The sequence below is a fragment of the Oncorhynchus keta genome, chromosome 27 (assembly GCF_023373465.1).
Source record: "Oncorhynchus keta strain PuntledgeMale-10-30-2019 chromosome 27, Oket_V2, whole genome shotgun sequence".
NCBI classification, from domain to species: Eukaryota; Metazoa; Chordata; class Actinopteri; order Salmoniformes; family Salmonidae; genus Oncorhynchus; species Oncorhynchus keta.
This window is the reverse complement of record NC_068447.1, coordinates 39,452,313-39,596,218: the sequence shown is the minus strand read 5'-3', so window position 1 is coordinate 39,596,218 and position 143,906 is coordinate 39,452,313. Positions and strand designations below refer to the sequence as shown.

Genomic DNA, 143,906 nt, shown 5'->3' with positions numbered 1-143,906 from the left:
GATAACTTTATTATCTTTGTTTATTGCTATTGTTCAATTTGTAGGATTCTTTATTAAATTCCTAGTTTAGATTTGCCCTTGAAAAATATTATCCAAATCCTATTTGTTAAAAGCTTTTGTGTAATTCTTATTTCTGTATAACTTACCTCAATATATGTCTATTATCATGTATCATTGTCACACCAGGATCTGTCTCACATGTCTTTGTGATTGTCTCCACCCCTCTCCAGGTGTCGCCCATCTTCCCCATTATCCCCTGTGTATTTATACCTGTGTTCTCTGTTGGTCTGTTGCCAGTTGGTCTTGTTTGTCTAGTCAACCAGCGGTTTGTCTCAGCTCCTGCCTTTCCCCCAGTCGCTCAGTTTCTAATCCTCCTGGTTTTGACCCTGTCCTGCGTCTGAACCCGCCTGCCTGCCCACTCTGCCTGAGCCTGCCTGCTGTCCTGTACCTTTGCCCCACTACTCTGGATTATTGACCCCTGCCTACCTGTCCTTTGCCTGCCCCTGTTGCTGTATTAAACATGGTTACTTCAACAGTCTGCATCTGGGTCTTACCTTCATACCTGATAGTACGAACTGGCCATGACTGACCCAGCAGACCCGGGCCAGCGGTGCAACGCCATCTCCTCCCAAGGAGCCTCCATTGGTAGGCACAAGCAATTACTTTGTGGTCTTATGGAAGTGGTCCAAATGTTGGCTGAGCGCCATGACCGGTACAGGACGGCAGGACGACTTGTATAATGACTGAGAAACTGCCCAGAGAATATATGAAACAAAATAGAATAATAGTAAATGTACGGTCGGGTATTGCTGCCACTCAGAATATTTTTTTTAATGTAATTATTCCGAGATGAGATCACGCTACTACGAAATAATTGAATAACTCATTATAACGAGAAAGAAAACGTTATAACGCTATAACAAGAAAGATGTCATTATTATAAAATAATCCAGTTGCACATTATTAATTCCTCTCCTGCACAGGTTGACCTTATGGCTGGTTTGCTTGAGTCGATCAACTTTTATCAACTTTTATTTGCTCCTCGGTTTGAAGCATTTGGATATATTGGTGTCATTGAGCAATATAGATGGTGTTGTCATTAGTTTATGTATATTGTGGAGAATTCTGTGTTCTCTAAGGCTCTACAGGCATAAAAAACATTCAGACCTGCTTGACATAGGGTTATTCCTTATTGATCAGCAGATGCAGCTGTAGGAGTGGTGGTGGCCACTGGAGGGCAACTTTAACACTGGAGCATATGTAGGAGCTCATCGTCATGAAGTTCATCTATTATGCTGTTAAAAAGTCACCACGAGCCCAGTACCCTGCCCTAAACCTTAGTCACGTTTCTAGCCAGCTACCACCCTGTACCCTACCCTGCACTCGAGACTGCTGCACTATGTACATAGTCATTGAACACTGGTCAGGTCTGCTTCTGTCACGTCTGCTCAAATATTGTTATGTTACAGCCGTATACTTAAACGGATTAAATCGTTTTCTTCCCCTCATCAAGCTACACACCAATATCCAATAATGACGAAGCAAATACAAACTTTAAGAAATATTAGCACATTTTAAACACATAAAACAATGGAGATATCACATTTACAGTGGGGCAAAAAAGTATTTAGTCAAGCCACCAATTGTGCAAGTTCTCCCACCTAAAAAGATGAGAGAGGCCTGTAATTTTCAACTATGACAGACAAAATGAGAAAAAAAATCCAGAAAATCACATTGTAGGATTTTTAATGAATTTATTTGCAAATTATGGTGGAAAATAAGTATTTGGTCAATAACAAAAGTTTCTCAATAAATTCTAATATATCCTTTGTTGGCAATGACAGAGGTCAAACGTTTTCTGTAAGTCTTCACAAGGTTTTCACACACTGTTGCTGGTATTTTGGCCCATTCCTCCATGCAGATCTCCTCTAGAGCAGTGATGTTTTGGGGCTGTTGCTGGGAAACACAGACTTTCAACTAACTCCAAAGATTTTCTATGGGGTTGAGATCTGGAGACTGGCGAGGCCACTCCAGGACCTTGAAATGCTTCTTACGAAGCCACTCCTTCGCTGCCCGGGCAGTGTGTCTGGGATCATTGTCACGCTGAAAGACCCAGCCACGTTTCATCTTCAATGCCCTTGCTGATGGAAGGAGGTTTTCACTCAAAATCTCACGATACATGGCCCCATTCATTCTTTCCTTTACACGGATCAGTCGTCCTGGTCCCTTTGCAGAAAAACAGCCCCAAAGCATGATGTTTCCACCCCCATGCTTCACAGTAGGTATGGTGTTCTTTGGATGCAACTCAGCATTCTTTGTGCTCCAAACACGACGAGTTGAGTTTTTACCAAAAAGTTATATTTTGGTTTCATCTGACCATATGACATTCCCAATCTTCTTCTGGATCATCCAAATGCTCTCTAGCAAACTTCAGACGGGCCTGGACATGTACTGGCTTAAGCAGGGGGACACGTCTGGCACTGCAGGATTTGAGTTCCTGGCGGTGTAGTGTGTCACTGATTGTAGGCTTTGTTACTTTGGTCCCAGCTCTCTGCAGGTCATTCACTAGGTTCTTGTGATCATTTTGACCCCACGGGGTGAGATCTTGCATGGAGCCCCAGATCGAGGGAGATTATCAGTGGTCTTGTATGTCTTCCATTTCCTAATAATTGCTCCCACAGTTGATTTCTTCAAACCAAGCTGCTTACCTATTGCAGATTCAGTCTTCCCAGCCTGGTGCAGGTCTACAATTTTGTTTCTGGTGTCCTTTTATCAGCTCTTTGGTCTTGGCCATAGTGGAGTTTGGAGTGTGACTGTTTGAGGTTGTGGACAGGTGTCTTTTATACTAGTAACAAGTTCAAACAGGTGCCATTAATACAGGTAACGAGTGGAGGACAGAGGAGCCTCTTAAAGAAGAAGTTACAGGTCTGTGAGAGGCAGAAATCTTGCTTGTTTGTAGGTGACCAAACACTTATTTTCCACCATAATTTGCAAATAAATTCATAAAAAATCCTACAATGTGATTTTCTGGATTTTTCTCCCTCATTTCGTCTGTCATAGTGTACCTATGATAAAAATTACAGGCCTCTATCGTCTTTTTAAGTGGGAGAACTTGCACAATTGGTGGCTGACTAAATACTTTTTTGCCCCACTATACATTACAATTCAGACCCTTTACTCAGTACTTTTGTAACGGTTTTCTTCCGTTGAAGGAGAGGAGGACCAAAATGAAGTGTGGTTAGTGTTCAACATATTTAATAGCGACGATAAACGAGAACACTACAAAACAACAAAAGTGAAAACCGAAACAGTCCTATCTTGTGCAATGACACAAAGACAGAAGACAATTACCCACAAAATACCAAGGAACATGGCTGCCTAAATATGGTTCCCAATTAGAGACAACGACAGACAGCTGCCTCTAATTGAGAACCAATCTAGGCAACCATAGACACACAAAACTACCTAGAAAGGAAACAGCCCCATAAACATACAAAACCCCTAGACCAGACAAACACATAAATCCCCCATGTCACACCCTGACCTAACCAAAATAATAGAGAAAACAAAGATAACTAAGGCAACAATTTTCGCCTAAAATTACATACCCAAATCTAACTGCCTGTAGCTCAGGACCTGAAGCAAGGATATGCATATTCTTGATACCATTTGCAAAGAAACATTTTGAAGTTTGTGGAAATGTGACATGAATATAGGATAATATAACACATTAGATTTTTTTGTACCATCTTTGAAATGCAAAAGAAAGGCCATAATGTATTATTCCAGCCCAGGTGTAATTTTTATTTTGGACACTAGATGGCAGCAGTGGATGTGCACAGTTTTAGACTGATCCAATGAACCATTGCATTTCTGTTCAACATTTTGTATCAAGACTGCCCAAATGTGCCTAATTGGTTTATTAATAACTTTTCATAACTGTGCACTCTCCTCAAACAATAGCATGATATTATTTCACTGTAATAGGTACTGTAAATTTGACATTGCCGTTAGATGAACAAGCATTTAAGCTTTCTGCCAATATTAGATATGTTTATGTCCGGTGAAATGTTCTTGTTTCTTACAACGTCATGCTAATCAAATTAGCGCACATTAGCTCAACCTTCCCGAGGGTGGGACACCGATCTGTAGAGATCCTTGAGAGTTCAAAAGCATGCCAGTCTGGACCTAAGCCTGTGTTCCTGGCCTTAACCCAAGCATCATCTCTTTTATGAATTACTTTGATAATTCCAGAGTGTACCAGGCATTCCATCTACCTTTAACCCTTCATTTTTTTGAAGGGAACATGATTATTGTCACGGATCCCGGTACTGCTGCTCATTCCGTTCACCTACTGCTGCTCATTCCGTTCACCAGCTCCGAGGTCTACGTCACCGGCCTTCTAGGCATCACTGAACTGGATTCATTACCACCAACCCCGGACTGTCTTGTCTCATTGCGCACACTTGGTTCCTATATTCCTATATCCTATATTCCTTGTAAATGCAGACAGAGAATAGCTCCAACTTCTTAATCATAGCCTCAGTTTTATCCCACACATTGAATATAGTTGCGTTGAGTCCCTGTAATCCTAGATTCAGAACATTCAGGTGAGAAAAAACATCACCCAGATAGGCCAGGCATGTGAGAAACTGGCCATCATGCAAGCGGTCAGGCAAATTCAGAAAATTCTGGTCAGTAAAGAGAACTTTAACTCGTTTCTCAATTTTAAAAAATGTGTCAGTACTTTGCCCCTTGATAACCAGCGCACTTCTGTATGTTGCAAAAGCGTTTCATGGTCGCTGCTCATATCATTGCATAGTGCAGAAAATACACGAGAGTTCAGTGGCCTTGCTTTAACAAAGTGAACCATTTTCACTGTAGTGTCCAAAATGTCTTTCAAGCGGTCAGGCATTCCTTTGGCAGCATGAGCCTCTCGGTGGATGCTGCAGTGTACTCAAATGGCGTCGGGAGCAACTGCTTGTACATGCGTTACAACTTCACTATGTCTTCATGTCATGGCTTTTGCTCCAACAGTACAGATACCAACACATCTTGACTACCAAAGTCCATTTGATGTCACAAAGCCTGTTGTCCTGATTTCCAGTGGTTCGCAGAAGAGAATGGCTTCCTTAATTGACCCACCCATAAACGTAACGGACATATACCAGGAGCTGTGCCAGGCCCGGCATGTCTGTTGACTTATCCAGCTGTAATGCATAGAATTCACTGGCTTGTATGTGAAGCGGTAATTGTTTCAAAACATCTCCTGCCATGTCACTGATGCGTCGTGAAACAGTTTTGTTTGATGAAGTCATTGTCTGTTTGATGAAGTCATTGTCTGTATAGTTTTTTTTGTTGGTCTTTTCCCCCAGCATTGTCCCAGCCATATCCGCGGCAGCAGGAATAATTAAGTCCTCCACAATAGTATGGGGCTTGCCTGTCCTAGCCACTCGGAGCTCACCATATAAGCCGCTTCTAGCCCCTTCTTATTAATGGTATCTGTTGCTTTTATTACTCTGTCTTATTACTCGAAAGTCATCTTAATTATCACTCAAAAAACTCCCATGGCTTATTTTTCAAATTGGCATGTTTTGTTGCCAAATGTCTGCGCAAGATTGAAAGTTTCATCAAGTCGTGAGATAGTAATTTTGCACATATAACACACTGTGGTTGAGGAAGGGCACTACTAACAATACGTTAACCCCAAATCATAGTAGTTCTCATCATATTTGCGGCTCTTCGATGGTCCAACGTCCCTGTCTGTCATCCCTACTGCCTCTGATCTGGCGGACTCACTAATGTTTTATTTGTAAATGATGTCTGAGTGTTGCAGTGGGCCCCTGGCTATCCATAAAATTAAAAAACAAGAAAATTGTGCTGTCTGGTTGGCTTAATATAAGGAATAAGAAATTATTTTACTTTTACTTGCACTTTTGATACTTAAGTACATTTTAGCAATTACATTTACTTTTTATGCTTAAGTATATTTAAAACCAAATACATTTAGACTTTTACTCAAGTAGTATTATTTTGTGATTTTATTTTGTTTAGTTTTTACCCCCTGTTCTCCCCAATTTCGTGGTATCCAATTGTTAGTAGTTAGTATCTTGTCTCATCACTACAACTCCTGTACAGGCTCGGGAGAGACGAAGGTCGAAAGCCGAAACACAACCCAACCAAGCCGCACTGCTTCTTAACACAGCGCGCATCCAACCCGGAAGCCACCCTCACCAATGTGTCGGAGGAAACACTGTGCACCTGGCGACATGGTTAGCGTGCACTGCGCCCGGCCCGCCACAGGAGTCGCTAGTGGGCGATGAGACAAGGATATCCCTACCGGCCAACCCCTCCCTAACCCGGGCGACGCTAGGCCAATTGTGCGTCGCCCCACGGACCTCCCGGTCACGGCCGGCTGCGACAGAACCTGGGAGCGAACCCAGAGTCTCTGATGGCGCAGCTGCCGCTGCGATCTGCGATCCTGACGTTTGTTGTTTCTCTAATATCTGCGATCCTGACACATGGTGCTGATTGATTTACAACTGCCCTGTTGACGGGACGCCTATCGCTAAGAAGTTTTTAAGCATCTCAATCGCGTGAAGGGGAAAGAGTTCCATTAGGGCGTTTGGCGACCCCGTTACAAAATGAATGACAACTCAGAAATCTCTGCAATGTACACAAACTAATGACAACACCATCTATATTGCTCAATGAAACCCATATCTCCCAATGTCACAAACCGAGGAGCAAATCAAATTTAATCAACTCAAGCGAACCACCAATAGGTCAACCTGTGCATGAGAGGGAGCCAAGCTTGCAGAGTAGCCTATGCTAGTGTTTCAGTATAATAAAGGCTATTTATCATAATAATGTGCAACTGATTATTTCGTAATAATGTAATCTTATCTCGTAATAATTAAATCAACAACAAAAAAATCGTAGTGGCAGCAATACACCTAAAACTTATGAAAATTAGCATTTAATTTTTTCTGGATTTTTCATGTGAAATGTTCCTCCTTTGAGACACTAGATGGAGATATTCTTCACTTTGAGTTTTTTGGCACCCTCGTCTCTCTTGACTGCTCAAGATTGAATCAAGAGCTGTAGGAGAAGCATTGGAAGGTAAAATGATTTATTTCCAGCAGAAATTACATAAGGCTGTGTTCAGTGAACAAAAACAATTCCCAGGCAGATCTTTTGCTTGCCCTTTAAAATGGCTCATTTTGTAGTGCAATATAATAATAATAATAATAATAATAATATAAGCCCCAAGATCACACGTTTACATTTCTCTTTCAAACGTATGGCTTCTAAGTGCACTGCCAATGATATTAACTGTATCTGTGAAAAAAAAATATATATTCTTAGCTTGTATTCATCACATTCTACATAGAGTAGATGATAATAATTTATTCTGGCAGCAGGATATTACCAGAGGTAAAAAGCCCATCGTTAAGAACTTTGACTGATGGCCTCCTGACATCACTAGACACACTGCAATACGTCTCTGCTTGATGGAAATGTACGAGAATACCCAAAAACAATTAAAGGGCATGTCATGAAAATAGATTATTCCCTATTCAGTTATCATTTTGTCAAATGTAAAAAAAATAAAAAAAGACTGAGCATTTTTGGGGTGCTTTATGTGTGGTGTTGTCATTGACATATAATTATGCATTTATAAAGATGCACATTAGACTGTGGTCGTGAATCAGCCGAATGGACGCGGCGTCAAAAGGGTGATTATACACACACACACACACACACACACACACACACACACACACACACACACACACACACACACACACACACACACACACACACACACACACACACACACACACACACACACACACACACACACACACACACACAAACACACACATACACTTAAACCACACATAATTCCAGTTGGTAGTGGGATGGTACAGCAGGACTGATTAATGTAAGGCTTGCTAGACATCAGTCCTAATGACGTTCCCATGACGTTGACTCCAGACATTTAAGAATTCAGCACAGTCGAATTGTTAAATATTATTAATATGACATTGCAAGTGTGGGATTGAATATCAATACACACCTCTGGAGGGAGAGGTGGTAGAGAGAGAGAGAGAGAGGGGGGGTGAAAGAGAAAAAGATGGACAGAGAGAGGGAGGGACTAGGAAAAACCCAGTATGGGGTAGGAACAGATAATCATAACCTGCTGAGCTAGTACACTTTAATTTCAGACAATAGTAATCATCTCCCCGTGCTCTGATGTGCTTTGCTTAATTAAATGCCATTCTAATTGTTTCATAGTATTGCTCTTCCATGGGGTGGAAGCTTTAGGGAGTTTGTAATAACACACCTTGGCTTTCCTCTATCAGGCAGACAAAAAGTGTGAATTCCTGTGAATCTCCAAGGAAATACTTGTTATGTATGAGCTCATGTGGGGTGGATTTTATGGCTGCCAACTGGAATGTAGGTGGTTTCTTCTATGAGCTCCCCATCCAAGTGGAGCACCAAGGGAGCATTTTCACTATTCATTAATGCCGAACAACACCTTGTTGATTTCGTCATTTTAAACCTGCCATTGTAGATGCACTTGATGTCTTAGTTCAATAAAGAGGAATAAGCAGTATGTGGATTTACACCACACTGCTTCAGCACCCTCTGCAAACCAGACCCGAGTTTAAATACGTGTATATGAATATTTGTTATAAAAAAAAACATTCTGTGTATTTGAGTATTTTAAAATACACAGCCCAAAACAAGTACTTTTATTGGAAAGGTTATTTGGTTTACAAAAATAATAATAATTGTATTTGAAAGTATTTTAAAATACATATTTCAAATACTATAATCATAAATACCTGGGTTAAATGCATGGGAGTGTATTTAAGTATTTTCAAATACTTTCCAAGTGTATATCCAAATACATTCCAATATTATACTTAAATAGTATTTCAATCCAGGTCTGCTATAAACACATTGACATAATCTGGGTAGACATGCCGGAGAGAATGTACATAGGGTGGAAGACCAAACATACAGTATAATAGTGTTGTCTTTGACATGGAAACACCGCTTTCACTAAACAGTGGTTCCTTCTTTTATGCATACAGTGTCACCTGAGCAAATCTGTTATCTGTTACGTAATTCCCTTCAAGGCAGATTATATCTCACAGCGCAGGTCAGGAACAAAAAAAGAAAGAGACAATGCATTTAAGACCCTTTGTAACATCTGAGTTGTTGACCAATAGTATTACTGCAAAGTTAACCTCTAATCAGATATCCAACCTACAGTCCTGTAAAGACACCGAACCCATGCTTCTCAGAGGTCTGACATTTGGGGTTTGGCAAGAGCAACACAGAGAATTTTGAATTCCTAACACAATACAGTTGATAAGATTCCCTTCGGGGGCTGGGCCGCCCTACATAATTTTAGGGTCAGGTGGGTGACCCGTGTGCTCACTTGGTGGTTTGTTGTTCCATGCAGCCTGAGCCCATACAGTTAGTTCTTTGTCAACCATGTCATAAAAGGATGTTTTTCATTTAGAGGACAAAACAACTGCTTTGTTTCCTGATGCCTCATTGGATGGCAATCAGAAGCCAACGATCTGTACCCTTGTGGTCGATTGCTGTCTGTCAGCCCTTGTTTTAAAGACTTGGTACTCATTATCACCTACGTCAACAAAACAAAGGAGATGATCATGAACTTTAGGAAACAGCAGAGGGAGCACCCCCCTATCCACATCGACAGGACAGTAGTGGAGAGGTTAGAAATTTTTAAGTTCCTCGGCATACACATCACGGACAAACTGAATTGGTCCACCCACACAGACAGCGTGGTGAAGAAGGTGCAGCTACGCCTCTTTAACCTTAGGAGGCTGAAGAAATTTGGCTTGTCACCAAAAGCATCCTGTCGGGCTGTTTCACCGCCTGGTACGGCAACTGCTCCGCCCACAACCATAAGGCTCTCAGGTCTGCACAACGTATCACCGGGGGCAAATTACCTGCCCTCCAGGACACCTACACCACCCGATGTCACAGGAAGGCCATAAAGATCATCAAGGACAACAACCACCCGAGCCACTGCCTGTTCACCCTGTTATCATCCAGAAGGCGAGGTCAGTACAGGTGCATCAAAGCAGGGACCGAGAGACTGAAAAACAGCTTCTATCTCAAGGCCGTCAGACTGTTAAACAGCCACCACTAACATTGAGTACATGTAAAATGTAATACATGTATCACTAGCCACATTAATCAATGCCACTTAATATAATGTTTACATACCCTACATTACTCATCTCATATGTATATACTGTACTCTGTACCACCTACTGCATCTTGCCATTTATGTAATACATGTATCACTAACCACTTTTAACAATGCCACTTAATATGTTTACATACCCTACATTACTCATCTCATATGTATATGTATATACTGTACTCTATATCATCTACTGCATCTTTATGTAATACATGTATCACTAGCCACTTTAAACTATGCCACTTTGTTTACATACCCTACATTACTCATCTCATATGTATATACTGTACTCGATACCATCTACTGCATCTTGCCTATGCCGTTCTGTACCATCACTCATTCATATATCTTTATGTACATATTCTTCATCCCTTTACACTTGTGTGTATAAGGTAGCTGTTGTGAAATTGTTAGGTTAGGTTACTCACATTGTCGGAACTAGAAGCACAAGCATTTCGCTACACTCGCATTAACATCTGCTAACCATGTGTATGTGACAAATCAAATTAGATTTGATTTAAAGCCCCTTATTCCCATATGCAATACATGTTTAAATCCAAATTACACACACACACGGGATGTTATTCTTCCTCTCAATACAACCATTCAACGCTTGCCTGAACAGTCTAGTCTCATGTAGTTTGTCATGAAAAAAAGCACACAAGTCTGCTTTATTATCCTGATAAATCACGTCTGATGTCAGATTTGCTGATGGTGTACGCGTCATGACCAGTAACTGAATGAGAGCACGGTGATGTGCATAACATCTGCAGCCACCGAGTCCCACTGCAGGGAAATGAAGGAATAAACATGGATGGAATTAGGGAAAATGTCCCTCTGTCTTTGAAATGACATTTTGAAGTTTATACTGCCTATTCCGAACACCATCAACGAGCTCCAACAGAACATTAGAAGTCTTTACATTATGTCCAGTCCCTTAACTTCGTAACGTCAGCAAAAATCTTTTTTTTTTTTATACACACATTCATCATATTTCTGTCTTGTCTACTTCAGACATGGGGAATAAATAGCCACTGCTGCTTCCATCGAGGCCTCCCACCCACTGCAGAAACTCAGCAGACGTTCATCCCTTACATTATCCCTATCTCCTCTCCATTAACACTGCACAATCAATCATCCATGTCACATAATGTATGCAACTGTAGAGGATGGCCCAGGGTAAACCTAGCTCAGAATGACACATTTAAACAACATAGAGGAGGTTTAACTGCCACATTGGCTATACCCTTCAAGAGGAAATCTGCAGTTGATACATCCATTTTTGGACTTATAAATGAATGAAATGCAGAGGCACAACTGTCCCGTGGGACAGGGGAACATGTCCCCACCACATTCTGACCCCCCCAGTTTTATCATTGAGATGCAAAATGAGGCAACATTGTACGTTAGGACCATGCAGATGCCTCAGGGCGGTCGGGTAGGCTGTTTGGAGTATTTATCCAACTGGATAAAAAAAAATAAGTTATCCCCCCCACTTCTAAAACCAAAGTTGCGCCCTTGATGAAGTGCACCCATTGATTGTTGAAGAACTTAACTTACAAATGCCTCATGAGCTTAGTTCAGCTGTTGTAGCCCATTAGAATCCGAAAGTTTAGTTTTTTACTCCAATGTTTGTAAACAAATTAAAAGTAAACAAACACAGCATAGCCTCAAAACATGATTAAAATGTTCATTTTAACACCTTGCATCTATGGCACTATCTGAATTTGAGAGTGGTTACATTTCTCCAGACCCATTACTCAGCTTTATACCGAAACATTGGTGAGGATTACGTTTTGCTATTGTTTTAACTCCGGATTACTCCTTCAAGTGGAATGTTTGTGTATTGACTGTGACTTTTCGAATTAAAATCTAATACACTCTTGTGTAGTGTTATGCAGTTTATGAAGTCAGTCTTCATCATTTTCATAATTACTTCCAATGTACTCAAAGATTTATACGTTTTGCCTTAATGAGAGATAATGAGGGAGGAGATTTATAAATGGAGACACTATCTTTGACCCATCTCGGAATGTGGAACTTGCAGAATTCAGAACACGGAACACTCTGAACACTCAACAGTCAAAGTGAAAGAAAGTCAATATATTTTTTATAAACTCCACGAAGAAGTCAAGTGACTGTATGATGAGAAGGAAGTTTGCTGAAAAGAGAGACATGAAAGGAATCACTGAGAGATGTCTGAACGTCTTGTACTCACCATGTTAAACCGACTCAGTAGGGTGCAGTGGTGCATGTGCTTAGCTCCAGGCCCTGTCATGGCAACTGCTGTGACTCACCGGATGCAGAATAATGTATGTCCACAACAAGGTTCACTGACTCACTGACTGACTGAGCAGGCCAAACACAGGGCTTCAGCTAAAGGTCAAGAGGTCAAATAATCAGTGTCGGTGGAACAGACATGGCAAAATGTCACAGTGACATTATATGTCAAGCACCGGTTTAAATTCCTACAGGAGCATTAGAAACTACCATTGCATATTGTATTAAACTTGGAAATCATTGGGTGAAAGCTACTATGTTGGCGGAATGTTCTCACTGGTTTACTTATTATGCAAAACCACAACACTGCCGGACGGCATGTTATGCTACGTCAACCATGTGAACAGCTCATAATCACGAGGGAAATGTGTTCCCTGCGTTCCTCCCAACAGACTAATTCCCTGCATGTGGAATGAAATGACACCGACATGACAGTGGCCCTGCTGCTAAAGTGTTCATTCTGGTTCAGTTTGTGGGAAATAACAAGACATTAAACTCCAGGAGGCGTCGAGAGCTGGATGTTTCTGCTTCACAGACTGTCTATGGAGTGCAGCTTCGCCTCTCATCACTAGAGATATACACACACACACACACACACACACACACACACACACACACACACACACACACACACACACACACACACACACACACACACACACACACACACACACACACACACACACACACACACACAGTCTCTCACACACACACACACACCCACACACACACACCCCGAAGACACTTGACACTTACCATAGTGGCTCCTGCCATATTGTAGAGGCAGCTGTGTTATTAGGACGGTGGATGGCGCTTGTTGAGTCTTGGTGGGCTGGAGAGTGACTCAACTGGTCATTAGCTAGGAATAAAAGAACCCTGCAGCACTAACTACTGGTGTGTTTGGTGTGATGATTATCTGCTGCATGGGTGCATTTAGATTTCAATGGCTCTCATGCGAGCTTACTGCCTGCCTTGTGCTGTATTGTAAAATGTTGCTCATGGCAAAATATTGTATATTATGTTTGAGTGGAGCAGATTCATAACACAGCAATATTAAAGAATTAACTGACTAGGCACAAAAAACACATGACCTCATATTGTAATGAAAAAGTTACATCAAAACAAGATGACTTGGTGAGATGTTTTCATCCAGTAGAAGATGTGATTATTTCCTGCCAAACACACTTTAAAATTGAAATATAAGTGTTTGCGACAGTCTCAGAGAACAGTGAGGGTTGTGTTTATCCACACAGAAAGAAATCTCATACTTCTGCCTCGGAGCTGACTATCAGATCATTCTGCCCCAGTAATTTCACACACCGAAAATGTGAAATTAGACACAATGCATCAGGTAGAGGTAGGGAGAGCAGGGTCTGCAGTTTTCCAAAAAGGGTTCTTCCTAGAACCCTAAAGGTTTCTTCAGCTTACAAACACCCTAGTGCTTAATTCTCTGCACAGTGTGCTCTTCATTGCTGCTTAGTTGTGTCCAATGTCATCACCACACTCCCAATGGGATGCTTCAATGAATCCCATATCCATTTGACTCCCGAGTGGCAGAGCGGTCTAAGGCAATGCATCGCATTGCTAGAGGTGTCACTACAGACCCTGGTTCGATCCCAGGCTCTATCACAACCGTATTGGGAGTTCCATAGGGCGGTGCACAATTGGCCCAACGTCGTCCGGGTTAGGGGAGGGTTTGGCCGGGGCAGGCCATCATTGTACATTAGAATTTGTTCTTAACTGACTTGCTTAGTTAAATAAAGGTTAAACAAATGAATAAATGTACGTACAGGGCTCCGGGCAGCCGAGCGGAAATGGAGGAAAACTCGCCTCCCTGCGGACCTGGCATCCTTTCACTCCCTCCTCTCTACATTTTCCTCCTCTGTCTCTGCTGCTAAAGCCACTTTCTACCACTCTAAATTCCAAGCATCTGCCTCTAACCCTAGGAAGCTCATTGCAACCTTCTCCTCCCTCCTGAATCCTCCTCCCCCCTCCTCCCTCTCTGCAGATGACTTCGTCAACCATTTTGAAAAGAAGGTCGACGACATCCGATCCTCGTTTGCTAAGTCAAACGACACCGCTGGTTCTGCTCACACTGCCCTACCCTGTGCTCTGACCTCTTTCTCCCCTCTCTCTCCAGATGAAATCTCGCGTCTTGTGACGGCCGGCCGCCCAACAACCTGCCCGCTTGACCCTATCCCCTCCTCTCTTCTCCAGACCATTTCCGGAGACCTTCTCCCTTACCTCACCTCGCTCATCAACTCATCCCTGACCGCTGGCTACGTCCCTTCCGTCCTCAAGAGAGCGAGAGTTGCACCCCTTCTGAAAAAACCTACACTCGATCCCTCCGATGTCAACAACTACAGACCAGAATCCCTTCCTTCTTTTCTCTCCAAAACTCTTGAACGTGCCGTCCTTGGCCAGCTCTACCGCTATCTCTCTCAGAATGACCTTCTTGATCCAAATCAGTCAGGTTTCAAGACTAGTCATTCAACTGAGACTGTTCTTCTCTGCATCACGGAGGCGCTCCGCACTGCTAAAGCTAACTCTCTCTCCTCTGCTCTCATCCTTCTAGACCTATCGGCTGCCTTCGATACTGTGAACCATCAGATCCTCCTCTCCACCCTCTCCGAGTTGGGCATCTCCGGCGCGGCCCACTCTTGGATTGCGTCCTACCTGACAGGTCGCTCCTACCAGGTGGCGTGGCGAGAATCTGTCTCCTCACCACGCGCTCTCACCACTGGTGTCCCCCAGGGCTCTGTTCTAGGCCCTCTCCTATTCTCGCTATACACCAAGTCACTTGGCTCTGTCATAACCTCACATGGTCTCTCCTATCATTGCTATGCAGACGACACACAATTAATCTTCTCCTTTCCCCCTTCTGATGACCAGGTGGCGAATCGCATCTCTGCATGTCTGGCAGACATATCAGTGTGGATGATGGATCACCACCTCAAGCTGAACCTCGGCAAGACGGAGCTGCTCTTCCTCCCGGGGAAGGACTGCCCGTTCTATGATCTCGCCATCACGGTTGACAACTCCATTGTGTCCTCCTCCCAGAGCGCTAAGAACCTTGGCGTGATCCTGGACAACACCCTGTCGTTCTCAACTAACATCAAGGCGGTGGCCCGTTCTTGTAGGTTCATGCTCTACAACATCCGCAGAGTACGACCCTGCCTCACACAGGAAGCGGCGCAGGTCCTAATCCAGGCACTTGTCATCTCCCGTCTGAATTACTGCAACTCGCTGTTGGCTGGGCTCCCTGCCTGTGCCATTAAACCCCTACAACTCATCCAGAACTCCGCAGCCCGTCTGGTGTTCAACCTTCCCAAGTTCTCTCACGTCACCCCGCTCCTCCGCTCTCTCCACTTACTTCCAGTTGAAGCTCACATCCGCTACAAGACCATGGTGCTTGCCTACGGAGCTGTGAGGGGAACGGCACCTCAGTACCTCCAGGCTCTGATCAGGCCCTACACCCAAACAAGGGCACTGCGTTCATCCACCTCTGGCCTGCTCGCCTCCCTACCACTGAGGAAGTACAGTTCTCGCTCAGCCCAGTCAAAACTGTTCGCTGCTCTGGCCCCCCAATGGTGGAACAAACTCCCTCACGACGCCAGGACAGCGGAGTCAATCACCACCTTCCGGAGACACCTGAAACCCCACCTCTTTAAGGAATACCTAGGATAGGATAAGTAATCCTTCTCACCCCCCTAAAAGATTTAGATGCACTATTGTAAAGTGGCTGTTCCACTGGATGGCATAAGGTGAATGCACCAATTTGTAAGTCGCTCTGGATAAGAGCGTCTGCTAAATGACTTAAATGTAATGTAAATGTAAATGTGCGTAAACTCTGAGGAGCGTCTGAATTGGCTCAGACTTATAATTGTTTGAATCATATGTTTTCATGAAGTGGAATGGAGTCTGCTGTGAGAAAGAATTGGACTGAAAAGGTTTTGATGTTTTTTCTTCACAAGATATTATATTTGAATTTCTCAATGGATAGTAAGTAGACTTATCGCATGAGTAATTTAAATCAAATCAAATTGTATTTGTCACATACACATGGTTAGCAGATGTTAATGCGAGTGTAGCGAAATGCTTGTGCTTCTAGTTCCGACAATGCAGTAATAACCACCGAGTAATCTAGCTAACAATTCCAAAACTACTACTATGATATAGAGTACAGTATATACGTATACATATGAGATAAATAATGTAGACCCTATGCAAAGGGTTTATTGTCCTCTCAGGAATTCTCTTATTTAAATGAGGCATTGTTTAAAGTGGCTAATGATATATTTTACATCAATTCCCATTATTAAAGTGGCTGGAGTTGAGTCAGTGTGTTGGCAGCAGCCACTCAATGTTAGTGGTGGCTGTTTAACAGTCTGATGGCCTTGAGATAGAAGCTGTTTTTCAGTCTCTTGGTCCCAGCTTTGGTGCACCTGTACTGACCTCGCCTTCTGGACGATAGCGGGGTGAACAGGCAGTGGCTCGGGTGGTTGTTGTCCTTGATGATCTTTATGGCCTTCCTGTGACATCGGGTGTTTCGTTCCATTTTAAACAAAACAGCACATTTAGAATAACCTGCGTTTCCTCTTTCATGAAGAGGGTATGATGAACATTGTTTTTCCCTGTGACTCTAGAAAGGTATGAACTCTCAGCTGTCAATCACTTATTTGTAATCATCATTGTTATCTATTCTTTGCTGTTATGTTAGAGGATTTTTTTTTCTTGTTGAATTCTTGGAATATAGAACCCCTCACCCCTCCCTCCTCTCCCTTTGGGATCTGTTGCCATGGTGATGTCTATAAGCATTTTATCCTGAGGAATGTGAAATTTAGCCTCTCATTTCCTGTTGTAGCTGCTGGTACCGGTCATTGGTATGAGGCTCCATGCATCTTAAATCACTTACAAGACAAAGCATGAGCAAAGAGATGCCTACTAGTGTCACAGCATCTAAAGGCTTTGGATGAGACTCATTTAAATAAGAGAATTCCTGAGAGGACAATATAAACCCTTTGCATAGAGTCATTTAGAGTTCACCCTGCACATATACAACTTTCCACCGATATCATACATCTATATAGATGGCATAACAGTTCTCCTCAGAGGACAGGTTTTAGACAGATATCAGACATGACTGCTATAGTATTATTCTATCGCACGTTCCAGTAATCAACCCTCTGGATACTGTAGAGAGAGAGAAATACATTTTGGCCCCTCAGAGAGGGAAAGGTCATACTAACCCTTAGGCATTGTCTTGGGCCATTTGCCATGCGGCCGGTGGTGACATAGAGCACATCAATTAGGGCTAAGCCTAAAAGGGTGCTGACTGGGGTCGCTGACTGGAGTACTTTAATTGTTAATAATTATAACAATTATTTAGCTTGAGCTTTTTTTCAATTTTGTACATTTTCACTAACTGGTTTAAAGCAATCTTTTTAAGTGGTTGTGGTAGTCGCACAATGTTTCTGTGCATATAGATGCGATAAAGTGATCAATGGAATTCGACCAAAACAATGGAAATGCCACAGAAATGCCACTCATGCAGAACAAATAGGAATAGCTGATTGGCAGCGGAGAGGCCAGGTGCGTCAGTGCACATGAAAGAACAGTGAAGACATGAGACACTCAAAAGTCTCCCCTAATGATCTTGTTTAGGAACACAACTCTACTCTAGGCTGCAGTGAAACTGTAATTTGAATAACTGCACAAAATGTTCCATTCCATTCACTTCATTTGTATCAGCTTTACGTGTCCCCAACCGATTGTGGTTTTTTATTTGTTTATTTCCATTGTTTGTAACTTAATTTTTTAACTTATTTTGTACATAATGTTTACTGACCAAAAATAACTTCTGCAATTACTCACCACGGACTGGCAGAATCCTTTTTTCCTTTAACGAGTCTGGCGAGCCTGACGCAAATTATATACTGCTTTCTCGGGAACAGGCCAAGAACCCGTGGTTTGCGTGAAGAGGAAAAAGGGGCCAGAGGGCAAGCTGTCTAATGAGAATTCGATCGAATAAACCCCCACTTCCTTCCATTCTGCTAGCAAACGTGCAATCTTTTGGAGAATAAAATCAAGGACATATGTGGAAGATTAAACTACCAACGAGACATTCAAAACTGTAATATCTTATGCTTCACAGAGACGTGGCTGAAGGACAACACTATCAACATACAGCTGTCTGTGTCACGCCCTGGTCTAAGTATTTTGTGTTTTTCTTCATGTATTGGGTCAGGCCAGGGTGTGGCATGGAGTTTTTGTATTGTGGTGTGTTTTGTCTTGGGGTTTTGGTGTGTATGTATTTGGGATTGTAGCTAGTGGGGTTATCTAGCAAAGTCTATGGCTGTCTGGAGTGGTTCTTAATCAGAGGCATGTGCTTATCGTTGTCTCTGATTGGGAACCATATTTAGGCAGCCATATTCTTTGAGTTTGTCGTGGGTGATTGTCCTGAGTGTCTTGACGTCCTTATTCTGTGTTAGTTTGCACCCGTTTAGGCTGTTTCGGTTTTCATTACGTTTATTGTTTTGTAGAGTTTGTGTTTTGGATTCGTGTTACGTTGTGTGATTAAACATGGATCGCAATATACACGCTGCAGTTTGGTTCGACTCTCCTTCACCACATGAAAACCGTGACAGAATCACCCACCGTAAACGGACCAAGCAGCGTGTCAACAGGCAGGAAGGAGCAGCCCAAAGAGGAGCTGCGTATTAAGGATTTCTGGACATGGGAGGAAATCCTTGACGGGAGAGGACCCTGGGCTAAACCAGGGGAGTGTAGCCGTCCAAAGGTGCAGCAGGAGAAGAGGAAACCGGAGCAGCCCAAAGAGGAGGACAGTATGGACTATACTTCTTGGGAGGAGATAGACAGGTGGGCGGTCGACCCAGGGAGAGTGCCGGAGCCCGCCTGGGATTCGATGGAGCAGTGCACGGAAGGTTACAGGAGAATGAGGTTGGCGAAGCAAGCACGACAGCGTGGACGGAAGCCCGGGAATCAGCCCCAAAAATTTATTGGGGGGGGGGGGCTTACAGGGAGTATGGCAACGCCAGGTAGGAGACCTGCGCAAACTCCCTGTGCTTACCGGGGGGCTAGACAAACCGGGCAGGCACCGTGTTATGCAGTGGTGCGCACGGTGTCCCCAGTGCGGGTGCATAGCCCGGTGCGGTATATTCCAGCTCCGTATCGGCCGGGCTAGATTGAGCGTCGAGCCAAATGCCATGAAGCCGGCTCTACGCATCTGGTCCCCAGTGCGTCTCCTTGGGCCGGCTTACATGGCACCAGCCTTGCGCTCGGTGTCTCCGGTTCGCCTACATAGCCCAGTACGGGCTATTCCACCTCGCCGCACTGGCAGGGCGACCGAGAGTATTCAACCAGGTAAGGTTGGGCAGGCTCGGTGCTCAAGAGCTCCAGTGCGCCTGCACGGTCCGGTCTATCCAGTACCACCTCCACACCCCAGCCCTCCGGTAGCAGCTCCCCGCACCAGGCTTCCTGTGCGTGTCCTCGGCCCAGTACCACCAGTGCCAGCACCACGCATCAGGCCTACAGTGCGCCTCGCCTCTCCTGCGCTGTGGGAGCCTTTCTCCTCTCCTGCGCTGCCGGAGTCTCCCGCCTGTCCGGCGCCGCTGCCGGAGTCTCCCGCCTGTCCGGCGCCGCTGCCGGAGTCTCCCGCCTGTTCGGCACCAGAGCCCCTCAGCCCAGAGGCGCCAGAGCCCCTCTGCCCAGCACCGCCAGTCTGCCCAGCGCCGCCAGTCTGCCCAGCGTCGCCAGTCTGTCAGGATCAGTTAGATCCACCAGTCAGCCAGGATCCACCAGTCTGCCAGGATCCGCCAGAAGTGCCAGTCAGCCAGGATCCGCCAGAAGTGCCCGTCGGCCAGGATCCGCCAGTCGGCCAGGATCCGCCAGTCGGCCAGGATCCGCCAGTCGGCCAGGATCCGCCAGTCGGCCAGGATCCGCCAGGATCCGCCAGTCAGCCAGGATCTGCCAGATCTGCTAGTCAGCCAGGATCCGCCAGTCAGCCAGGATCTGCCGGAACCACCAGCAAGCCAGGATCTGGTAGATCCATCAACCTGCCTGAGCTTCCTCTCACTCCCGAGCTTCCTCTCACTCCCGAGCTTCCTCTCACTCCCGAGCTTCCTCTCGCTTTCTCTCACTCCCGAGCTTTCTCTCACTCCCGAGCTTTCTCTCACTCCCGAGCTTTCTCTCACTCCCGAGCTTTCTCTCACTCCCGAGCTTTCTCTCACTCCCGAGCTTCCCCTCAGTCCCGAGCTGCCTCAGTCCCGAGCTGTCCTTCAGTCCTGATCTGCTCCTCAGTCCAGTGGGGTTCTGGGTGAGGACTACGAGGCCATGGTCGGCGGCGAGGGTGGTCTATCCAGGGACGCGAGGAGAGGGGACTAAGACATTGACTGAGTGGGTTCCACGTCCCGCGCCGGAGCCGCCACCATGGACAGACTCCCACCCGGACCCTCCCTATTGTTTTGAGGTGCGTTCGGGAGTCCGCACCTTAGGGGGGTTCTGTCACGCCCTGGTCTAAGTATTTTGTGTTTTTCTTCATGTATTGGGTCAGGCCAGGGTGTGGCATGGAGTTTTTGTATTGTGGTGTGTTTTGTCTTGGGGTTTTGGTGTGTATGTATTTGGGATTGTAGCTAGTGGGGTTATCTAGCAAAGTCTATGGCTGTCTGGAGTGGTTCTTAATCAGAGGCAGGTGCTTATCGTTGTCTCTGATTGGGAACCATATTTAGGCAGCCATATTCTTTGAGTTTGTTGTGGGTGATTGTCCTGAGTGTCTTGACGTCCTTATTCTGTGTTAGTTTGCACCAGTTTAGGCTGTTTCGGTTTTCATTACGTTTATTGTTTTGTAGAGTTTGTGTTTTGGATTTGTGTTACGTTGTGTGATTAAACATGGATCGCAATATACATGCTGCAGTTTGGTCTGACTCTCCTTCACCACATGAAAACCGTGACAGTCTGGTTATTCGCTGTACCGGCAGGATAGAATAGCAGGTAAGACAGTCTGGTAAGACAAGGGGCGGCGGACTACGTATTTTTGTAAATAACAGCTGGTGCACGATATCTAAGGAAGTCTCAAGCTATTGCTCGCCCGAGGTAGAGTATCTCATGATAAGCTGTAGACCACACTATCTACCTAGAGGGTTTTCATCTGTATTTTTCGTTGCTTTTTACATACCACCACAGACTGAGGCTGGCACTAAGACTGAATTGAATGAGCTGTATTCCGACCATAAGCGACTAGTAGCGACTAGTAGCCGGGGACTTTAATGCAGGGAAACTTAAATCAGATTGACCAAATTTCTATCAGCATGTTAAATGTGCAACCAGAAGGAAAAAAAGCCCGGACCACCTATTTACTCCACACACAGAGACGCATACAAAGCTCTCCCTCTCCCTCCATTTGGCAAATCTGCCATAATTCTATCCTCCTGATTCTCTGCTTACAAGCAAAAATTTAAGCAGGGAGCACCAATGACAAGATCAATAAAAAAGTGGTCAGATGAAACAGATGCTAAGCTATAGAATTGTTTTGCTAACACAGACTGGAATATGACCCGGGATTATTCTGATGGCATTGAGGAGTACATCACATCAGTCATTGACTTCATCAATAAGTGCATCGATGATGTCGTCCCCACAGTGACCGTACGTACATAGCCCAACCAGAAGCCAGGGATTACATTATAATTATAATTCCAGCATCCAAACTGTGCAGCAGCCATTTAATGAATGGAAAAAGACATCTGTTACATCACACCAAAAAGTTTATCATTTGGAGATTGTCAAGACAAGCTTGGATACTGGGTAGTTGTGCGAGGGAGGGATGTAATTTTCTGTTTGTCGATATTGACATAGTCTATTTGATCATGGTGTTGAAAACGCAAACCGTGATATTGAAGCGCCCAAAGTCTGTATGCTTTGCTTATTGGTTATGTGGGGCATTGGTGGAAAATGAATTGCATAGGCTGATCATTGTCTGCAGCTGGCTCTGATCATGGTGTAAATGAAACAGGCAGGGAGAGTGAACTCATCCGTGGTGGTCGACAAACCCTTCTGGCCCATAGTCCTGCATTGTATCAACTGTGCTACAAAAGCATGCTGAAGTGGCAAAGTCCACATTTATAAACACAGGATCACTACAGTTGTGAACATTATTTTGAGGGGGGAGGCTGTGCAAAAAAAAATGTACACTACCAGCTGAGGGTCATGTAAAACATATTTTATACATTGGGGATGAGTTGGACCAGCAAACAACATAGCTTAGTATTTAAATTATATATTTTATACAGTGATTTTTGCTCATCTTTGCTCATAATTATTGAAATGGGATTTTAGTAACCACATTAAATCATTGCGTAATTTTACGAAAATCTACTTTGTTCGAACAGATTGCTTTAACGGCTGCCAATGACGTCGTCCTTGCGCTCTTTACGTAATGGCTGCTGACAATACATCGGCACATACAATGTTTTGTAGGACTTTTGTGTCTTTACCTATGTCTGCTCTTTACAGTCAATGTTCAAGGACGACAGTCATTAAACCACTGAATTATTGATTCATGTATTTATTTATTGATTCACCATTTATTTTTTGGGTCAGCAGGTAGCCTATAGGTTAGAGCGTTGGACTAGTAACCGAAAGGTTGCTCGATCGAATCCTCGAGCTGACAAGGTAAAAATCTGTCGTTCTGCCCCTGAACAATGCAGTTAACCCACTGTTCCTAGGCCGCCATTGTAAATACGAATTTGTTCTTAACTGACTTGTATGTACAGTAGATAAAGGGTTTTGTGAATATAGGATATTCCGTTTTGTATACAGACGTGTGTTTTGGTGGCAATTGTTATTATAAAAATGTAAAAACCTTTATTTATCACCTTCAGGTTTCTTCAGCATCCTGTGTTCAATACACCGGAGATAATGGTTAGAATGACAAATAAATTGTTAAATGCTGTAATGAGGACTTGGTATTGTGATATGGCTGATAATGATCATATTGAGTTGACATTTAGAGGGAGTAGGGAATAGCTCCTTACCAGACAGATCCTGATTCTTGGTCCTCGAACCAATACGGGTAGAAGGTTTATGATCATTCTAATCAATGCAAATCTCCTGATATACGCTATAATCAAATACATTTTGTCTCAGTACAAACAACACAACACAAGCTTTCAAAAAAAGTATACTTACTTCCTGCAGTGGAGCTGCACAGGCATATCATTAAAGTTGAGAACTCAAATTATTCCTTTTAAAACAGACAATACTGCCACTATCATTCTTCTTACACCATGATGTGTAGATAATGTAATTCTGTTCTGGGTTACCAATCCTGGAAAATGTTTAATGTAACATCCTGCTATTCCTGAATTAAGACATTATTGTGTGTCAATTGTCAACAATCGACCACACTATAATAATCTTCCCTCCGATGGCATGTAGGACACGTTGGTAGAGGTACTACGAAGTAATACTGTGAACGTCTCGCGGACTGAGACGCCTCATGTTGCTGTGACTAATGTTATGTCTCTCTCGACACCAGGATGTAATGCATCCCCCCATACATCACTGTATACAGTCTTAGACCCACATGTACAGTAGCCTACATGTAATTAATTATATTTTATGAGTACGTGAGTCACCCTGAGCAGTTCACTGAAACTGTATGTCTGTATTCAACTGCAAATCCTACGAGTTTCTGTAATCTTCAATGACAGGTTAATGTGTTCATAGATCATTTCCCCCTCTCATTTGACCTATTTACTAGTACCTAGTAGCCAGGGAACTCTAACATACAGTCTTGGGGGTATCAATAATGAGCTTAACTGTGAGTCAAAATTGAAATATCTTCTGATTCCATTAAAGCTAAAGTTCAAAACGTGTGACTAACATACTGTGACAGAGTGCCGTACATGCGAATACTCACTCAAATAATTAATTCAATATCCTATTTTCCCTCGCCCCTTAACCTAACCCTAACCTTAACCCCAAACCCCTTAACCTAATCCAAAACCTAACCCCTAATTATATCCCTAAGCCTAATTGTAACCCTAATCCTAAACCTTACCCATAAACCTTAATTAGCCATTTTCCTTGTGGGGACCGGCGAAATGTCGCCACTTGTCAAAATTGTCCTTTTCTGGTCCCCACAAGGATAGTAAAACCAAAAACACAGACCGACCGACACACACACGTGTTATGTTCTATCGTCGTGGGGACCTAAAGTTTTCCCTAACCCTAAAACCTAATCCTAACCCTTATCATAACCCTAAACTTAACCCTAACTCCTATCCTAAGGGGTCAGCGTGCTTCAGTTCGGCTGGCTCGGCTAGGTGAACCGAACGAGTGTGCTCGCATACTCCCTTAAAAGACATTTGCTTGAAAAACAAGAAAAAAGCAGCAATAGTACTGTTTGTCCATTTTGAGAAGCCGTTTTCAGTATTATTCCTCAAAATTAATTTATGAATTTAAGATAACTCAAGAAATCTGTCATTAAAGATGTTTGGTGCAGTATTTCTTAATGAAAAAATGTGCATGAAAATGAGTCTTCTCTCATTGAATGACAACAAAGACTTTATTCAAGAATTCCAACTGTTGACCAATCACCAACGAAGGGGCACAGACTTTGGCTTGCCTCAGGAAAAAAAGTTGTGCACCTGAACAGCTTAAAAAACTCTTACCCATGTTCAAAACTAACAAAAACATCATCAAAGTATGTGCACAAACACTTCCGAACTGTATCGGCTGGGAAGCATGTGGACGCCTTAACCCCAAACCTAACCACTAACCCTTTACCATTACCCTAATTCTAACCCTAATTGTAACCCTAGACCTACAGTAACCCTTAAAATAGCCTTTGTCCTCATGGGGATGTGGGATATGTCCCCATGAGTATAAAAACAGTATGGAGAATTTTCCTTGTTTTACTGTCCTTGTGGGGACTTATGGGGATTATAGGTCCCCACAAGGATAGAAGAACCACCCCCCCCCCACACACACCATATACAAAAATCATCACATGGCTATCCCTCAGGTCAAGTTCATAGGAGTGCTGATGCTGATTAGCATAGCTTTGACTGAGCGGCCCCTTTGTCATGCATTTGCCACTCTGAATCAAGTTCAACACCTACAGCCACAGACCTGTCAGAGCACAGAGATTTACCACGCATGATGTTGACACAAAACCCCATTTACATATCAAAGTGAGGACCTCGTGCAGCAAACTCCCTCATTTACTGAGAAGAATAATGCCCAAGCACACCTGCTACACAGTGATCAGTATTAGTAACCAGTCCTCATTATTTATAGATAGCCTAGCCTGACATCTTGGCCAGAAACGTAAGAGATGTGGTGTGTGTGTGTGTGTGTGTGTGTCCCAAATGGTATCTATTTCCCTATATAGTGCACTACTTTTGACCAGGGTGCATAGTAATACACTAGGGAATAGGGTTCCATTTGGGATGCAGGTTTTGAATACAAGGATGGGAAGGTTTAATGCTGAGGCTGACTGGATTAGCTTTGAGTGCTCTTAGCAGTGGCATGGAACCTTGATTAACACTTGAATTTGTCATTACCATACAGTAAAGTTTCCTTTAATGCTAAGTAGTTCTAAATAATTCAGAGAGTAGAATTATAGTATTTCAATTCAGTCAGTTGCTATACAATGCAATATTGTGATCTTAAAGATGAATGAATAATGAAGAAGCTGGGTTATACATTAAATCTGTTATGTTTAATCAATGTTGTGTTTAACAGATGGGGGATGGATGGTCATTACAGGGCTGGTGGTTCACAGGAGATGGAGAGGAAATGGGGAGAAAGTGGTTAGAAATGTAGGTAAATGATACTTAAGTTGTTAGTATTTTGTTTTGGGCCCAAGCTAACTTTGTGTATCACTTTAAGAACAATTTGCACCCACACTATTTGTGGACCGAAATGCCACTGTGAACAGCCCATATGTTATAAATGCCATGCTGCACTGTACTGTAGGTAGTACGCCTAATGAACGTTTTGGGATGAATAGGGTGGCATAGCTGTTTGTGTCCCTTTCACCTCGGTGAAGCATATTACTTCACAGTCAGCTGTCACAGAATTATATACATGGATTAAAAAAAATATATATATATTGCAATGGCACTATTTGTTTATATTAAGTCTGGATACTGCCAGTCAGCAAGGCTGTAGGGCAAACAGGACTGTCACGTCCACAAGTCTATTTCTCTCTCAAGCGCATTAGCAAAATACAGCGCCGTCACACCAGTCTATCACCATGCTTAAATGAATGGTTTTCAGCAGTGGCAGACATGAGGCTGCTCTGTCCTGATAGTAATAATGTTATATTATTTATATATAAGCATTTTAATCGTTTAATTAAGTAGGGACAGACACAATTGTCTCCCCATTGATACAGTGTATAAACAACAGTCTGATGCATTACACCATTACACTTTAGTTTACGCCACCACGCTTTAGTTTATGCCACCACGCTTTAGTTTACTCCACCACGCTTTAGTTTACGCCACCACGCTTTAGTTTACGCCACCACACTTTAGTTTACGCCACCACGCTTTAGTTTATGCCACCACACTTTAGTTTACTCCACCACGCTTTAGTTTACTCCACCACGCTTTAGTTTACGCCACCACGCTTTAGTTTACGCCACCACGCTTTAGTTTACGCCACCACGCTTTAGTTTATGCCACTTTCCAGTGTTTCCCACTGCTCCCATATACAGTAATACCAACCTTATGGCTTGGGCAACAAGTGGCTGGTGAGTGACCCTCCAGTATTAGCAACATACACCACAGGTAAATAAAGATGACCGGATCAGCTTGAGCAGATGGAGAAAGTAATTGGCTCCTTTGAAGAGGTGCCGCCCGGAAATGATCTGTTGTCTGAGCAGATCCAATCCTCGTTACCTGGGAGTAACCCATGTATCCAACCAAGACCGGAGGAGACGAGGGGGCGAAGAATGACAGAGATAAGCGTGCTATTATCCTAGCAACCATCTGAAGAAACACCTGCCAAAAATGGACACGACTCTTTCAACACAGCGGCTCTGTCTCCAGCCAGGTCACGCCATTTGTCTTGGCTCAGTCAAGTAAGGGAATCAAAAGGGAATCTAGGCCGGTCCGGCCTCAATATGATTTTGTATGTAGGCTAGAGGAATTGTTTTCTCCATCCCATTCTTCATTAGGTTGATTAAATCCCAATTTAATTATGCTCAAGTCAGTATCAATGTAATTAAGGCTCAGCGTCAGGGAAGTTCATGAAGAGTTTTACTATGATTGTGTGGAGACTAAGTCAAGTCAATTCAAACACGTTTCTACTGACTGTAGATTCTTGCAAATGAATGATTCATATAAAATATATCTCGAGGGTCCAACCCTTATCATAACAATGATCTGAAAATAAACCCAGTATTGTGTTCAGTCAACAGTTGAATCAAATATTACCAAGAGAATGTAGCTGTTAGTTTCAAAGGAATCCTAACACAGCAAATATCACACATTTATTATAGTATTAAGGGCAGTGTTCTAATGTAACATATCGATAAAGTATCTAAACATACACCTGCGCATACAGACACACTCACAAGATCGTCTCGTTTACCAATACACACATGTGCAGGCAAAAACACTTAAACGGCTATTAAGATGCAGCCACTTGCAAAAATCACTCCGAAGTCGATACAGACAGGGATTAGGTCGGGTGATATGTCTCCCATACGCAGTCAGTCCCTCTTCCTCCTCTCTCCTCCTCCACCCTCCTTCTAACTATTGTAAACACTCAGCACGCTGAGCAGCAACCTGAATTCAGGGCTAGACGTAACATAATAAAGTTAATCCGGGACAGTCAAATTAGTATAATATGTTAAGGTCCGTATGGTATGTAATTCATTTGTGGATGTCCATCATACATTTTGTATGATATGTTTTGAATTACAATTCAAATGCTATGTTATGAATTTGCTAAACATATATGTTCCGAATTCCAATTTGTTGTGGCTAACGTTAGCTAGGTGGCTAACTTTAGCTAGGTTAGGGGTCAAGGTTAAGGTTAGGTTTAAGGTTAGGTTTAAGGTTAGTGTTAAGATTTGGGTTAGGAGTTTGGTTAAAGGAATTTAGTTTAGGGGAAAGGTTAGCTAACATGCTAAGTAGTTGAAAAGTTGCTAATTAGCTAAAATTGTCTGTGATGAGTTTCGAACACACAACCTTTGGGTTGCTAGATGTTCACATTATCCAACCCATCCACCCTGATCAACTACCCTACATTTGTTTTTGCCTTAAGTAACCTTCTCTAATATGTAACCATACCAAACATAACATATCACACTAATTTGAGTGTCCCGGATGTACTTTTACTATGTTACGCCTAGTCTGTGATACCAGGCTATAAGCACAAGCAATCACGTTGTGGAGGAGGGAGAGGGAGAGGAGAGGAGCAGTGAGCAGCGCCAGACATGGGATTTATTTTAGCCCAGGGAGGGAGCGATACCGGAGGGGACTGAAACCAGAGGGGAGACCCGGAGCGGAGGGATCAGCCGACCTGAGAAAAACAAGCAGCCCACTGGTCCTAATGAGAGGCTTTTCATTACTAAACACACACACAGACAGAGACAGAGGTAGTGGTATGGCGTGGGAGGAAGGGGGAGGGGGGGACAAGGGGAGGAGGTCTTTAGTATCCATATGAAGGTGTTGCTGGGTAAACTCATCTGTTGTGGTTCTTTTGAAGGGGGTTAGACTGAGGGAGGGATGGGAGAACGGGGGAACGGGGGAGCGAGGATGCACAGTTCCTATTCAATTGTTGCCGAGTGAACTCATCTGTTGCGTTCCATTTGCCAGAGCTTCAGAATAAATGTGATGCAATTATTCTGTCCCTAGAATACCTGGGGGCATAAATGATAAATTAAGCCTTAGCCTACACACTTGTACACATACGCTGTCCCCAACCGTAAGCCACATGTGGGCATACACACACAAAATACACATACACACAAACTTGGCCAAGATCAGACATACACTCACATTTAGACATGCACATACACACTAAGCTCTACACTGTCACACACATACACACAGACACACACACACACACACACACACACACACACACACACACACACACACACACACACACACACACACACACACACACACACACACACACACACAGACACAGACACAGACACACACACACACTCTTGAGAGACAGTACAAGACAGAACAACAATAATCAGTCATACGGACAGAGACAAGTCTCGTTTATCTTCTGTCTATGCCGGGCGGCTGTGTGTCCGTTTGCCTGGGTGCAGTGCTGCATGCGTTACGTGGCGTGAGTCTCCTTAGAGGATCACGTTGCTGAGATACAGTGCTGAGAGACAGAGGATGCAGCTGGGAGCATGAGTCCTGACGGAGAGGAGCATGACATGTTCTGTCAGAAAGCTGTGACCCTGATTGTTGACCTCTGCCTCCAGAACCACCAGTTATTGGACCAGGACACCTGCCAGGACTTCTTGTTTCTGTTGTCCAACCAGAACTCGGACTACAAGGACCCAGGTAAGAACATTTTAGAACATTTTAATAGAACATTACGCACGTTCTATTATAGTGTCTATATTCCAGAATATTCCAGGCACTATGTTTCTGCACTGTGTGAGTTGGTGACTGTAATTGGTTTTCCCTGCTGTCACTACTTTTTGTTTCTGAAACAGTGAGCTCATATTTGTGACATTAGCGCTGAATGTGCCTTTCTTGAGGTAACAACTAGTATATACAGTACAGTATGATTGGGACTTTGATTTAATTCCATTTTATATGTAGATGCAATTTTCCAGAACTAATGTATTTTTTTGAAGAAAGAAATCACACATGCACGCGCACACGTTCATGCTCACATTCGGTGTTACTTTTTTTTCTTTCACTTGTTTTTTTTTAACCATCCAGTCGATGGCTGCTTGGGTAGGGGTCAGGCTGTGCCTTGGACCCATCTCAGGAGTTTGTGTGACCGCAGGGCAGAGCAACCATAAGTATACAAAAATAAACTCAGAGTGACTTTTTAGTTTGTCTGGGTGAACAGAGCTCCTATAACACTAACAAATCAGCCTTTAGCTGATTAATGACTAAGCCTTTAGCTGATGCTGTCCTGATCACTCAACCTTAATATTAGCATTATACAGTTGTACACCCACAACTTCCTGCCACTGAATTGAATAATATTCCGTGGTGTAAAGTACTTAAGTAAAAATACTTTAAAGTATTACTTAAGTAGGTTTTTTTATTTTTATATCTGTGCATTACTTTACTATTCATATTTTCAACAACTTTTACTTCACTATATTCCTAAAGAAAATAATGTATTTTTTTACTCCATACGTTTTCCCTTACACCCAAAAGTACTCTTTGCATTTTGAATGTTCAGCAGCACAGGGAAATGGTCCAATTTAAACACTTATCAAGAAAACACCCCTTGTCATCTCTACTGTCTCTGTTCTGGCGGATTCACTAAACACAAATGCTTTATTTGTAAATTATGTCTGAGTGTTGGAGAGTGCCCCAGGCTATCCATGAATGAAAAAAACAAGAAAATGGTGCCTTCTGGTTGGCTTAATATAAGTAATAAGAAATTATTTAAGGCCTCCCGAGTGGCGAAGTGGTCGAAGGCACTGCATCACAGTTGCTAGCTGTGCTACTAGAGATCCTGGTTTGAGTCCAGGCTCTGTCGCAGCCGGCCATGACCAGGAGACCCATGGGTCAGCACACAATTGGCCCAGCGTCATCTGGGTTAGGGGAGGGTTCGGCCGGCAGGGATGTCCTTGTCCCATCGCGCTCTAGCGACTCCTGTGGTGGGTTGACATGGTCGCCAGGTGTACAGTGTTTCCTCCAACACATTGGTGTGGCTGGCTTCTGAGTTAAGTGGGCATTGTGTCATGAAGCAGTGCGGCTTGATTGGGTTGTGTTTCGGAGGACACATGGCTCTCGACCTTCGCTTCTTCCGAGTCCGTATGGGAGTTGCAGCGATGAGACAAGACTGTAACTACCAATTGGATACCATGAAATTGGGGAGAAAAATGGGTAAAAGTAAAACAAATAATAATAATTTACACTTTGACTTATACTTTTGATGCTTAAGTATATTTTAGTGATAACATATACTTTTGATAGTTAAGTATATTTAAAACCAAATACTTGGAGAATTTTACTCAAGTAGAATTTTACTGGGTCTTGGCATTTTATATTAAGATATCTTTAATTTTACTCAAGGATGACAATTGAGTACTTTTTTTTACTATTCATATATTTGACCATTAATTGTATTCATGATTATAAAAGATCTTGATATATATGTATATGTCTATATGAATGGAATACGATGTTAACATTGAAATGGTTTTGTAAATGCTTATGCGTTGATGAATACATCAGTGAAACATAGAGCTACAGTATAAGACATGTTTGAAGAGCCAGCCAAAGAATTGGGACTGTAGGCAGGTACACAGCAAATGTCATTCAGCTATGTTTCTGCTAAGATGAGTCCCCCGAGGGCATGCGTCACACCATTCCTGACAAAATCCTGTGTCACTCCGCATTATCCTCAGTGAGGGAATCGAACATACTTCACCGTGCCATGGGCGTCCGCCACTAAGCTGTAGGGGCATTAAATGCCATTGCATGTTATTCACTCATCACTGCCAATCTCTTCTGCCACATGAAGGCTAAACTGAAGGCGTTTGTCTTTCTTATTGTGTGGGAGAGATGTAGTGGGGAGATGTAGACAGAACTCAGATCAGGCGAAAGCCTGGCACTTGCTACCTGGGACCGTGTTGGGCAACTGTAGGATACTGTTTACTGTATATTCACATACCAAAGGAGAGGTTTATTATAAGACATCCACTTTGTATGAGAGGCTATATATCAAATCAAATGTATTTGTCACATGCGCAGAATACAGCAACTGTAGACTTTACTGTGAAATGCTTAAGGTGACAAGAAAAAGTATGTGAACCCTTTGGAATGATAAGGATTTCTGCATAAATTGGTTGTCAATTTGATGTGATCTTCATCTAAGTCACAACAATAGACAAACACAGTGTGCTTAAACTAATAACACACCAATTATTGCATTTTTCTTGTCTATATTGAAAACGTCATTTAAACAAATCTCGGTATGCGATTTGGAGTGTGTCCAGTTTTTCTAGGATGATGGTGTTGATGTGAGCCATGACCAGGCTTTCAAAGCATTTCATGGCTACAGATGTGAGTTCTTGAGCATGTGGACTATGGTTGTCTGCTTGTTAAATGTGGGTATTTTAGACTGGGTCAAGGAGAAGTTGAAAGTACTCATCCTGGTAATCTCTGGCCCTGCGGCCTTGTGAATGTTAACCTGTTTAATGGTGTATGGTGTTAATCACATCGGCTATGGAGAGCGTGATCACACAGTCGTCCAGAACAGCTGATGCTCTCATGCATGGTTCAGTGTTGCTTGCCTCAAAGCAAGCATAGAAGGCATTTACCTGGTAGGCTCGTGTCACTGGCCAGCTCGTGGCTGGGATTCCCTTTGTAATCCGTGATAGTTTGCAAGCCCTGCCACACCCGACGAGCGTCAGAGCCGGTGTAGTAGGATTCAATCTTAGTCATGTATTGGCGCTTTGCCTGTTTGATGGTTTGTCAGAGGGGGTGTCTGGATTTGTGTCCCACCCCTTGAAATTGGCAGCTCTAGCCTTTAGCTCAGCGCAAATGTTGCCTGTAATCCATGGCTTCTGGTTAGGATATGAATTTACAGTCACTGTGGGCACTGCGACATCGATGCACTTATTAATGAAGCCGGTGACTGACATCGGATGAATACCGGAACATATTGAAGCCTGTGCTAACGCAACAGTTCTGTAGCTTAGCAGCCACTTCATCAGACTTCTTCTGTATTGAGCGCATCATTGGAACATTCTGTTTGAGTTTTTGCTTGTAAGCATGAATTAAGAGGATGGAGTTATGGTCAAATTTTCCAAATGGAGGGCGAGGGAGAGTAGAGGTGATAGAGTTGTTTAGCCTCTAATTGCACAGGAGACAAGCTGGTAGAAATGAGGTAAAACGGATTTCAGTTTCCCTGCATTAAAATCCCTGGCCGCTAGAAGCGCCGCAACTGGGTGAGCATATTCTTGTTTGCATCAGTTTGTGATGATAAAAAGACAGCTACAAAAAATATAGATAAACTCTTGGTAAATAATGTGGTCTACAGCTTATCATGAGGTATTCTATCTCAGGCAAGCAGAACTTCGAGACATCCTTAATATTAGAGATTGCGCAACAACTGTTGTTGACAAATAGACAAATAGAGATTTTGTGTCACTGGCCGACACGATACACTATAATGTCAAAGTGGAATTATGGTTTAGAAATTTTTACATAAAAAGCTGAAATGTGTTGAGTCAATACTTATTCAACCCCTTTGTTATGGCAAGCCTAAATAAGTTCAGGAGTAAAAATGTGCTTAACAAGCCACATAATAAGTTGCATGGACTCAGTCTGTTTGCAAAATAGTCTTTAACATGATTTATGAAAGACTACCTCATCTCTGCACCCCACACTTACAGACAATTGTAAGGTCCCTCAGTCGAGCAGTGAATGTCAAACACAGATTCAACCAATTCAAGACCAGGGAGGTTTTCTAATGCCTCGCAAAAGAAGGGCACCTATTGGTAGATGGATACAAATTTGAAAAAAGCAGACACTGAATAACCCTTTGAACATGGTGAAGTTATTATTAATTACATTTAGGATGGTGTATAAATACACCCAGTCACTACAAAGATACAGGCATCCTTCAGTTGCCAGAGAGGAAGGAACCCGCTCAGGGCTTTCACCATGAGGCCAATGGTGACTTTCAACAGTTACAGAGTTTAATGGCTGTAATATGAGAGAACTGAGGATGGATCAACAATATTGTAGTTAATCTATAATATTAACCCAAATGACAGTGAAAAGAAGGAAGCCTGTACAGAATAAAGTATTCCTAAACATGCATCCTGTTTGCAAAGGAACTAAAATAAAACTGCAAGAAAAACTGTCTTGAATAAAAAGCATTGTGTTTGGGGCAAATACAACACATCACTGAGTACCAATCTTCATATTTTCAAAATGGTGGTGGCTGCATCATGTTATGGGTAGGCTTGTCATCAGCAAGGACTTGGAGTTTTCTTTAGGATAAAAATAAACGGAATAGGGATAAGCACAGGCGAGGTCCTAAAGGAACACCTGGTTCAGTCTGCTTTCCAACAGACACTGGGAGACAAATTCTCTTTTCAGCAGGACATTAACATAAAACCGCTTGACATTAGAGTATTTTCTGTAGATTGTTGCTTAAAAAAAAGACAATTAAATACATTTTAATCCCACTCTGTAACACAACAACATTTGGAAAAGTCATGGGGCGTGAATACTTTCTGAAGGCACTGTACAAACATTGAATGGTATACCTTGAGAGAGATGGCTTGAATGGGTTTATATAAGATATCCACTTATTAGTAGAGGCTATCCTTTTCACCTTCTAGAACATGCTTTGAGGATAATTTTTAGTGGCAGAAGATTTCATCAGAAATGTAGTGACATGTACACTCTAGATCCATCATTGTCGTGTAGAAACTCTTTATAGTTCATGTCTTAAAAATGTTTGACAGTGACATGAGGATTGAAGCTGTTCAGTGAAAGGAAAATGCCAATGGGAGGTCTTGATTCAACACATTATGGTTATTTGTCACTCCCAGGGAATGTATTTTAAAATAACCTTATTGTGTTGTGTTTACCTTTTTGCTGCTGCCTTTGGAGAGATAGGAGGGTATGAAAAAGCTCATGTATTTTTCTGCTGCTTTTCATGGTGGTGATTGAAGTCATTTTCTTCTTTGTGACAAAGCTCAAGAACTACGGCTTTGGGAACAAACAATCATATATCTTCAACTGTCAGACGGCAGACGCACAGCAGCAGTGGTAATGTACAGGCAGGGGAATTTCCCAGAGAGCACTGTGCTTCTCGTGTAGGTTTAATGTTAGTCTTTCCTCATTTATTCAAATGCTGTTAGATTTTTAATCATTTCTAAATTTCTCCTATGTGCATTCTTTACAGAACAGGGTCTTGATATTGCTTTAGAATATTGATCTTCGTGTATGGTATTGATGGGGCTAATTTGTTGAAATTGAGTTTGCTTGTATTCCTATGAAAATGGTCATATAGAGGGACACACCTGCTGCTTCGTATGAAAAAGAAGACAACGCTGTTTAATAAGATGAATGAGAGAAAAGAAGAGAAAAGAAAACCATCTCAGACAGATACTACTGAGATAACATTATATTTCCCAGTTGGCAACTTCCTGGACTGATATTTATTCAGTTGATGATACAGACTAGAAAGTGTGTCACTCAAGCTGTGGCGCATTGGTCAATGACTAATAGCGAGATTTTCCCATTCACTTGTGGAGCCTCGCACACACATGAAATGTTTGACTAATTTCACGGTGAATTCACGTTATTTGACAAGTCAACCAAATGTAAATCAAAAAACGACGTTGAACTGACGTCTGTGCCCAGTGGGTCAGGCTTAATACATATGCAGGTCTCATTACTAGGCACAGCTTCAAGTGGGTGGGCTTGACAATGCTTATGTGATCACATCGTACAGTATCTCACTCGCCTCTGCCATTGTATTACCTTCATCACTTTGGTACCATTTTTACGAGTATGTGGTACATTTTCACAACTCCAAGCACAAAAATCTAAACCGATCATCAAAATGGCTTGTGTGTCATAACTCTACACACATTTTCAATTGACTGTAGAACAAACACATTCACAAAATCACTTGTTCACTGCACCAAATCACTCTTTCAATTTGATTACAAGTATCTGCTTTTCAAAATGCAATATTCACATTACTTTATGATTTGTTAACAATACATTTAACCAACAATTCATTAAAATGTGTATGTGTGCCATTCCGATGGTGAATGGGCAAGACAAAATATTTAAGTGCCTTTGAACTGGGTATGGTAGTAGGTGACAGACCAGGAGTAGGGGTTTGTGTCAAGGATTGCAATGTTGGAGTTCACTCTCAACAGTTTCAAGAATGGTCCACCACGCAAAGGACATCCAGCAAACTTGACACAACTGTGGAAACTACTGTATGAAACATGGTTTACCATTGACTATTCTTTGTATTCAGCACTTCAAAAAGAACCGTTTTGAAATGTGTATGTTGTATTTTTTGCTTTCGGATTAAATGTTAGCGAAATGACGAAACAGTGAGCCCATCTTTAGCTGTTGTATTAGTGACTAAATTAAATGTTCTCATGGTATTTCACAGGAAACTTAGATTTTGCATGATTGACTCAGGGTTGAAAGGTGTGTTCAACTCCGATGAATGAATAATCAAAGGTTCTGAACCTAAGATGGGGGCATAACAAATGTTATCAGTTTAGACTTTTGTACTTAGAGTTTTAAAAATATATCACTTACATCTGAAATATGTGCCAAAGTGATTGGCATCACCCGGTGTGCATCCCAAATGACACCCTATTCCCTATGTAGTGCACTACCCATAGAGTTCTGGTCAAAAGTAGTGCAATATTTAGGCAATAGGGTGCAATCTGGGACGTAACCCAGATAATTTATTTATGGTGGTCTAGGTCGCCCCTCAGTCATCTATTGGCAGGCCAGGAACGGATGACGCATTGCAGGTGAAATCCAAAACAACAAGACAAGAACATCAAACTGTGGAGATTACTGTAGAACACCCCAGAAGAACTACCCTTCAATCATTTATATTCACACACCCACACTGACTCTGTGTTTTACAGAGACAACATTTCACAGTGAGTACACAAACACACCTCAAAAAAATTGAAAAGCAGTCCATGTCACTGTGTGAGACAACATAGTGATTGATGCCTATGCCTCATTATTACGACATGAGCACTGCTGTGGTAGATCTTCCGACAAATACAGAGTCCGACAAATACAGCACTGTGTTAGCGCTGGTTCTTAAACTTAAGGCTAGGCGTCCTGCTAGCTTCCGGTGACACTGGAAGGCACACAATTCTAATAAATAATCATAAAAATCATGGATATTAAACATTTAGGTACATAGGTACATACAAGCATCTTATATCGGTTGAAAGCTTAAATTTGTGTTAATCTAACTGCACTATTCGATTTACAGTAGGCTTTACAGTGAAAGCATGCCATAAGATTGTTTGAGGACTGCGCCCCACATCAAAATATTTTTCCAAATTCACAAATAGCGATTAAATATTCACTTAAGTATCTTCCACTGATTTGTCATCCAAAGGGTCCCAGCTATATCGTTTTGTTTTTTAGTTTAGTTTATTAATTTGACCATTTTAAACAAGCACACAAATTTAAAAGCCATACATGCACATGAATAAAATCACTGAGGATAACACACAATAAAGTCTGTGGTTCCATTGTGGTCCTCTTGAGACAAGATGGCTAGACAAGATGGAACACAGTATGGTAGTGAAATAATAAAACAAAAACATAGAAGAAGAACATCTCTCTCATCATTCCAGTTACATCATAGGGGCACAGAAGACATCAAACATATTTTTACTTTATTTTTTAAAGCTGTCCAGAGAGGATGTTGTTTTTATAGGCAGAGGCAACTCATTCCATTCTGAGGCTCCAGCATACAAGAAAGTACCTTTCCCAGCATTACTCCTGAACCTGTATAAGCACACATCAGCAACACCTGATCTGGTGCTGTGATTGTGTGCATCCCTAACATGGGAAAAGTAATCACTTAGATATCTGGGTGCAGGACCATAAATACTCCTGTAAACCAAACCTAGTCTAATCTTGGACACCCTAGCCTCAACAGGCAGCCAGTTTAGTTCCTGAAAGCAGCTCCTGCCTATGTGAGTATGTGGACTCACCTTCAAAACTACCCTGATCAGCTTATTCTGGGCTATCTGGAGCTTCCCCTTCATAAATTTAGATAAGCCGCCAAACCAGGAAATACTAGCATAGTCAAAATGGCATTGATTGAGGGCAGTAGCTAGCACTTTCATGGAGTCCTTATCAAGCAGCTTGGACCTTCTAGCCAAAAACATTAACCTTCCCTAGCACCTTATTGGCCATGCTCACACCTCCCAAGCTTCCATCAAGGATACATCCCAAGTAGCTAACAGAGGTTTTAGTAGTCAGCACCTAACCCCCTAACTCCACTCTGATTTCAAACTACCTGCAAAATTTAGGTCTGGATCCAAAAATAATTGCGCCATCGATTTGAGTAATCCACCCGTTCAACATGCCAAGATAGCAATCCGAAAATCTACCCCTAAACTTTGTTTCAACAAGTCAAAATACATTTATATTTAATCCTCAGATACACTAAAATGTAATCAAACTATAATATAATAATATTCATACGGAAAGAAGCATGTTCAATAGGAAAATCTTCATGGCACGTGCACACACTAATTTCCAAGCAGATGCCCTTGTACTAAAACTCATTCTTACTTGACAAGGTACAAATCTGTCGTTCTGCCCCTGAACAGGCAGTTAACCCACTGTTCCTCGACCGTCATTGAAAATAATAATTTGTTCTTAACTGACTTGCCTAATTAAATAAAGGTAAAAAAATGAAAAAATTAAGAAAAAAAACAAGCCTGAAAAACCTTGAAGACTACTGACACCCAGTGGACGCCATAGGAATTGCATTGTGGGAGCTAGATTTAATTATTTCCCTATACCTTCCATTGGAAGAGCATGGGCTCTCAAAATATTTTTTTCCAGTTGTCTTTGGATTTTCTCCTACCATATCTATTGTGTTATAGTCTCCTACATTATTTTAACATTTCTACAAATGTCAGTGTTTTCTTTCCAATGGTACCAATCATATGCATATCCTTGCTTCAGGGCCTGAGCAACAGGCAGATTACTTTGGGCACGTCAGTCAAGCAGAAATTGAGAAGAAAGGACCCTAGCCTGAACAAGTTTTTTTAATTAAAGCGATACTAGCAGGAGATCATAATGGCGCCAGAGAGGAAGGCTGCCGTTTTATTGGCTCTTGATAACAAGTTCAAACAGGTGCCATTAATACAGGTAATGAGTGGAGGACAGAAGTAGGTGACCAAATACTTATTTTCCACCATAATTTGCAAATAAATTCATTAAAAATCCTACAATGTGATTTTCTGGATTTTTTTCCCTCATTTTGTCTGTCATAGTTGAAGTGTACCTATGATGAAAATTACAGGACTGTTTTTCTAGCACAGACTGGAATATGTTCCGGGATTCTTCCGAGGTCATTGAGGAGTAGACCACACCAGTCACTGGCTTCATCAATAAGTGCATCGACGGCGTCATCCCCAAAGTGACTGTACTTTCATACCCCAACCAGAAGCCATAGATTACAGGCAACATCCACACTGAGCTAAAGGTTATAGCTGCCACTTTCAAGGAGTGGGATACTAACTCGGAAGCTTATAAGAAATCCCGCTATGCCCTCCGACGTACCATCAAACAGGCAAAGCATCAATACAGGACTAAGATCAAATCATACTAGACCGGCTCCGACGGATGTGGCAGGGCTTGCAAACTATTACAGACTACAAAGGAAAGCACAGACAAGAGCTGCCCAGTGACAGGAGCATAACAGACAAGCTAAATTACTTCTATGCTCGCTTCGAGGCAAGTAACACTGAAACATGCATGAAAGCATCAGCTGTTCTGGATGACTGCGTGATCACGCTCTCCGCAGCCGATATGAGTAAGACCTTTAAACAGGTCAACATTCACAAGGCCGCAGGGCCAGACGGATTACAAGGACGTGTACTCCGAGCATGCGCTGACCAACTGGCAAGCATCTTCATTGACATTACATTTTCAACCTCTCTCTGTCTTGTTAAAAAGCAGACCACCATAGTCCCTGTGCCCAAGAACACTAAGGTAACCTGCCTAAATGACTACCGACCCATAACACTCATGTCTGTAGCCATGGAGTGCTTTGAAAGGCTGGTCATGGCTCACATCAACACCATTATCCCAGAAACCCTAGACCCACTATAATTTGCATACCGCCCCAACAGATCCACAGACGATGCTCTCTCTATTGCACTCCACACTTCCCTTTCACACCTGGACAAAAGGAACAGCTATGTGAGAATGCTATTCATTGACTACAGCTCAGTGTTCAACACCATAGTGCCCTCATAGCTCATCACTAAGCTAAGGACCCGGGGACTAAACACCTCCCTCTGCAACTGGATCCTGGAATTCCTGATGGGCCGCCCCAAGGTGGTAAGAGTAGGCAGCAACACATCCGCCACGCTGATCCTCAACACAGGGCTGGTTGAGAGAATGTCAAGAGTGTGCAACGCTGTCAAGGCAAAGGGTGGCTACTTAGAGTCTCAAATATAAATTCTATTTGGATTTGTTAAACACTTTTGGTTAAAACATGATTCCATATGTGTTATTTCATTGTTTTGATTTGTCTTTGTCTTCACTATTAATCTACAATGTAGAACACTGTAAAAATAAATAAAAACCTGGAATGAGAAGGTGTGTCCAAACTTTTGACTGGTACTGTAAATAGCACTCTTCAGTAGTGCTCAAAGCATGCCATTCCATGAGCCCAGAATTTTTGCCCCAACTGTAATCAATGAGCCCAATCAGTCCTCCATGACAACAAAATCATAAACAACAGAGTAGGGCTGGCTAATAAATCCTTAGTTTTGAGGTTATGCTCAGGTAAAGCAAAATTGGCTAATCTATACTTCCATATTTCCAAGTCCTATTCTTGAAGATCAATATCATATTGGAGTGACTGAGATACTGATATACATTGGTTTTTAAAGATACGATTAAATTATATCATATGTAGTAGAAAGCAATGGGTTAGAAGAAGCCTACATAACCAACCCATAAAGTAAAATTTAACATCCATATGTGGCCAGCTGTGTAAACTTTAACATTGATTTATCCTACAATAGCTGTTGTTCAATTGTTAACTGGTCTTCTAATGCCTCTTAAGGGGAAAGTAATCCTAAAGTAACGGAATGTAATCAGATTACATTGAGTTTGGGTAATCCAAAAGTTACATTACTGATTGAAACTTTGGACTGTAACGGATTACATCTAGAAAGTAACATACTTTCCCTGCTTACCAGAAATTTGACTTCCCCGTTCACCATTGGCTCCAATTTCAATAATTTGATTAAAATGTTATATGCCAATCCTTCAGCCATAGTTCTAACAGGCAATGACTGCCCTACTCTGTTCAGAATGACTAGAAGCAATAGACAATACAACCCAATTTTTCCTTTGCTATTTTTATTATCCATGGCACCCAAGGCAATAACACTAATTTGCTTCAAATCTATTGATCACTTCACCTAATTATATGCAGACTATATTTCAGTAAATCTAGACAATGTATCTGAATCGCATCCAAACAGATTGAAGTTTATAAATCAATTCAAATTCGTCTCAAGTTATAAAATCGATCTAACCAAATCAGCCTTACTGCCTCTCAAGACTCTGATGGAGGATCTCTACTTATGGAATCCCAATCGTTTCCCAGTTTAAATACTTGGGATTAGATATATTTCCTTCTTTAGATAAAACCATTGACAACCTTTAACAGAAAGCGCAAATCAATTCAATACGATCTCATTAGATGGAATAATATCCCAGTTGCTTTAACAGGCAGAATATTTATAGTCAAAATGAATACTTTGCCATGACTTCACATGGCTATTGGGATAAAATTCATAGTACGGTTTCAAAATGAAAATGAAATCTGTACCCTTGCCGATATCATATAATGATTTGAGAACATTCTAAGATTTGAAAGATACATACTAAACAGATACAAAGCCCTCCATCACCCCCGACAAATCAGACTATGCCTCCATCTTACTTCTAACATTCAAGCAGGAAGTACAAAAGGTAAGATCTGTTCACCGCTTGTCTGAGCAATGAGAACTTATGCTACAAAACACCTTTGATCACATGGACTGGGAAATGCTCAAGGTCGCCTCCGACAATGTCAATGTGTATACAGACTCAGTCACAGGGTTCATCAGGAAAGGCACAGGGGATGTTGTCCCAATAATGACTATCCCAACCAGAAACCTTGGGTAACTAGCAACATCAGCACAAAACTGAGAGGATGGACCAACGCATTTACAATGCCTTTGTAACAGGTATGAAATGGCGAGCTAGTAAGAGGGGTGTGCGCTAATAGCGTTTCAATCGGTGAGGTCACTCACTTAGATCACTGGTTGCTGTGGAAAAGGGGGGGTGAGTGTAATGGTTAGCGGGGTGCATGCTAATAGTGTTTCAATCGGTGAGGTCACTCACTTAGACCTTGAAGTAGTTGTTTCCCTTGCTCTGCAAGGGCCACAGCTTTTGTGGAGCGATGGGTAATGATGCTTCGTGGGAGGCAGTTGTTGATGTGTGCAGAGGGTCCCTGGTTCGGGGTGAGGAGAGAGACAGAAGCAATTCTGTTACACTTTCAGAAAGTATTATACCCCTTGACTTATTTTGTTGTGTTACAGCCTGAATTCTAAAATCTACACACTGAATTGTGATACAGTGAATTATAAGTTAAATAATCTGTCTGTAAACAGTTGTTGGATAAATTACTTGTGTCATGCACCACGTAGATGTCCTAACCGACTTGCCAAAACTATAGTTTGTTAACAATACATACAAACTTCTGACTTCAACTGTAAGTCAAAACTGTAACTAGGCTGCTCAGGAACAGTCAATGTTGTCTTGTTAAGCAGCTCCACTATATATTTGGCCTTGTTTTATGTTATTGTCCAGGTGATTTTGTCTGTGCTTAGCTCTATTCCATTTATTTTTATCTCTAATCCAAGCATACCCATAACAAGATGCAGCCACCACCACCATGCTTGAAAATATGAAGAGTGGTACTCAGTGACATGTTGTGTTGGATTTGCATTCAGGACATAAAGTTAATTTCTTTGACATTTTTAGCAGTTTTACTTTAGTGCCTTGTTGCGAACAAGATGCATGTTTTGGAATATTTGTATACTAAACAGGTTTCCTTGTTAGGTTAGTATTGTGGAGTAACTACAATGTTTTTGATCCAGCCTCAGTTTCCTCCGATCACAGCCATTAAACTCTAACTGTTTTAAAGTCAGCATTGGCCTCATGGTGAAATCCAGGAGCTTCCTCTCCGCCAACTGAGTTAGGAAGGATGCCTTCAATAAGTTTGCCTATGACATGACGGTGATGGACCTGATCGGCGACGAGACAGCCTACAGGAGGTTAGAGCCCTGACGGAGTTGTGCCAAGAGAACAGCCACTCTGTCAACGTCAGCAAAACCAAGGAGATGAACGTGGACTACAGGGGGAGCACATCCCTATTGTTATCGACAGGGCTGCAGTGGAGAGGGTAAAAAGCTTCAGGTTCCTTGACAAATGACCTGACATGGTCCAATCACACCACAGCCGTGGAGAAGGCGCTACAGTGCCTCTTCAACCTCAGGCAGCTGAAGAAATTCGGCATGGGCCCCTCAGGTCCTCAAGAAATTCTACAGCTGCACTATCGAGAGCATCTTGACTGGCTGCATCACTGGTACAGCATACATCACTGGGAGGGAGCTCCCTGCCCTCCAGGACATCTACTCCAAATCGTTAAGCACTCCAGTCACCTGAGCCACAGACTGCTCACTCTGTTACCATCTGGCAAGGGGTATCAGAACATCAGGTCTCGGACCAACAGGCTCCGAGACAGCTAGTACCACCAAGCCATCAGACTGCTGAACAGATAATCCTAGCTGTCACCCTGCACCTTAGAGATTATTTGCAATGACTACCCACACATCCAACCCTTACACACAAACCTATACACAAACACATGTGCACTCTCAAACACACACACTCAGCCAACACTCCTGTCCTATTTGGCAGCATATTATTTATTCCAATGCGTGACCAAGTCACTACCTACTTTATATTTGTGAATACAGTCCATTATTACTATCCATACTGCCTCTTATCACTTCTATTACTTGTTATTTTTTGACCTGACTCCGTTTATTGTTATTGGCAGAATTACTGCATTGTTGAGGGAGCTACTACATAAGCATTTCACTGCACCATTTATACCTGCTGTAAACTGTATGTGACCAATAGATTTATTTGATTTGAAGAATTACATGACCTGTATAGAAATACATGCATGCCTGTATCTCACTAGAAGAATTGCATTATCTCCTCAATTTTCTCATTTACAACTCACATCCGTGCTTTGAACTCAACTCATTTCCCCAGAGATGTAGATTAGTCACCGCCTATGCTGCTGACAGCGCCACGGAGAGAGGTTGGGATTGTTGACTTGGCTCGAAGCAGACAGAGTTTGCATCTCAAATGCCACCCTATTCACTTTATAACACAATGACCAGGGCCCAAATAGTGCACTATATTAGGGAATGGGGTCCCATTTGGGACACCAACAGTCATTCTATTCTGTTTCCCCATCATCAGGACCGCTCTATGTAGCCTTTCATGCTGAAAGCTATAGCTCCAGCTAACCCTCTGGGGGTAAAACTCCTGCAATGCTCACTGAGTTGATGTAGAAACACTTACAACCAGACGTGGGCCCCCACTTCATCAACCACATTGATGTGCGAACATTAGACACACTTGATTTTGTCTTAAAATGTTAATGTATCCAATCAACTTGGATTTGATGTTGGAGTAGGCAACATTTCGGTGAGACTGAAAGTAGATGCTTTAGCCAAATCTGGCCTCTTCTTAGTGTTTTGGTGAATCTTGAGGATGAGGCTGTAGCCAAATGTAGCCCATTCTTCTTACATTGGTTTTGCTTGCAGTGAGGTGGTATGTGTTATGGCTGTGGGCAGAGGGAAGTAAGAGAGCTGTTATTTACATGCACTACATTAGAGCCCAGGGGGTAATACAGTAGTATGGCAGTATAATGAAGAGGTTAACATTGTCAACACCTTATTCGCTAATTGGATGAAAACGTTGTATGCGTGAAAGAATGTAATTAGTTACAAAATATCACAGCTTTTTCAGGGGCAAGCCAAGGGTATAATGTATTACATGTTGATGGATGGTCAGTGTTGCCTATTGTTTAAGCTACACAGCAGAGCTTGTCTTGTTTTATCATCTATCATTACGGAGTGGAACTGAAAAGCAGATTAAGCATGCTTTCATTTTATTCAATCATGTTTGATATATACTTACAAATTCTCTGCCATTTATATACACGTATATTACTCTTACTCAAGATATGTAATGTTCGTGCTCAATACTTTGTCGTAGGGTAAGTTCATAGAAACGGGGTTACTCAGCACACCTCCTGCACCCGTTGCCATTGGCCCTTTAATTTCCTGGAATCTTTCCTGGTTCCAATTCTGTGATTTCCCTTATAGTCCCATTAACTGTCCCCTGAGGAAATCTCACTCCAAAACAAGTGTGTGTGTGTGTGTGGAAAGAAGCACTTTTCTGCTTATGAGTGAGCCAGAGCATTTGAAGGGGTGGTGTTGCATTAAAGCTAATGACAATATGTTTGTCTCACTTGCAAAAACAAAACAGAGGGGCAAATTAAGGTTTGTTGTGACATTTTATTTCTTGATTGTATTAGAGCTCTGTGCAAACCGGCTAAAGCATGAAGTGATGTTACCCATGCTGACAGGAATTGATGGAATGACCTTCTAGCTTGTTAAACTCCTGATAACCTCTCCATGGGACACTGAGAAATACGTGGAAAGAGACAGTTATGCCTCTATGATGAATTTGTCACTTATGTTCTACCTACAAAACACGGAGGTTGCATGGCCACAGGAGATTTGTGAAGCATACTGAATGAAAGGTAACTAGGGAAACAATGCATTAAGTAATGGTATTGTCTACATACAGCCGGATCTTGGCTCGTCATTTAGCTGTGTTGATCTTGGCTCGTCATTTAGCTGTGTTGATCTTGACTCGTCATTTAGCTGTGTTGATCTTGGCTCATTTTACGTAAATGCTGGAATTATGAAAATGTGTTACCCTGTTCATTGGCTATGCCATTTATAGTAATTTTGTTTGCATATTTAACAGTCCAAAACATACAAATAAAAATCACAGTATTGCACTTCACATTATCAGCTTCCAGAAAATGTGAAAAACCAGTCAAACCAATTTACGAGCTGTCAATAATGACTTGGGCTCAGTGTAGGAAATTCCTTCATGTTAATATATCACAGATGACAATCTGCCTGAAAATGAATTGCCTTCTCCACAAGGTAATCTGCAATGAGGTGTGTAATTAAGAACATGATGAGGACGGTGCTACGCGACATCATTTGTGTGTTTAGTTTAAGCCATCACTGACTAAACAAATGGAAAACTGATGATGCTCTCAAACCCTTCAGATTATGACAAAGACATTGGAAGAGGATAGTAATTAACTGCTGCACTGAATAGTTCACGACTTCAACTTTAGATTCTCAGAATGTTTCTAGAACTAGGATGTTCCTGTAACAGATTCAAGTTGAGAATATTCGAGCAACGCTCAGAAGCCCAGGAGCATATTGAATTAGTCAGGAAATGAAGTGAAACATAATGCGTGACAATTTAAAACATGCTTAAAAATGTCTCCTTTAATGTTAATATCAGTTTAGTGTGAATCCCTTTTAACGTCACCCAACACAGGATTTAATGTTCTCCAGCACACAACATGGGACCCACCCTTTGCCTCGCTCTAGTCTGCTAACCCCTCTAACGGACAAAATAGGGGGAGACAGACAACGTATAGAAAGGGGGTGACAGTAACCAGGCCTCTCCTATGGAGGGGAGAGGGAGCTGCTGGATGGTTGACCATTCACACCTGGCCGTAAATTCAAAGAGAGGGAGACTCTCTCGCTCTTTATCAACCAAAGGAATGCCTTTGTCTCGAGAGACTTCTGCCCGCCCAAAATTCTAAAGTCCATAAAGTGAATGGAACAATATCTCTAATGGAACGATGTGGGAAAATGTAGAAAACTAATGTAATATTGGTTTTTATTTTGTGATGTTATTAAAAAAAACGGTATGGACTAAATAGTGTAACTTGGAAAGGATAACCCTTTTATCTGGCAAGTTTTCATACAATGTGAAAATAATGTGTTTTTGTTGAGATAGGAATGTGATTTTAGGAGTCAGAAGAGAACTTCTAATAAAATCCTTTGCACATTAAGTGGCCACTCCCCAAGTGAGGTCAGAAGAGCGTGTCAGAGGGACAGAGCCATCTCCTTTGGCCATAGTGCATAATAGCCTTGGTAATGAAATTAACATTAGACCAAGAAACGTGAAGCGAGAACTACATGTTTTAAATGGTCGAAACTCTGAACCTCAACACAAGGTGAAGAAATAAACTCACCGTCCTTTAGACCAGAGAGGAACAGCTGCAGCTCATGTCCATCATGGTCCGAATCCTGAATACCGACACAAGGAGGAAGAGGCGAGAAGCTCACCTCAGACAATCACTGGGACAGCTGATGAGATGGCATCAGATATCAAGAAAATTTTACCTAAACAACTATCCTACTATGCTCATCACCAATGGGAATCATTGACACGGCTGATTAGCCTGTCTTCAGAGGACCAATCTTCCAGAACCAGTGGAAGGGAACAGTTCCACTCATTCTGCCCCAGACTAAATGACAAGTTATTGAAGCCACAGACAACTACGGACATTGACCTCGTGGACAATCAGAGCCTTACACCCACAACTTTCAGAGAAGGCTTGGTTTCCGACCGAGATACACGATGAATGAAGGCATTTCACACAAATGCATTGATTTTTTATTCCAAACAGGCGGCGGTTCATGTGCATAAATTACACCAATTGCTCTGGTAATAAATAATGCGCAAGGCTGAGGTTTTTGCAGATCCAAGGTTATGAGCATTCAGAATAAGTATTTGATAAGAGGTAATGATTAATAAGGTAACTTTATCTATGTTATAGGTAAAGACCTTAGTTTTATTCGGGAGATGGTAACTCTAAACAACTTCTACCGTCGTGCCCCAAATCCTAATGATTTAATTGTTACATAATCATTTAATCAGGTAACAATTAAACAGTTAGTGGATTAAATAACAGTCATCAGAATGTGGGGATAGGCTCTCGATTTCTAGGGCCCAACGATGCCCCACAAAATAAGTCTGTATGGTGATATCCAGATCCACACAGCTCCCTGTCCTGGAACTCGGTCTGAGACTCTGCTTGGCAATGTCACCGATGGCCCCGCCTCAATCAATAGTGGCTTTAGTGCCATCAATAGTGGCTTTCAGTACTGTGGAAGAAGATAGCCCAGAGAGAGAAGAGTAGTTAGTGTAAGGTGAACAGGAAAAATCACATCCCTTACTTGGTGGAGTTAAAGCTCCTAAATCTGCACTGTACCAATGCCTCTCTCAGTCCTCTGCTTTTGGTTCACCTCTCAACTCCACTGCCCCAGTTCGTCAACAGCGCAGCCGCCTACTTTCTCACTTACATTTACATTTAAGTCATTTAGCAGACGCTCTTATCCAGAGCGACTTACAAATTGGTGCATTCACCTTATGACATCCAGTGGAACAGCACTTGATTTCGCCAGGAAGACTTCTCATCCCGCAGACACTGGTCCAGTGTAATCACAGCAAACACTCAAGACATGGCCACTTGCATATGGGACTGATCCCCAAAAAGAGACATTATCCACTCAGATCCCAGCCCCGAACAACACAAAACACAGGGCTTTTAAAGGAAATTACAGCCAATCCCCAGCTACCTGTCTGATTAGCTAACTCGCTGCTGGTGCGTCTGATCACACCAGCCCTGCCACCCACTTATCCACATAACTACCAATCCATCTCGTGACATTATCACACAACCAAGTATGGTTGGAAACCAAGTTGGACCAAACTGAAAAATAAACTTTGGCTTTCTGTTAACTGTTATTATGTTTTGTGCCTGGTTTGTTAATGCAGTTAAGTCTCCACATGTGTTAATGTTAACACATTACAGTAATAAATAACACAAATATATGAGAACAATATTTTTTGTGAACAAATTTTGGTGTTATAATAACGTTGGTAGCAACATGGAAAATCATTGTGGAAATCAGTTGCATCTGAAGTCAAAATCCACAATGCAATGCTCTCTCTGTAGGCTGGCTGGCTAGCTAGCTAGGATTGTCTGACATTCTGCTGGGTGTGGCGTTATATGTTCCTTCATTCATTGGATTCCTATCTCCTTTCTATAATATCTCTGGTAATGGCACCCTGGACGAAAGAGGCAGACAAATAGGAAAAATGTGCTAGACCCTCAGTTACATTACACATTTTTCGAGGTAGGAATATCTCAAAAGTGTGATCAATGGCTCATTGTAGAGAAGACATCCTCCCAAGTTATGACATCAGTCAGTATTGAAATCTGACATGTACAGTGTGATAGACGTTTTTGTGATCTAAAAGTCACAATCCTATTAACTTCCAGTGTAGTGAGAGCGATTTTATCACAGTGCTAGGTCATACTGGTCGGATTTCTGCCTGCTTGAACTCCAATAACTCAGATACGTGAAAATATGAAATGACTCAGGGAATCAATAGAACATCACTCAGAGATGCACAAAGACAAACATTCAAAATGGGTGAACCGTTCCTGTAATACCAAAACGACACCATTTTTCCCAAACGAAGAGCACTTTAGAAGTCGAGATGTTTAGCACTTCCTCGTAATTTGCCCTTATAATGGTATTGCTGATTGAATTTAGTTTCAAGTGGCACTCCTCTTCCCAATTTAGGTCAACAGCCGGAAATACAAAATCACGCTCATCCAACAACAGGGGACTAAAACGAACAGACAATGCATGATTATGAATCTGTCGCAGTGTACACGACGCAGAAAGGGTGTCCATGCAATCTGGTGTGGGGCCTATAGGGTTAGAGTGAGGTTGCTCAGTGGGTTCAGTGCTAGAGACGTCCTTGGCATTCAGAGCAGATAGCAGGGAAAGATGGGTCATCATGGGAGCACAGCAGGGAAAGCACCCTGCTAGATAAAGAACTTCTGGAGATGAAAACGGCAATAAATGTGGTGAAGAAGTCAATGGAACGCCGTGAGGGACAGAAGAAAGACGCCGGAGAGTTGCACATTCAAATTCTAATCTAAACAAGTGGAAACAAGTCAAATCAGTCATGATTAATGTATAATAAGAGGCCCACAATGTGGGTTACTAAAGTCAGATGTTGATATATTTGTCTGTTTTCACTGGATAACATTTAGAAGTTGTCCTTTATCCGGTTTAGAAGAATTGACTGCTAAATGCTAACTCCCATTCGTATAAGCTGGTAGCATAGCTAGCATAGAGAAATCTGTGGCGGTAGTCAAAGTCTTTTTTAACTGTAATGCAGTGGATTGGTGATGATGACATGAACATGTGTTGGGGTTGACATCCATACAGCATTATACTCTGATTTTAACCTCAACATAGTGTGAAATACACATGTAAACAGCCTAAATGTAAGCTAATGTTGCCTGTGGGGCAATGAGGAGATTCGTGATCTTTCCCCACGGCATCATTCCCCCACTCGTTTCCATGGCATTTCCATTGTTTTGGTTGAGTTCCATTGACCTATTTATCACATCTCTTTAGCTTATCCAGATATTTTTGTCTGGTTTTATGGTCAATAAAGACATGGGATGACAATGTATTTATGTTGTCCCATTGTATCCCATTTTTTGTTGGTTTCATGGTCAATTAATTGAATAATTGAAATGTATTGATCTACTGCTTAAATCTTTCAACGACAACTGCTCTGCAATAATATATCCCAAAAATATTGTAGGCCTATTTATTTAGACAGCATGTTTTTATCAAACAGGGCTCACATGCATTGAAATAAACAAACACTGCAAAAAGGTAGAATATCCTTGTATTGGTCTTTTTTTCCACATTCTATGAAAAAAGCCCCTTGGTGGAGAAGATGAGTAATGTTAATGTCAGGGACCGCAGCACTGCTGTAGTCACAATGTCACATATAATCTACACTGTCCGCTTCAGTGGTTTCCCTGGTAATTCATATCACAGGTTACTTTCAACTGTGAGCAACACTGAATTAATTGCAGATTTGTTTGCTCGTACTACAATATAGGCTGGTGTGATACATATCACAGGGCCATTACAGCTTTCACCGATTACATTTGGAATGAATAGACCCCCCGTCTATTGTCAATTGGTGTGTTTCTGAAAGTCACAGTTTGTTCAAAACACTGTTTAGAGATAAACATTGGTTAGATACTGTAGCTCTAAATCCCCTGAAAGGAAAGGGCTATAGACATTAAAGCCACCCCCATCCTCCATTGTGTATGAACTCCCTCTTATCATGCCCTTCGTTCGCTAATCTCTGCACCACCTCAGCCCTCAGTCCGTTTTTTACTTGGGTCTGTGATCTACCTTCTTCTCTCCTTTCCCAAGTTAACACACTGGTCGGGTTTTTGTCAACAGATCGGAAGGATTTTGAAGGAGGCTATATTAAATCTCTCGAAAGGCGTCTTTGAATAACTGAGTGGATTTCGATTTCGATTTCGATTCGTATTCTCAGAGAGCAGTTCCAAGAAGGACACACCTCAACCCTGGGCTGAGCTTTCCCTTTGAACCTTTGTTCTTTAGATTCCTGCGGTAGGGTTTCAGGTACAGAGTGATCCGCAAGCCGTTCATGCCTAAGATGACAGAGGCTGTTGATGTATTGTTCAGTAGAAAGATGAATGGTGTGGAGCTATATGCTTAGAGAGGCCTGACCCAGAGATGTGCCTGTAGTTCTACTATGTATTCAGGGCAGAGCGCCTTCTCTCTACTCGGATTGGCAGGCCCCATGCTTCTTCCATGATCAACTGACAGGTACCATGTTGAATCTCTAGCTACAGACACAATGAAAGAGGCAAGAAAATCCATGCACAGGGGCAGATCATGAATCAGGCAGCACACCACTAGCACATGGCACACCCCCTCTACAAGGCAGGGATACGCAACTGTCCCCATGAGTCATTTCAAGTTGATAGGAAGTACGCTTGGAGAATGAATTATAATACCTGCCACTAAGTGAGACATTGTTAATAGGATGACTTGTCGTCAAGTTTAATCATGGATTGTATTCAGCCAGTGAATGTGCTTCATACGGTATATGGCACTGTAAAGGGTTCAATATTAAACCCTTTTGTAGTCTATATAGAACCTTTTGGCTGTATACCTATGGTCAGAATGTAAGAACCCTTTTTGGAAAAAGATTCTATATAGCCTACGAGGGTTCTACAGGTAACTGCCAAAATAAAGGCATCGGCAACATAGTGTCTTAATAGGGCGTGGGGCCACCACGAGCCACCAGAACAGCTTCAATGTGTCTGGAACTCTATTGGAGGGAAGCGACACCATTCTTCCATGTGAAATTCCATAATTTGATGATTTGTTGATGGTGGTGGAAAATGTTTTCTCAGGCAGCGCTCCAGAATCTCCCATAAGTTTGTCCTAAAATGTCTCTCCTATATCTGAGCGATATAAGGAATGTCATGTTAATATTTATTTAACCCCATATTTTTGGCATTAAATAGTCTCCATATATACTTCCATTCACTTGTTTTAACTGGTTCCAGGGGCTTTCGAACGAGTATTGTGAGGCGTGCTACAGCAAAACAACCAACATGTTTGTGAAAGTCTCACCTTTGCTCAGAGGGGTCATATTAGTTTGGAAGCTACAGACAGAAGTTGGCAGATCAGCTGTACCGACTTCAGACGAGTCTCCTGACACTTGTGGAGGTCTTAAAGCCAAATGGAGAACACCATTGTGTTCGTGAGAGTCTCGTCTTTCCATAATGGTTTGTAGGCCAAAATGTTTGGATGCTACGATTTTGTGAGAAGACCGATTTTCATGGTCCGACAAACACAGCTCTAGCTCTGTCACCTCTCACCACAGATGCGGAAATTTGTCATAGGCGGATGTGGTGGATGTGGTGAAACGCATTCAATGCAAAAATGGACATCTCTAGTTTAAACTGATGGATTTTTATGGTGATTTTCTTTTTATTCGAAACTATTTTAAACCCCATGCTCATTTCAGACCCCTCTTTCAAAGTGGACATTTTTAAACACTAAGCATGGTGGGATGCTAAGTGCTTAATTAACCTGCTTCCAAAATACTTTGTATCTCTTATTTACCCAAGTGTTTCCTTTATTTTGGCACTTACCTGTATATAGAACCTTACAAAGTGCCATATATGAGGCAAGCGATAGAACCCTTTTTCGTTCTATATAGAACCCTTTTTTCTAAGAGTGTACTAAACCTACAATATTCTAGATTATTCTATTTTTGGACTGAGGGTTAAGGCTTTGACTGAGGGTTGAGGCTTTGTCATTGACCTATCACATCAAATGCACAGTTGTGCCTTTACTACCCTGTCAAGTGCCAGTCCAGCTGTTGTCAGCTCACTGTCATAAGGTCCCTGCCCTTTTGAAGTTCTCTGTCATGAATAGTTTATGTAATACAATAAATAGCACATTTGACTCCATATCAATTTAATTCAGTGTAACATATTTCTCAGATGCTCTGTGAATTGACCTGTCTATTTTCCATTAGAGGTGCATTTTCATTACATTTGAAACATGTTTGGTGCTGCTGTAAGTAGAAATGCAAGGACGATGTCCATTTTTACATCTAGTAGAACAACATTCTCCAGTAGCCACTGCAGTCTCCAGTAGCCACTGCTTCTAAGGGTTGGCAATTTGTGATAATGTAATCTTGTGTATTAATCAGTGTACTCTGCATTGGTGTTGGTGGACATAATGTACAGCAGACCCAAGATGGTAAATGAAACTTGCAGTGGTTCTAATCTCTGCTCTGACACCACTGAGTAATGTTCACCATAACGGTTATTACCCTGTAGTAATGTATAGTGTGTGTGTGTGTGTGTGTGTGTGTGTGTGTGTGTGTGTGTGTGTGTGTGTGTGTGTGTGTGTGTGTGTGTGTGTGTGTGTGTGTGTGTGTGTGTGTGTGTGTGTGTGTGTGTGTGTGTGTGTGTGTCTGCAGCATGTTGGTAATATGTCAGCAATGGTACGGCAGAGACTCCTCCAAGCAGGCCGCGCATTAGTGGTTGAAGTTGGCATATTGTACATGACACTAGGTCCATTTTAATCTAAACTTTAACTCATACGTCTCCATAGGGAGACTCCACTGCAATGCTAGCAGTTAATGTAAGCAGCTAAGGGATGCTCCTCTCATCTGCTCCTTCAGTACAAATCCCTCTTCTAAGGGTCCCAGTTTGAGCACCTGGCACCGTATCATGAAATAATGCATCTTTAAATCTGATAAATCTGTGTATTTTCCCGTGTGTAGTTGGGTATTTAATTGATTTCAGGCTACCTTCACTGTGGCTGCTGGCTGCTGGTAAGGATGTTTCTCACTGTGCAGAGTCGACTGCATCAAGGCTGCTCAAGGCTAAACTGATGCCAGTGGTGTAGTGAAGGGTAAATACCTTGTTTTTCACTGGGCATTGCGTATACTCCCTTCTTAATCCCCAGGATGCGTATCCTAAGTAGTGTAGTGGAGGTATACACCGTATCAATTAATACGACTGATGGAACAGATCAGAATGTTTAGCTTAAGACGTTCATGAACTGTTATTTGTTCACATTTTAAATGCAGCAATATGCACGCGGTGGTAGGTCCAAGGTGGTAGGTCCAAGCATGAATGTGCACCGATCATGCAAGTGGTTTCATGGACAGAGATGGAAATGTCCATTAGGAATTTAGAGAGGGTAGATCTAAAGATTCAACAACTATCATGGGTTTCTGTCACGACTTCCGCCGAGGTCGGTCCCTCTCCTTGTTCGGGCGGCTTTCGGCGGTCGATGTCACCGGTCTTCTAGCCATTGCCGATCCACCTTTCATTTTCCATTTGTTTTGTCTTGGTTTCCCGCACACCTGGTTTGCATTCCCTCATTACTCGTCTTGCATATAACCCCCTGTATGTGTACTCCACGCTGGTTATTGTCACCCGTGTGTGTTTAGTTTTCTTAGTACCGTGTTCTGTTCGCCTCAATAAAGGGCTCCGTTTGCTCCCCATTTCTGCTCCTGACTTTGCTACAGCCAGTTACGCACACCTGTACAGTTTCTAATGTGACTAGGATCATGCCGTTGGCTGCTAGACAGTGAAAGAAAGTTTAATGCATGTGAGGTAGTCTTTATAAAATAATTGTGTCTACATTTCTATGGTCGGATTTTGTGTATAGGCTACTTTGAGGTAATGTAAGACATGCCTCATAATATTACAGGCCTAATCTTCTCCTGGTAGATGGAAAGCCTTTCCCAAAAATATTCTCATTTAAATGTTAACTAGCTGTGCCGGGCAGAAAGATATCATGATTATTTGCATCAATCCATTTGACCATTTGTTTTCGAACTCCATCTCATGTTCTACAGAAACATTGCTAACCAAACAACAGCGCTAGTTGCCTGAACACTTGTCTTAAAGGGTAACTACATTCAAAAATCTCAAAAGTGGTTTCCTAATGTGGTTTAAGCATTGTTAAAGACATAGAACATCCACTTGTCTTTTTACTGTAAGAAAAAGTGTGACTTTCAGAGCGAAAGCCTCTGATACCTGGGAATTTCTGACTCAGTTAACAGCCTCATTTATCTGTTTCAATAGTAGGCCTACTATTAGCTTACTGCAAAGTACAGCTTGGGTTGGCCTGACTGAAAGACCAATATGGGATTTATCCTTTGAGATCATTCAGCGTGTATGTCACTGTTTCTCATATAATTTCTCACAGGGGGCGCATTTCCTTTGCCGGGCGGGCCATTGGGGAATTGGTTGGCAAAATTAAAGTATACCCACTTCTTCAGGCACCACTACACCAATGACTGGTGCTAAGCTCAACGGAGAGAGGGGGAGGCTAGGAGGTATTGCTATCTCTCTCTCGCTCTCTGTGCTGCAATATCTTCTAATCTCAAACAGAGCTATCGCTGCAGACTGAGGCAAAATGTCTCCCAAGCATATTCAATCGATGTTGTATGGTTCTTGATTTGGCATGTGGACCTACATGTATTCCTCACAGCAGATCATCTCGATTCTAGAACACTAAGGGGAACAAGTGGCCACAGTGTTCCATGTATTCATAGCATCATAAAGAGTCCCTTTTATCTTCATCTAACACATTTGCTTAATCTCATTCAATCTCAAAATAAAACAAACCTTTGGAGAATCTGTTATCTGGGCATCTATTCAAAAAGATGTTTAATATTCATAAGAGAACGTCTCCTTTATTGATATTCATTCCGTCTAAACTTCTGTGTGTCTTCCTCCTCCTTTTGTTACACATATATTCTGTGCACAACATACCGAGTACTATTTACAGAGTATGTTATGTTATGTTTTGTCACCCACTACAAATTCACATCTATTCTCCACACACATACTCTCTTCATTTGATCACTCTGTTGTCGCAGATTATTTGCCTGCATAGCAGGAAATGCTAATTGTACTGTATTCAAGGTTAACAAGGCTTCTAAAGTTTGTAATTTCCTATTTAAAATGTCCCATTTGATTTTGCCTAACAAAAAAATGTATCAAACCCTACAAAAAAAGTCCCGTAAAACCCTTGGCCTACAATTTCCACACCTCTGCAGAAATCTAATTAACACAATCAAAAAATCCCTATCAAAATCCATTTCTTTAAAACTAGAGACATCCGTTTTGTTTTGCATGGGCTGTGTCTCAATCCACTGCATCTGCCGATATTGCCCTTCCATATCTGCTGTGGAATGTGACAGAGCTAGAGCTGTGTTTGTCAGCCCCTGTGACACCCCGAAAATCGGTCTTCTCACAAAAAGCCTGTAGTTTCAGAAACGGTTTGGCCTACAAACTATTGTGACCAATCTATAGAGACTCTCATGAACACGCCCACAAGCCCCCTTTGGATGCCCACAAGCCTCACGGGCCTCGTCTGAAGGTCCCTGCTACCAGTTTAAAAAATGAATGAAAGTACAGTGCTTTCGGAAAATTATTCAAAACCCTTGACATTTTCCACATTTTGTTACGTTACAGTCTTATTATTTTTTTTCTTGTATTTTATCCCCCTTTTTCTCCCAAATTACAATCTTGTCTCATCGCTGCAACTCCCCAACAGGCTCAGGAGAGGTGAAGGTCAAGTCATGCGTCCTCCCGAAACATGACACGCCAAGCCGCACTCCTTAACACCCGTCCGCTTTACCCGGAAGCCAGCCGCACCAATGTGTCTGAGAAAACACAGTTCATCTCAGTCAGCCTGCAGGTGCCCGGGCCTCCACAAAAGAGTTGCTAGAGCGCGATGACCCATGGAAAGCTCCCCGGCCAAACCCTCCCCTAACCTGGATGATACTGGGACAATTGTTTGCCGCCCTATGGGACGCCTGGTCAGGGGCAGTTGTGACACAGCCTGGGATCGAACCAGGGTCTGTAGTGATGCCTCAAGCACTGTGACGCAGTGCCTTAGACTGCTGGGCGACTCGGGAGGCCCGTTACAGCCTTATTCTAAAATGGATTCGATGAAAGAAAATCCTCATCCATTTACACACAATAAACCATAATGTTTGCAAATGTATTAGAAATAAAAACAGAAATACCTTGTTCACATAATTATTCAGACCCTTTGCTACGAGACTTGAAATTGAGCTCAGGTGCATCCTGTTTCTATTGATCATCCTTGAGATGTTTCTATAACTTGATTAGAGTCCACCTGTGGTAAATTAAATTGATTGGACATGTGTTGCAGCACTGAAGGTCCCCAAGAACACAGTGACCTCCATCATTCTTAAATGGAAGAAGTTTGGAACCATCAATACTCTTCCTAGAGCTGGATGCCCAGTCAAACTGAGCAATCTGGGGAGAAGGGCCTTGGTCAGGGAGGTGACCAAGACCCCGAAGGCACATGACAAAGCTCTTAGAGTTTGCCAATAGGCACCTATATTAATCTGAACCTAGAGGAAAGTCTTTGTACTCAGGTCTGGAGCGAAGCTGAAGTAATTCCGCTACCCAAGAGTGGTAAAGTGGCCTTTACTGGTTCTAACAGCAGACCTATAAGCTTGCTGCCAGCTTTTAGCAAACTGTTGGAAAAAATTGTGCTTGACCAAATACAATGTTATTTCTCTGTAAACAAATGAACAACAGACTTTCAGCATGCTTATAGAGAAAGGCACTCAACATATACTGCACTGACACACATGACTGATGATTGGTTGAAAGAAATTGATAAGAAGAAGATTGTGGGAGCTGTACCATTAGATTTCAGTGCAGCCTTTGATATTATTGACCATAACCTGTTGTTGAAAAAACTTAAGTGCTATGGCTTTTCAACCTCTGCCATATCGTGGATGTCTATCTAATAGAACTCAGAGGGTTTTCTTTAATGCAAGCGTCTCTAATGTCAAACATGTGAAGTGTGGTGTACCACAGGATAGCTCTCTAGGCCCTCTACTCTTTTCTATAATTACCAATGACCTGCCACTGGCATTAAACAAAGCATGCGTGTCCATGTATGATGAGGATTCAACCATATACGCATCAGCAACCACAGCTAATTCACTGAAACCCTTAACAAGGAGTTGCAATGTATTTTGGAACGTGTGGCCTTTAATAAACTGGTCTTGAACATCTCTAAAACTAAGAACATTGTATTTTGTACAAATCATTCCTTAAGTGCTAAACCTCAGCTGAATCTGGTAATGAATGGTGTGGCTGTTGAACAAGGTGAGGAGACAAATTACAAGGCATTACCTTAGATTGTGAACTGACATGGTCAAAACATATAGATTCAATTGTTGCAAAGATGGGAAGAGGTCTAGCCGTAATCGAGATGCTCTGCTTTTTTGACACCACTCTGCAAAAAGCAAGTTCCGCAGGCTCTTGTTTTGTCAAATTTAGATTATTGTCCAGTCGTGTGGTCCAGTGCTGCAAGGAAAGACCTAGTTAAGCTGGCACGTTTTGTGGCATGTTTTGCTCTTAATTGCAATCAGATGTCTGATATAAATACTCTGCATGCCAGTCTCTCTTGGCTAAGAGAGACTGGCAATCCCCGGTTTAGACAGCGATTGGACTCCAGAGGGTTAATTATAATCCACTAAATAAATCACATTTCTTGTTGCTGTAGGGTTATTTTTCTGCTGTGAGAATCTGGTCAATTTAAGATTGTACACCTGTACACACCACTATGTGAAAGCAAACTGAAGTGACTTGAGTGGGGGGTTGATCACAACAGGAATTAGGCTATTTGTGAAGTGAGTGACTATAACTGCTCTGGACTGAGTGAGGAGGGATCTGCCCCTAGACATTTTCTACGGTACAATATCCTGCTGACTGGCTTGCTCTCGCCTCGCAGTGCCATAGAAACGGCGTTCCTGAGTGCAGTGGAAGCGCATTCTGTCTAGGAGCTAGCGAGGGTGGGGATCGAGAGGAGAGAGAGAGTGTGAGAGAGAGAGGGACTGAGTGAGTAAAGAAGAGAGAGTGAAAGAGAGAGGGAACAGGGAAACATAGTGAGAGAGACAGTCACCGGTGAGTACCATGCAAGCTGTCACTTTATATTGGATGAGTTTGTGAAAATCCTTTGCTTTGAGCTCTTTCTTTCTTTTGATCTTTGATTTCTCCAGGTGGTTTTCTCTGATGGTATGGCTGTGTGAGAAACAGGTTGTCAGTTTTTGGGGGATGAGAGGAGAGAGAGAGAGAGAGAGCCTAGCCCTGTCTTGTCTGTGTGATGCTTTGGTCTTCGAGGCAAGCGGATGGACGGTACACCTCTGGCTTTTGTTTGCTGAATGGCTCAAGTTCATTATTGTTGCATAATTAAATTGTGTATGCATGTGGCACAGTGTGCGTGTGCATGTGTGTGTGCGTGTGTGTGCGTGTATGTGTGTGTGTGTGTGCGTGTATGTGTGTTTGCCTCTTCAAAGGGTGGGCTATCCACTGATCCTTTTAAGCGGGGACAGACTGCTCTCTTCTTATTTGTTGATTATGTTTTGCCACTATTTCAATCCAACCAGTGTCAAATCAGTGTCTTCTTGGCTGTGAAACAAGTCTGACCTTCTATTTCGAATAGTGTCTCTTTCTCTTCTGTATCATTTATGAAGTACTGTGTAAATATTTGATAAGAATGATTTTCTACTGCCACAGCTTTTGGCCGCATCTTTTTTCACACCTTAGCTTCAACCTAGGGTGAATTTGCCTTATTTTCGGTCTCTTGTATCTATGTAACTTTTGTATATCTCGTGTATTTACTGTATTTTGATCAATATACAGTACCCGCAGAGTCTATATCTCTTGTGTTTTCTAATGTATCTCTTGTGCATCCATAACTACGTAGTCAGTGGTCCTGTACAATAGTACTGTAGCAGGGGCACATGTTTAGCTGCATAGCAGGAAATGTACAGCAGAGAGTCAGGTTAGTCACAGGTGTCTGCTATTGTTTCCTCCCATCAGGTAGTTAACCCATGTTCTCTGTGGACACATGAGCCGTGCATGGGTTTCATTATCAAACCTCAGCAGACGGATCAGGGCTCTGTCACATTGATTAACACTCATGGTCTGCTGCCAAGCTAATGTGAGAGACGGACCAGGGTGCCCTTTGCTTGCTTTCATCTGTAGCTAGCACATGTACAACACGGATCAGACAGAACATCATTATGTAGTTCACTGTGTATTAGGATATAGGAGTCACTGGGGTAAGGTACTTATAACTATACTGAACAAAAATATAAACGCAAATTGTAAAGTGTTGGACCCATGGTTCATGAGCGGATATTGAAGTCGGAAGTTTACATACACTTAGGTTGGAGTCATTAAAACTCGTTTTTCAACTACTCCACAAATTTCTTGTTAACAAACTATAGTTTTGGCAAGTCGGTTAGGACATCTACTTTGTGCATGACACAAGTAATTTTTACAACAGTTAACTCTGCCTTTAAACAGCTTGGAAAATTCCAGAAAATGATGTCATGGCTTTAGAAGCTTCTGATAGGCTAATTGACATAATTTGAGTCAATTCGAGGTGTACCTGTGGATGTATTTCAAGGCTCACCTTCAAAATCAGTGCCTCTTTGCTTGACATCATGGGGAAATCAAAAGAAATCAGCCGAAATCTCAGAAAAAAAACTGTAGAGCTCCACAAGTGCCTGAAGGTATCACGTTCATCTGTACAAACAATTGTACGCAAGTATAAACAGCATCGGACCACGCAGCCGTCACACCGCTCAGGAAGAAGACACATTTTGTCTCCTAGAAATGAACATACTTTGGTGCGAAAACTGCAATCAATCCCAGAACAACAGCAAAGGACCTTGTGAAGATGCTGGAGGAAACAGGTACAAAAGTATCTATATCCACAGTAAAACTAGTCCTATATCAACACAACCTGAAAGCCCGCTCAGCAAGGAAGAAGCCACTGCTCCAAAACCGCCATAAAAAAAGCCAGACTACGGTTTGCAACTGCATATGGGGACAAAGATCATACCTTTTGGAGAAATGTCCTCTGATCTGATGAAACAAAAATAGAACTGTTTAGCCATAATGACCCTCGTTATGATTGGAGGAAAAAGGGGGAGGCTTGCAAGCCGAAGAATACCATCCCAACTGTGAAGCACGGGGTGGCAGCATCATGTTGTGGGGGTGCTTTGCTGCAGGAGGGACTGGTGCACTTCGCAAAATAGATGGCATCATTAGGGAGGAATATTATGTGGATATATTGAAGCAACATCTCAAGACATCAGTCAAGAAGTTAAGGCTTTGTCGCAAATTGGTCTTCCAAATGGACAATGACCCCAAGCATACTTCCAAAGTTGTGGCAAACTGGCTTAAGGACAACAAAGTCAAGGTATTGGAATGGCCATCACAAAGCCCTGACTTCAAACCTATAGAAAATGTGTGGGCAGAACTGAAAAAGCATGTGTGAGCAAGGAGGCCTACAAATCTGACTCAGTTACACCAGCTCTGTCAGGAGGAATGGGCCAAAATTCATCCAACTTATTGTGGGAAGCTTGTGGAAGGCTATCCAAAATGTTTGACCCATAATTTAAAGGCAATGCTGCCAAAAACTAATTGAGTATATGTAAACTTCTGACCCACTGGGACTGTAATTAAATAAATAAAAGCTGAAATAAATATTTCCTTCTACCATTATTCTGACATTTCACATTCTTAAAATAAAGTGGTGATCCTAACTGACCTAAAACAGGGAATTTTTACTAGGATTAAATGTCAGGAATGGTGAAATAACTGAGTTTAGATGTAGTTGGCTAAGGTGTATGTAAACTTCCGACTTCAACTGTAAATGACCCCAGAAATGTTCAATATTTTTTTCTTTTTCTTGATGGGACAGTAGTGGAGAGGGTAGTAAGTTTTAAGTTCCTCGGCGTACACATCAAATTTTGTGAACACATTTGTTTATATCCCTATTAGTGAGCATTTCTCCATTACCAAGGTAATCCATCCACCTCAGAGGTGTGGCATAACAAGAAGCTAATTAAACAGCATGATCATTGCACAGGTACACCTTGTGCTGGGGACAATAAAAGGCCACTCTAAAACGTGCAGTTTTGTCCCACAACACAATGCCACAGATGTCTCATGTTTTGAGGGTGCGTGCTATTGGTATGCTGACTGCAGGAATGTCCACCAGAGCTGTTACCAGATAATTGAATGTACATTTCTCTACCATAAGCTGCCTCCAACTTCATTTTATAGAATATGGCAATACATCCAACCGGTCTCACAACCGCAGACCACATGCAACCATGCCAGCTCAGGACCTTCACATCCGGCTTCTTCACCAGCGGGATCGTCTGAGTCCAGCCACCTAGACAGCTGATGAAACCACACTCAACGTCAACAAAACTAAGGAGATGATTGTGGACTTCAGGAAACAGCAGAGGGAACACCCCCCTATCCACATTGATGGGACAGTAGTGGAGAGGGTAGTACGTTTTAAGTTCCTCGGCGTACACATCACAGACAAACTGAATTGGTCCACCCACACAGACAGCATCGTGAAGAAGGCGCAGCAGCGCCTCTTCAACCTCAGGAGGCTGAAGAAATTCGGCTTGTCACCAAAAGCACTCGCAAACAACTACAGATGCACAATTGACAGCATCCTGGCGGGCTGTATCACCGCCTGGTACGGCAACTGCTCCGCCCACAACCGTAAGGCTCTCCAGAGGGTAGTGAGGTCTGCACAACGCATCACCGGGGGCAAACTACCTGCCCTCCAGGACACCTACACCACCCGATGTCACAGGAAAGCCATAAAGATCATCAAGGACAACAACCACCCGAGCCACTGCCTGTTCACCCTGCTATCATCCAGAAGGCGAGGTCAGTACAGGTGCATCAAAGCTGGGACCGAGAGACTGAAAAACAGCCATCAGACTGTTAAACAGCCACCACTAACATTGAGTGGCTGCTGCCAACACACTGACTCAACTCCAGCCACTTTAATAATGGGAATTGATGGGAAATTATGTAAAAAATATCACTAGCCACTTTAAACAATGCTACCTAATATAATGTTTACATACCCTACATTATTCATCTCATATGTATATGTATATACTGTACTCTATATCATCTACTGCATCTTTATGTAATACATGTATCACTAGCCACTTTAACTATGCCACTTTGTTTACATACTCATCTCATATGTATATACTGCACTCAATACCATCTACTGTATCTTGCCTATGCCGCTCTGTACCATCACTCACTCATATATCTTTATGTACATATTCTTATCCCCTTACACTTGTGTCTATAAGGTAGTAGTTTTGGAATTGTTAGCTAGATTACTTGTTGGTTATTACTGCATTGTCAGAACTAGAAGCACAAGCATTTCGCTACACTCGCATTAACATCTGCTAACCATGTGTATGTGACAAATACAATTTGATTTGATTTGATTTTTGAAACTGAGGAGAATTTCCGTCTGTAATAAAGCCCTTTTGTGGGGAAAAGCTAATTCTGATTGACTGGGCCTGGCTCCGCAGTGGGTGGGCCTTGTTCCCAAGTGGGTGGGCCTATGCCTTCCCAGGCCCACCCATGGCTGCGCCCCTGCCCAGTCATGTGAAATCCAGACCAGGGCCTAATATATTTATTTCATTTGATTGATTCCTTACATGAACTGTAACTCAGTAAAATCGTTGAAATAGTTATTTTAAATTAAAATTTTATGAATTGATTTGCATTGGTATTTATAGGGATAGGATCTCTTGTTGGCAGTGGATTGTGTCTATAAAGAATTTTTCTGCCAACCTCAAATTGCTTTAGATTATTTGTGGATGGCTGGGCATTCAGTGAAGAATGATGACTGCATCTCTGTGGTAGGTATTGGTCCCCCATAGAGATAAGACTTTTTTTATCTCTGGGTCCCCCACATACCTTCACCTGTTCCTACGGTGCTGTTCCAGGCTGCCCGTCACTCTGTTCCCAGCAGAGTACAGCAGTAGGAGGGAGCCTAAACTAAATAAATCCTTTCCTGCCTAATCAGTTTTCCTTTGAGTCATGCCAAAGACTGGACCCTGGTGGCGTACGAGGCGGGCAAGCGGGCAAGAGGCTGGCGGCGTGTGTGCAGGCAGGCAGCAGCCGTGACATGATTGTGGTTGATTAGAATGACCGCAGGGGTCTTTTTCTGAGGAAGAAAACAGAGGGATGGATGGTCTTTTTTCTTCATGCTGCACATTTGACAACTTCTTGTTAAAATGTCACTTGCCTGTAAAAAGCCCCAGTGAGGCAGCTCAATGTGTGACTAGTGATGCACAATGGAGCAATAAACGTCACTGAGTAATGTGCGTGTGGTACGGTTTTCCACAGTTTCCAATGGCCTTTTGGAGATACAATCTGTGGATGCAGCGCTGACGCTGTCAAACGTGCCCTTCTGGGTGATACATGATGAAAGGCGTGATGGTGATGGTAGCCATTCCTCAAGTTCATTTTCACCTTCAATGCATCGTGAGGAAGTTGCCCTCTGACTCCGACCACTGTGGCCCTCCCATTGGTTCAGAGACTTATAACGATGATGCATCAACATCATCTCTGTATGCTGGCTGGAAGTTGTGTTTCGCGGCAGAAGACCAAGGTCAGATGACATCAAGGCCATTGTAACAGATGTCATCGTTAACTCTCTTGCGTTGTGTAATAAAGAAAGGAATGCCTGCCAGTGGCCCCAGTTGGTCCCAGCACATTAGATGTGCAATGCTTGATGTTGTTGATGGCTGTAGATAACATTAACCCCTTGGATAGAATTTTCAGACTGGGATTTGCAATAATCAATGACAAAAATGAAAACAATATGACAAAATACAACATGTGTAAGTACCTCATAATAGATAGTGACAGCACATTAGATGTGCAAAGCTCAATTTTGTTGATGGCTCGATTGCATGAATCTGTAACTCTGTATTAGCAGGGAGCTAAATACATTTAGAGACCATTACATTTCGAGCATGCTAGCTAACTTGTTCATACAGCAATAACATACAAAAGCACATCACAGGAAGCCCCCAATATCTAACAAGTTCCATACACATATACATCAGGAAATGTACACAGAATATAGTATTTCAGACTGGGAAGAATTGGCATTTGCAATCTCCCTCTATCTGCAAGCTTAGCCAATGACAGTACAGTTATTGAACCAACCATTTGGAATACATAAACACTGAAAACATATTTCTGCATTGGGAAGTGGAAACATAACTAAGCCTTTTACACCGCTGTAGAAAACAATATTTAACAGCAGTTTGGAGTAGTAGCTACTGACTAGGGAATGGCTTATTCAAAGACGTTGTGAGTTTTTTAACACAGGATTTCAATGGACTGAAAAATGGATGTAAGCTGTCAAGAAGGAGGCACATGAAGGTTGTCAAGTGTCAGAATTCCAAACTGACCATGAATGGTCCTGTTGAATACATTTAGAATGAACATGAAACACTCTTGATCAAAAGGAGTAAGTAGGCTACTCGTCTCATTTTAAACTCTGCAGTGGACCTATATGCGGTGTGGGAGTTGTAAGGATTGTTGTTGGGAGAAGGGGAAGAGGACCAAAGTGCAGTGTGGTACGTATTCATAATGATTTTAATAAAGATGAATACTAAACAAAAACAACAAACCGACAAACGAACAGTTCTGCAAGATGCAACAACACTAAACAGAAACTAACTACCCACACCCATAGTGGGAAAACAGGCTGCCTAAGTATGGTTCTCAATCAGAGACAACGATTGCCAGCTGCCTCTGGTTGGGAACCGTACCAGGCCAAACACATAGAAATAGAAAACATAGAACACCAAACATAGAATGCCCACCCCAACTCACGCCCTGACCAAACTAAAATAGAGACATAAAAAAGGAACTAAGGTCAGGACATGCCAGGGAGGTTGAAACCTAAAGAGATAGTGAGAGGAAGCAGAAAGCCCATGACCTGAACTTTGAGTAGCCTCACCCACAGCCGTTGATTGAAGTGGTGTCAATCATCGCAACACTATACTGAGAGCATTTGAACTAGTCTAATGCACCACATGCTCTCGTCTTAGTGCATCCTCATGCTGTCATTTGCAACATCCCCCTGTGAGGATGTCCCTTTATCAGTGTTGTGCCTGTGCGACTTCGGGGTCGTTGACACGCTGGCATTAAGTGTCGGGAGACAGGTGCAGGAATGCGTAATGTTTTTTAAATTATACCCAAATTACGGCGTGCCGTGTAAAAGAACGGGGACGAAAACCAAACAGACACTATACAAAACATAGGGTTGAAAGGGCACACTTATACTAGTATTAATCAGTGGGAATAGGTGACAGGTGTGCATAATGAAAGTTCCTGGAGGGATCCGTGGCAGTACCCCGACACGCGGCACCAGCAGTGCAATGACACCGGCCTCGGGGACGCACACAGGAACGCAGTGCGGGTCGATCAGTTGCGTAGTTGTCAGAAGGGCCAGTAGCAGACGGACAGGTTGTGGCGGCATCGGACGGGCCAGTTGTAGCTGCTGAAGTTGCGTCGTAGGAAGGACTCCTTGTGGCAACGTCAGACGACCCAGTTGCAGCTTCCCCAGTCGCAGCGCCGTCGGACGGGTTATTCCTGCTGTCTTCCTTAAAGGTCCATTATTCTGTCACGTTGGTATGAAGATGAAGTTGATGAAGATTACGTTTTTTATTAAGCCCAAATTACGGAGACGAAGACCAAACAAACACGTAACAAAACACAGGGTAGAATCCCAAAAGAAAAGAGCGAGGAGTACTTCGAATAAATAACATACGCACACAGTGATTAACTCACCTGACTAGACCCGTAATTATCTGCGCAATCCACAATGGCGCGAAAGCCAAAACACGCAGCACAGGTATTCACACGCACCAGCGGACATTGTAACAATAATCAGCAGGACACTGGTAAACCAAGGACACACTTATACAATTACTAATCACTGGGAATAGGGGCCAGGTGTCACGCCCTGGTCGAAGTATGTATGTTTGTCTTCATTTATTTGGTCAGGCCAGGGTGTGACATGGGTTTATTTTGTGGTGTGTTTTTGTATTGGGGTTTTAGTAGGTATTGGGATTGTGGCTGAGTAGGGTTGTCTAGGAAAGTCTATGGTTGCCTTGAGGCGGTTCTTAATCAGAGGCAGGTGATTTTCGTTGTCTCTGATTGGGAACCATATTTAGGCAGCCATATTCTTTGAGTGTTTCGTGGGTGATTGTTCCTGTCTTTGTGTTTGCACCAGATAGGGCTGTTTCGGTTTTCACATTTCATTATTTTTGAAGTTTCTTCATGTATAGTTTTTTCCTTCATTAAAATATCATGAATCATCATCACGCTGCATTTTGGTCCGATCCTTGTTCTACCTCTTCGTCAGAGGAGGAGATAGAAGAGAACCGTTACACCAGGTGGGCATTATGAAAGTTCCGAGGGATCCGTGACAGTCGTGTTAGACTGCATTAAATGTCCATCTAGCTTAGCGCTTGAATAAACGATCAAGATGTGTTAAGTCTTGCGTCCTATTATTAGGTTATTATCTCCATTTTTATTATATTCATCCACATATCTTTTCATACCCAATCAAAGGCAATAAGAAACCATCTGCCTTTCCACTCTATGTACCAGCACTCATATCTTTATATGTGACAACTGGTAGTTAGTGATTATTCATTGCTGAGAAATGGCTTGTTTTTTGGGCAATAAAGCATTTCGTGTGAATTAAGCCTTTTTTTCTGATATCTATTTAGATGGAAAATGGGCTTAATCTATTTTTTATAGCAGCTCGAATGAGACCTGACAGTTTTATTGTGATACCTTTGGAAATTAAAACCTATGAAGTGGCATGGCACAGCATTGGGCTGAGCTGCTGCAACCTGATCTCAGAGCAAAGGGTTTTATGTTTTGCTAAAAATGTGTGCCACTCCATTTAGTATGGTATGCTACTTTACTTTAGGTTACATTACATTGTTCTACCAATGTAATAGTGGTCACATTTGACACGTTAAGGATGATATATTACGTTCAACTGCTTTATACTACATTAGGTTAGGGTTTAAGGTTAGGGTTAAGGTTAGGGTTAGGAGCTAGGTTAAAGGGTTAAAGGGTTTTAAGGTTAAGGTTAGCAGAAGGGTTTGTTAACATACTAAGTAGTTGCAAAGTAGCTAAAAGGTAGTAAGTAGTTACGAATTAGCTAAAGTTTTCTGTGATGAGATTTGAATATGAGATCTTTGGGTTGCTAGATGTTTGCATTGTATATCTACCCATCCATCCAACCTGACCAATCACCCTCCTTTTGTTTTTGCCTTAAGTAACCTACTGTCCATACCAAACGTAACATACAGTATCAAACTCATTTGAGTGTCCTGGATTTACATTTACTAATTTACGTCTAGTCAATGTAATGTAGCCTAATGTAAAGTAACATATCATTCTAAATGGAGTGGCGTGAGTGAGTGAGTGAGTGAGTGAGTGAGTGAGTGAGTGAGTGAGTGAGTGAGTGAGTGGTTAACAGGAGAGGCTGGGTTTCAGCGAGGCTAAGTCATGATACTCCCGTACTGTATAATCAGTTATGATCTTCTCTCATGTTGAAGTTATGCAGAGTGTGTCAGGAGTTAACATTTCCTCACAGAGGATTTAAGCAATTGTATAGAATGCATAGAAATAGAATGACTAGAACATGGCATCATTGACTTGAATGGGGACGCCCGTTTTATTCATTTATTCGTTGTATTAATTTATTCTATTTCTATACTTTTAATCCTTCCGATTGCCGAAATCCGATCAGATAACTTTTAAGAAACTGGGTCTTGGAGATAAAAATGACGAATAAAAGCAGGGTTGGCATGCCGATTGGCACAGGCCCCCTCATTTTCTTTCCATTTGTACACTGAAAATGCACAAGAGAGCCTATTATTTATAATACACATAATTACTTCAAAACTACATATTTTTGCGCCTCTGAATAATAGGCATTATGAATTTAATATGAAGAAGACATGACCAGAGGGCTATCATTGTCAGTTTATTGTCCTCGTGAAAGCAGGGCGTGGAATTTACATGTACACATTTTATGTCATTTCGCAGACACTCTTATCCAGACTTATTTACTGGAGCAATTAGAGTTAAGTGCCTTGCTCAAGGGCACATTGACACATTTTTCACCTTGTTGGCTCGGGGAATTGAACCAGCTGCCCAAACGTTCAAACTGCTAATATACCTGCCGCCCTATACATGTATTACAATACATATAATACACCATTCATTTCTATTGGGGGCAACATCATCTGAAACACAGCTAAAACAAGCTGCAAATGCATCCAGCAAGTTTGTAGAGTCACGCTTGATGTAGTCATTGCGTGCTAGGAATATGGGACCAAATACTACACTTTTGACTACTTTAATACCAGACTGGCCTCAGAGCCATACGAAACACATTCCACGTATTTCTGAACACCTCCAAGACGTATAATATCTTCTAATAGAAATGAAAGAAGGGAGGATGGGTGGGCATAATCTGCGACCGTCTAGCAATCTAAAGGAGGCATGTTCAAGTCGAATGGGGAACAACTGTAGCATTTTAGCTAACCCCTCCCTGAACCCTTATTTTTAAACTCAACCCAATTCATCAAAGCTTCTACGTACTGTAAGTTCACAGAACCTTTGTCCTTTTAGTTCCCCTAACCTTTCACGTAAATTATCCTAACCTTTGTTGTTAGTTCACCTTACCATCAACGTAAATTCTCACCGTAATTGTCCTTTGTTGTTACCACGCAACAAGCAACCTGGTCTCAGAGAAAGACATACTGAGTGTACAAGATATTAGGGTCACCTTCCTAATATTGAGTTGCACCCCCTTTTGTCCTCAGAACAGCCTCAATTCATTGGGGCATGGACTCTACAAGGTGTCGAAAGCGTTCCGCAGGGATGCTGGCCCATGTTGACTCCAATGCTTCCCACAGTTGGGTCAAGTTTACTGGATGTCCTTTGGGAGGTGGACCATTCTTGACTGTTGAGCATGAAAAACCCAGCAGCGCTGAATTTCTTGATACACTCAAACCGGTTCGCCTGGCACCTACTACCATTCCTTGTTCAAAGGCCTTCGTTAACTGGTTTCCTCCCCTTCATCTACACTGATTGAAGTGGATTTAACAGTTGACATCAATAAGGGATCATAGTTTCCACCTGGATTCACCTGGTCAGTCTATGTCACGGAAAGTGTTCTCAATGTTTTGTACACTCAGTGTATGTTCTCAATTTAAAATGATACCAGTAGACATTTGTATGATATTGTACAACCACTATTCCATTCATTATGTAAGCTAACATATACTAAATGCAGTGTCACAGATTTAAGTACAGAATAATATGAATTGCCCTGAGACAACGTTGTTAATACACATATGAGAGAATTTATCCAAATACTTAGGACTAGATACATGAAGTGCTGTCATTTCTGAAAAGTAAAACAGATATGCATGAAAATACCCTAAAATAAAAAGTGACATTCTGTACTGTCGCCTTATTTGAAACGTTTGATCTCAAATCCAAAATGCTGGTGTATAGAGCCTAATTAAAAGTTTCAGCTTCACTGTCCAAATAAATACGTAGGGAAGTGTATTTAGGGCAGTCCACTCGGTGACAGGGTTGAGCACAGGGCAGGGCTGAAGGCTGTAGGCAAGACATGAAGCAGAGAGCCAGGAGGCAGGCAGGGGACACGGCAGGGTGAAAGTCAACAGACTGCAAGGGCTGGTCAGGTGTTAAGGCTTGTAAGGGCTTGGCCTAGTGCTTCCAGAGAGGCTCAGTGGATGGTCTGAGCTGGGCAGGTATGGAGGTATGGGCAGGTATGGAGTGTTCTCTGCCAGCTGGAGATGGGAAGAGTAGGGGGATTGCTTTCAGCAGTGGAGAGAAAAGAAATAGGAATATGGAATAAAAAGGTAGCCTAGTGCTGGCAGAAAGGATTGTCCAAGGTCAGGCTTATCTGGTAGCTGGAGACTGAGTAGAGTAAGGTATAAGGGAAACATTGCACTGTAAACAAGCTTATATGTTTAAATACAAAACATTCATCCATGGAATGACTTCAGTGCCTTCCTCTCTGTGTGGACCTGTGAGAGGGAGCTGGGGCCTCATTCATCAAAGGTGCACCAGTTTTCACGCAAAGGTTGATATTTATACTTTTTTAACTTGATGGGAAAGTGTGAGTATTTCTACACACTTAAAAAAAAACACGTACGCACAAGTTTTAGTGGTTGATCAATTGTATTGCAAATATTATTATTTTGGGGGGAAATGGAGGTGTTTGATTCACAGGAATTATAATAATGCTAGGGTAATACAAACATTAAAACATAGGTCTAATGATAAAACAGATGCATTTTCCAATGGTAAGAAGATCGCATAGCAGCATGTAGCCTAATAGAAGTAACTGCCAAAATAATGGTAACACTTAAGTAAATGAACGATACAAAGTATATTGAAATCAGGTGCTTCCACACAGGTGTGGGTCCTGAGTTTATTAAGCAATTAATTCATTTAATCTCAGATGACGTAGTGCACAAACAAAATACTTTCAAGTTCAATGGGTATCCGTTTGGAACTTCACTGATGGTTTTCGCACATACAATATTTTGAGGTATATAGCGAGCGTGCCCAATCTGGCACTGGCGCATGCATTCTAGCCAACAGCTAGCACATACATTGTGGGTATAGCCTACATGATGCAGACAAGCATCGATGATCACGTCACCAAGAATAAGAGCCTCCATATTTGTCGGAAAGGAGCTTATCACCTTGCACCTTCACCACCCTGTGAAATTCATCACTTGTTTCATCTGTAGCCTAATGAACTGCATGTTTTCCCGAGTCGTGGTGGGAGGACCACACAACATGTCATTTAATTCCATATGATGGTTTATTACATCAATATCTGGCCTGTCATTTAAATGTTTTATCCAACATGAACTTCACTCGCTTGGAAAGGTTGGATGGAGACCTGGTTATAGAAACCAAAGAATGTATTGATGAACAAAATATTGTGTGTGGAGGAAATGGAATGGGATAATGAAAAGGACATGTGATGATGGCCTGGAGATGGTGGGTGTGAGTATGTGGGTCTGGGCAGGTGTGATGTAGTTGATTGTTTAAAAATGTGGGCTGTAGCATTTACTTGTAAATGGTTTGAATAGGCAATCAATATTGCAGAATACGCTGACAGCGTTTGGCACTCGCTATAGGAGGCATGCATTTGTTTTGTCAAGGCCCAGTTCCAACTTTTCCAAATCATATAGCAAATGAGGGCATTTTTGCTACCATAGAAGGTGGCCTTTTTCCAAGCGAGGTTGCAACGCTCGTTCATGAACACACAAAAATAGTAAGGCTCTGATGAAAATGTGTATATGTTGCGCACGACAGTTTAATAAATTGCAATAATTTGTTGCTCCCGCAAATCCTAGGATCTCCACATATGCCAAAACTTTGTGAGAAATGTACACATGGTTGATTCATGAGGCCCCTGGAGAGGAGCTGGAGAATCCTGGCAGCCGGTTAAGAGGGCCTGGCTGGCACACCAAAAGCTGTTTGTCAGAGATAGAGGCTCCTGGTCAGCAGGCAGACTAATTGCCTGATAGGACCAGGGGCCTCATTTATCAATCATGCATAAATCTCACAAAATTGTTGTGGTCCTTTGTAACGTAGATGGTAGAGCAAGGTGCTTGTAAATGCCACGTTGGAGGGTTTGATTCCCAGGATCCCCGAAAACAGAAGGTTCGGGACAAGGTAGCACATCCGGTGAACAGGTCAGGGTTCCATAGCCACAAGCAGAACAGTTGAAACTGGAGCAGCAGCACGGCCAGGTGGAATGGGGACAGCCAGGTGTCATCAGTCCAGGTAGTCCTAAGGCATGGTCCTAGGGCTCAGGGTCATCCGGGAGGGAAAGGAGAGAGAGAATTAGAGGGACTATACTTATATTCACACATGACACCAGATAAGACAGGAGAATTACACCAGATATAACAGACTGACTCTAGCCCCTTGGCACAGACTATTGCAACATACAGTGCATTCAGAAAGTATTAAGACCCCTTGACTTTTTCCACATTTTGTTATGTTACAGCCTTCTTCTAAAATGTATTACATTTTGTTTTTTTCCCTCATCAATCTACACACAGTACCCCATAAGGATAAAGCGAAAACAGATTCTAGACATATTTTAGACAAATGTTTTAAAAATAAAAAACAGAAATACCTTATTTACGTAAGTATTCAGACCCTTTGCTATGACACTCAAAATTGAGCTCAGGTGCATTCTGTTTCCATGGATCATCCTTGAGATGTTGCTACAACTTAATTGGTTGGAGTCCACCTGTGATAAACTCTATTAATTGGACATGATTTGGAAAAGCACACACCTGTCCATTTAAGGTCCCACAGTTGACGGTGCATGTCAGAGCAAAAAACAATCAATGAGGTTCAAGGAATTGTCTGAGGAGGCAGGGACTGGGAGACTAGTCAGGATTGAGGGAAAGATGAACGGAGCAAAGTCCAGAGAGATCCTTGGTGAAAACCTGCTCCAGAGCGCTCAGGACCTCAGACTGAGGCGAATGTTCACCTTCCAACAAGAAGATAACCCTGAGCACACAGCCAAGACAGCACAGGAGTGGCTTCGGGACAAGTCTTTGAATGTCCTTGAGTGGCACAGCCAGAGCCCGGACTTGAACCCTATCAAACATCTTTGGAGGGACCTGAAAATAACTGTGCAGCAAATTTCCCCATCCAACCTAACAGAGCTTGATAGGATCTGCAGAGAAGAATGGGAGAAACTCCCCAAATACAGGTGTGCCAGGCTTGTAGCGTCATACTCAAGAAGACTCGATGCTGTAATCACTGCCAAAGGTGCGTCAACAAAGTACTGAGTAAAGGGTCTGAATATTTATGTAAATGTGTATACATTTGCGAAAAATTCTAAAAACCTGTTTTTGCTTTGTCATTATGGGGTATTGTGTATAGATTGATGAGGGGGGAGGGGAATGATTTCAAATCAAATCACATTTTATTTGTCACATACACATGGTTAGCAGATGTTAATGCGAGTGTAGCGAAATGCTTGTGCTTCTAGTTCCGACAATGCAGTAATAACCAATGAGTAATCTAGCTAACAATTCCAAAACTACTACCTTATACACACAAGTGTAAAGGGATAAAGAATATGTACATAAAGATATATGAGTGAGTGATGGTACAGAGCGGCATAGGCAAGATGCAGTAGATGGTATCGAGTACAGTATATACATATGAGATGAGTATGTAAACAAAGTGGCATAGTTTAAAGTGGCTAGTAATACATGTATTACATAAAGATGCAGTAGATGATATAGAGTACAGTATATACCTATACATATGAGATAAATAATGTAGGGTATGTAAACATTATATTAAGTAGCATTGTTTGAAGTGGCTAGTGGTATGTTTTACATCAATTCCCATCAATTCCCATTATTAAAGTGGCTGGAGTTGAGTCAGTGTGTTGGCAGCAGCCACTCAATATTAGTGGTGGCTGTTTAACAGTCTGATGACCTTGAGATAGAAGCTGTTTTTCAGTCTCTCGGTCCCAGCTTTGATGCACCTGTATTGACCTTGCCTTCTGGATGATAGCGGGGTGAACAGGCAGTGGCTCGGGTGGTTGTTGTCCTTGATGATCTTTATGGCCTTCCTGTGACATCGGGTGGTGTAGGTGTCCTGGAGGGCAGGTAGTTTGCCCCCGGTGATGCGTTGTGCAGACCTCACTACCCTCTGGAGAGCCTTACGGTTGTGGGCGGAGCAGTTGCCGTACCAGGCGGTGATATAGCCCAACAGGATGCTCTCGATTGTGCATCTGTAGAAGTTTGTGAGTGCTTTTGGTGACAGGCCAAATTGTGATGTGTATGCCGAGGAACTTAAAACTTACTACCCTCTCCACTACTGTCCCATCGATGTGGATAGGGGGGTGTTCCCTCTGCTGTTTCCTGAAGTCCACAATCATCTCCTTAGTTTTGTTGACGTTGAGTGTGAGGTTATTTTCCTGACACCACCCTCCGAGGGCCCTCACCTACTCCCTGTAGGCCGTCTCGTCGTTGTTGGTAATCAAGCCTACCACTGTTGTGTCGTCCGCAAACTTGATGATTGAGTTGGAGGCGTGCGTGGCCACGCAGTCGTGGGTGAACAGGAGAGGGCTCAGAACGCACCCTTGTGGGGCCCCAGTGTCGAGGACCAGGGGGGTGGAGATGTTGTTACCTACCCTCACCACCTGGGGGCGGCCTGTCAGGAAGTCCAGTACCCAGTTGCACAGGGCGGGGTCGAGAACCAGGTTCTCGAGCTTGATGACGAGCTTGGAGGGTACTATGGTGTTAAATACTGAGCTGTAGTCGATGAACAGCATTCTCACATAGGTATTCCTCTTGTCCAGATGGGTTAGGGCAGTGTGCAGTGTGGTTGAGATTGCATCGTCTGTGGACCTATTTGGGCGGTAAGAAAATTGGAGTGGGTCTAGGGTGTCAGGTAGGGTGGAGGTGATATGGTCCTTGACTAGTCTCTCAAAGCACTTCATGATGACGGAGGTGAGTGCTACGGGGCGGTAGTCGTTTTGCTCAGTTACCGTAGCTTTCTTGGGAACAGGAACAATGGTGGCCCTCTTGAAGCATGTGGGAACAGCAGACTGGGATAGGGATTGATTCAATATGTCCGTAAACACACCAGCCAGCTGGTCTGCGCATGCTCTGAGGGCGCGGCTGGGGATGCCGTCTGGGCCTGCAGCCTTGCGAGGGTTAACACGTTTAAATGTTTTACTCACCTCGGCTGCAGTGAAGGAGAGTCCGCATGTTTTGGTTGAGGGCCATGTCAGTAGCACTGTATTGTCCTCAAAGCGGGAGGACTTAATCTATTTCAGAATAAGGCTGTAACATAACAAATGTGGAAAAAGTCAAGGGTTCTGAATACTTTCCAAATGCACTATATGTACAACAGGACCAAATCAGAGAGATAGTTAGGAACAAGCCCATGTAATGCTTTGTAGGTTAGAAGTAAGACCTTTAAATCATCCCTAGCCTTAACTAGAAGCCACTGTAGAGAATTTGCTGCCATCAACTTCCTTATGTCTAAAACACAGGCTTCCAGGGTAGGCCATTTTTGGGCTTCACCATGTTTCATCGAAATGTACAGCTGTGTGTCGTCTGCATAGCAGTGACAGTTGACATTGTGTTTCCGAACGACATCACCAAGAGGTAGAATATATAGTGAAAACAATAGTGGTCCTTAAAAGAAACCTAGAAGAACACTGAAGCGTACAATTGATTTGTCAGAGGACAAACCATCCACAGAGGCAAACTGATATCTTTCCGACAGATAAGATGCAAACCAGGCAAGAAGTTGTCCGTGTAGAGCAATTAGGGTTTCCAATCTCTCCAAAACAATGTGGTGATCGATGGTGTCAAAGTGGAACTAAGGTCTAGAAGCACGAAGACAGATGCAGAGCCTTGGTCTGGGGCCATTAAAAGGTCATTCACTACCTTCATAAGCACAGTCTCAGTACTATGATGGACTATCAAGGAATACCTAGGATAGGGTAAGTAATCCTTCTCACTCCCCCCCCCTAAAAAGATTTAGATGCACTATTGTAAGTGGCTGTTCCACTGGATGTCATAAGGTGTATGCACCAATTTGTAAGTCGCTCTGGATAAGAGCGTCTGCTAAATGACTTAAATGTAAATGTAAATGATGGGGTCTAAAACCAGACGGAAGCATTTCGTATACATTATTTGTCTTCAGGAAGGCAGTGAGTTGCTGTACAACTGCTTTTTCTTACATTTTTGAGAGGAACTTGGTCAAGGTTTGGCTTTTTCAAAAGAGGCTTTATGACTGACACTTTCTGTGAGTTTGGTACACATAGTGAGCCGTTTATTATGTTCAACATAGGAGGGCCAAGCACAGGAAATAGCTTTTTCAGTAGTTTAGTTGGAATAGGGTCCAGTATGCAGCTGGAAGGTTTAAAGGCCATGACTATTTTTGTGAATGTGTCAAGAGATACAGGATAAAAAACTTCAGTGTGCCCATTGATCCTAGGTCCTGACAGTTCTGTGCAGACTCAGAAGAACTGAGCTTTGGAGACAATTCATGAATTCATCACTGCTGAAGTGAAATCCTCTCTTGGGGAACGATGCTTTTTAGCTAGTTTTGCGACAGTATAAAAAATACATTTGGGATTGTTCCTTTTCTCCACAATTAGGTTGGAAAAATAGGCTGATCGAGCAGCAGTGATGTCTCTTCGATACTGCATGGTACTTTCCTTCCAATCTAGACTTCCAGTTTGGTGAAGCGCCATTTCCGTTCCAATTTTCTGGAAGCTTGCTTCAGGGCTGGGGTATTTTCTGCATACCAGGGAGCTCATTTCTTGTGACAAATGTTTTTTTGTTTTTAGGGGTGTGACTGCATTTAGGGTATTATGCAAGGTTACATTTAGATCCTCAGTTAGGTGGTTAACAGATTTTTGTACTCCGACGTCCTTGGGTAGGTGAAGGGAGTCTAGGAAAGGGAATCTAGGAATCATTGGGTTGTCCGAGAATTTAAAGCAAGGCTTTTGATAATCCTTGATTAGGGTCTGAGCAGATTATTTGTTGCGATTGCAAACATAGTAAAATGGTGGTCCGATAGTCGTCCGATAGTCCAGGATTATGCAGAGAAATCCACAATATTTATTCCAAGGGACAAAACTAGATCCAGTGTAAGACTGTGGCAATGCGTAGGTCTGGAGAAATGTTGGACAAAACTCACTGAGTTGATGATGACTCCAAAAGCCTTAAGGAGTGGGTCTGTGGACTTTTCTATGTGAATATTGAAGACACCAACATGTGAATATTATCTGTCATGACTACAAGGTCCAATAGGAATTTAGGGAACTCAGTGAGGAATGCTGTATATGGCCCAGGAGGCCTATAACCAGTAGCTATAAAAACGTGATTGAGTAGGCTGCATAGACTTCATGACTAGAAGCTCAAAAGACGAAAAAAAAAATGTATAGAAATGTTTTGTCGTAAATGTTAGCAGCACCTCAGCCTTTGTGGGATGTATGGGGGATGTGCTCAATAGTGTAACAAGGAGGAGAGTCCTCATTTAACACAATAAATTAATCAGGCTTGAGCCATGTTTAAGTCAAGCTGTCACGTTCTGACCTTAGTTCCTTTGTTTTGTCTTTGTTTTAGTATGGTCAGGGCGTGAGTTGGGGTGGGCAGTCTATGTTTGGCCTGGTATGGTTCTCAATCAGAGGCAACAGTCAATCGTTGTCCCTGATTGAGAACCATACTTAGGTAGCCTGGATTCACTTTTGAGTTGTGGGTGATTGTTTCCTGTGTCTGTGTGTTCCACACGGAACTGGTTCAGTTTGTTATTTCACTTTGTTATTTTTGTATTTTGTCGTGTTCAGTTTATTCTATTAAATACGGACACTTACCACGCTGCACATTGGTCCTCCTCTTCTCCTTCATACGATGACCGTTACACAGGCCAATCAAATCAAGGTTATGATCAGTGATTAGTTCATTGACTATGACTGCCTTGGAAGTGAGGGATCTAACAAACCTCTACAGGATTGGTGGGTCCCCTCAGAACGGTTGAGCTAACGTAGGCTAATGCGATTAGCATGCGATTGTAAGTAACAACAACATTTCACAGGACATAGACATATCTGATATTGGCAGAAATCTTAAATTCTTGTTAATCTACAGTAGCTGCACTGTCCAATTTACGGAAGTTTACATACACTTTAGCCAAATGCATATAAACTCAGGTTCACCATTCCTGACATTTAATCCTCGTAAGAATTCCCTGTTTTAGGTCAGTTAGGATCACCTCTTTATTTGAAGAATGTGAAATGTCAGAATAATAGTAGAGAGAATTATTTATTTCAGCTTTTATTTCTTTCACCACATTCCCAGTGGGTCAGAAGTTTACATACACTCAATTAGTATCTGGTAGCATTTCCTTTAAATTGTTTAACTTTGGTCAAACGTTTGGGGTAGCCTTCCACAAGCTTCCCACCATAAGTTAGGTGAATTTTGACCCATTCCTCCTGACAGAGCTGATGTAACTGAGTCAGGTTTTGTAGGCCTCCTTGCTCACACACGCTTTTTCAGTTCTGCCCACAAATGTTCTATAGGATTGAGTTCAGGGCTTTGTCATGGCCACTCCAATACCTTGACTTTGTTGTCCTCAAGCCATTTTGTAACAACTTTGGAAGTATGCTTGGGGTCATTGTCCAATTGGAAGACCCATTTGCGACCAAAGCCTTAACTTCCTGACTGATGTCTTGAGATGTTGTTTCAGTATATCCAAATCATTTTTCTCCCTCATGTTGCCATCTATTTTGTGAAGTGCACCAGTCCCTCCTGCAGCAAAGCACTCCCACAACATGATGCTGCCACCCCGTGCTTCACAGTTGGGAAGGTGTTCTTCGACTTGCAAGCCTCCCCCTTTTACCTCCAAACATAACGATGGTCATTATGGCCAAACAGTTCCATTTTTGTTTCGTCAGACCAGACCAGAGGACATTTCTCCAAAAAGTACGATCTTTGTCCCCACGTGCAGTTGCAAACTGTAGTCTGGCTTTCTTATGGTGGTTTTGGAGCAGTGGCTTCTTCCTTGCTGAGCGGCCTTTCAGGTTACTTCAATATAGGACTAGTTTTACTGTGGATATAGATACTTTTGTACATGTGTTCTCCAGCATCTTCACAATGTCCTTTGCTGTGGTTCTGGGATTGATTTGTACTTTTCGCACCAAAGTACGTTCATCTCTAGGAGACAAAACGCGTCTCTTTCCTGAGTGGTATGACGTCTGCGTGGTGCCATGGTGTTTATACTTGTGTGCAATTGTTTGTACAGATGAACGTGGTACCTTCAGGCATTTGGAAATTGCTCCCAAGGATGAACCAGACTTGTGGAGGTCTACAATTATTTTTCTGGGGTCTTGGCTGATTTCTACTTATTTTCCCATGATGTCAAGCAAAGAGGGACTGAGTTTGAAGGTCTTGAAATACATCCACAGGTACACCTCCAATTGACTCAAATGATGTCAATTAGCCTATCATAAGCTTCTAAAGCCATCACATCATTTTCTGGAATTTTCCAAGCTGTTTAAAGGCACAGTCAACTTTGTGTATGTAAACTTCTGACCCACTGGAATTGTGATACAGTGAATTATAAGTGAAATAATCTGCCTGTAAACAATTGTTGGAAAAATTACTTGTGTCATGCATAAAGTAGATGTCCTAACCGACTTGCCAAAGCGATAGTTTGTTAACAAGAAATTTGTGGAGTGTTTGAAAAACGAGTTTTAATGACTTCAACCTAAGTGTATGTAAACTTCCGACTTCAACTGTATTACAGTGAAAGAATACCATGCTATTGTTTGAGGAGAGGAGAGTGGAATAATACATTTTTAGCCAGTTAGATTTGGGTATGTCATTTTAGGGTCGAAAATGTAAAAAAATTGTCCGATCATTAAGAGGTTTTAGCCCTATTTTATATGTGAGATATCTCAATCTCTTTCAATAATGACAGGAATGGAAGAGGTCTTTATTCCATTGAGATTGCTAAGGCGAACACCGCCATGTTTAGTGTTGCCCAACATAGGTCGAGGCACAGACAAGGTCTCAATGGGAATAGCTGAGCAGGCTGGCTAAATGCCTGCTACCTGGCCTGCACCCTATCTCAATGTGGAGCTAGAGGAGTTAGAGCCCGATCTATGTTGATAAATAATATGAGAGCAACCCTCCAGGTAGGATGGAGTCTGTCAGTTCAGAAGTTCAGACTTGGTCCTGCTTGTGGGTGAGTCCAGACAGAGGGCCAATTATCTATAAATTCTATATTTTGGGAGGGGCAGAAATGGGCTTCCAACTCGGCTATCCTCACTACAAGGCGATAGTTCTCCTGTGTATTATGAGTACAGTGACTGCAATTAGATGGCATGGCGTTGATGTTACTACTTTTTGTTGTTTATCATGTCCAGATAAGGTGTCCGAGGTGAAAAACGGTGAATGAAAATAGTAGAGCGAGGAAAAACCTATGACATTGGTAAATGTGTTAAAGGCAGAGTTTTGACAAAACGGTTATTAAAAGTAAACAAACAGCAACAGCAGCACGGAGACAACGTGGTGTGGGCAGAATGTTTTTTTAATTTATTAACAATTATTGCGAGGGACTTTGTCTTACTACATGTCCTTTCCATCATCCCATCCCGTTTTCTCCACACAAAATCAGGGATGCTGCTACTATGGATTCCGTCTAGCCCCAACCCTGAATAACACCATTATCTAATAGTAGACCTCACCCCAGCTCAGTGTGAGAATGAATGTTACTGTGGGGGTGTCTTATATTCTTTCCCATAATCCATTCCCATTTGCTCCTCACACCTCTAGCAGGCAGGCAGATTTACTGGACATTTACGCACACCTCTGGCAGGCAGGCAAGCAGATATGTTGGAGTCTAACCCTCGTCTTCCTTGCATGCTGTGGAGCTTAAGGATTTAGGGATGCAGAGGATTAGAGGATTTCAGATTGCGGCGAGGAAGAGAGAACAAAAAAAAAGAGAAAGCCATGAAATGCAGCTGTCTAAAAATGGCTCAGGTGCTGCAGCATCTAGATCAGAACCCATTATTTCACCCCCTGAGGGAGAGAAGAAAGAGAAGCCACCATTGAGAGCCCATTGTTGCATGCCTGGGAGGGCTTGCTTTAGAATACTTAGAAGTAAAGGAGGTAACAGGGACATGGGGACCCTGCCTTTAATCTTCTTGTAGTTTCCTGGGTATACTATTCTTCAATTATATTAGTAAACTATACAAATGATGTGATATTTTTATCATGTTGTACTGTGTCTTAAGATATTTGCATTTCTTGTGAACATTGAAATTGTGTGAAAACCAGATTCCCCGCTGGAAAATACCGCATTTTAAATCACAATTCTTTCAAAGCCAATTTCACTTGGGGAGTTTGGAAATGCCACATTTGCACATCTAAATAGTACATTTTAACAGTAATATTAGGGTTTCACAGCTGTCTGATACAAAGCAATGAAATGGTTGGAATCATATCCCAACAAAAGAGCCATCCTACTGGGCACACACTGGTTGAATCAATGTTTCCATGTAATTTCAAATCAAATTGTATTAGTCCCATGCGCCGAATACAACAGAACAAAATACAACAAAATATGGATAAGAATAAGAAATAAAAGTAACAAGTAATTAAAGAGCAGACATAAAATAACAATAGTGAGACTAAATACAGGGGGGTACCGGTACAGAGTCAATGTGTTAGTTGAGGTAATATGTACATGTAGGTAGAGTTTTTAAAGTGATTATGCATAGATGACAACAGTAGAGAGTAGGCCATTTGATTAGGTGTTCAGGAGTCTTATGGCTTGGTGGTAGAAGCTGTTTAGAAGCCTCTTGGACCTAGACTTGGCACTCCAGTGCCACTTGCCGTGCGGTAGCAGAGAGAACAGTCTTTGACTTGGGTGGCTGGAGTCTTTGACAATTTGTAGGGCTTTCCTCTGACACCGCCTGGTATAGAGGTCCTGGATGGCAGGAAGCTTGGTCCCAGTGATGTACTGGGCCGTTCACACTACCCTCTGTTGTGCCTTGCGGTCGGAGGCCGAGCAGTTACCATACCAGGCCGTGATGCAACCAAGCTCTCGATGGTGCAGCTGTAGAACCTTTTGAGGATCTGAGGACCCATGCCAAATCTTTTCAGTCTCCTGAGGGGGGGAATAGATTTTGTCGTGCCCTCTTCACAATGAGATTACATTGAACCAACATGGAATAGACATTAAATTGATGTCTGTGCTAGTGGTGCACTGGTCAGCTGTTTGTTCACCCGCACCCAACCGCAATTGCTAATAACCCATCCGCAACGGCCGACTGTATGTGATAAAGTGAAAATCTTTAGCAGATACTTTTTCTAAACCCGAAAAGGGAAAACGTCTAAATGTTATTCAGCGAAAAAGGCAAATATCCAAATCGGGTTTTAGTAACCACATTGTGGGCCTGTACATCAATCATGATGGATTGACAAATATCCACTTTGTTACATGTGCAACAATCAAGCATCCTTCTGTCCCCCACGTTCTGCATTCCATTGACCTCTTTACCACATCTATCCCCATTACCTTCCCTATGTCTTTCCAGGAGTTCAAACTCATTTTTGTGTCTTTGAAATCCAGACACAAGGTATCATAAAGGTGTTTTTTGTTCTTGTTCTGATAGCCTTCTGTTAAAGTTATACATGTTTGTTATCAAGGAAGTTGTTAAGGAAGTGAGTTTGTGTTCAAACAGGATGTACCGCCCCCCTACCGTCAACCAATCATGTCAATGTGGAGCTATGCAGATTCCTCTGCAATGTTACAAACTTCGGGCGGTGCTCGGCATGCTGGGAGACTCCGGACTGCTAGTATAGACAATGTGCTGTAGGCTACAGCTAGAGACTGCTGATCAATGTTTTAACGGGGTGCAGGATATATTTTTTTTGCCTGATGTAGGTTGCTTCTGCTTATAATTTGTAGGCTATTTGTCAGTCAACTTGTCTATAATTAGGTAGGCCTAGCTTCTCTTCTGTTGTTATAATGTACAATGCCCTAGAACAGAGTTTCTGTTTTGGTTTTAGCCCTAGCACTACACAGCTGATTTAAATATTCAAAGCTTGATGATGAGTTGGTTATTTGAATCAGCTGTGTAGTGTTAGTGCAAGAAAAAAAAAACATGCAACATGTAAAGTGTTGGTCCCATGTTTCATGAAATAAAAGATCCCAGAAATGTTCAGATGCAGAAAAAGCACATTTCTCTTGAATTTTGGGCACAAATTTGTTTAAATCCCTGTAAGTAAGCATTTCTCCTTTGCCAAGACAATCCATCCACCTGATAAGTGTGGCATACCAAGAAGCTGATTAAACAGCGTGGTCATTACACAGGTGCACCTTGTTCTGGCGACAATAAAAGGTCACTCTAAAATGTGCAGTTTTGTCACACAACACACTGCAACAGATGTCTCAAGTTCTGAGGGAGCATGCAATTGGCATGCTGACTGCAGGAATGTCCACCAAAACTGTTGCCAGAGAATTTTATGTTAATTTCTCTACCATAAGCCGCCTCCAATGTAATTGTATAGGCCTGCATACTCACCAGACATGTCACCCATTGCGCAAGTTTGGGTTGCTCTGGATCAATGTGTACGACAGCGTGTTCCAGTTCCCGACAATATCCAGCAACTTTTCACAGCCATTGAAGAGAAGTGGGACAAGATTCCACAGGCCACAGCCAACAGTCTAATCAACTCTATGTAAAGGAGATGTGTAGCGCTGCATGAGACAAATTGTGGTCACATCAGGCACTGGCTGGTTTTCTGATCCACTCCCCTAACTTGTTTTTAATGGTATCTGTGACCAACAGATGCATATCTGTATTCCCAGTCATGGAAAATCCATAGATTAGGGCCTAATTTATTTATTTAAATGGACCGATTTCCTTCTATGAACTGTAACTCAGTAAAATCTTTGAAATGGTTGCATGTTGCATTCATATTTTTGTTCAGTGTAAGCTGACATCGGTAAAGTTTTCTCTGTCATCTCTGCTTCTTTCGCAGAGAAAATACATGAAGGTACCGGGGATAAAATGCAATATACAAAGCTGTGCAAACTACCCAACATGTTTCTGATAAGATTTCAGTTCGGCTTGGATGCATATTTTATGTGGTTGAAATACTATCAGCTTTTAATATGCTGGTAAAGACAGCACCTCTACAGATGGTATCTAACTGGGCATTGGCATTCTCTCAACTACATTTTTTCTCTTAATGAATTAAACTCCATAATCCTTTTTGCCTCTTTGGATCGACATGAACCTTTTCTACCCTGAATGCATTTGGGGATTGGTGTGTAGGCTATTTGGCGCGCTTTGTGCACTTACAGTTAGGACCTAAGATTTAGGCTTATGCACCATTGCCAGATTGCCTAAAACAATTAAAGAAAAAACTCAGTGTAGCCTATAGATATAAATTGCCCAATAATAATACATTTATGAATTTGTTACGGTATTGTTTTTCCACTTTATTCAACCCGCCACCCACCCATCCTTCATCCACGCAATATTTCATGACGGGCTATGAGTCAACCCGTGCATCACTAGTCTGTGTTTAGTGGCATGTCTAGGAGATGTGATATTATAGGTGACTCTGAGCCACTCTCCATTGCTGTGGCTCCCCTCTCCCTTGCAGGGAAATATCAGCTGTCATGGCGATGTGTTGTTGGAGGGAGAGCCTTGAGTTGTAATTGAGGGGCACAAGGCAGGGATAGCACCCCTGCTCCCACCTCCCTCAGAGATGTCCCTTTCCAGGAAATGAGCGAAGCAATACACGCCAAAGATTTTTAATTCATTTGATCACCACGGATACTTAAGGATCTTGAAAGATATCAATCCAAAAGGTCGACCTTTTGGCGTATCATTAAACACTCTCCTTGTTGCATTGTGGACTGCAACATGTGTAATACACATTTGAATGCATCATTACTAATGCAATACAACTCATGTTGTGCACTGCAAGCAGTGTATTTGGTATCTCTCGCATCGTGTCGTTAGGTCTTTGCAAAGATGGACTGGACAGTCTTGTTTTTGCTGGAGAGCTGAGTCGATTCATAACAGCCAGGAGAGAGAGTGCATACATCTGTCTAATGACTAGGTTTCTATGGAAACCAGGTTATATTTTGAAGGCACTTGAGGTGAAAAACCCCAGGGCTTCCGTTTTTCTCTTTGACTCTGCTTCAAAACAATGCTTAATTAAATTAGTGGGCTATTCTGAAAGGCTGAATATGCTCCAGACAAGGCCTAGCTTGGTAGCACTTTATATTGGCTGAGGTCTCAGTCAGCCCTTTTTATCTTCCATTATCCTTATATTTAAAATAGGCTACTTTACAGTAGAGCTTTTTTACCGGGCCTACTGGCGCCAGCGTTGAGCGTGATGTTGATATAAATGTATGTTGGAGCTTCTGAACTTTTTAAGACAAAACCATACAAATACATTTCAATGATGAATCCTTTTTTTCAATTATAAGTCCAGAAACATGACATATTCTGTCACGTGGTCTTTTGATACAAGGCCTTTGTAGGCTCAAACACATGGATTGATGTTGTGGAAATATAAGGGTTGAATCACAGCTACAGTGGCTTGCGAAATTATTCACCCCCCCCTTCGCATTTTTCCTATTTTGTTGGCTTATAACCTGGAATTTGGGGGGTTTGTATCATTTGATTTACACAACATGCCTACCACTTTGTAGATGCAAAATATTTTTTCTTGTGAAACAAACAAGAAATAAGACAAACAAATCTGAAAACTTAAGCATGCATAACTAATCACCCCTCCCAAAGTCAATACTTTGTAGAGACACCTTTTGCAGCAATTACAGCTGCAAGTCTCTTGGGGTATGTCTCTACAAGCTTGGCACATCTAGCCACTAGGATTTTTGCCCATTCTTCACAGAAAAACTGCTCCAGCTCCTTCAAGTTGGATGGGTTCTGCTGGTGTACAGCAATCTTTAAGTCATACCACAGATTCTCAATTGGATTGAGGTCTGGGCTTTGACTAGGCCATTCCAAGACATTTAAATGTTTCCCCTTAAATCACTCGAATGTTGCTTTAGCAGTATGCTTAGGGTCATTGTCCCGCTGGAAGGTGAACCTCTGTCCCAGTCTCAAATCTCTGGAAGACTGAAACAGGTTTCCCTCAAGAATTTCCCTTTGCGCCATCCATCATTCCTTCAATTCTGATCAGTTTCCCAGTCCTTGCCGATGAAACACATCCCCACAGCATGATGCTGCCACCACCATGCTTCACTGTGGGGATGGTGTTCTCGGGGTGATGAAAGTGTTGGGTTTGAGCCAGACAGCTTTTTCCTTGATGGCCAAAAAGCTAAATTTTAGTCTCATCTGACCAGAGTACCTTTTTCCATATGTTTGGGGAGTCTCCCACATGCCTTTTGGCGAACACCAAACGTGTTTGCTTATTTTGTTCTTTAACCTCTTACGTCGACCCGACACGCATGCGTCTCATCTAGCCATCTGGAAATGCAAATGCGCTACGCTAAATGCTAATAGCACTCGTTAAAACTCAAACGTTCATTAAAACACACATGCAGGGTACTGAATTAAAGCTACACTCGTTGTGAATCCAGCCAACAAGTCAGATTTTTAAAATGCTTTTCGGCGAAAGCATGAGAAGCTATTATCTGATAGCATGCAACACCCCGAAATACCTGAAGGGCACGTAAACAAAATAATTAGCATAGCCGGCGCTACACAAAACGCAGAAATAAAATATAAAACATTCATTACCTTTGACGATCTTCTTTGTTGGCACTCCTAGATGTCCCATAAACATCACTATTGGGTCTTTTTTTCGATTAAATCAGTCCATATATACCCTAAATATCGATCTATGAAGATTGTGTGATCCATAAAAAAACAGCGTTTTAAAACGCAACGTAATTTTTTTAAATTAAAAAAGTCGATGATAAACTTTCACAAAACACTTCGAAATACTTTTGTAATCCAACTTTAGGTATTAGTAAACGTTAATAATCTATCAAATTGATCACGGGGCGATGTGTATTCAATAGCTCCACGTCTTCAAATCATGGTCGGAAATTTCTCATCCAAAACATCCTGTCGGAGACCGGAAGGAATGGGCTCTCTCTCACTCGTTTGACCAAGAAACAAAGCGCAGGCAATTGACAAGACTGGCGACATCGTGTGGAAGCTGTAGGACTTGCAATCTCAGCCCCATGTAATTTGCTTTTTAATAGACAATACATGCAAGTGGCGCATTGATATATTTTCCAGTTTTCAGTGATCAGTTTTTCTTGCGCTTTTCGATGAAACACACGTCTGACTAATGCGCTCCTTGTCTGGTCTGTGAGTGTTGGCGGGTGGCCCTGTCTTGGCAGGTTTGTTATGGTGACATATTTTTTCAAATTTTTAATAATGGATTTAATGGTGCTCCGTGGGATGTTCAAAGTTTCTGATATTTTTTTTAGAACCCAACCTTGATCTGTACTTCTCCATGACTTTGTCCCTGACCTGTTAGGAGAGGTCCTTGGTCTTCATGGTTTCGCTTGCTTGGTGGTGCCCCTTGCTTAGGGGTGTTGCAGACTCTGGGGCCTTTCAGAACAGGTGTATATATACTGAGATCATGTGACAGATCATGTGACACTTAGATTGAACACAGATGGACTTTATTTAACTAATTATGTGTCTTCTGAAGGTAATTGGTTGCACCAGATCTTATTTAGGGACTTCATAGCAAAGGGGGTGAATACATATGCACGCACCAATTTTCCTTTTAAATTTAAAAAATAATAATTTTTGAACAACTTTTTTTTTTTCATTTCACTTTACTAATTTGGACTATTTTGTGTATGTCCATTACATGAAATCCAAATAAAAATCCATTTAAATTACAGGTTGTAATGCAATAAAATAGGAAAAACACCACTTTTGCAAGGCACTGTACATGTACCACTGCTCCACCAGCTGTCGTTAGTATTTACTGTGGTTGGACCTTTCTCATTTACATCATGGTGTAATGTAATGATTCAAAAAAATATTGGCCCAGAGAGAGCCAATAATGCAAGACAACATATTGATGTTTAAACCATTGGGAGTACTCCAGCTGGCTTAGAGATAAAGCACAGATGCTATGTCTGTGCTATTAAAATAGCAGTAGTCAATCATCTATCACTGCATCATACTTCAATATTTTCTTCCTCACCTTTCTAAATCCACACCTGAAGGAGATCTTCACACAGTCGTGTCAACCTCTGAGAGTATCGATTGAGTAGCCTAAGCTGACTGGTTCTGTCATGAGAAGGCGTCCTGAACAATTCCTGTTGGTTGATTGTAAAAGCTGATCTGTCTTGGGAGGATGTGATCATCAATAGTGTTTTAAATCCTGAGGTCAGTCCGTTCCCACGCTGTCTATCTATCTATCTATCTATCTATCTATCTATCTATCTGTCTATCTGTCTATCTATCTATCTATCTATCTATCTGTCTATCTGTCTATCTATCTGTCTATCTGTCTGTCTGTCTATCTGTCTATCTGTCTGTCTGTCTGTCTGTCTGTCTGTCTGTCTGTCTGTCTGTCTGTCTGTCTGTCTGTCTGTCTGTCTGTCTGTCTGTCTGTCTGTCTGTCTGTCTGTCTGTGAAGGAACACAAAAGACTGCACCATGATCAGCCCCCAGTGGGCCTTCGCCTCGCTGCCCAGTATCTACAGCTGCACCACTGTCTAGTGTGTACATTACATCACACAGAGAGAAAATAGAACTTCACTGCCTCTAAAGCTGTGGGCGTAAATCACTGTCTCTAGTGTGGACACCACTATATGTAGAGCAAATAGAGCTCTGATAACTGTATGTCAACGATCTAATGTGCGGAAGACAGACTGTCAGTGCACGCAGTATTTGGCTCCGTATTCCGATGATTCAATGTCCGGTTATGCTGTCATATTGGGAAATAAATATGTGCTTAGGATAATTAATCGGATACTAACAAGTGTTAGCGCAATGACTGGAAGACTGAGCTATCCCTTTATCAACCAATTGGTAATGTGTTTAATGTTATCGGTGGTTACATATCTTGGGACAATTCTTCTCAGCCATCGTAGACCATTTCAGCGACATAAAATATCCAGTCTATGCTCCCTTCAGATGGTCAACATAAACCATCAATCTACTGTATCTTCTCATTTTTCATCACAGCAACTGAAAAATGTGCCAGTGATAGGTTGGTCAACACTGTCCTTTGTGCAGAGCTGTGAGGAATGGTAGTTGACAAGGAGAAGTCATGGCTGGGGATAATGTTGAAATCCCCTAGGAGCAGAGGCACAAATCCCCCAGTCTTGGAAATCTAGTCTCCATCTTGGATAAGCCTAAAGCGCTCCGTGCTGGACACTCAATTTAAAAAATGATTTGATGGATGGTTTCTGAACATGAGAGTTTTCGTCTGAGTAAAAATGAACCGTTTTTTTATCTGTGGACATTTGAAAGTTATAAGTGCACTCGAAACCGTAAAGCATGCATGAAGATATCTAATAATAATAATACAAGATCAGGTAAAGTGTGAAAGGATTCTGAAAGGATCAAATGTAGAAAAAGAAGAATCCATGCTGATATTGCATCCATGTTTCATTTGAACCACTTGCAAATCTTCCTCTTTAAATATTATGTCATTGGCTATAATGTAACTGTTGAACAAACAAATATCCTGCAGTAATAATGTTTAACATATGCTCATATTTGTCCATTAAACTGAGAAACAGTTGAGCCAGCTGAATTTTCTAAAAGGAACTAATTGAATCTGCCTCGGAGCAGGTCGTCTTATCTATCTAACAGTTGGGAATTATGTTGGGATTGGAGTCAGAATACACTTAGAAAGCCCCAAGATGCTCAGGGACTGTTCAGTGTGAATTATTGCAGACAAATCAGAGTAATCAAGACTGCAGCAGAAAAGAACGAATGCTGCAGCAAACCGAAGAAATGAAAGTCCATTTTCCACTGTAGAAGTATGGAAACGTTGGCAAGTATCAGGTGGAGAAAAATAATTACATTGCATCAAGAATATATTTACTATATAACACTGGGAGAAGCCAAGCCAACAGTGTGATGTTTTCTCTATGCCTTCTCAATTCATATTCATGTTTGCTTGGTGCTGCCTGTCAGCATTTTCGTTGGCTCTCCAGGTCTTTGGATCCCATTTGTTCTTCCAGAAAGCACATTCATAATCTTGAAAAAGAAATGACTTGGGTTGTTCCAAGCCCACCCCACCCCCGTCTCGTCTTAACACCCACACACGTACAGATAGGCTAGAAACACACCCCATTCATTGATGCAACTATCTCTGCAGCAGTTATCCCAAGAGTCTTTGTTGCTATTGAAATAGATGATATGCCTATTTATGATTTATCAGAGTTAACTGTAATTACTTTTTTTTAACTCAGTTGCAAGTCTAACAAAGTGTGTGCTACTGCGATAACAACTGTGTGTGTGTGTGTGTGTGTGTGTGTGTGTGTGTGTGTGTGTGTGTGTGTGTGTGTGTGTGTGTGTGTGTGTGTGTGTGTGTGTGTGTGTGTGTGTGTGTGTGTGTTATCTTTTTACTGCTTTAAAGCTGTAATCCTTAATGGGGGAACTGCCACATTTGTTTAAGATAGTTCAACAACAAAGAAGTTACTGCAAACAACCAACACTGTTTTTCCCCCCTCGGGCATCATTGATAGAACAACACAATATGTACAGAACTTTTTGTGGACCACACTGCTCGACGCACCTCACCTCTGTTTCGTTCACGGAACAAAAACAATAACAAAGGAAGCTGGGGTGAAACAGTGGCACTTTATCCTCTCATGCAGAGTCCATTTCTAAGGATGAGCTTTTATGTATATATCACACACATCCATACAGCAATGAAGACAAATGTATAATATGATCATCAATCTTCCGAAAACAGGTTGGATAGTAAACATTTGGCTGCCCTACCGCCAGTATTTCATTGCCACTGATACAGCAATACCAATCTACAGTGTTAATGTGATGCTGCACCCGCTGTGCCATACTGATCTACTGTTCCATATTTTGTGTTTCAATCTAATTGATTCTGATTTTCTTCTCACTGTCTCCACCATCTGTTTGTCCATATTGTGTGATCCTGCGTTTGGTCCCTGCGGATCTGCTCCAGATGTCACTTTTGGCCTCCTACTCAGCGTGTTTGTGGTGTGTGGCTTGGTCCTGTTGACTCTTTGTGCCTTCGCCTCCTGGAAGCTGTGCTGGGTGCCTTACTGGCAGAACAAGGCGGCAGCAGCCCTTTCCTCCAGCTCTGCAGCCCTGACCCCGGCCTGCGGTCCCCCAGACGACCGCCCCCCCTTCCACCTCCACATCTACCCTCCTCAGCCCCAGCACCAGTTCCTCCCAAGCCCCAACCAGCAGAAGTCACCGGTCACCATGGCAACGGAGAAAGTGAAGGACCCGATGGGTTCCGTGGGTTTCCTGGAGGCTGCTGTGAAGATAAGCCACACGTCACCAGATATCCCAGCGGAGGTGCAGCTGTCAATGAGGGAACACTTTATGAGGCGTACTCAACGCATGCAGCGGCAGGCCACTGAGCCTGCTTCCTCCTCCAGGTTAGCACACACTCGCGCCATCGACATGAATACATAAACACACAAACATACGCACACACAGAGGCGTGGTCAGAAAACTAAAAGGCTCAGTTAGTTAGCAGAAATATCAATAGTCAGTTCTAAAGAATCCCAGGAATTGGTAACCCTCATAGGAACCAGACAGTACAGGCCAAATATTTACATAATGGCAACAAAGATAGAAAATGCACTTTTAATCTACCTGAATCCACTTGAGTATTCCACAGCCGCACACACGCACACACACACACACGCACACACACACACATGCGCACACACGCACACACACGCACACACACACACACACATGCACACACTAACATAGACACACAAATACATACAGAAAACTGAATGGGTCTGGTAGTCATCAGAAATATCAATCGTCAGTTATAAAGAATCCTCATAGGGACCTCACGAATCTCCTAATAACTGCACTAAGGAAGTTCATTCATTTTTTATCCGAATCCAATTTGTTATTCCGCAGCCGTTTAAAAATACAGTTTCTACATGATTATCACAGTGCAAAAAGGCAATTAAGTTTCATTTTGTTTTGGTCCTCCCAAGCCCATATACTTTCTGCCTGTGAGCCATTTGGTGCTGTTAATTTAAAATATGGTAATTATAATCTCCAGATCACTTCATGAGAAGTAATGGAATACAGTTAAGCGTGGGGGGAAACACCAGTAAAACAATACCATATTTCACATAGCCACAACTCCAACAGGGGGTCTGATTATTGGATGTATCTCAAATTGTTTTTCAATAACATAATCTCTATGTGCTGTTGTCTTGTAAGACCCCATACCCGTATTGAATAACAGACCCTAAGATGAGGACCATTTGTACTACTGAGTAAAATAAATTGCATCGAGGACCATACGGTTCTAGGTTGCAGAAACACTATTAAGATTCAAAAATCACTTGGAATTGAAATCACCTGCTGGGCAATCAAGCACAATTCTTCAAACACTGACTCCTCCAGGCACCATAATGAAGCTGTTTATATTTCCCCCTCTCTCTCCACTCCCTCTGCTTTTGTATACACTGCCCTTTGCTACTGCCGATTGCATGGTTTTATAAGGTTCTCGTATTTTCCCCCCTCTCTCTCCTCCGTCTCCTCTGTCTCTGCAGACACAGCTCGTTCAAAAGGCACCTGCCCAGACAGATGCAGTCGATCAGCCTGGACCTTGGCAATGACTATTTTGACGAGGACGAGCAGCCCACCAGCATCGGGCGCATCAAACCCGAGCTCTACAGACAGAAGACCCTGGACACTGACGAGTCCGCCAAGAACAGCAACGCCAAGAACTGTGGGAAGATCAACTTCTCACTGAAGTACGATTATGAAAATGAGGCCCTCCTGGTCAACATCCTCAAAGCCTTCGACCTGCCCGCCAAGGACCTGTGCGGCAGCTCCGACCCCTACGTCAAAATCTATCTTCTCCCTGATCGCAAGAAGTTCCAGACGCGCGTCCACCGGAAGACGCTCAACCCCACGTTCGACGAGTCCTTCCAGTTCCCCGTGCCTTATGATGAGCTGGCTGTTAGGAAGCTCCACATGAGCGTGTTTGACTTTGACAGGTTCTCCAGACATGATATGATCGGGGAGGTGGTGGTGGATAACCTCGTTGAGACGTCAGACCTCTCCAGGGAGACGGACATTTGGAGGGACATTCAGTACACCACAACTGTAAGAACATATGTCTGTTTGTCTCTCACTTAAAGCAGACTTGACATAGTCTGGTCCCAGATCTGTTTGTGCTGTCTTGCCAACTCCTATGGCCATTGTTTGGCATAGGAGGTGGCAAGAGAGCACAAACAGATCTGGGACCAGCCGAGAGTTAACATTGTTCACATGTGTAACCAGTTAGAATAATAACCTCATTCAAATCATTATGCCCCCCAGAAAAAAAGTACTTGTAATCATCGCAAAGGTCGTGAAACTGTCTGGGCAACAACAAAAAAAATGTGATCCTTCCAACGACATACTAAAAGTGGTCATTCATTTTTACACTAATCCTTTTTTGATGGTGTCATGAGGATGTCTTGTTGTGCTAAGTGCAGCAGTGCACTATGTTGTTGGCATCGGTTGGGAATCTATTCGATGCTTCTCTTCACTGGAAGGCACTTCAGCCAGAGAATTATCTGTGGCCCGTATTGTTGAACTTCAGCTGCCTTTGGAGGCACCGCTCAATAATCTAGTAGTTATTGCTAAAGTGGCAGAAAGCAGTTGCCTCGTTGCTCAGCACACACATTTTATTGAACAAGGAAATGACTCACTGCCAAAACTCCCTAGCTCACCATCTTGTAGGCAATTGCAAAGTTAAGTACGCAGTATGCAGACAAGAGGGTTGGAAATGTCTCATGAATTGTTTCATTAAGGACGCAGTAGATTAAACAATACGGGGGGGTTTAGGAGCATGTACCTGTATAACATGAGCCTGAGCCTTGGGATGGACGAAAGGACTGTTTACAAATGTAAATGTTTAGAGCTGAGAATAGAGCTGAGAATAGAGCTGAGAATAGAGCTGAGAATAGAGCTGAGAACCCCAAACGCTGGTCAGAGGGGGGTTTGTGTGGAGAAGAGTATCAGCCGGCAGCTTTACTCTGTTAATAGTTAAAAGATCATGGGAATGCATCGATAATACCAACCCACAGGCATTAGGAAGATAAAGAGTCTAGAGGGGGCGGGCTGGGAGAAGGACGGAGCCAAATAATTCTTGACATCAGGCACTGTCTTAGAGCATGTTTGATCCATACAAACTATTTCGGGAGGGTTTGCTTACTAATCATTGACCGGTTAGAGGGAGATTAATCAATATCTGTAATACATAATAGAAATGTGTAGGTAGGCCTACTGTTTCCACTGCTTCATCCTGTGGTGACATAGTACTAAATGACAGTGGCTGACTAGAAACTCAGAGGAATTAAACGGGTGTGGTTGTATTGCTTCAGAACTCAAAAAAACGATCTGACCTGAGCCATATTTTACATTTGAACACTAATCCTGGCTCAAACCCAGATTTTTGCATTTTCCCAAATAACATTGACACTTGCAGCCCATGCCTTCGCCCCACACCCAACCCCCGCTTTAATCCTTGCCCTTTGGCTACAACGCTGCACTAATACCCTGAAAAGTAATACTTTTTTACTGAGAGGAGGCATTAATAACAGGTCATATTGCCTTCAGACAGAGAGGGCAAAGGGGCAATGCTTAAACTAACTGATTTGAGAACATTACTGCAGTCTCCACATAGTTCCTTAGCTTCGTTTCCTGTAACCCACTATAACTTTCTATGTTGTATGTCTTTAGATGTGTAATTCCACAAAAGGGCCATAGAGTGCCCATTTGTCACTGTCCTGCAGATTTTTCATTTTAACTTCTTGAGCGTGAGCCTGATAGTCAGTTCTGTGTGCGATGGCAGGCTTCACACAAATACAGCTCTTGAGGGATATTGTAATGACTTTGGCTTTACAATCCATTTCCATCCTAGTGTTTTTGCCCTTGCGTCAGTAGGGCCTGAAGGAATCCTTCCAGTGCTGTGTATGTGTGTGTAACTTTCATTTTTTTTCTGTTTGCTCCCACAGGAGAGTGTGGACCTGGGAGAGATCATGTTCTCACTATGCTACCTGCCCACTGCTGGACGACTCACCCTCACGGTCATCAAGTGCAGGAACCTCAAGGCCATGGATATCACGGGATACTCGGGTAGGTGTGTGTGTGTGTGTGTGTGTGTGTGTGTGTGTGTGTGTGTGTGTGTGTGTGTGTGTGTGTGTGTGTGTGTGTGTGTGTGTGTGTGTGTGTGTGTGTGTGTGTGTGTGTGTGTGTGTGTGTGTCCATGTCTACGTGCATATGTGTGACTCATTGTTTGTGGTAATGACTCAAAGTAGAAATACACCCTACCCTGACTGTTACATACGAAATTATAAATACAGTCACATAAAATGTCAAATAAAAACAGCAAACTAAGGGAAGTCCTCTCTACCGCTTCTAGTTCTGTGGGAATCTATTCATATTCATCAGTGGCAATATGAAGATGTCATCTCCAGCAGCTTATTTCTATGAGGTTTCAGGCGGTGTTCTGTTATGTAAGTTTGCATCCCAAATGGCAGCCTATTCTCTATATGCTGTATAGGGCTTTGGGAAAAAGTAGTGCACGATGTAGGGAATGGGGTGCCATTTGAGACACAACCTAAAAGTCTGCTGTTCCATATTCCATTTATGTTATCAATAACCAGATACCATTGCAGGAAATATGTTTGCTTCGAAATGAAAGTGACATTCACTGTGAGTTAAATGTCATGAATCAGGTTGTAACCCAAAATAAGACATGTTATTATATACCTCTCATCTTTATTTACAATTGACAAGTTATACATCCCTCCTCAGAGGATTTACATGTCTCCCAGTTGTTGCTGAATTGAACTGGGTCTGTGTGCAGTAAACCATGGCTAATCAACGGTACCCTGAAGCATATTTGGTTGCAAAGCAAGCCCTCCTTATATTTTGTTTATGAATCGAGGGCAGCTTACATCTGACTATTATACTGGCATAATATATCATAGGAGCTGACAGATGAAGATTGAAATCAGTATTCACCGCAATAATGTTTCACTTTATCCCGTTAAAGCACTCTGTCGAATGCCTTCACTTCCTCCACTTTCAACACTTGAGATGTTGACTCATCAATATTTAATGTACAGCGAATTATTCCAGACATTTTCAAGGATGGTATTGCTATATTTAGGTTTAAGTAGAGCAGGAGTGGGAATACACATGGGAAATACATATGGGAAATACACATGGGAAATACATATGGGAAATGAAATTGATCGCCGCAGCTGCTGTATCAAAACTGATGTGTTTGAGTTAAGGTGAGGTCACTGAAGGCCTACAGTAATTAGAATAGCATTCGATTCTCAAATGCTGAGACAATGCCTGCATGTCAAGTGTTATAGAGGTAGATCTACACTATCTCTATCGAAAAATCACACTAACAGAGACTAACATCCAAGCATTGAAAGACAAAAACTTGTCATCTCATTCTCTCAGCATGTCTCTCGTGACAGACTGTTTGCAGGAAATTTGATTTGAGGATTAATCTCAAGATAATGTAGTTATAGAATATAGAATTTAGATTTGTTATAAGCACCTCATACCTTTCCTTTCTCTCATTGGCAGATCCCTACGTCAAAGTGTCTCTCGTCTGTGACGGGAGGCGTTTGAAAAAGAAGAAGACAACCATCAAGAAGAACACTCTGAACCCCACGTACAACGAGGCCATCATCTTCGACATCCCCCCAGACAGCATGGACCACGTCAGCCTGCACATCTCAGTCATGGACTATGACTTGTACGTACTGTTTCAAATATATATATTGGTAATATATTGGTAAGTCGGAAGTTTACATACACCTTAGCCAACTACATTTAAACTCAGTTTTTCACAAATCCTGACATTTAATCTTAGTATGAATTCCCTGTCAGTTAGGATCACCACTTTATTTTAAGAATGTGAAATGTCAGAATAATAGTAGAGAGAATGATTTATTTCAGCTTTTATTTCTTTCATCACATTCCCAGTGGGTCAGAAGTTTACATACACTCAATTAGTATTTGGTAGCATTGCCTTTAAATTGTAACTTGGGTCAAATGTTTTGGGGTAGCCTTCCACAAGCTTCCCGCAATAAGTTGGGTGAATTTTGGCCCATTCCTCCTGACAGAGCTGGTGTAACTGTGTCAGGTTTTGTAGGCCTCCTTGCTCGTGCACGCTTTTTCAGTTCTGCCCACACATTTTCTATAGGATTGAAGTCAGGGCTTTGTTGTCCTTAAGCTAGTTTGCCACAACTTTGGAAGTATGCTTGTGGTCATTGTCTATTTGGAAGAGACATTTGCGACCAAGCTTTAACTTTCTGACTGATGTCTTGAGATGTTGCTTCAATATATCCACATAATTTTCCTACTTCATGATGCCATCTATTTTGTGAAGTGCACCAGTCCCTCCTGCAGCAAAGCACCCCCACAACATGATGCTGCCACCCCTGTGTATCACGATCGGGATGGTGTTCTTCGGCTTGCAAGTCTCCCCCTTTTTCCTCCAAACATAACGATGGTCATTATGGCCAAACAGTTCTATTTTTATTTCATCAGACTAGAGGACATTTCTCCAGAGGACATTTCTCCAAAAAGTACGATCTTTGTCCACATGTGCAGTTGCAAACCATAGTCTGACTTTTTTTATGGCGGTTTTGGAGCAGTGGTTTCTTCCTTGCTGAGCGGCCTTTCGGGTTATGTCGATATAGGACTCATTTTACTGTGTGAAGGTAGGTCTTGAAATACATCCACAGGTACACCTCCAATTGACTCAAATGGTGTCAATTAGCTTATCAGAAGCTTCTAAAGCCATGACATATTTTTCTTGAATTCTCAAAGGTGTTTAAAGGCACAAGTTATGTTAACTTCTGACCCACTGGAATTGTGAGACAGTGAATTATAAGTGAAATAATCTATCTGTAAACAATTGTTGGAAAAATGACTTGTGTCATGCACAAAGTAGATGTCCTAACCAACTTGCCAAAACTATAGTTTGTTAACAAGAAATTTGTGGTGTGGTTGAAAAACGAGTTTTAATGACTCCAACCTAAGTGTATGTAAACTTCCGACTTCACTGTCAATACAAATCTGCCGTGCACACTTTCCAGCCACTTGGTGGGAGTCTGTCAAGAGAGACAATGTTTGATTGAAATCAGTTTTACGTCTGCTGAAACATTGTCAAAACATTTAACTCAGACGCTTCTCTCAGAGGAGTATTCTGTATCTGTGCAGTTTGCACGATACGCCTCCTCGAATAGAGCACTCTGTGTGTTGTCTATTTTTTTTTAAACAAACTGGACAACAAAGAGAAAGAAAAGGTCAGGAGTCAGGACATTCACTTCGCTGGCTGAAGGGATGCTCTGAGAGTCGTCTTTATCAACAAACATGGCTGGTTAAATGGGTGCAGGTGTGCTAGTTTATTAATACACGTGTGTGTTGCTAACTGGCAAACCGAGTCTACTGTGGTTATCAAGTTGTCCTTTGTTTTGTCAGTCCCTTCGATCTAGGATTATTTTGTGGGTGTAGGGATTATGACGAGGGAGAACAAACATCACCATTGGTCTGAGCCAATCCAGAGAGGAGTTTGTTGGTGCCGTTATCGTTTGTGGTTGTTGAGCACAAACCCTTTCTTCATCGCATTTACATTTCAGACATAATCTCTCAAAGAGATATGGAAATGTCCCCTTTTAACCACCTAGATGACTCAGCTCTATTCACATGAATTACAACCGCGACATGATCACCTCACCTCTCCCTCACTTCTTGCAAATGTATCCTGTAAGTCGCTTTGGATAAAAGCGTCTGCTAAATGGCATATATTATTATTATTATTATTATTATCCTCTGATAACAAAATGTATGTAATAAGAGTTGGATTTGCCAAATTAGTTTATTTCAGGTGAATTCCACTATTTTACGTTGGTGGGTTCACAGAATTTATTTTCTTCTCCATTTACACCGCTGCATGTAATAGAAATTCAGCTATAGAATCAACCCTGCATTTTGTAATGTAGTGTGTCTGAAGAGCAGGATTAGCTGTAATGTTGTGTTGTCGTTGTGCGATGTTGTGTGTGCTGTCTGGCTCCTGCAGGGTTGGTCACAATGAAATCATTGGTGTGAACCGTGTGGGGTGCAGTGCTGAGGGGCTTGGCAAGGGCCACTGGAACGAGATGCTGGCGTACCCACGCAAGCCCATTGCACACTGGCACCCCCTACTGGAGGCCAAGAAATCAGAGAAAGAGGTTAGTTCATACAGCACATTGCAGTGTGTAAAGAATAATGTGTAGACTATATTTACTATACGTACTATATTGTATATAGTAAAATATACTTTTTTTCAACGATCACATGTCGGATAAAATCAATGTCAGATATTGTAACAGTGTAATATCTATCTTCTATCTGTGTGTGCGTGTCTGTCTGTCTGTCTGTCTGTCTGTCTGTCTGTCTGTCTGTCTGTGTGTCTGTCTGTCTGTCTGTCTGTCTGTCTGTCTGTCTGTGTACTGCAGTGGAAAACGCGGACGGCCAGTTTTGACAGCCAGGGCTCCTGCCCCTCCCCCAGGCGTCCTGCTAGCCCCTGAGCAGAACCACATGTGACCCTAGCGGAACGGCCCAGGTTTGGTTTGGGCCTCTTCTATCTCTCCTACTGATCTTACTTCCTGTCTGTTCTGTCCGCCTGAGCCTAAGGAGAAACATAACCCCACTGAGTCTCTCTCTCAGTCTTCACTTTCCCTCAAGTGTAGCCACAGACTGCTCCCAGTCCTAAGACCAGATCCTGGATCAGCATCGTCAGTTATTTGTGAAAGTTATTTGTGAAAGTAATGCTGATCTGGAGTCAGACCTACTACTTGGGAGGCTTTGGTTTGGTTTTTATCCTGAGCTGATCTTCTCACGTGAGTCCCCAAAGGGGAAGATTGTTGTCTGAGTGGAATAGCAGACTGCCGTTTTCCAGTGTATCTATCTTTGGGTTGAGGCTGATGGAATGTGATCACAGCGCTCTCACAGGGACTCGGCCTAAACACACTGACGTTTCTGCTCAGCACTGCAGAGCTCTTTGATGAGAGGCCCCACATGGAAACCACACTTTGAATGCAGTTGATGTTCCCCAGAGAGACAGAGAAAGAGAACTGAAGGATATGGGGTAAGATAGGAACTGAAGGACAGTGGAAGGAATTGTGGAATGTCTAAAGCCGTCTGCCCTTCCTTTCTCCTTTTGTGCGGCAGTAACAAAAAAAAAACATTGTGACACAGTCAAATGTGTAGTTCTTTCACCAAACATTAACTGTCATAGTAACCAAGCCAAACAAGGCAACAAACTCATTTGAAAATAGTAGCTATGTTGTATATCTTCTCGACATAAACCATTACATTTTCAGGAGTAATGAACAAGAGCTTAAAGGGGTGGTTTTAACCAGTCAAATAGTGTCCATCGAGTTTATAGCGGTTCATTGAATCAACAAATATGATCAGCACATAATACGAGCACATTGTAACAATGTTGGAGCATAGCACCCGAGTGTCTTTCTATGGAACAACGAAGAGTTGAATAGCACACAGACTCCGAACCACCCTTACCTCTCGCTTTGTTTTCTCCTAGTCAGTCTTGGTTCTCTTACCTCTTCCATCGAAGTGTATTCTCATTACTCCTGTTCCCATAGTTTTCCTCTCTCAGCTGAACGTACCGCACTTCTTCAGCACCTTCTTATCGTGTTCTGTTCTCTGGGGTTGGTTTGAAACTGTACAGCACAGTCCTCTATCTGCTCATGTAAAGTTTGTATTTCCCACCAGAATACAAATTAGGTATAGAACTAGTATTGTTGTGGTTTGGGAGTTTTCCTTATCCTGCAGCGTCCAGACCTCTTCTCCAGAATAGGAGAATATGACCCTCGGTGGACCAATAATCAACTACTCATTTCCTTATTGTCTTGTCTATCATAAGCCAGAGGTACACCGGAGCAATTTGTAATGGGGTGACTTTCAATATGCTCTTTATACAAGGATTATTTTATTGAATATTGCTGAGGAGTTTGATCTAAATCCAAACGTATTATTTGCGTTATTGAACATTATTCAACAAAATCCAATAAGTCAGCGTTTACAGTACATGTAGGCAGTCATGTAGCTACTTATTCTACTGTTTTTTTTTAATGGTTGTACTGCTGGATATTGGACAGATATACAGTACCAGTCAAAAGGTTGGACACACATACTCATTCAAGAGTTTTTCTTTATATTGACTATTTTCTACATTGTAGAATAATAGTGAAGACATCAAAACTATGAGATAACACTTATGGAATCATGTAGTAACCAAAAAGGTGTTAACAAATAACTGTTTGCCTTGATGACAGCTATTGCACAGTCTTGACATTCTCTCAACCAGCTTCACGAGGAATGCTTTTCCAACAGTATTGAGGGAGTTCCCACATATGGCTGCTTTTTCTTCACTCTGCAGCCCAACTCAGTCCAAACAATCTCAATTGGGTTGAGGTTGGTTGATTGTGGAGGCCAGGTCATCTGATGCAGCACTCCATCACTCTCCTTCATGGTCAAATAGTCCTTACACAACCTGAAGGTGTGTCTTGGCTCATTGTTCTGTTGAAAAACAAATATATGCGGATATCATCTGTTCACCTACTCTGCGTCTCACAAAGACACGGCGGTTGGAACCAAAAATCTCTCAAATTTGGACTCATCAGACCGAAGGACAGATTTCTACCAGTCTAATGTCCATTGCTGGTGTTTCTTGGTCCAAGCAAGTCTCTTCTTCTTAATGGTGTCCTTTAGTAGTGTTTTTATTGCAGCAAATCGACCATGAAGGCCTGATTCACACAGTCTCCTCTGAACAGTTGATGTTGAAATGTGTCTGTTACTTGAACTCTGTGAAGCATTTTTTGGGGCTGCAAACTGAGGTGCAGTTAACTCTGATGAATTTATCCTCTGCAGCAAAGGTAACTCTAGGTCTATGGCAGTCCTCACGAGAGCTAGTTTCATCATAGCGCTTGATGGTTTTTGCGACAGCACTTGAAGAAACTTCGGATTGACTGACATTCATGTCTTAAAGTAATGATGGACGGTTGTTTCTCTTTGCTTATTTGAGATATTCTTGCCATAATATGGACTTAGTCTTTTACCAGATAGGGTTATCTTCTGTATACCACCACTACCTTTTCACAACACAACTGATTGGCTCAAACGCATTAAGAAGGAAAGAAATTCCACAAATTAACTTTTAACAAGGCACACCTGGTAAATGCATTCCAGGTGACTACCTCGTGAAGCTGGTTGAGAGAATACCAATAGTGTGCAAAGCTATCATCAAGGGAAAGGGTGGATTTGGTTACTACATGGTTACTACATGATTCCATATGTTTTATTTTATAGTTTTGATGTCTTTACTATTATTCTGCAATGTAGAAAATAGTAAAAATAAAGAAAAACCATAGAATGAGTGGGTATGTCTAATATTTTGGCTGTATAAAAAGGTAAAAAATAATATTGGTTTGATTATAATTGTTCTTTAGTCTATTTCTACATTGTGGTACTATGAGTACAATCTAATAATTGATGTCATCTCAATACCTAAATGTGTATCAAACAAACAAAAGAAAACAACCCGATTGGTGTATAGTTTTTTGGTGCCAAACGTGTTTGTAGCAAAGGTAAACTATAGTTTGTTCTGTCACAAAAATGATTAAAGTAATGTCAGTCATGGAAATTCCCAACCCACCCATTCGTAAAATGTCTGGATAAAAGCGTCTGCTAAATGGCATATGTTATATATTATTAATTCATGTTTTCTTTCCAGTGAGACTCATTATATTCTGCGCTATGTAGTAAATGTATTGTTTCAATTATTAGAGAAAATACAGCAGGGATTACAAATAGTTTATAATAATAACTTGTGCAACCAAACATGGGCTACCAATTAATTTATTTATTTTCCATCAATTTAATTGTCCGCATTATTTCCAATCCCCAATATATATATATTTTTTGTAAATATATATAAATATATATATTGAACACCATCCATATATTGTTCAACTGTGCTCTGATGTTTCACAAATGTTCCAAACCTTTCAATTCTCATAGTTTCTATAGGTTGTAAATTAAAGATACCAATTTGATTAGAAGGGTTCTTGTTTGACTCAGTTGGGTTATGTAAGATGTAATAGAAATCAGGAATCTTCCTGATTGTTATTTCATGTTGACCATGACTGTTTTGATTATTTTACTAATTGACAAGCACATGTTTGAAAGCACATAGAGAAACTGGTTGGTATAGTGGGTATCAGGAAGTGGGTGTTGTTTACAGAATGTAAGGATCGGTTTTAAGAGGCACCTTCTCTAATTTAAGCTCTTGAGTGCCCTAAACCAAAGCCTCTGCATTAATGTATCCTGTCAACGCAACTTTGGCACTGTGGTTATGTAGAGGTAGTTGTTTGAACTCTTTCTCCATGCATTCTGTCTACACAACTTTGGCACTGAGATTTGGTAGTAGTAGTTGTTTTTTAACCCAGGAGGTTATAGTGACTTAATGATAGTACTGGAATGGCCATCCAGATGACAATATGGCTTCCGCCTGACTACAACTATGCAGCAAAAGCATGTCTGAAGATGGTATAAATCAAACAGTATGCAGAAGAAGCATGGTAAAAGTGAACAAATGTACTTAACACACACACATTATATTACTGTTTTAGCCATTTCCTTCCTCTAGAGAGAGCAGGCGTTTACCTCATTTCGTCTGGGAGACAGACAAAACGGACGGACAGAGATACAGACAGATAGTGTGGGGGGAAACTAGCCTAGAGATAGTCGCAGGCATATTTCTTGCAGTGAGTCAGTGACCTTTCTCTAATTAGCAGTTGGTAGGTCTATGAGACACAATACAATGAGTCACTTGATGGATTCCCTCACACCATAATTGTGTCTTTCTTCACAATAGGATTGTTCAGGTTTTCTCACATACTATATTTACTGGTTACAATCGTGATAAGATCCTTCCTTCCATTACTGGTAGACTCCTCACATCTGACTCACTCCAGTTTGTTAAAAAAAAAGTATGGTTTTATGTTTTCTCACATATATACAGTAGGTATACACTTGTTGATTACATTTCTGATTAGATCTATGTCATTTATTTTAGACTCCTGATATTTGACTCCAAGTTTGTTTCTATTTGACAAAAATGTATGAAATAACTGACTGTAGTTTTGTTCTTCCTCTGTTTCAGTGGTGTTTTTAATGATGATGATGATGATGATGATCTTCTGTTCTGACAATATGGACTAGTGTGTTTGTATCCATAGTACGTGATGATATCATGTTATATACATTTAGCCTCAGTTTATGAACTGTTTTAAAGACCTTTATCTGTTGTTATTATTATTGTTGTGTTTCTCAATATGATCTTGTATCCTGCCCATTCGTCATGGACAGCACGGACTTTCCAATTTTTTATTGAAGATTTGTACTTGTAATATAACTGTTTTGACAACTGTTCTTGTAATTGAAGCCTGTTAGGGTTGATTTATTTCTGTTTCTGTTTAAATCCTGAATTGTTAATGACTCATAACATGAGGTCCAATGTGTAATAAATTGAACAAAAAACGAATTATCTGTTGCGTATTTACATTTTTGTTTAATTTCAATTTATTTTGCAAGAACGAAAGACAGAAGTTATGAATTATGGTGGTGCAAAGTTACATTTAAAGATGTACACTACCGTTCCAAGTTTGAGGTCACTTGGAAATGTCATTTTTTTTGAAAGAGAAGCACATTTTTTGTCAATTACAATAACATCAAATTGATCAGAAATACAGTGTAGACATTGTTAATGTTGTAAATGACTATTGTAGCTGGAAATGACAGATTTTTTAATGGAATATCTACATAGGCGTACAGAGGCCCATTATCAGCAACCATCACTCCTGTGTTCCAATGGCACGTTGTGTTAGCTAATCCAAGTTCATCATTTTAAAAGGCTAATTGATCATTAGAAAACACTTTTGCAATTATGTTAGCACAGCTGAACACTGCTGTCCTAATTAAAGAAGCAATAAAACTGGCCTTCTTTAGACTAGTTGAGTATCTGGAGCAACAGCATTTCTGGGTTCAATTACAGGCTCAAAATGCCCAGAAACAAATAACTTTCTTCTGAAACTTGTCAGTCTATTTTTGTGATGATAAATGAAGGCTATTCCATGCGTGAAATTTCCAAGAAACAGAAGATCTCGTACAATGACGTGTACTACTCCCTTCACAGAACAGAGCAAACTGTCTCTAACCAGAATGGAAAGAGGAGTGTGAGGCCCCCGTGCACAACTGAGCAAGAGGACAAGTACATTTCAGTGTCTAGTTTGAGAAACAGATGCCTCACAAGTCCTCAACTGGCAGCTTCATTAAATAGTACCCGCAAAACACCAGTCTCAACGTCAACAGTGAAGAGGCGACTCCGGGATGCTGGCCTTCTAGGCAGAATTTCTCTGTCCAGTGTCTGTGTTCTTTTGCCCATCTTAATCTTTTCTTTTTATTGGCCAGTCTGAGATATGGCTTTTTCTTTGCAACTCTGCCCAGAGGGCCAGCATCCCGGAGTCGCCTCTTCACTGTTGAGGTTGAGACTGGTGTTTTGCGGGTACTATTTAATGAAGCTGCCAGTTTACAACTGTGCTAACATAATTGCAAAAGGGTTTTCTAGCTTGGATTAGCTAACACAACGTGCCATTGGAACACAGGACTGATGGTTGCTGATAATGGGCCTCTCTATGCCTATGTAGATATTCTATTTAAAAAACAGCCGTTGCCAGCTACAATAGTCATTTACAACATTAACAATGTCTACACTGTTTTTCTGATCAATTTGATGTTATTTTAATGGACAGAAAATGTGCTTTTCTTTCCAAAACAAAGACATTTCTTAATGACCCCAAACTTTTGAACGGTCGTGTATGATGAATTATGGTGGCACACATAATATTATATATTTTTTATTAATGTACAGTAAGATTTCTCCTCTGTAAAGTTTTTGTGACTTTATATTTTTCTCTGTTTGTGCCGATGAACTTTAGCCGGAGACTGTCACTTTCACGACTACGTATGTCAAAGTGAACAACAAAGGGAGCAAGCAGCAGGGAAGAGTAAATTGGATGAACTAAAACAAGTGGAATGCAAATAGCCAAATTAAATCTTGAGGAGAGCTGGGCCATACATTCCATCAAGGCATTCATTTATACACCGTTTCTGATCTCTTTCCCCCGAATAAATCCAGTTGTTGCGGACATATTACGATTCCAATCTAATTCAGAGCTCCATTCAACATCAACTTTATATCAAACTGGGGTAGCAATAATGTTTGGTAACGGGCACCTACAGTACAGTAATTCAATGCATTATGTCAAGTAAAACAATACATGGGTACATGTTCCTGTCGAGACAATGTATACAGTATGGACAGTGGGGTGAGTGGTGTCAAAAAACAAATATATGTCTCCAGTGATAGTCTTCATGTTAGAATGTTTTCTGTCCGTTTCTCGGACTAAAATGTTATTTGACTAAAATGCCCACTAGTCCATCCACTTAAACCATTAGCTTCCTCGTCATGGACAGTTTGTAAAGGATCAGGTAGCCGTCGTCCCAGGCATAGATCTGTTTCTCCTGAGGGTTATACTTTAGGCTGGCGTGGAGTCCATACCTCCTGGGGAAATACAGTAGCGGAGCCTCCTCATTGGTCACCGCATCGTTTACGTCAAACACACACTGAACACGAGAGCGACTAGGCACCCTAGTGTTGTAGACCACATAGACCGTCCCACAGACCACGAAGGCTGCCTCCGCGTTCTCCTGGGGACACTGTGTATCCCACATCTGCTCGATATCCAGGCTGTCAGGGTCCATCTTAGCCAGGTTGATGGACTCACTCTCCCTGGTGGTGTAAAGGGCCCAGAGGCCTTCCTCATCGGCAGCCAGGTCCACAGCAGTCTCTGGGTTGAGGCTGTAGACGGGTCTATGGTCTGCCACCTCCACTGGGAACACAGCACTGTCTGCCAATGTGCCATTCGCCAGGTCATACTTAATCACCTGGAGCTCGTCGGCCCCCTCCATCACGTAGTAGGCATAGCCATTGTAGACGGCACATCCGGTGCCACTCCACAGAGAGGGCAGTCTTATAGGCCTGCTGTGGGCCACTCCTGGGGAGGACGAGAAGTCTAGAACAGAGCTGAACTGGTACACGGTGTCCTCTGCCGTGCCGTTGAAGACGTAGACCTTAGAGGTCCTGGCGTCTTTAGTCCACATGCCCTTGGGGCTCCCCATCCTCTTCAGGATCTTCATGGCTCTGATGCTGGAGATGATGTCTACACAATCTGTTGATAGATAAATGGAGGTGGTGTCGTGAAAAGCCGTTTTCATGAGTGGTCTTAATAACATTGTCAGATGTAATGAAAAATTGGGTAATTATGGAGACCTTTGTGTACAGTATACTGTATAAAATGACAACTGATAATTATTTTTAACATATCAAATATTACTATTATAAATGTTAATGGTCTATTTGTAGTTTTTAAAATCAAAGATGAGTTCAGGCTGGTCAGGCTGGGTCTCATAGCCTAGACGTAACATAGTAATTGTAAATCCGGGATACTCAAATTAGTATGATATGTTACGTTTAGTATGGTTACATAAGAAAGATGTTTACTTATAATGCAAATGTCTAGCACCCCGAAGGTTGCAAGTTTGAATCTCATCATGAAAATTTTAGCAACTTTTCAACTGCTTACTACTTTTTAGCCACTTCGCAAGTACTTAGAATCTTAGCCAACCCTTCCCCTAACCCTAACTTTAACCCTTTAAACTAATTCCTAAACTTAACTCTAATCTTAACTCGAACCCCTAACCCTAACCCCTAGCCGAGCTAACATTAGCCATCTAGCTAATGTTAGCCACCTAGCTGGAATTCGTCAAATATCATGCATTTTGCAAATTCGTAACATATAATACAAATTGTCATTCATAACGTATCATTGTCAGATGTGATGGACATCCACAGATGAATACACACCAAACAAAACATTACATATCATACTAAATGGAGTGTCTCGGATTTACTGACAGAATACGACTAAATGCTCTGAAATCAGGTTGGTTAGCATCCAGGCATCCAGTTCACATATTTCCTTCTCGTGTTGCGTTAGCATGCCTCTGCAGTGTCCTTGCCCACCTGAAACATGTTTTGATGTCTACTTCAACATGCCGGGCACATCATCTACCCCGCAGGCTGCAGCAGGCTATTTCAATGCAGTCCAAATGAAAATGAACTCGACACAATCAAAGGGAAGTGGAAGAAACGGCTACATTGTGCTTTGGAAAATGGGAAAGATGGGCGACACAGATATGCTGAAGTATAGCAAAGTGGTCTTTTGCTGATATAAAAGTACATTTTAGCTTTCAAGACAACAAAGAGACTTACTCTTAATTAGGATAGAGTGTGTCTAAATCATTGACAATGGGGGGGGTTGCTGTTCCGTATGCATGGAACACTCCTTGAATATAGACTTTCAAAGTATTGCCACTGACCTGAGGTCAGCATCTGGCTCCCCCTTTCAGGTAGAGTAAGAGCTCCTGGTAAACACTTTATATTAACGTTATAACTGTTTATTTGAAATGTATACACAAATAATTAACAGTTTATAAACTACTTCTAAACTACTTTTATAAATCTTTTTTTTTTATGTTAATGTGCTACCGAACCTGAAACTCTCTCTGTTTGCTCAGTGTTTTACATGAGGTTATACAGTTGACTAAATGAACCTACTGTCTGTGAAATAGAACTTTGAATTGCAACATTATTTGTACCGACCCGCTGTGAGTCACATCGTAGGTAGTAAAGCCAGACTACCCATGTCCATGAAGTACAAATTGGAGACTGGTTCCCCCCTTCAAATAAATGACTCATAGCCAACTAGCGATAAATCTATAGGAAAATAAAATGAATGACTAGCCTACCCAGTGATTCAAAATGTAGCTCTAAATTGCAACAACATCAAAAAATGACTTGAAACAAATCTTTGTTTCCTACCTCTTTTCCCGTGGAATGGGTTTTCAGGGGAGGACACCAACTGCCACAAGTGGTAAAGAGCTTACTGTAAGCCTAAAAATACTGTAACCATGCTCCATAAGCCAACAGGTCTCCATTAGCCAAGTCTCGTTCAGGCAGGGAAATGAAGGCACTAGATCAAAGGCAGTCATCCTGTACAGGACGTCAGAGCTCTACGACTCACGCTCCCCCCAACTCCCCATACACTGCTCCTCTCTATACTCACCCAAGACTCTGGAGTACCCATCTTCCTCTCCCCCTCTCTTCCTCTCCTTCACCTCCAGGTCCACATCCACCATTCTGTCTGCGTGGTTCACACAGGGCTTAGCGGGGTTTTGGGTTTCGATGTAGTCCATCTCTCTCTCGACGCGGTCCACTCGTACCCCTGTCCCCTCCAGGTCTTGGCGCAGGGTCCCGTGGTCCTGGTTTAGTCCCGTTATAAACTCAGCAGTCTGCTTCTTGAAGTGCCGCAGCTCTGTGTTGTAGCGGTTCGACTGCTCGTGCCATATGAGCATACGATCCTGGGGGAGTATAATGTGTTATCGAGGACGTTGATTTGGTGTGTGGCCGACGATTGAGGATTACTGTAATGTTGGGTGAATGTAATTGTCCTAGTATCAGACTCTAGTTCATTCCAATCGCACAGGTCTTAGGCACAAGGACAACACTATGGACAGAGTTCTGAGAAAACTGTATCAGGTGTTGGTGTTTGAACGCGTGTCAAACCAGGGTCATCGTGATCATTTATCGTGGCAGAAGGTATCAGCACCCATCAACATCAATTCCACCATCAAAACCTCACAAGAGGAAACAAGTGTGTTGTTTATTATCACAATGTTGTTCAGTGATCTGGTTCAGTGACAGTGAACCACAGAGGTTGACTCGTGCTAAGATTGACGAAAGGTCAAATAGGGGGTGCTTATATATACATAGCTTATACTGTATATTTCTATATATATATAAGTGTGTAACCTGGACAAGTGTGTGGAAAGAAGACACCCATTGGTTACGCCAATGGGTCATGTCATCGAGAGAGGTTGAGAATGACAAGGAATAACAACAGATTATTTCTCCTCTGTCTAAGACCCACAGCTGAATTTTCTCTCTTTTACTACTGTACTTGAGTGAGTCCTTGGTTGAATTGGAATAAAAATACTAAATGAAAATAACTTTCTGAATTGACTTATTCTAATTACTAATGTAAGAGTCGAGCCAGCGGCATCACGGGAGGGAGATTCTTTTTAAAAGATCAAAAGAACAGGAGGGGGTAGGAAGATTTGAATGATAAACAAATGATTCATTTCAGTCAAGTAAATGTTATTTGTATTCTCACACTATTTTCCCAATGTTTGGGGGTTGCTATATTCGAAAATGGTTTGAAAGAGGAAACTGATGATATGGTCCTAATGAATGGATAGCATATATGTAATGACTGCAATGATAGCATATAAATGACTGCATTCTGGACTCTTGATTACTGTAGCTAATACAGTTTTTCTCAATTGCTAAAACACAACTTCTGAAACCTTTCTCCATTTCCTAAAAACATTAAACACAAAAACCTCATCTTCAAGCGCTATTTACATAACCTCTGACTCCTCTTGCAAAATGAATCGTTCGCCTCGAAACAGTTTTTACCTGTGTTCAAAATCAAACACTGCTCTCAAATCATAAACAAAGTGTTCAAAATGATATACACTCTCAAGCAGTCAGTAAACAATACCCCAAAAAATAGAAAACACATTGTTCAAAACATACAATTCTCAGGGAGAAGTACATTTTTAATTTAAAAAAATATTCATATGTTTCTGTCATTGTCTTTTGATGAACGAAAACAGGTTCTATCATAGTAGCTCAAAATTGATCATAAATTACTACTCTGCTTTGCTCTTTGCAATTTTGTTTTTTGTTCTTCCTCCTCCTTGTACCCCTATTTTTACAGTACTTCATCCTGCATCTCACAAACTTGTCCTTTGTCTCTGTGATACTGTAATTCTTGTTCTTTGTTGACATGAACCTGCAACCAGTCAAAATATATTGAGCAGTCAGTACTGTTAATAAATGGAAAGCACAATGTTCAGGCCATACAATTTGTCCATTGTATAGTATACAGCCTACAATGCACTGTACTACAGTATCCATTCTCAGACTTTCTCCTCCCCACCTTCAACAACCTGTTTGCTCTCTGAACTGGCTTATATTGGTTGTGTTGCATCATTTGAAACAGGTTAAATCAATTTTGAGTGGTTGTGTTCAATCAATGACATATGTTCTCTATTTGTATTTGATTGTTGCCACTTGTGTTTACCAGTATGGATGACATGTGCATTAGAGTGCAGAATGTGTTTTGAGATTGAGAATGTGTTTAGAGTTTTGCTGAAAAGTCTAAGTGAGATCTGCAAATTGTGTTTTACCATGTAAAATGGTTTAAGGTATTGACAAGAGACTGCATAATTAGCTAAATGAGTCCAGGCAACTTAGAACTTTGTTCAGCCAATGGGTTTTAGTGTTTTAGCAATTGAGAAAAACTGTATTACTGTAGGATCTAAAGAAGACAGAATGGAGCTGCATTCCACTACTTGGACACTTCATCACACTCAACATATACTGTAAGCAAACTTGGCATAATCAGTATAGAATAGCTGCAATATAGGAGGAGTAGAACACACTCCCACAAACCTGGCATATTATATTTGACAAAATGAATATTGTACAGTGCCTCAGACAGCCTTTTCATTTGGCCAAGAGAAATTGCAAGGCACACCTGTTCTTGCTTATCCTAAAGAATATGATTTTACCATTATCGTTTTTTGTCAGTAACTGCTGTAAATGTTCCTATTGTTTTCATTATCAACGTGTTGTCATTTTTGCGCCTCATGAAGAGTTTCACACGGCTTAGTGTGTATTCTGAGAAGGGGAAAGAGAATAGGAGAAGTACTCGGGCATAGATACGACAGCTCACGGCCACTGATATTCTCTAAGGGCCTTAGCCCGAGAAGTTGATGAGTCGAACAGAGATTGTATTAATTGGATTGCTTTAGTCAACACATAAAAATATATAAATAAATAAAAACCTTGCAGGCAGACACTGAGCGCGAACTAAAGTTTTGCAGAATGCCAGAGATAAAGCCTGACGCATGGCCTTGATTCTCTGTCCTTGATTTCACAGTAACTGCTGTTTGCTGTTCTTTCAGAAGGATGTTGTCTCACTAGCATTCAAAAAGAAAACTTGATTCACCATAGTTGCGTCATTGATTCGATTCCTGTTCCTTGCCTAAAACTTGTCCTACACCACTTTAGGTGGAGTTGTGCGGTGTAAAACAGTTGTTTAGGAGTTTGTCTCTTACCTCAATGGCAAGGAATCTGTTCTCCAGATAATCCATGAGACCCTGGTAGTAATACTGACCGTTGGTGAGGACTAGGACTAAGGAGAGGAGGAAGGGGACAGCCGTTGTCATGGTTGATAGATCCAAGGGACAGTCTGGGCGTCCTGTACGTAAGTCCAGGTAGCAAAAATACTTCCTCCTGTCTGGTCCGGTCTCCTCGTGGTCTACTTATGGTTGGTTTCCTACAGAGTGTGAGTGTTCGTGTGTAGAAGTGTGTGTGTGTGTGTGTGTGTGTGTGTGTGTGTGTGTGTGTGTGTGTGTGTGTGTGTGTGTGTGTGTGTGTGTGTGTGTGTGTGTGTGTGTGTGTGTGTGTGTGTGTGTGTGTGTGTGTGTGTGTGTGGAGGTGGAGGTGAGAGAGAGAGAGAGAGAGAGAGAGAGAGAGAGAGAGAAGGGCCAGGTTCTTGGGTTTCAAACTCTTTGGCTCGCTCACGTAGCTGGAATGTTTTCACAAACTCCCAGGGAGGAGCCTTGTTCCTCTAGCCCCTTTCTGTCCTCAAAAAGTGAATGTACTGTTGTACTGGACACTGGGCAACACTGTGTGTGTATGTGTGTGTACATGTGCTTGCGTGCAAGTGAGTGTGTATGTGTGTGAGTGTGTACGTGTGTGGGTGGGTGCACCCGTGCATGACTGTTGATAGACAGTTGTTTATGGATTTAAAAAAAAATAGTAACAAGGCTATATACAGGGGGTACCGGTACAGAGTCAATGTGCGGGGGCACCGGTTAGTCTAGTTAATTGAGGTAATATGTACATGTAGGTAGAGGTAAAGTGACTATGCATAGATAATAAACAGAGAGTAGCAGCAGCGTAAAAATGGGGCAGGGGGTGGTCAATGCAAATAGTCCGGGTAGCCATTTGGTTAGCTGTTCAGGAGTCTAGTGGCTTGGGGGTAGAAGCTCTTAAGAAGACATTTGGACCTAGACTTGACGCTCCGGTACCGCTTGCCGTGCGATAGGAGAGAGAACAGTCTATGACTAGGGTGGCTGGAGTCTTTGACAATTTTTAGGGCCTTCCTCTGTCACCGCCTGGTATAGAGGTCCTGGATTGCAGGAAGCTTGGCCCCAGTGATGTACTGGTCCGTGCACACTACCCTCTGTTGTGCCTGGAGGTCAGAGGCCGAGCAGTTGCCATACCAGGCAGTGATGCAACCCGTCAGGAAGCTCTCGATTGTGCAGTTATATAACTTTTTGAGGATCTGATGACCCATGACAAATCTTTTCAGTCTTCTGGGGGGGCGTTGTTGTGCCCTGTTCATGACTGTCTTGGTGTGTTTGGACCAAGACAGCTGGTTGGTGATGTGAACACCAAGGAACTTGAAGCTCTCAACCTGCTCCACTGCAGCTCTGTCAATGAGAATGGGGCGTGCTCGGCCCTCCTTTTCCTGTAGTCCACAATCATCTCCTTTGTCTTGATCACATTGAGGAAGAGGTTGTTATCCTGGCACCACACGGCCAGGTCTCTGATCTCCTCCCTATAGGCTGTCTCGTTGTTGTCAGTGATCAGGCTGTTGTGTCGTCGGCAAACTTACTGATAGTGTTGGAGTTGTGCTTGGCCATGCAGTCATGGGTGAACAAGGGGACTGAGCACACACCTCCGAGGGGCCCCCGTTGTTGAGGATCAGCGTGGCATATGTGTTGTTACCTACCCGTTACCACCTGGTGGCCCCGGGGTCCTTAGCTTAGTGATGAGCTTTGAGGACACTATGGTGTTGAACGCCAAGCTGTAGTCAATGAATAGCATTCTCACGTAGGTGTTCCTTTTGTCCAGGTGGGAAAGGGCAGTGTGGAGTGCAATAGATATTGCATCATCTGTGGATCTGTTGGGGCGGTATGCAAATGGTGTTGATGTTGTGAGCCATGACCAGCCTTTCAAAGCACTTCATGTCTACAGACGTGAGTGCTACGGGTCGGTAGTCATTTAGGCAGGTTACCTTGGTATGCTTGGGCACAAGGACTATGGTGGTCTGCTTGAAATATGTAGGTATTACAGACTCGGTCAGGGATAGGTTGAAAATGTCAGTGAAGACACTTGCCAGTTGGTCAGCGCATGCTAGGAATACACGTCCTGGTAATCCATCTGGCCCTGCAGCCTTGTGAATGTTGACCTGTTTAAAAGTTTTACTCACATCGGCTACGAAGAGCGTGATCACACAGTCGTCCGGAACAGCTGGTGCTCTCATGCATGCTTCAATGTTGCTTGCCTCGAAGCGAGTATATGAGTCATTTAGCTCATCTGGTAGGCTTGTGTCACTGGGCAGCTTGCGGCTGTGCTTCGCTTTGTGGCCCGTAATAGTTTGCAAGCCCTGCCACATCTGACGAGCATCATAACCGGTGCAGTAGGATTTAATCTTAGTCCTGTATTGACACTTTGCCTGTTTGATGGTTCGTCTGAGGGCATAGCGGGATTTCTTAAAAGAGTCCGGGTTACAGCTCTATCCTTTAGCTCAGTGCGGATGTTGCCTGTAATCCATGGCTTCTGGTTGGGTTATGTACGTACAGTCACTGTGGGGACGACGTCATCAATGCACTTATTGATGAAGCCAGTGACTGGTGTGGTGTACTCCTCAATGCCATCGGAAGGATTAGAGAAATATTCCAGTCTGTCCTAGCAAAACAGTCCTGTAGTTTAGCATCTGTATCATCTGACCACATTCTGACCACTTCCATATTTCGCCACTGGTACTTCCTGCTTTAGTTTTCGCTTGTAAGCAGGAAGCAGGAGGATATAGTTCTGGTCAGATTTGCCAAATGGGGGACGAGGGGGAGCTTTGTAACAGATCCACCAACGATGTTAGGATGAAACAGTCAGAGATCACCATAGCTTCAGCGCGTAAATCAGCTAGAAAGATATGTCGGCATCAAGTAATTGTCTCTGGCCCCTCCCATTTAGGGGGAGTGATGAGCTCTACAGCAGAGTCTCACAACTCATTCGCTGGTTGAAAACTGTTTTCTGCCCCTCCCAAAAGATAGAATTTGTAGATAATTGACCCTCTTTCTGGGACTCACCCACAAACAGGACCAAGCCTGACCTGCTGAGGAGTGACGGACTCCATCCTAGCTGGAGGGGTGCTCTCATCTTATCTACCAACATAGACAGGGCTCTAACTCCTCTAGCTCCAGAAGGAAATGGGGTGCATGCCAGGCAGCAGGCTGTTAGCCAGCCTGCCAGCATAGTGGAGTCTGCCACTAGCACAGTCAGTGTAGTCAGCTCAGCTATCCCCATTAAGACCGTGTCTGTGCCTCGACCTAGGTTGGGCAAAACTAAACATGGCGGTGTTCGCCTTAGCAATCTCACTAGGATAAAGACCTCCTCCATTCCTGTCATTATTGAAAGAGATCATGATACCTCACATCTCAAAATAGAGCTGTCTGAACCATGGCTTAAGCCTGATGAATTTACTGTGTTAAATTAGGCCTCACCTCCTGGCTACACTAGTGACCATATCCCCCGTGTATCCCGCAAAGGCGGAGGTGTTGCTAACATTTACGATAGCAAATTTCAATTTACAAAAAGTAAATTCATCAGGCTTAAGCCATGTTTCAGACAGGCCAATCACATCAAGATTATGATCAGTGATAAGTTCATTGACTATAATTGCCTTTGAAGTAAGGGATCTAACATTAAGTAGCCCTATTTTGAGATGTGAGGTATCAAGACGTTTTCCTCTTTTGAGCTTCTAGTCATGAAATCTATGCAGCCTACTCAATCACTTTTTATAGCTACTGTTTACAGGCCTACTGGGCCATATACAGCGTTCCTCATTGAGTTCCCTGAATTCCTATCGGACCTTGTACTCATAGCAGATAATATTCTAATCTTTGGTGACTTTAATATTCACATGGAAAAGTCAACAGACCCACTCCAAAAGGCTTTCGGAGCCATCATCGACTCAGTGGGTTTTGTCCAACATGTCTCTGGACCTGTCACAGTCATACTGTCACAGTCATACTCCGGACCTAGTTTTGTCCCATTGAATAAATGTTGTGGATCTTCATGTTTTTCCTCATAATCCTGGACTATCGGACCACCATTTTATTACGTTTGCAATTGCAACAAATAATCTGCTCAGACCCCAACCAAGGAACATCAAAAGTGGTGCTATAAATTCACAGACAGCACAAAGATTCCTTGATGTCCTTCCAGGTTCCCTCTGTCTACCCAAGGACGCCAGAGGACAAAAATCTGTTAACCACCTAACTGAGGACTCAATTTAACCTTGCGCAATACCCTAGATGCAGTTGCACCCCTAAAAACTAAAAACATTTCTCATAAGAAACTAGCTCCCTGGTACACAGAAAATACCCGAGCTCTGAAGCAAGCTTCCAGAAAATTGGAACGGAAATGGCGCCACACCAAACTGGAAGTCTTCCGACTAGCTTGGACAGTACCGTGCAGTACCGAAGAGCCCTCACTGCTGCTCGATCATCCTATTTTTCTAACTTAATTGAGGAAAATAAGAACAATCCGAAATTCCTTTTTGATACTGTCGCAAAGCTAACTAAAAAGCAGCATTCCCCAAGAGAGGATGGCTTTCACTTCAGCAGTGATAAAGTCATAAACTTCTTTGAGGAAAAGATCATGATTATTAGAAAGCAAATTACGGACTCCTCTTTAAATCTGCGTATTCCTTCAAAACTCAGTTGTCCTGAGTCTGCACAACTCAAGGACCTAGGATCAAGAGAGACGCTCAAGTGTTTTAGTACTATATCTCTAGACACAATGATGAAAATAATCATGGCCTCTATAAACCTTCAAGCTGCATTCTGGACCCTATTCCAACTAAACGACTGAAAGAGCTGCTTCCTGTGCTTGGCCCTCCTATATTGAACATAATAAACGTCTCTCTATCCACCGGATGTGTACCAAACTCACTAAAAGTGGCAGTAATAAAGCCTCTCTTGAAAAAGCCAAACCTTGACCCAGAAAATATAAAAAACTATCGGCCTATATCGAATCTTCCATTTCTCTCAAAAATTGTAGAAAAGGCTGTTGCGCAGCAACTCACTGCCTTCCTGAAGACAAACAATGTATATGAAATGCTTCAGTCTGGTTTTAGACCCCATCATAGCACTTAGACTGCACTTGTGAAGGTGGTAAATGACCTTTTAATGGCATCGGACCGAGGCTCTGCATCTGTCCTTGTGCTTCTAGACCTTAGTGCTGTTTTTGATACCATCGATCACCACATTCCTTTGGAGAGATTGGAAACCCAAATTGGTCTACACGGACAAGTTCTGGCCTAGTTTAGATCTTATCTGTCGGAAAGATATCAGTTTGTCTCTGTGAATGGTTTGTCCTCTGACAAATCAACTGTAAATGTTGGTGTTCCTCAAGGTTCTGTTTTAGGACCACTATTGTTTTCACTATATATTTTACCTCTTGGGGATGTCATTCGAAAACATAATGTTAACTTTCATTTCTATGCGGATGACACACAGCTATACATTTCAATGAAACATGGTGAAGCCCCAAAATTGCCCTCGCTAGAAGCATGTGTTTCAGACATAAGGAAGTGGATGGCTGCAAACGTTCTACTTTTAAACTCGGACAAAACAGAGATGCTTGTTCTAGGTCCCAAGAAACAAAGAGATCTTCTGTTGAATCTGAAAATTAATCTTAATACTTGTACAGTCGTCTCAAATAAAACTGTGAAAGACCTTGGCGTTACTCTGGACCCTGATCTCTCTTTTGAAGAACATATCAAGACCATTTCATGGACAGCTTTTTTCCATCTACGTAACATTGCAAAAATCAGAAACTTTCTGTCCAAAAATGATGCAGAAAATGTATCCATGCTTTTGTCACTTCCAGGTTAGACTACTGCAATGCTCTACTTTCCGGCTACCCAGATAAAGCACTAAATAAACTTCAGTTAGTGCTAAATACGGCTGCTAGAATCCTGACTAGAACCCAAAAATTTGATCATATTACTCCAGTGCTAGCCTCCCTACACTGGCTTCCTGTCAAGGCAAGGGCTGATTTCAAGGTGTTACTGCTAACCTACAAAGCATTAGATGGGCTTGCTCCTACCTATCTCTCTGATTTGGTCCTGCCGTACATACCTACACGTACCCTACGGTCACAAGAGGCAGGCCTCCTAATTGTCCCTAGAATTTCTAAGCAAACAGCTGGAGGCAGGGCTTTCTCCTATAGAGCTCAATTTTTATGGAATGGTCTGCCTACCCATGTAAGAGACGCAAACTCGGTCTCAACCTTTAAGTCTTTACTGAAGACTCATCTCTTCAGTGGGTCATATGATCGAGTGTAGTCTGGCCCAGGAGTGGGAAGGTGAACGGAAAGGCTCTGGAGCAACGAACCGCCCTTGCTGTCTCTGCCTGGCCAGTTCCCCTCTTTCCACTGGGATTCTCTGCCTCTAACCCAATTACAGGGGCTGAGTCACTGGCTTACTGGGGCTCTTTCATACCGTCCCTGGGAGGGGTGCGTCACTTGAGTGGGTTAAGTCACTTATGTGATCTTCCCGTCTGGGTTGGCGCCCCCCCCCCCCTGGGTTGTGCCGTGGCGGAGATCTTTGTGGGCTATACTCGGCCTTGTCTCAGGATGGTAAGTTGGTGGTTGAAGATATCCCTCTAGTGGTGTGGGGGCTGTGCTTTGGCAAAGTGGGTGGGGTTATATCCTTCCTGTTTGGCCCTGTCCGGGGGTGTCCTCTCGGATGGGGCCACAGTGTCTCCTGACTCCTCCTGTCTCAGCCTCCAGTATTTATGCTGAAGTAGTTTATGTGTCGGGGGGCTAGGGTCAGTTTGTTATATCTGGAGTACTTCTCCTGTCCTATTCGGTGTCCTGTGTGAATTTAAGTGTGATCTCTCTAATTCTCTCTTTCTCTCTTTCTTTCTTTCTCTCTCTCGGAGGACCTGAGCCCTAGGACCATGCCTCAGGACTACCTGACATGATGACACCTGGCCGTGCTGCTGCTCCAGTTGGTAGAGCATGGCGCTTGTAACGCCAGGGTAGTGGGTTCGATCCCCGGGACCACCCATACGTAGAATGTATGCACACATGACTGTAAGTCGCTTTGGATAAAAGCGTCTGCTAAATGGCATATATTATTATTATTATTATATTATATTATTTCAACTGTTCTGTCTTATTATTATTGGACCATGCTGGTCATTTATGAACATTTGAACATCTTGGCCATGTTCTGTTATAATCTCCACCCGGCACAGCCAGAAGAGGACTGGCCACCCCACATAGCCTGGTTCCTCTCTAGGTTTCTTCCTAGGTTTTGGCCTTTCTAGGGAGTTTTTCCTAGCCACCGTGCTTCTACACCGGTTTTAGGCTGGGTTTCTGTACAGCACTTTGAGATATCAGCTGATGTACAACGGGCTATATAAATCAATTTGATTTGATTTGATTTGTATGCGTCTGTCTGTGTGGTGTAAAGGTGGTCTAGAGTTTTTTCCCTCTGGTTGCACATGTAACATGCTGAAATGAGGTAAAACGGATTTAAGTTTGCCTGTATTAAAGTCCCCGGCCACTATGAGCGCCGCCTCTGGATGAGCATTTTCTTATTTGCTTATGGCCTTATACAGCTCGTTGAGTGGGGTCTTAGTGCCAGCATCGGTTTGTGGTGATAAATAGATGAAAGTTTTCTTGGTAAATAGTGTGGTCTAAAGCTTATCATGAGATACTCTCTCAAATGAGCAAAACGTAGAGTCTTAATATTAGATTTCGTGCACCAGCTTTAATTTACAAATATACACAGACCACCCCCCCCTTGTCTTACCGGAGGCAGCTGTTCTATCTTGCAGATGCACGGAATGTTGACAGCATATTGTTCCCTCCCACACTGTTAATGAGATTACCTCTCTCCCACTTAAAGGCGATTACATTTCTCTGATTTTAGAGAGACGAGCAGATACAATACACTTTGAGTCACTGTTCACATGCTGTATTTCATCTCGCAGATAAGTATGGAGGGATAAGTACATATCAGGCCTCAATGGAGCAGGGATGGAGTGTGGAGGGATGGACAGATGGAAGGGTGGAGAGATGGAGGAATGAAGAGATGCATGTGTAACATGAGCCAACTTTGTGATATGGTCATTTGCTCAAGCAGGAGTGACCCCTTCCGGAAACATCTGGATATAGCTATGGGGCACACCTGAATGTACTTGCATAGAATGTTGTATTTCTGTCTTCAATCCCAGTTGCAGATCACAGGCAGCTCTCCCCCAAACTACCTTTAACATGGCTAACAACTACATCTAACAGACCCTGTATACCAGCCCAACCTGGTCTCAGAGCATTTCACATTATTCTATAAGTAAATCCGAGACACTCCATTTGGTTTGATATTGTAACGACCCTGGGTTTATAAGTGCGGAAATCGACTCTGTCGCACGAGCATGCTTTTGCGCCACATTCGATAGTGTGCCGGACCTCGGGCTCGAAGGTCGAGGGTTCGAGACCTGCTCCCTGCTGTTTCATTACAATATGTTACATTTCGTATGGTACTGTATGTATCAGTGGCCGTTGGTGCCGTTTAAGATGAGGGAGGGTGATAAGAAGATGTATGAGCATGAACTTATTTCTATTATAGCATATTGGATGACTGTCACTCATATTCCATTCACCCAGCTCAATGTAACATTGATAGGTTTAAGCTACTACGTGATACTGGAATTTTCCCTGTACCCATCATGAGGTTGCTAGAATGAATGAAAATGTACAACGTATGTGCACCTGTTGAGAGAATTTTGAGTAATCAAGGTGACAGACAGTTACACATTCAATACCGCCTTGCACATGGTTGCCTGCATCTAGCTAATCTATGGTGTAATCATTAGTCCAACAGTTGCAAATTAAAGTTTCTATTGGAAAAATTCAACCAAAATGGCAGAATGAATACACCCCTGATCAAACGCAAACACAGTTCACTTTCATAGCAGCCACATAAAAACAGAATGATCACTTTGCTCATTGCATATATAATTCCATCTTACAACTATTCTCCTCCTCCCACCTTTTCCCTTAGCTTGTGGACTTCAGTGCACAACACATCAGCTGTCTATGACCAGGCGAAAAAACCTTTCCAAGCCAAACCTTCATATCATGACCGCTAACCGCTACACACAGCCTACATCAATGTCACGTCATAGTCTACTAGAACTACTAGAACTAACACGTTAGTAAACCCAGTACAATCTTGCAGTAGAGTGTACAGTCAGAAAGTAGTTTAGCAGTTCCATCAGTGGGCCCTGGTGGCAATAAATTCCTAAAACCAAAAGCTTACCTTGACTTGGTTGGACAGTGTTGGATAGCCATAGCTAGCTAACATAGCACCCCTCTCTTTTTGAGCCAGGTGTTTGAGTAGGCTAAACTAGCTAGCTGAATTTGCTTGCTTATGTGAAAGTGAAAGAAAAATACAACCAAATATAGTTATCTCGCTCGCTCACTCTCTCTCTCTCTCTTTCTCTCTCTCTTGCTTCTTCTTAATTTTGGAAGAAATTAATTTGTTCAAAACTATTCAACTATTGTCTTTCTCTCTCCTTGAGTGAACTACTCACCACATTTTTTTGCACTGCAGTGCTAGTTAGCTGTACAGTAGCTTATCGCAGTGCTAGATTCATTATCTGATCATTTGATTGAGTGGACAACATGTCAGTTCATGCTGCAAGAGCTCTGATAGGTTGGAGAACGTCCTCTGGAAGTTGACATAATTACTGTGTAAGTCTATGGAAAGGGGTTTTGTATTGATGTCAATGAACTCAGAGGAGGACAGAAGGTAGCTGTCCTCCGGCTACACCATGGTGCTACCCTACAGAGTGCTGCTAAGACTACTGAAGACCATTGCAAAACATAGTGTTTTAATCTATTACTTGGTGCATGTGAATATATTTAGTATAGTTGTATCTAAAAATGAAAACTTTTTTCATGTTTCATTATTTTTATTTTTATGAAATTCACTGAGGAGGATGGTCCGCGCCTTCCTCCTCTGAGCAGCCTCCACTGGTATGTATTAATTTGTGGACGTAAATGTCTTAGTATTTTGTGTTTTCTTTATTATTTGGTCAGGCCAGGGTGTGACATGGGTTTATGTTGTTGTATGTCGTATTGGGGTTTTGTATTATTGGGATTGCGGTTGAGTAGGGGTGTTGTATAGGCTTGGCTGCCTGAGGCGGTTCTCAATCAGAGTCAGGTGATTCTCGTTGTCTCTGATTGGGAACCGTATTTAGGTAGCCGGGGTTTCGCTGTGTATTTCGTAGGTGATTGTTCCTGTCTCTGTGTAGTTTCACCAGATAGGCTGTAATTAGGTTTCACGTTCCGTTTGTTGTTTTGTATTTTGTAATAGTTATTTCATGTATCGTTCCGTTTTCCTTCATTAAAGATCATGAGTAACAACCACGCTGCATTTCGGTCCGACTCTCTTTTGACAAACGAAGAACGCCGTTACAGTAAATCACAAATTTTGTATGATATGTTACAAATTACAATCCGTATTAGGAAAGGGGATACCTAGTCAGTTGTACAACTGAATGCATTCAACTGTAATGTGTCCAACCCCTCTGTATGTTACAGATTTGCTAAATGCATGATATGTCATGAATTCTAGCTAGGGTTAGGGTTAAGATTAGGGTTAAATTTAGGATTTAGGTTAAAAGGTTAAGGTTAAGGAAGTGATAGTTAAAGGGTTAAGGTTAGGGTTAGTGTTAGCTAACATGCTGAGTAGTTGCAAAGTAGCTAAAAAGTAGTAAGTAGTTGAAAAGTTGCTAATTAGCTCAAATGCTAAAGTTGTCCATGATGACATTTGCGTTATGTGCCCACCCATCCACCCTGGCCAACTACCTTACTTTCATTGTTGCCTTAAGTAACCATCTGTCTTATGTACCATACCAAACGTAACTTATCATACTCATTTGAGTGTCCCAGATTTACGTTTACTAAGTTACTTCTAGGGTAGCCCGCTGTTGTTTGAGGACACACATCTGGCTGACTGTCTGGCTAGTTTACACACTGTGTCTGAAATGGCACCCTATTCACTATATACTGTATACACAGTAGTATTATTTTACTTGAGGGTGGCAGGTAGCCTAGAGGTTAGATTGGGCCATCAACCGAAAGTTTGCTCGTTTGAATCTCTGAGCCGACAAGGTGAAAAATGTGTTGATGTGCCCTTGAGCAAGGCACTTAACCCTAATTCCTCCAGGGTCGCTGTTGATAATGGCTGGCCATGACCCCACTCTCTCTGAGGGTGTCTCAGGGGGAATTGGGATGTGCAAAAGAAACATCGAAACACATGAAAGAGGACAAATATAAGCACCCACCAAATTATTATTATAAACTAGCGTACTATATAGGGAATATTTTGGATGCATCCACTGTGTTTATCCTCCTGGGTTCTATGTGGCTCTGTTTAATTATATCATATGATTGATGTGAATCATTCGATTGTAATATTGCTTTTATCTCTCACTGATGACATATTTGATGCACAATTTCATAGTGTCTGGGTATCTCTCTCTGTGTGTGTGTGTGTGTGTGTGTGTGTGTGTGTGTGTGTGTGTGTGTGTGTGTGTGTGTGTGTGTGTGTGTGTGACTGGGGTCTATTTTGATATTTTATTCATGATCTGCATAGTTGAGTCATTGATTGGTTTGATGTGATCATAGGGCAACCATTAATAATTCATTTGAGTCTGTTTAGTAGAGGCATATTACAAGAACCTATTACACCCTGTCTGGGTGCAGATGTGTACTGAATACGGGAGATTTATTACCAGTGGAGAAGTGGTTTGTATACCCAAGTGCTTCAGTATATTCTGATGTGGAGTGTTTGCGCCTTCTGTGCATGAATGGGTTCTACTAAGGGGACATGACTGGCCCTAAGCCAAAACCTTCACCCTAGCCATAACCCTAACACTAACTTAATGTTCACATCCCGGATGATAACCCTACCCATAACCCTTACCCTAGCTCCATGTCCACACCCTGTCCGATAACCCTACCCATAACCCTTACCCTAGCTCCATGTCCACACCCTGTCCGATAACCCTACCCATAACCCTTACCCTAGCTCCATGTCCACAACCCATCTGATAACCCCAGCCATAACCCGAACTTCATGTCCACATCCCAGTTGATAACCGTAGCCATAACCCTAACCTTAGCCATAACCCTAACCCTAGCCATCTCCCCTTGCATGAATGGGGTAGATTAGATTTATCTCCATGCACCTTACACTGCTCTCCACTAGATGGCAGTAAAGGTTTGACTGAGTATTGGTTGACCTGATGTGTGGCAACAAGGCAAAAAGACATAACTTCAGTGTAAAGATTATCTGGTGTTTTGGCTGTTGAACAATAGTTGTACTAATCAGATGAAATAGAAAGATATCAAAGATGGAGATGAAGAAATGCTCTGTGATTGGGTAGACCTATGTCTTCAGAATGCGTTTGCAGCCTTGACTGTAACCTTGCCAAAAGTCACAAAATGTTTTATTATATACAACATTTCCTTCTACTACCCCCACTACGATCACTTGTGCACCATATTAAATAAGCTACTGTTAAGAGTAGGCATACTATTGGAGAATAACAAGGGAATGTGTGTGCATTATTTATTTTTGACCTTTATTTAACTAGTCAACTAAGAACAAATTCTTATTTACAATGACGGCCTACACCGGCCAAACCCGGACTCCCAATCACAGCCGGTTGTGATACAGCCTGGATTCAAACCAGTGTGTCTGATGTGACACCTCTTGCACTGAGATGCAGTGCCTTAGACCGCTGCGCCACTCGTGAGCCAGGTATCATAGACAGTGTTATATATAATTGATCGATGCACTTACCCTCACACAAGGCCCATGGAGCCACTAATAAAAAGACAACCCTCTCTCCCACAACACAACCAAAAACCAAACACAACACACTCATAAATATTAAGGAAAACATTCTTTATTGGCCTTGCATATTGATTGAGTGGATCAGAAAACTCGACCACCTAGTGCCAGGTCGTATAATATAGCAGGCCATTACGAGGAGTAGCCGTAAATCCTTTGGACTCTTGTAAATAGCTTTAATACACCCAAGGCGCCAAATCACTTGACCTGCGTTAGCCCCGCAGTTTGGGAGCTTTCTGGCTGACTGAGTGCTCTGGAGCCAGCCCCTCTCCTCCCATTCTCTGGCTGTCAGTCCAGGTAATAGTCAAGGCCTTATTAGTAACATGCTCTCTCTGGGCTTCTTTTCCCTGGCTCCAACTTCAGGGGCACTCGTGCATTTAATCAGTCACTGAGAGGCAAGGAGAGAGGCAAGGCGGCTGCTTCTCTGACCCCTGATGCCCCTGTCTCTCGCTCTCTCTCTCTCTCTCTGAGTCTCTCTCTCTTTCCCTCACTCTGTATCTCTAGTCTGGCCTCAGAGCCATACTAAACATACTTTACGTATTTTGTGGGTTTTGGGTCGCGTCGGGGACAACTGTAGAATTTTAGCTAACCCAATTCCCCTAACTGGCTATGTAAATTATCCTAACCTTTGTCTTTAGTTCACCTTATCACCAACGTAATTCTCCTTTGTTGTTACGATGCATATTTTGCTGGGTGGCCTATGTCCATATTAGAAATACTGGTAGGTCTATTTTGTGTATATTATTCCAAGTGGTATAAAGAAAACCAGTCTAAACATTCACCTTCGTGTTGGTGTTACTACTACTGTGAGCCATTGCATGTGCTTAGCTTGCTGAGCCATTGAAGCCTATAAGACTAAGAGGCTGTGGACAGGACAGCTGCTCAGAGCAGAGGGGAAAAACACTGACAAAGCAGCATTTATCCACGACGCGCGCCGAGCGCTGCACACAGATCCAGCAACAGCAGTTTGACCACTGGAAATAAAGACACAGTATGTGAGAATATCCAAGGAAATGCCGTCAGAGCCAGTTGTCCCGAGACAGGAGCACACAGCTGTTAGCCATACCCTCTCTCTCTCTCTCTCTCTCTCTCTCTCTCTCTCTCTCTCTCTCTCTCTCTCTCTCCTCTCTCTCTCTCCCTCTCTCTCTCTCTCTCTCTCTCGCTACCACTCTCTCTCTTTCTCTCTCTCTCTCTCTCTCTCTCTCTCTCTCTCTCTCTCTCTCTCTCTCTCTCTCTCTCTCTCTCTCTCTCTCTCTCTACCCTCTCTCTCTATCTCTCTCTCTACCACTCTCTCTCTCTCTCTCTCCCTCTCTCTCTCTCTCTCTCTCCCTCTCGCTCTCTCTCTCTCTCTCTCTCTCTCTCTCCCTCTCTCTCTCTCTCTCTCTCTCTCTCTCTCTCTCTCTCTCTCCCACTTTATTTTCTCTCTCTCTCTCTCTCTCTCTCTCTCTCTAACTCTCTCTCAATTTTCAATTCAATTCAAGGGCTTTATTGGCATGGGAAACATGTGTTAACATTGCCAAAGCAAGTGAGGTAGACAACATACAAAGTGAATACTCTCTCTCTCTCTCTTCTCTCTCTCTCTCTCTCTCTCTCTCTCTCTCTCTCTCTCTCTCTCTCTCTCTCTCTCTCTCTCTCTCTCTCTCTCTCTCTCTCTCTCTCTAACTCTATGCTCTGCTATACTGTACTGCATGTTACAGCCTTTGGCATGGCTGGGAATCAAAAACAACGTCAGTATCAAAGCCAACTGTGTCTGTTGAACCTCACAGATGTTTTCTATGGTAATTCATATTAGGGGGAAGCAGAGTGGTGTGAATTACTGTACAAGAAGCATTTACAGTTTGTCTAAACAGCTGTAAACTACACTGAACTGCTACATGATAGGTTTACTACAAGATTAATAGATGTAACGGAGGTGGTTCTGTAAATCAAACTCATATGACTAGTAACCTTACCTGACACCTGAAGACGTGTGTTAGTGCTCCAAGATAATGCCTAGGCTTTAACTCAGCAGGCTAACACAGTCGTGTGATGCTCAGGAGACCTTGGCCACATAGACATGGACCTTAATGAAACTATCACATGAGTACGCTTTTGTACTGCATCCATGTGATGCATCTACTGTATGTGCAACACAACGCAGCTTTAAATGAGAGTGTTCCCAGGTCTCCCTCTCACCCTCTTACAAGTCTGCTTGACATGTTTCAGCATTGTTCTTGTTGCTGTTTCTCCCCTGGGAGCTGAGTGAGTGGGGGGGAACATGAGCAGGGGGCGGACCTAGCTGTCCATTCCATTATATCACACAAAGCACTCATTACAGGAGAACTCCCATCTCCTCCTATACCAGCAGAACATGTCACCTCACGTTCCCCTCCGCCTGTTCCAAGCACCACACCGCAGCTCGTCCCCGCAGCGCTCATCCTCGGGACCTCCTTGGCACGGCTCTCTGTTCCTTACTGTGATTCACCTGAGTGAAATGCCTCCAGCTCTGATTAATGACGGCTTTATGGGTGCCAGGTAGGTTGTGAAATTAACAGGGTTGTATATTTATGGGCAAGGCTGCCTCTTCCTGTAAGCCGAATGAGACGTGCAGAGAGGTCCAAATCCTGAGAGAGGTTAGCCTTGCTTGCCAGACTGCATGTTCTCAATGTCTTTCTCCTGAGCTACGGCTGGGCCTAGGTAGGAATCTTTTATCTGAACACCAGTGTCACAACAACAGCATCCCTGTAGACTGGTCTGGAGTAGAAGGCGCAGGGAGAGAGAGACTTGTCAGCAGCTGCTTCAGCCTGTTGGATGGTGTCGAATACCTCTGTCATAGCGTACCTAATGGTAATTGCCAGGAGCGCTAAGAGCCCAGTGTCTTGTCTGTCTTGTCTGTTTATAGGGGATAGATCATCTCTATACGGGACACATCATCCTTAAAGGGGACACATATTTATAGGGGACACATCATCTCAACGATGGGTGTGACTGTGGAGAGACAGACAGAAGCTTGGTTCCTCCTGCCAGGGTTCAGACCGCTTTAGCATCTGGGAGCTACATAGATCAGAGTGCTGCAAACCAAGTGAGCAAAAGAGAGAGAGAGACAGAGAGAGACTGGGAAAGAGAGGGAGGGTCGGGGAGAAAGAGAGAGGGAGAAAGTGTTAGGGAGAGATGCCGCCCGCCCGCCACAGCCAGTCAGACTGTCTGGCTGCACAAGGATCTCCAGCACTCAGCGTCATATGATTCCCGGGTCAAAGGTTATCCCTACTGATGAATATCGGTCTGAGGCCAGTCTCTTGCTCCTCGCCCACAAAAGAAAGGGAGTTGTTTTCACTCCCAGGGTCTGGAAAGTTTATTTCAGGAATTCATTCTGCCAGCATGAGACTGTAAACCTGTCTGAAGCCAGGAGAGTTATGTCCACAAATATTATATTATTTTCTAAAGTTTTATCAGCCTGCCAAGAGATCTAGACAGTCTTTTTCATATAAATACATTGATTTCATATCCGAAAGGACTCATCCCACACCCTATCGCACTAGAGCCCATGTCTTAGCCAGCCTCGCTGAGATACTGTGAGTAAACCGCTATGAACAGAATAATCACAAGGGTATTTTTTTTTGTTGAAACACGGTCAACGGGATTTCAACTAAAAGCTTCTGAAAGATTACAGCGTCTCCGCACGTGACTTCTGATGTATGGGATGAGACGTTTAAAAATGGATGGTAGAGCAGCGAGGGCATTTATGGGGCTAGATCAGACACAGGTTGGACATACACTATATACAATCATGACAGCTTTGATTTTTAGGACTGAAATACTATTGCTGATTCATTACCCCCTCTGGACCAGAGTGAAAATGGTGGTATTCGTTTGGGCAAACGTATAAAAAATGAGTGCAACGGAAAACAAGTGTTTCTTATTGGACAAGTTCAGCCCGTTTTCTTCTGTTTCATGCCTAGTGAACACAACCCTGTTCTTGTCCGACTCTAGGCCCAGGATGATGGGAGCTCCCTATGGACTAGATTCAGATTCCACCATCTCCATCTCTCCATTCCTTCTCCCATCCCATTAGAGGCAGAAGCACCGCCACCACACCCCTGCCCCACAATCAAACCTGGGAAGGAATGAATGGTGCTCACACATTTTAACGAGGCAGAGTGTTGCCAGGTTTAACGTTTGCAGTTTATTAACACGGTAACAAGGAGAGGAGTGAGTGATGGCGGGTCGAGGGAGATGGCAGGAAGGCTGTACAAATCCACGCCAAGCCCAGTCCACATTCCATCACCATCCGGAGAAGGAGAACTCTAGTTGGATTGTTGACAGTGAGTGGCAACATATCAACCAGCTCATATAACTTTCACACACTTTTTCCCTCTTTCCTGTAGCTGCTCAGGGATTCTGTAAGTCATTTACACCTAAAATATAATAGGAAATCAGCCCGATACAGGTACTAACACAGTAGGGGATGCAAGACAAATACAGAAAGCCATGAAAGACCAATGACTGGCAATGAGTCGCAAGGACATCTCGGAACGGTCACCTATAGTTATGGTTTTGTTTAGTTCCCAGTTTGTTCCAGAGACATTCTCCGCCTACTGGGCACAGACGTCAATTCATTGTCTGCTCCACATTGGTTCAATGTAATTTCATTGAAATTATGTTGATTCAACCAGTGGGCAAGGATCCCTTGTTACTGAGCCCATCAAGGCCCTGAATGGTGAACCACTGATCATTTCACTGCTCTTTGTCATGCTGGCACGGTTAGGGACAACCACACACAGCTCTTAACATAGTGTTTTCAACTTACATATTTGACATACAGTGCATTCAGAAAGTATTCAGACTCCATGACCTCTTCCCCATTTTGTTACTTTACAGCCTTGTTCGAAAATTGATTGCATGTACTTTTTCCCTCATCAATCTACACACAATACCCGATAACGACAAAGCCAAAAACAGGTTTTTAGAAATGTTTGCAAATGTTTTAAAAGTAAAGAACAGAAACACCTTATTTACATAAGTATTCAGATGTTCGAACTTGAGCTCAGGCACATCCTGTTTCCATTGATCATCCTTGAGATGTTTTCAACAACTTGACCTGTGGTAAATTCAATTGATTGGACAGGATTTGGAAAGGCACACACCTGTCTATATAAGGTGCATGTCAGAGCAAAAACCAAGCCATGAGGTCAAAGAAATTGTCCGTAGAGCTCTGAGACAGGATTGTGTCTATGCACGAATCTGGAGAAGGGTACGGAAATCATTCTGCAGAATTGAAGGTCCCCCAGAACACTGTGGCTCCAAGTTTGAGAGCTGGTTGCCCGCTCAAACTGAGGGAGGTGACCAAGAACCCGATGGTCACTCTGAAAGAGCTCCAGAGTTCCTCTGTGGAGATGAGGGAACCTTCCAAAAGGAAAACCATCTAACTCTGCAGCACTCCACCAATCAGGCCTTTATGGTAGACTGTCCAGATGGAAGCCACTCAGTAAAAGGCACATGACAGCCCACTTGGAGTTTCTCCTAGTCTGAGAGCACCTAAAGGACTCTCAGACCAGGAGAAACAAGATTCTCTCGTCTGATGAAACCAAGATTGAACGCTTTGGCCTGAATGCCAAGTGTCACATCTAGAGGAAACCTGGCACCATCCCGATGCTGAAGCATGCTGGTGACATCATCATGCTGTTGGGATGTTTTTCAGTGGCAGCGACTGGCAGACTAGATGAACGGAGCCAAGTACAGCAATATCTTTTATGAAAACCTTCTCCAGAGCGCTCAGGACCTCAGACTGGGGCGAAGGTTCACCTTCCAACAGGACAACGACCCGAAGCACACAGAAAAGACAATGCAGGAGTGTTTTCGGGACAAGTATCTGAATGTCCTTGACTAGCCCAGCCAGAGCCCAGACTTGAATCCGATCGAACATCTCTGGAGAAATCTGAAAATAGCTGTGCAGCAACGCTCCCCATCCAACCTGATAGAACTTGAGAGGATCTGCAGAGAAGATTGGAAGATACTCCCCAAATACAGGTGTGCTAAGCTTCTAGTGTCATACCCAAGAAGACTCGAGTCTGTAATCGCTGCCAAAGGTGCTTCAACAAGGTACTGAGTAAAGGGTCTGAATACTTACTTTTTAATTTAATACATTTGCAAACATTTCTAAAAAACTGTTTTTGCTTTGTCATTATAGGGTATTGTGTGTAGATTGCTGAGGGTAAAAAAAAACAATTTAATCCATTTTCGAAGAAGGCTGTAAAGTAACAAAATGTGGAAAAAGTCAAGGGGTCTGAATACTTTCCAAATGCACTGTATATGATTATATTGTGCATGTTCATTTGTACAGTACTTATTATTCAACATGTTCTCACCTTTGATTTGAACTCACAGCCTCTTGGTTCATGGTTGCAATCTTGGTTCCAATCTTCCTGCTACACCACCATGCCCGTGTCAATGGCTGAGCGCACATGTACTGCTACACTTTGGAATTTATCTCAGTTCTGTTACAAATACACTCAAGAAAAACAGTGTTATTGATCATAGTGATTAAGGAGTAACATAAAAACAGAGTAAAATTCCCCACCAACATTACACAACTATACAGAAATGCCTCAAATTGCTGTGATAATGGTGAGAGAATAGTCAGATTAACTGATAACTAGAATAGCAGTGCCGACAGCACTATTTTTCTAAGTGCAGAGATATATTCTAGGTAATAAATGTGTTGGGGACTTCTGAGAACGCTACAGACTATGTGGCACTGCAGAACGATCAGCATTCAGTTCAAAGCCCATGTGAGGGTCATATTAAAAAGTCAGTATTAAAAAGGTGTCATTGTCCCACTTACCTAAAACCCCCAATTCCATTCCATTACATATAAAACAAATGTCCCGAGAATGTCTTAAAAATGTCCTGACATTGTCCTCAACGACGTCCTGGAAACGTACAGGGAACTAGACAAAGCTCCCCCAGAGAATATTCCCAGAGGACCATCATGTGATGTCCTGACGACTGGTAAAACAAATGTCATGAAAACGGCTGAAAAATGTCCTCACATGGTCTTCATCAACATCCTGGTAACTTACAGGGAAGTAGACAAAGGCACCCCAGAGAAAGTTCCCTTGGGACTAGAAACATTTATGTCCTGAGAGTTCCCCTTGAGAATCATTGACACAACATCCTGGCTAAAGCAAACTAGGACATGTGTGGAACATCCTTTTGTGCTCATTGAATGACACGAGGAGAACGTCATGTCAAAGCCAAACAGTGTCTCGGCCTCCCGAGTGGTGCAGTGGTCTAAGGCACTGCATTGCAGTGCTAGATGTGGCACAAGAGATTCTGGGTTCGAGTCCAGGCTCGGTTGCAGCTGGCCACGACCGGGAGACCATTGCAGCGTCGCACAATTTCAGCGTCGTCCGGATTAGGGGAGGTTTTGGCCCGGCAGGGATGTCCTTGTCCAATCGCGCACTATTGACTCCTGAGGGCGTGTACGGGAGTGTATGCTGACACGGTGAACGGTGTTTCCTCCGACACATTGGTGCGGCTGGCTTCCGGGTTAAGTGGGCATTGTGTCAAGAAGCAGTGCGCCTGGTTGGGTTGTGTTTCTGAGGAAGCACGGCTCTTGACCTTCGCCTCTCCCGAGTCCGTACGGGAGTTGCAGCGATGAGACAAGATTGTAACCATCAATTGGATACCATGAAATTGGGGAGAAAAAAGGGGTAAAATAAAAGAAAATAAAGAAACAGGGTCGTTCCCTAACGGTCATTCAAAAACCTTATTGTGCCATACTGCCAGAAGTAAACCAGGAACGGTACTGGTAATCCCCTTGCTGAATGTCCTGTCTAAAACATCTCCTTGTGGTCAATGAGGACAACTTTATGTCAGAACTAGAGATTTGACATTTTCCCCAAAATTTCAAAGTTTCAATACCAGGAATAATTTGTATTTATCCAGAGATAACCGGAAATAGAGCAAAAATGTAGATTTCAGAGAAAATTAAACTGATACTTAGTAATAATAAACTACCTTTGAAAAAATAAGTTTATCAAAAAACGACTGCTTTCCTCATCTAAAGAATAGTAGGCCACAATTACACAGAACAATGTCGTATTTTTTAAAAAATAGGTCATTTTATCTGACATCGGAGCTCCAGTCTGCCCACACTAGTCGCCGCTCAACTCCATCGTAAATCGTGGAGTATAGCGTTGTCGAATCATACAAACTTTGTCACGGCAGTTAAAGAAAAGTCAGGTGACCAAAGACGCTAAGCTTGCTAGATAACCTCCTTCAGCGAATGACAGAATATGTCCTATATTGGGCTAAATTGAGCTGATGATTATAGGCCTACAGATAGCAGACCAGCGCATGGATAACACGCAGGGAGATGAAAAGTATAAATAGTTTAAATATTAAAGTATCTTAACTGGGACCAACACTGTTAAAAATATCCCTATCTTTCCTCATACCTTTTGTTAATCACACATTCTCTAATGAAGCTCTCTTATGGGCAAGCAAGTACGAGACAGCACAGAGAAGCAGAGGAAATTGGTATAGCGATATTTTGACATGCATAAGACGTGCTTTGAGAAGGCAATCTACGGATCACAGAATTTTCATGTGGGAGTTTGGGTTTCAGTGGGATTGGGACTGGATAGGGAAATAGCCTAGGCTCAGGACAGGAGAAAATAAAATGTTCCCTCATGCATCTCTGAATTGTTAACAGACTTCATGTCTGTGACAGATATGCCGATGTAGTGAATTGCGCATTGGCCTATCAAATGTGTGACTGTCGGAACAGTCACAATGACAGCTCAAAGAGGCACACGTTTTTTTATAGGCTGTACTGTATGGGTTTCCTGTAGGGTTTATTAACTGCATTCGGGTCGCGTGTGCAGTCCGGCAGTGTCAATTATGCGTGTGGTTTGAATTCATGGCGACTTTGTGTGCCGTTAATAGGCTAGGCTAGAGGCTTCCATCCGACAACCTGTTTGGATAATGTCATATTTTATTTTTTGCTAATCCGCTGCTGTGCATGTTGTGTATTTTGTGGAATTGCATTAGTGCATCATTGGGAATTTTGTTTGTAACTTTCAGTGTCTTCTCATTTAATTTTTTACATTCACTAGTGAACATCAAAATACTTTATTGTAGCGTTTTACGGCGACTTAATGTACTGAACGTCCCTTTATGGTCCTGAGGTGAACGTCTTATTTGAATGATCTTAGAACATTCTCAGAACAGTGGGATAACATATTGCCACAACCATAAAAGGGGCCTAATGGGAATGTTGCCTAATGTCCTTAGGACATCCCCTGTTTGCTGGGGGAGCACCTATGCTACCATGTCTGTTTTTCATGTCCAGGGATTATCACTGAGTCTATAAACTCATCTTGGTCCAGAAGAGGTCCAGACCAGGACACTTCCATCCACACCAGCCCAGCCCCTCTCTACCGCTACCCCAGTCTCACTCCCTATTCTCAGCCCCCCAGCCCCCCTACCACATAACATAATACCAACCCCCTACCCAAGTCTCAGTCCTAGCCTCTCTACCCCCAGCCCCTCTACATCCCTTATCAGTCAGGGGAGACATAATGAGGGGGAGATTTAGCCTTTTTAGTGCCATTAGTTCTATTCACTGTCTAGTCATAATCAGACCAGTGAAGATGCTTGACATGTTTTTCATTACAACATAGCTTAGTGGCGCTGTCGAATTAGGTAATCAGCTGGTGCCAGGCACGCAGGTACACCACACATGCACGCATGCACATATAAACACACACACACACACACACACACTGAGCGAGGGTGAACAAAAACTCAGCCCAGCCAGGTTCCAAACAGGGCACATTGTCTCATGTCTGTGTGCTGCGTCTGCAATTGTCTCTAATTCAGAAATTCTGACATTGATTCAAGGAGCTCTACATTCCATTGGCTCTTATGGTTTTTCCCGCTATGTGTCTTGGAGCCTTGGCCCCCATTAACACGATACCAATCTCACCAATGGCTCCAGTCAGTACGGGCCTCTAGCTCTCCCATGGGCTCCTCAATACAACCTTTCCGACTCCAGTCTAGGAGGATCCAAACATCCCCCACCATCCCTTTCCACTCCCCAAGGAGGTGGGCATCAGGACAAACAATCAATGTCAGTGACAGATCCACGTCAGACAGATGAGATGGAGGGTAGGAGGATAATTATGGGAATGTTCTGAAAGACACTCTCTGTGTCATTATGACTTCGTCCACCGTCTCCAGTCTAAACCCAGGACATGAACCTTGTCTCGACCTGGGGTAAGAGAGTCGGGGACAAATGGCCTTGTTTTGTTGTGCTTCTGTAATATATTTGGCTTTGTGTCCTGACACAATTTGTGCACAGTTAAACCCAGAACCATAGTATAGAGAAGCTGGGAGCTGGGAGCTGGGAGCTGGGAGCTGGGACGGATGGTTTGTTTTGTTGTGCTGTGGTAATGTCTCACAATACAGATGGGGATGATTTCAAGATTTTTTTGTGTTCTTCTACTGTTTAGTACATATTGCATGTTGCATTTGAATTTTTTTTTAAGGAGACTGAAGATAATTTGATGTGGGAAGGCCAGAAACAGGCACTGATGGAGCGTGTGTGTGAAAGTCGTATGAGAAAGCACGAAACCAAGTGCGCTTGACAGCTGTGTAATTTTAGAATGAAATGACAGGAAATTACTCTATTATTGCTGTCTGCTCATAAAGAAAACATTTCCTCAGAAAGGCAGATGTAAAACAGATTAGCTAAATGAAGATACGAGAGATAGGGTGGACAGTTTGAATTGACTTTATCATGGAGGGGATGAGTGTGCAGTTTGCAAATATTTTGCAGGTATGAGTGGCCAGATATAATTACCAGTACTTCCCCTAATAAGCCACAGAAACCTTTGCAAAAGCAAAGGACAAGAATTCATAATAATGGACTTGCAGTTAGTTGGGAAGGTTTCTTTGACAGACTGGAAAGAGAAGTGTAACCTAGGCAAGGTATCTATATCCATCTAGGAGCTATGGTTACTGTAAATAAAGGACCAACACGTACACCAACAATCTCTACCTTTCTGTCTAACTCTTTACATGGACTGATATGGACAGACAGAGGGGTTAGGTACTGTAAGCAGAAACACATCTCTCAGTCCTCCTGGCAAGGTGTGGATGCCTTCCTGGAGCCTCCAGGTCTGAAAAACAACCCCTGCTTCTGCATCTAGAGCACAATTGATAGAAAAACCTAGTGTTGCTCACTGGCTGTGTACTTTGCTCATTCCAATCTTCCAATCTTCACTGAGCTGCATGTTATAATGTAAGCTTTGTAATGTAAGCTTTGACTAGAGGATCATTTACCAGCCCGCCCGACTAAGTAGCAAGAAATAAGTAACGGGGGAGAGAGAGAGAGAGAGAGAGAGAGAGAGAGAGAGAGAGAGAGAGAGAGAGATAGAGAGAGACTCCCCAAAGAGAAAGATAGTAGAAAAGCTTAAGGAATGCCACACATGACCCCTCCGTTGCATTTCCTTTCACCTTTCTTTTCCGACAGAGAGACAAGAGAAAAGACTTAGATACCAAGCTGGTGTCATAGCAACAGTTGTGTTTAGAGCACAGGAGGTTGGTGGCACCTTAATTGAGGAAGACAGGCTTGTGGTAATGGCTGGAGTGGAATTAGTGGAATGGTATCAAATACCTCATTACATAGGGAAAACCCGTAGAAGCCTTAAGACCCAGATCAGTGAGCACCGCAGCAACATACGGACAGGTGAGACACAAAATCTGGTTGCTGTTCATTTTGTACAAGCTGGACATCCTATTAGTTCTCTGAGATACTCTGTGTCACCAGCAAAGCACACCCACACCATCACACCTTATCCTCCATACTTCACGTTGGGAATCACACATGCAGAGATCATCCGTTCACCTACCCAGTGTCTCACAAAGACACGGTGGTTGGAACCAGAAATCTACAATCTAGACTCATCAGACCAAAGGACAGATTTCCATTGGCCTAATGTCCATTGCTCATGTTTCTTGGCCCAAGCAAGTCTCTTCTTATTAATGGTGTCCTTTAGTAGTGTTTTTTTGCACCAATTCGACAACGAAGGCCTGATTCACAGTTTCCTCTGAACAGTTGATGTTGATGTGTCTGTTACTTGAACTCTGTGAAGCTGCAATCTGAGGTGCAGTTAACTATAATGAACTTATCCTCTGCAACAGAGGTAACTCTGCTTCTTCCTTTCCTGTGGCGGTCCTCATGAGAGCCCGTTTCATCATAGCGCTTGACGGTTTATGCGACTGCACTTGAAGAAACTTTCAAAGTTCCTGAAACTTTACTGATTGACTGACCATGTCTTAAAGTAATGATGGACTGTCATTTCTCTTTGCTTATTTGAGCTGTTCTTACCATAATATGGACTTAGTCTTTTACCAAATAGGGCTAACTTCTGTATACCATCCCTACCTTGTCACAACACAACTGATTGGCACAAATGCATTTAGAAGGAAATAAATAACACAAATTAACTTTTAACAAGGCACACCTGTTAATTTCAATGCCTTCCAGGTGACTACCTCATGAAGCTGGTTGAGAGAATGCCAAGAGTGTGCAAAGCTGTCATCAAGGCGAAGGGTGGCTACTTTGAATAATCTCAAATAAAATGTACTTTGATTTGTTTGACAGTTTTTGGTTACTACATGATTCCATATGTGTTATTTCATAGTTTTGATGTCTTCACTATTATTCTATAATGTAGAAAATAGTAAAAATAAAGAAAAACCCTTGAATTAGTAGGTGTGTCCAAACGTTTGATTGGTACTGTATATTACTGTAAATACTGATCACATTCCTTGTGTATGATCATATATTTTGATACACTGAATGTCAAATAATATTGTTAATATTATTTGTACCTCCTGTTTCAGGAAGTGATGTCACTGAGTACTGCCCCTATATACAGTGGCTTGCAAAAGTATTCACCCCCTTGGCATTTTTCCAATTTTGTTGCCTTACAACCTGGAACTAAAATAGATTTGGGGGGTTTGTATCATTTGATTTACACAACATGCCTACCACTTTGGAGATGCAAGATATTTTTTTATTGTGAAACAAACAGGAAATATGACAAAAGAACAGAAAACATGAGCGTGCATAACTATCCCCCCCCCCCCTCCAAGTCTCTTGGACATGCCTCTATAAGCTTGGCACATCTAGCCACTGGGATTTTTGCCCATTCTTCAAAGCAAATCTACTCCAGCTCCTTCAAGTTGGATGGGTTCAGTTGGTGTACAGCATTCTTTAAGTCATACCACAGATTCTCAATTGGTTTGAGGTCTGGGCTTTGACTAGGCCATTCCAAGACATTTACATGTTTCCCCTTAAATCACTTGAGTGTTGCTTTAACAGTATGCTTAGGGTAATTGGCCTGCTGGAAGGGGAACCTCCATCCCAGTCTCAAATCTCTGGAAGACTGAAACAGGTTTCCCTCAAGAATTTCCCTGTATTTAGTCCATTCATCATTCCTTCAATTCTGACCTGTTGGGATGTTCAAAGTTTCAGATATTTTTTTAGAACCCAACCCTGATCTGTACTTCTCCACAACCTTGTCCCTGACCTGTTTGGAGAACTCCTTGGTCTTCATGGTGCCGCTTGCTTGGTGGTGTCTCTTGCTTAGTGGTGTTGCAGACTGGGGTCTTTCAGAACAGGTGAATATATGCTGAGATCATGCGACAGATCATGTGACACTTAGATTGTGCACAGGTGGACTTTATTTAACTAATTATATGACTTCTGGAGGTAATTGGTTGCACCAGATCTTATTTAGGGGCTTCATAACAAAGGGAGTGAATACACATTTGGTATTTTGTAGCATTTTTTAAACAAGTTATTTTTTTCATTTCACTTCACCAATTTGGAGTATTTTGTGTATGTCCATCCAAATAAAAATCCATTTAAATTGCAGGTTGTAATGCAATAAAATAGGAAAAACACCAAGGGGGATGAATACTTTTACAAGGCACTGTGTAGGACCTTCCACCCCCATCTGGGATATGGATGCCTGATGAAGATCCAAGGGTCGAAACGTTGTTACAAATAATATCAGCTCGGAGCATGAGCAGCAGTGTGCAGCGTTTTGCTTTCTGTTTTCCATCAAATACATCAAACACATGGTTTCCTTGTGTTTGATGCCATCCCATTTGCACCGTTACAGACATTATTATGAGCCGTCCTCCCCTCAGCAGCCTCCTGTAGTTTAGAGGACCCTGCCTAGGTATCAGTGGGTCTTGGACTGAGTAACTGTTTGGAGAAACTTGGGTTGCTGTGAAAAAATTCAAAGCATGCACAAAACATAATATACAGGAGCTTGGCGTGCATCTCCAAGGGAGAGACAGTCTCTCTGACTGTGTCCCAAATGGAACCCTATGCCCTTTATAGTGCACTACTTTTGACCGTGGCCCATGGTCAAAAGTAGTGCACTATGTAGAGAAGTGGGTGACATTTAAGACACATACTCTGTCTGCTCTGCTCTCTGCAGGTAGCCTTGTTTGGAAGTGCTGACAAATAGGAGAGCGAGACAGAAAGCCACCTCTCATCCAAACAACGTCCCCTCTGCATTGTTCAGCTGCAATCTAGTTTTTGAAAAATTCCTGCATTGCTTGTTACAATGAAGGGAGAACAGAGGAAGCACCCTGTCTAAAAAGCAGGTTGGCTTTTATTGGGATGATTAATGTACTAGAGGCAGCTCTGCAGAGTAGTCCCTAGCTTGCACAGTCAAAAAGTCATAAAATTGTATTATAAACCTAACCCTAACCTAAACCCTAACGTTAACCACACTGCTAACATTATGCCTAACCCTAACCCTCACCTTAAAATAAGACCAAGAGCAACTGTTTGTTGTCAAGAATTTTGACGATATATAGGGGGGTTCCCGAGTGAACGGGTTCCCCGAGTGGCACAGCGGTCTAAGTTACTGCATCTCAGTGCTAGAGGCGTCACTACAGGCCTTGGTTCGATTCCAGGCTGTATCACAACCAGCTGTGATTGGGAGTCCCATAGGGCGTGGCACAATTGGTCCAGCATCGTCCGGGGTTAGGCCGGGGTAGGCCATCAGTAAAATAAGAATTTCTTCTAAACTGACTTGCCTAGTTAAATAACTCTGCCTCCAGGACAGGGTACATCCCAATAAATATCAACCTGTGTTTTAAAAAGGCAAGCTACTTCACCAGATAAGACCTGAATAAGTAACTGAAATGTGCATTGTCATTTTCCTCTGTGCCAAGAAGCCGAAATTAACCACTCACGACTTTGCAGTTCAATGCAAATTAACCATTTCATGACAGGGACACAACACATTAGTGCTTCGCTTCTACAAAACCTGTCTTGATTTATTCCTTGCAGAGACAATGATGCACAACACTGATAAATGTTGCATTGGTACTTGGCACACGAGTAGGTAACCATTGTCACGAGCTGCCATAGATTTCTGGTGTGAATCACTGCCCACCATGGGAGGCACTCTGCTAAAGCCGTCACACCATCACCCCACAGACCCCAGTACGCTTCTAAACAGGGAGGAATCCTGCTAGCTAACTAAAGCCTCATTAAAGCTATACAGGCTTGTTTACATAACCCTGAACCAGTCAGACAGCCAGACAGAAAGACAGAAACCTCACAATTTCACAATGGGCCCATTCATAAACTCAACCTCTCCTCTCTGGGATAGGATAGGAGGTGGAAAAGGAGGAAAAACGGTTGCTCTTAGCATTTGGACAGATGTAATTGCGATCACTCAGCTCGTCTGATGCTGATAATGGGGCGATGGGAAATTCCTGTCAGGGAGTCTCAGTCGAAGACGTGGTTTTGCAACCGCTTTGGCAGGCAGGCTCTTTCGGGGTGTGTGTGTGTGTGTGTGTGTGTGTGTGTGTGTGTGTGTGTGTGTGTGTGTGTGTGTGTGTGTGTGTGTGTGTGTGTGTGTGTGTGTGTGTGTGTGTGTGTGTGTGTGTGTGTGCGCATGTGTGTGCGTGTGTGTGTGTTAGATGCCAGGACAGAGAATGAGTCGCGGCATGCTCACAAAGCTGTCCTTAAACACATTTTAGAAAAACATAAGACAATCAAAACTCTCAAGTATGTGCCTGGCATGGCATTCAACTCTCAAGTATGTGCCTGGTATGGCATTCAACTCTCAAGTATGTGCCTGGTATGGCATTCAACTCTCAAGTATGTGCCTGGCATGGCATTCAACTCTCAAGCAATAAGGAGGACATGTATTGTTGAAATGGGGTGCCTTTCTCTGGACCCATTTCTTGGAACCCTATGGTATGGCAGATAAAAGATGTATGAGTTTTGGGAATTGCCCCTCCCTCTCATGACATCATTTTAAATACGGTAAGTCATTTGTATACCGATCCAGTCTTCATTCCTGTCCCAAACACACTAAAAGTCATGTCTGATTCACCTGTATAAGAAATGACAGGTTAGTGGTTAGTCTAACACAATTAACACAGGCAGTATAAATACTGGTAGAAGGGTCTGATACAGTCCAAATCCAGGCTTTAGATGGAGCCGAAATGGAATTTAAAGGGCTTTCCCTTGGATCAGCAGATTACTGTTGTAGTTTGACTGGTGTAGATACAGTCTTTGTGTTTGGTGTGTGTGGGTA

At 42.4% G+C, this 143,906-nt stretch overlaps 2 protein-coding genes and 1 long non-coding RNA gene across 3 annotated transcripts; 1 reads left to right on the top strand and 2 right to left on the bottom strand.

The window, feature by feature from the left end:
- Positions 1-29,815: 29,815 nt before the first annotated feature.
- Positions 29,816-106,556, top strand: LOC118360005 (synaptotagmin-6-like). The gene is made up of 7 exons (XM_035739005.2): positions 29,816-30,108; positions 92,883-93,324; positions 94,474-95,032; positions 96,931-97,051; positions 98,525-98,696; positions 101,028-101,178; positions 101,446-106,556. The coding sequence occupies exons 1-7, from the start codon at positions 29,952-29,954 to the stop codon at positions 101,515-101,517; spliced, it is 1,674 nt and encodes a 557-aa protein (XP_035594898.1). The 5' UTR covers positions 29,816-29,951; the 3' UTR covers positions 101,518-106,556.
- On the bottom strand, positions 48,084-49,283 carry LOC118360006 (uncharacterized). Its single transcript, XR_004820796.2, has 2 exons — positions 49,135-49,283; positions 48,084-48,872 (listed from the first exon to the last, which is right to left on the bottom strand). It is a non-coding gene; the product is annotated as an uncharacterized LOC118360006 (long non-coding RNA).
- A 133-nt stretch (positions 106,557-106,689) lies between the features above and the next one.
- olfml3a (olfactomedin-like 3a) lies at positions 106,690-114,821 on the bottom strand. The gene is made up of 3 exons (XM_035739004.2): positions 114,380-114,821; positions 111,259-111,553; positions 106,690-109,302 (listed from the first exon to the last, which is right to left on the bottom strand). The coding sequence occupies exons 1-3, from the start codon at positions 114,488-114,490 to the stop codon at positions 108,518-108,520; spliced, it is 1,191 nt and encodes a 396-aa protein (XP_035594897.1). The 5' UTR covers positions 114,491-114,821; the 3' UTR covers positions 106,690-108,517.
- Positions 114,822-143,906: the final 29,085 nt, after the last annotated feature.

Coding starts and splice junctions, on each gene's coding strand:
- olfml3a (XM_035739004.2), bottom strand. CDS start 114,490: ATGACAACGGCTGTCCCCTTCCTCCTCTCCTTAGTCCTAGTCCTCACC. Junction 111,554..114,379: donor ACAGATTCCTTGCCATTGAG/GTAAGAGACAAA, acceptor ATACTCCCCCAG/GATCGTATGCTCATATGGCA. Junction 109,303..111,258: donor TGGGTACTCCAGAGTCTTGG/GTGAGTATAGAG, acceptor ATCTATCAACAG/ATTGTGTAGACATCATCTCC.
- LOC118360005 (XM_035739005.2), top strand. CDS start 29,952: ATGAGTCCTGACGGAGAGGAGCATGACATGTTCTGTCAGAAAGCTGTG. Junction 95,033..96,930: donor ACATTCAGTACACCACAACT/GTAAGAACATAT, acceptor TTGCTCCCACAG/GAGAGTGTGGACCTGGGAGA. Junction 97,052..98,524: donor GGATATCACGGGATACTCGG/GTAGGTGTGTGT, acceptor TCTCATTGGCAG/ATCCCTACGTCAAAGTGTCT.